This window comes from Neoarius graeffei, chromosome 25 (genome assembly GCF_027579695.1).
Source record: "Neoarius graeffei isolate fNeoGra1 chromosome 25, fNeoGra1.pri, whole genome shotgun sequence".
NCBI classification, from domain to species: Eukaryota; Metazoa; Chordata; class Actinopteri; order Siluriformes; family Ariidae; genus Neoarius; species Neoarius graeffei.
In genome coordinates, this window is record NC_083593.1 from 32115438 (window position 1) to 32258453 (window position 143016).

The 143016-nt window shown below is 42.9% G+C and overlaps 8 protein-coding genes across 13 annotated transcripts; 2 read left to right on the forward strand and 6 right to left on the reverse strand.

The window, feature by feature from the left end:
* Positions 1-578: 578 nt before the first annotated feature.
* On the reverse strand, positions 579-13905 carry si:ch1073-143l10.2 (uncharacterized protein LOC565165 homolog). Of its 2 annotated transcripts, none has more exons than XM_060908684.1 (6): positions 13605-13905; positions 13446-13518; positions 13250-13346; positions 7040-7113; positions 6703-6954; positions 579-779 (listed from the first exon to the last, which is right to left on the reverse strand). In XM_060908684.1, exons 1-6 carry the CDS (start codon positions 13690-13692, stop codon positions 695-697), a joined length of 669 nt encoding a protein of 222 aa, XP_060764667.1. In that variant the 5' UTR covers positions 13693-13905; the 3' UTR covers positions 579-694. The 2 variants fall into 2 exon arrangements, with proteins under 2 accessions (XP_060764667.1, XP_060764666.1); XM_060908683.1 differs by having other exon boundaries at positions 13250-13370.
* Positions 13906-14177: 272 nt separating this feature from the next.
* med11 (mediator complex subunit 11) lies at positions 14178-28501 on the forward strand. Its single transcript, XM_060908687.1, has 4 exons — positions 14178-14311; positions 14427-14519; positions 27491-27621; positions 27886-28501. Exons 2-4 carry the CDS (start codon positions 14450-14452, stop codon positions 28036-28038), a joined length of 354 nt encoding a protein of 117 aa, XP_060764670.1. The 5' UTR covers positions 14178-14311; positions 14427-14449; the 3' UTR covers positions 28039-28501.
* Positions 28502-28548: 47 nt separating this feature from the next.
* On the reverse strand, positions 28549-36710 carry rnasekb (ribonuclease, RNase K b). The gene is made up of 3 exons (XM_060908688.1): positions 36471-36710; positions 36183-36265; positions 28549-29255 (listed from the first exon to the last, which is right to left on the reverse strand). The coding sequence occupies exons 1-3, from the start codon at positions 36546-36548 to the stop codon at positions 29111-29113; spliced, it is 306 nt and encodes a 101-aa protein (XP_060764671.1). The 5' UTR covers positions 36549-36710; the 3' UTR covers positions 28549-29110.
* An 18-nt stretch (positions 36711-36728) lies between these two features.
* On the forward strand, positions 36729-60136 carry c25h17orf49 (chromosome 25 C17orf49 homolog). The gene is made up of 6 exons (XM_060908686.1): positions 36729-36974; positions 37056-37150; positions 48509-48610; positions 50644-50852; positions 50954-51055; positions 59247-60136. Exons 1-6 carry the CDS (start codon positions 36954-36956, stop codon positions 59309-59311), a joined length of 594 nt encoding a protein of 197 aa, XP_060764669.1. The 5' UTR covers positions 36729-36953; the 3' UTR covers positions 59312-60136.
* LOC132873293 (P2R1A-PPP2R2A-interacting phosphatase regulator 1) lies at positions 59789-89368 on the reverse strand. Its single transcript, XM_060908685.1, has 9 exons — positions 88583-89368; positions 70161-70245; positions 70009-70065; positions 69793-69839; positions 67758-67815; positions 67607-67674; positions 63561-63616; positions 62105-62189; positions 59789-61988 (listed from the first exon to the last, which is right to left on the reverse strand). Exons 1-9 carry the CDS (start codon positions 88681-88683, stop codon positions 61877-61879), a joined length of 669 nt encoding a protein of 222 aa, XP_060764668.1. The 5' UTR covers positions 88684-89368; the 3' UTR covers positions 59789-61876.
* A 2553-nt stretch (positions 89369-91921) lies between these two features.
* Positions 91922-93283, reverse strand: LOC132873210 (P2Y purinoceptor 3). The gene has a single exon (XM_060908555.1). The coding sequence runs from the start codon at positions 93281-93283 to the stop codon at positions 91961-91963; it is 1323 nt and encodes a 440-aa protein (XP_060764538.1). The 3' UTR covers positions 91922-91960.
* Positions 93284-97443: 4160 nt separating this feature from the next.
* im:7136398 (schwannomin-interacting protein 1) lies at positions 97444-103536 on the reverse strand. 3 transcript variants are annotated; one of them, XM_060909470.1, is made up of 7 exons: positions 103194-103536; positions 102601-102822; positions 102013-102143; positions 99646-99733; positions 99405-99518; positions 99161-99278; positions 97444-99039 (listed from the first exon to the last, which is right to left on the reverse strand). In XM_060909470.1, the coding sequence occupies exons 2-7, from the start codon at positions 102817-102819 to the stop codon at positions 98939-98941; spliced, it is 771 nt and encodes a 256-aa protein (XP_060765453.1). In that variant the 5' UTR covers positions 102820-102822; positions 103194-103536; the 3' UTR covers positions 97444-98938. The 3 variants fall into 3 exon arrangements, with proteins under 3 accessions (XP_060765453.1, XP_060765454.1, XP_060765452.1); XM_060909471.1 differs by having other exon boundaries at positions 99161-99275; positions 102601-102825; XM_060909469.1 differs by having other exon boundaries at positions 102601-102825.
* Positions 103537-107782: 4246 nt separating this feature from the next.
* LOC132873144 (uncharacterized) lies at positions 107783-114424 on the reverse strand. 3 transcript variants are annotated; one of them, XM_060908420.1, is made up of 7 exons: positions 114309-114424; positions 111304-111442; positions 110859-110998; positions 110514-110566; positions 110242-110366; positions 109388-109705; positions 107783-109290 (listed from the first exon to the last, which is right to left on the reverse strand). In XM_060908420.1, the coding sequence occupies exons 2-7, from the start codon at positions 111418-111420 to the stop codon at positions 108961-108963; spliced, it is 1083 nt and encodes a 360-aa protein (XP_060764403.1). In that variant the 5' UTR covers positions 111421-111442; positions 114309-114424; the 3' UTR covers positions 107783-108960. The 3 variants fall into 3 exon arrangements, with proteins under 3 accessions (XP_060764403.1, XP_060764401.1, XP_060764402.1); XM_060908418.1 differs by having other exon boundaries at positions 113792-114424; XM_060908419.1 differs by lacking the exon at positions 114309-114424 and adding an exon at positions 113792-113868 and having other exon boundaries at positions 111304-111586.
* Positions 114425-143016: the final 28592 nt, after the last annotated feature.

Here is a 143016-nt window from a genome sequence, read left to right on the forward strand (position 1 = left end):
GAGATGATTTTATACACTGTGCTGCTGTCAAGGGATTGGCCGATTAGATAAGTGTATAAAACAGCAGGTGTATGGGTGTGCCTAATAAAGTGGCCAGTGAGAGTGTGTGTAGAGGATATTGCAGTGGTGTGAAAATCTAAAGTTTATTTTTGAGTGGTGAATGTATATTTCATAAGTAAGCATAATGAACAAGTGATATTTTTCAACACGAGAAGATAAACTTTTCTTCGTGCAACCATGTAATGTTCTTTATATTAAATGGACACATCCACAAAAAAAGTGCATGTGTATCAATATATATATAAACTGTGAAAAATCTCTATATGTCGTCACTTGTGAGGAAATCACTTAATTGTTCTGACAAATTTGGGTACATCGGGTACATTTTGTTTGTGAATATGTCTATATAATAGAAAGAAAATCATACGTTGTCTTGAAGATATGAAATTTATCTTCTCGTGCTGAAAAATATTTCAGTTGTTTGCTCTGCTCACTTGTGAAATATACATTCAGCACTCGAAGATAAATTTCTATCTTTGCACCACTGTGTAACATCCTCGATATATGTAGCAACGTAATTCTAAAATTTTTAGAAAGTTTATTGCACAGAGTGGTTTGAAAATCCCATTTTAAAAACACGAATTAAAAAGTAAAAATCAGTGAAAACAATTGGTTATGGTTCGTGACTGGTTGGTCAGTTGCTGTTCGTAGTTGGCTGTGTTTGCCGATGAGGCCCAGAATATAGACGTCTGTTCAGTCGACCAGCATAATTCTGCCACCTACCAGGAGGGAACAAAATCAAGATGTTTAGTATCTGCAATATATTTTTCACATTAAGATATCATTAGGTTTTAAGTAAAATCACTTAGTTTTCATTAAATTATCCAGCATGCAGTCGTGATTTTTCTACCACAGTGCTGTTAAATTCTTAATTCTGCTTAGTCAGGAAATGTTGATTCATTTTCTTTTGTATAAATACACAGGTGATTATAGGAAATCACGCGCGATGATTGGTTGAGAAATTCGAACTATTTCTCGATAATCACCTCAAGTGATTCAGCAAAATGGCTGCTAATTGCTCTGTCACTGTAAGTGAGGAAGAATTACAAATTATGAAAGAAAAAGCTGTTCCTAAAAGCACTAAAGATGCTATGAAGTTTGGCCTAAAACTATTCAAAGGTAAGGTGGAATTATGATTTATTTTATCTATTTAAAAACAAGGTATTTTATGTGACTCCGCATAGATAGGTGACAAGTCTGCGCCACACCGTTATTACATTTGCATACCGCTTTTGAAGTTTGAAATAAAATTATTTTTAAATATGATTACATTTTTTTTAAATAATCACCTCTGTGTTTATACTAAAACAATTATCTGCCTCAGGATAAGTGAATAATAACCTCGACTTCATCTCGGTTATTATTCACTGATGTTCACTTCACCTTTGGTGAATAATTATTAAATAACAAAATCACAGGCTAACAGTAATGCACTCATTCTAACATGTTAACATTTATATAGTAACAGATCATCCATGGGGGCTTGACTAGGCAGGGCTCCACATCCAAGTCTAGTCATAAACAGATTAAAATGTATAATCATTAAATGTAGTAAAACTTAAAGGAGATATGCAGAACCTTTATTTTTAAAATACATTTCTGAGTGGATAATATCTCAATCCTTTACTCCTGTATGCTGCATAAATGGTCTCATCTCATTATCTGTAGCTGCTTTATCCTGTTCTACAGGGTCGCAGGCAAGCTGGAGCCTATCCCAGCTGACTACGGGCGAAAGGCGGGGTACACCCTGGACAAGTCGCCAGGTCATCACAGGGCTGACACATAGACACAGACAACCATTCACACTCACATTCACACCTACGGTCAATTTAGAGTCACCAGTTAACCTAACCTGCATGTCTTTGGACTGTGGGGGAAACCGGAGCACCCGGAGGAAACCCACGCGGACACGGGGAGAACATGCAAACTCCGCACAGAAAGGCCCTCGCCAGCCACGGGGCTCAAACCCGGACCTTCTTGCTGTGAGGCGACAGCGCTAACCACTACACCACCGTGCTGCCTGCATAAATGGTAATTTAAAAAAATATATTTTTTAGAGTTAAAATCGACCGCAAAGTTGGCATTTGAGCTGCCCCACTGAGCCAGCCAGCCCTGGGTGCGTGACGTCACAGCGGTAATCAGTTTTAAGGCCGAGGCCTTTGACAGCTAGAGACCAAAGCCGGATTCGGCAGGCGAGAGTGGTTTCAGTGGCCTCTTTGTTCGGATTTATGGGAGATTCTTCGGATTCCTCAGATAGTAATACATCTGACTGTGATGGTCCTGAAATTGGAGTGTGTGTACATGCTACTGCTATACACGTAGAACCGTATCAGTTAGAACCATCGGAAAGTGAATACGATAGTAACACGTCGGCCACGGAGGCTCCCACCTTATGAAATAAAACCAGAGAACAAAGCCGTCTAGAGAATTGGATGGAATTGAACTGACGGTCTCATGTGACTCTCATTAAAACAGGATAGGTGTTCTAACTTGTGCAACATACATGTACATGCATGCATTTTCACTGATAAAACATAAAAGGCTAATTAAATAATCAGAGGAACTGAGAATCACATTCTGAAGCAAATTCAATAATCTTATACCAGTAACTTAAATACACAACACAAGTTACATGTATTAATCTAAATGCAGGTAAACAAATGAGAGTCACATCTTGCCCGTCTGCGTTCTAGCTTTTTGAAGGCCGATCTTGTGGCCGATTGTTTTCAAACAATCCGACTTTCATATTGCTGCTGAGGCAAGCATATTTAGTGGAGAAATCTGACGAAAGGCCCACTCATTCTCCATACGGAGTACTCCGCCATTACTGCTCGGCTTACACTCCGGGAGAACTGGTGCAACTGAACTTACTTTCCTTTTCTTGTAGTTTTCTTTTCCTTTAATTGTTAGTACTGCACCCTCTTTCAATACGGGCTTATTGCCAATGCTCCTCAACAGATCAGAGGTTTCGTACGAGTCCTCAGTCAAATGCGCAGAGCAGAGGAGAGACCACTTCGTAGGCGCCCAATGTGCCCGTGAACTTCTTGCAAAATGCGTCCAAATCTTTGCAGTTTGAACATTCTTGGGCCATGAATGCAACATAAAGCCACCTTCTGTCGTGATGCTGCACCGGCCAGCAGCACATCTACGTGGCATGGCGATAAATTAACTCAAAATGGAAGTTCGAAGTTGCAGTCAGCCCTGTTTTAGTGTAGCGGAAATGGTGATGAGACCGATAGACTTCCTGCTGTGACGTCACAGATGTCAAGGTCATTCACTCAGACCTCTACCTATATGAATGACTTTAATCATAAAAATTACTATATTAGATTTATTGTTAACGCTTAAAACTATTCCTGTGCCATTCTTGAGGTCTCAAGGCATTTATAAACAAAAAGTGAGGCCATGGTTCTGTGTATCTCCTTTAAAGCAGTGATATTTAACATTCATGGAACAAGTCTCCAGTATTACTGCTTTGTAATGACTTTCCACCACATGAAAGTCTGTGTCGGACAAGGGACTTAGGTTTCTCTTGAACACAATATGCTGCATTTATCTTATTAACCCCAACAGCTGCTGTAATGCAAATGACAACAGGAACTGACTTGTTTTGGGGATTCCACAACATTAAATGCAACTCCAAAAATAATCATTAATAAATTCAAAATTGCAATCAGCGGCAATCTGCTGTGGTACAAAAGAAAGAGAACACTTCATGTTGTAACATTATTGGTAAATAATCAGCTTTGGGGTGGTAATTAATTCACCCTTAAGTGAATAGTTTCCGATAACAACATGCCCCATTGTGTTTAATTCATTATCTGAGACAATTTGACATTTTAAAGCATAAAAATGTTTAGAAGCCATGGCCTAATGGTTAGAGAAGTGGCTTTGGGACCAAATGGTTGCTGGTTTGATTCCCAACTGCTCCCTGGGGCTGCTCTGGGTATGTTGTACATCATTCTGAATTAGACTGCCTGCTAAAAGCCATTAATATAATGTAACCTGGTTTATAATTCAACCCACATGCATTTTAGAATTAGTGGTATTCTGGATATTTATAGACTTGAATCCCCTAAGCATAATAAGCATAGTTTATTTAGGATATACAGTGTCTTGCAAAAGTAAGAAGGTCCGGGTTCGAGCCCCGTGGCCGGCGAGGGCCATTCTGTGCGGAGTTTGCATGTTCTCCCCGTGTCCGCGTGTGCTTCCTCCGGGTGCTCCGGTTTCCCCCACAGTCCAAAGACATGCAGGTTAGGTTAACTGGTGACTCTAAATTGACCGTAGGTGTGAATGTGAGTGTGAATGGTTGTCTGTGTCTATGTGTCAGCCCTGTGATGACCTGGCGACTTGTCCAGGGTGTACCCCGCCTTTCGCCCGTAGTCAGCTGGGATAGGCTCCAGCTCGCCTGCGACCCTGTAGAACAGGATAAAGTGGCTACAGATAATGAGATGAGCTGAGATGAGTGTCTTGCAAAAGTATTCATCCCCTTTGGTGTTTGTCCTGTTTTGTCACATTACAAGCTGAAATTAAAATGGATTTTTGGAGGGTTAGCACCATTTGATTTATACAACATGCCTACCACTTTAAAGCTGAAAACTGTTTTATTGTGACACAAGAAAATGAAAAAACAGAAATCTGGAGTGTGCATAAGTATTCACCCCCTTTCGTATGAAACCCCTAAATAAGAGCTGGTCCAACCAATTCACTTCATAAGTCACATAATTAGTTGATTAACATCCACCTGTGTGCAATCAAAGTGTCACATGATCTGTCACATGATCTCATCTCATCTCATTATCTCTAGCTGCTTTATCCTGTTCTACAGGGTCACAGGCAAGCTGGAGCCTATCCCAGCTGACTACGGGCGAAAGGCGGGGTACACCCTGGACAAGTCGCCAGGTCATCACAGGGCTGACACACAGACACAGACAACCATTCACACTCACACCTACGGTCAATTTAGAGTCACCAGTTAACCTAACCTGCATGTCTTTGGACTGTGGGGGAAACCGGAGCACCCGGAGGAAACCCACACGGACACGGGGAGAACATGCAAACTCCGCACAGAAAGGCCCTCGCCGGCCACGGGGCTCGAACCCGGACCTTCTTGCTGTGAGGCGACAGCGCTAACCACTACACCACCATGCCGCCCCTGTCACATGATGTCTGTATAAAATCTACCTGTTCTGGAAGGACCCTGACTCTGCAATGCTACTAAGCAAGCAACATGAGAACCAAGGAGCCTCCAAACAGGTCAGAGACAAAGTTGTGGAGAAGTATAGATCAGGGTTGGGTTATAAAAAATATCCCAAACTTTGACTATCCCAGGGAGCACCATTAAATCCATTATAGCAAAATGGAAAGAACATGGCACCAATACAAACCTGACAAGAGAAGGCTGCCCACCAAAACTCACAGACCAGGCAAGGAGGGCATTAATCAGAGATGCAACAAAGACACCAAAGATAACACTGAAGGAGCTGCAAAGATCCACAGTGGAGATGGGAGTATCTGTCCATAGGACCACTTTAAGCCACACGCTCCACAGAGTGGGGCTTTATGGAAGAGTGGCCAGAAAAAAAAGTCATTGCTGAAGAAAACACATTTGGAGTTTGCCCAACAGCATGTGGCAGACTCCCCAAACACATGGAAGATGATTTTCTGGTGAAATGAGACTAAAATTGATCTTTTTGGCAATCATGGGAAACGATGTGTGACGCAAACCCAACACCCTGAGAACACCATTTCTTCAGTGAAGCATGGTGGTGGCAGCATCATGTGGGGATATTTTTCATCTGGAGGGACAGGAAAGCTGGTCAGGACTGAAGGAAAGATGGATGGCACTAAATACAGGTTAATTCTAGAGGAAAACCTGTTTGAGTCAGCCGGAGGCTTAAGACTGGGACGAAAGTTCATGTTCCAGCAGAACAATGACCCTAAACATACTGCTAAAGCTACAGTGGAGTGGTTTAAAAGGAAACATTTAAATATCTTGGAATGGCCTAGTCAAAGCCCAGACCTCAATCCAATTGAGAATTTGTGGCATAACTTGAAGATTGCTGTACACCAACGCAACCCATCCAACTTGAAGGAGTTGGAGCAGTTTTACCTTGAGGAATGGGCAAAAATCCCAGTGGCTAAATGCCCTCAGCTAATAGAGACATACCCCAAGAAACTTGCAGCTGTAATTGCAGTAAAAGATGGATCTACAAAGTATTGACTCATTTATATAAAATTTTTTTGGGGGGATATCTATGCACACTCCAGATTTCTGTTTTTTTTTCATCTTAATTATTGTTTGTGTCACAATAAAACACCCATTTTCACTTTTAAAGTGGTAGGCGTGTTGTGTAAATCAAATGGTGCTAACCCCCCAAAAATCCATTTTAATTCCATCTTGTAATGCAACAAAACAGGACAAACACCAAAGGGGATGAATACTTTTGCAAGACACTGTACAATATCACCTTCCTAAACTGTGTTGGTCCAAAACTTAAGGACAAAGATGGCTAATGATGACAAGCTTCCCTGCCTAACCAAGACCCTTTTTGACCTAGACTGTGAGAAATGTCTTCCTGCTTAGTACAAGATATACTACGGTTCTAAATTTTAGAACAATAACAAAAATAGCACATTCACCTTTCCAGCACAGCATTGTACTTATTCATTCGCTCTGCCTCCTCTCTTTTCTCCTCCAACCAGCGTTCCAGTAGCTCCTCTTTCTCCTGACGTGCGAGTGCCAGCTCCCCTTTCAGTGTCCTCTGCTCCAATTGCAATGTAGCCAACTCTTTTGATTGACACTCCAATTTATACTCGTACTCGAACAGATCATTTTTAAGACAAATGGCTTTTCTGCCTAAGAGCACAGCTTCGTTGCGGTAGTGGCTTACTCTACAACACAAGTATATAACATTTAACGTACATCAAAATCACCAGTATGTATCATTTTGGAAGCTGTAAGAGGCAGCTCACTTACTGTGAATGACAGTACTGCAGTTCTGCTTCCTTTAGGTAAAGATTACTGGTCAAGTCTGAGACTTTCTGGGCAAGCTGGAGAAGAAATACCATTTGCGTCCATCTGAAATTTCTTCCAGTATACAAAGCCATCAACAATATCCTTCCCTTCTATTTGTTTTCCCCTTGCATACCAACACACTACATTGTCAGATCCTCCGCTCTAAACCCCTTGTACTGATGTCACACTTACGTTAGCAACTGTTGCTACCCTTGTCTTGGGGGACAAGCGAACTTTAACATACTGAAGACAAGCGATATTGAAGATAATTATAATAATTATTTAAATTTATATAGCGCCTTTCTCACACCCAAGATTGAGTTACAATGGGGGGGGGCACCAAAAGAGGGTCAGGATGTAATTCCACTGGCGTTGCTTCCCACAGCCCCACCAAAAGGTGCACGAAGATAAATCCCACACCGCCTGCACAGCCGCGACAACACCAGATGTCAGACGTCTGTAGTTTGAAGAAAAGTACAGCTAAAAAAGCTTTACTACCGGATTACTTGGATAATCTTAGTCAGAATGAAGCAAAGGAGAGATATACACAGAAATTAGAGTTTATTAGTGGTTACGAGTCATACAAAATTCCTTGAAATGATTGGAGTGACGATGTAGATTTGTGGCCCAGCATTACCTACATTGATGTTGGAACGTATCTTCTCACTGCATTTTCTCTATTTTAACTTTTTTAAATTATCAGTTTTATTGGAAGAGAAGAGCAGGGAGGATTGAGAACTGAACAGCTGTGCTTTGTTTACACTTGATACTCATTCTTGTAGCATCCTAGCAACCATCGCAAAGACACGTACAAAAAGCCCAAATATTCCTACTTACCCGGGAAAAAATGATCCAGGATTTATCTTGTAATATCTTGATCCCCAGCTCTTTATCCCAGCCACATATAACACTGGCACAGTGGTGTAGTGGTTAGCACTGTCGCCTCACAGCAAGAAGGTTCTGGGTTCAAGCTCAGCAACTGATGGGGGCCTTCCTGTATGGAGTTTACATGTTCTCCCCGTGTCTGTGTGGGTTTCCTCCGGGTGCTCCGGTTTCCCCCACAGTTCAAAGACACGCAGTTAGGTTACTATAGGGAGGCCTTGGGCTGAAGTGCCCTTGAGCAAGGTACCCAACCCCTAACTGCTCCCTGGGCACTGTAGCATGGCTGCCCACTGCTCTGGGTATGTGTGTGCGCTCATTGCTCACTTGTACGTGTGTGTTCACTGCTTCAGATGGGTTAAATGCAGAGGACAAATTTCACTGTGCTTGAGTGTGCATGTGACAAATAAAGGTTTCTTCTTCTTCTATAAAAAGTTGGACACCTTCATGCACTTCCAGGTTTTCATCTGTTTGTTCGTGTCGAACGATGTCTGCAGCACCAGGTAGTTTGAGATGTTGGGGAACTCAATGGATGGATAATTTTTCAAAATCATTAGAAAAATCCTTCTTTACTAGTGTGTAAGGATCTATCCCATCACAAAGAGCAACTTTCTGAAGATATCTTGACTGTGCATTGGCCTCTAAACTGCGAAAATAATCAGAGACGATTTCACTAGGCTCTTTGCATAATGGCAGCCAAATCGGTTTGTCTGACCACCACTTCATTCACCGGAAAGTAAACTCACAAGCAAAAGGTCACATGAATGAATACAACCTCTATCCTATTCCAGGTTAACCACCCACAAAGAATGACCGAAAAACCTTTAACTCCGTGGAACGTCAGTGAAAAAAAATGTTAAGATCGTGGCCGCACACCGCGACTATATGGCAGGCCTCGGAGAGAGCTGTTCTCACATAGCATCATTGCTGTGGGCTATCGAAGCTGGAGTAAAACAAAGGGATTCACTGACCGTTACAGATAAAAAAGATGAACTGGGTTCTTCCTACTGCTGTGAAAAAAAATGTCTCCTTCTCCCGGATCACAGATATTTCCTTTCTAAAGAAATGCCTAAGTCAAGTTCCGAAGCCACAATCAGAAGTTCATCACAAAGTTTCAGGGAGATGGTAAGATCTTTTATCTTTTTCTCAAGTTGAACAATTGGAACAACCAAAAACAGCGCAAAAATGAACCACATTTAAGACAGGTTAAGCCTTGCTTACAGGAAAGACGGTGTCTGGTTGTCTCCAAGGAGAAATTATCACATGATGCATGAAGTCACATGCAAGGGGTCTATAGGCTTGCAATATTATCTGTCAGTCCAAACTCCATAGCACTGGATGCCAGAACAGGATTTTCCACAATTTAAAATATTCCCAACCCATAACCTTTGTCTCCCCTCCTGCAAAAAATGTAAATGCTCATCTGTACACGTGTTATATAAGCGGTGTGTAACATTTTTATCACTGTAACATTTGCATCACTGAAAAGTGCAACATCAGTCACATTATTATTATTATTATTATTATTATTATTATTATTATTAATAATAATAATAATAATAATAATAATAATAATTATTATTATTATTAATAAATGATTCACCTCCTCTCTAACAGCAATAGAAAAATCACTAGAATGCACCGATATGCAATCATTAGCGTTATATAATACACTCACGGTAAACAGCCAAATGGTTATTTTGTCTGTGTGAACCTTTAAAGCAGGGGTCTTCAATTAAAAGTCACTGAGGTCCAGTTATTAAATTTTGTCCCAGTAGAAGGTCCGACCCGAAGTCCAGCTTGTGTCTTATAGCCTTCCCCTATGTCCACATTTTCATATGGTTTCAACAATATTTATTGTTAATTTCCAATGCAGGAAATGAACTGAGTGCACAACTATCTCTTTTACCATAAATAAAAGTCGTCCCAGGAAAATAAATTCAAGGACTTTATTTCAGATTAAAGAAAACAGAAACCTCAGAATAAAATAAATAAAAAAGCGCAAACAGAGGGGAATAACTCCTTTTTCTCTTAAATTAAAGAGGTCCCAACCTGAAGAATTGAAGGCCTACACTTCGAGTAAAAAAGTCAACTCGGAAAACATTAACTAAAAAGTGCAAACAGAGCATTGACTTCACATTTTCTCTTCTTTGTTCTTAAAATAAGGAGGTCCCAGCCTAAAAAAATGAGGGCCTACTTTTCAAGAAAAAAAAAAAGTCCACATTTTCAGAAAACAAGTGGCTTTTTTTGGGGGAAATGCAAACAGAACATTTTTCTTTGAACTTTTCTCTTTTAATTCTTCTTATTTTACTTTTCTTAATGAGAAAAATGGGCATGTGGCTGACCTGCCAGTAATTTAAATCTTGGTTGGAATGGAGTTAGTGCCATTCTCATGCAGATATGTAGGTGTTCATTGTTGAGCCTAGAACGGTACTTGGTTTTGACAATGTTCATAGTAGAAAAAGCTGACTCACAGCTGTAAGTCGATCCAAACATAGTCAAGGTGTGCAGTGCTCCTTTGGTTAGACCAGGGAACACACTCTCAGAAACAGTCTGTAACCAGAAAGTAGCAGGGTCAGTTGTCTCAAAATGCTCTTTTAATGCAGCATTTCCTTGCAGATCAATGAGCAGATCAATGTCTCAGCAACGGCGTTTAAGCACTCCTTCACAACTGTCCCATCACTAAATGTTTTTTTATGTTGCCCCAAAATCCACGCTACTTTTAAGGAACATTTGTTTGCACATTGCTGGGCTGTAAGTGTATGTGTGATGAGTCGGGTAGACCTGTCATACTGTGCTTGCAGTTCGGTTATTTTGCGGCCCTCAGCTCGGACTTCAGGGGATAACTTTGCTCAAAAGAGCTGTGCTTCGTTTCGTAGTGGCGCTTCACGTTGCCGCTTTTAATTAATGCCACGTTTTCGGAGCATATGAGACACACTGGTTTTGAACTGCTCGCCGGAAGAATGAACATATATTTCTCCGTCCATTCATCTTTAAAACAACGATTTTTCTTGTCTACTTTCCGCCGCCTTTTGGAGCAAGCCATGTGGTTGTCTCTGAACTTAACTCTCTTCCCCTCTGCTTGTTGCTCTGCTGTGGTGTGCTGGGTAAACTAACGATTTTATTGGCTCAGCTGAGTGAAGCTGTTGTCGTATTAACTGGAGTAGCAGTGCCCGCTGTCAATAGCCACGACCATCCAAAATAATGCTCCATGAAAATTACTTAATCTCGTGAATTTACCATTGGTCACGGGTCCGGACAGAACCATTACTGGGTCCGGATCCGGACCCGGACCGAGGTCCGCCATTTGGTGATGCCTGCTTTAAAGGTTATATGCAGAAGCCAGCAGCAGAGGGTTTTCTTTTAACAAAGCATTCCAAGCGCAACCCTTTACAAAAAACTAAAACCCTTTACAAAAAACTAAAACCATGAATTGTCTTGGCCAGCCCTAAGGGTCCCATCTGCATCTCATCATTGCTGAGGAGTGTGCTCCCATCACCCAGTCAAGCATCCAGCCAGAGCAGGTCATGATATTTTTTACCATATTAACATGCCATTGTTGTGTGTTATGCCTGATGTAAAGACTCTCGTCTCTGCGAGCCTACCACACAGATTTAATACTTGTCATTTTTAGGGCATACCTAACAACCTGTGTTTTCTTTCTCTCTCTCTCCCCCCTCCAATCTGTCCCTCTGAGTTACATGTTGATCCTGGGATTGAGATGCTGGCCTCTTCTGCCCCTCGGACCTGCTTGATCCATCCTGGTGCCCTGTGTCTGGTTGGAGTTTTATCGCACCGCTCCTGTGAAGGACGGCCCCATGAGGACAGTTGAGGGTTATACCTGTTAAAACTGTTAATATTATAGTCAGGCTGTCTGTTGTTGCCCAAATGAGGATGGGTTCCCTTTTGAGTCTGGTTCCTCTCGAGGTTTCTTCCTCATGTCGTCTGAGGGAGCTTTTCCTTGCCACCGTCGCCACAGGCTTGCTCATTGGGGATAAAATTAGCTCATGTTTTAAGTCGTTCAAATTCTGTAAAGCTGCTTTGCGACAATGTTTATTGTTAAAAGCGCTATACAAATAAACTTGATTTGATTTGATTTACCAACCACAGAATCTTTAAGTAGTCACTTTTTTAAAGAGTGCCTGTATAAAATGTACAAAAAGCAAACCCTGATTTTGATTCTGGCTATGGAGTATTATTAACTGACTATCAATCGGCTGTGAACGTTTTATCAGCAGACTGTCAAATTAATTCTTAAATTAAAAATGGAAAAATAAGCAAAACATCCTCTTGAGTTCAAAACATGCCCATGAAAAGTTGGTGAACATGGGTAGAAAAATGTGTTAGGATAAACAACACTTGATTATCCTGATAGAGAGTTTGATCCCCAATGATGCCACAGCCATCCGTGGTCAGGAGCCTAAGAGAGCAAAACTGGCTGTGCTCTCAGGGAGGGAGGACTGACATTCTCTCTCTCTCTCTCTCTCCTCTGTCAGTTACGAAAAATGCTAGCCAATCATGGGTGTATAGGTCATGTGTACAGAAGTGGGCGGATAGCACTTTCCTCCAAGTGTGTTAAGCCGCCACTGATGCAGCATGAGCAAGCAGTTCGAAAAGATGCGTCCGGCTGGCTTCACTTGCCTTGGGCGAAGCATGTAATAGCTTTCACCCTACCTAGTTGGTAACTGTCACGTGAAAGGTGACAGCTGTCTGGTGGGCAAGAATTGGAAATGACTAAATAAATAGCACTTACGGCATGCCAAAAATAACAAAATGCAGATCTGTATGATCTGATATTCATTCATCGCTCATCCTTTCAAAAAGAAGAAGGAACCTTTATTTGTCATATGCACACTTCAAGCACAGTGAAATTCATCCTCTGTATTTAACCTATCTGAAGCAGTGAACACACATGCACACACACCCAGAGCAGTGGGCAGCCACACTAGAGTGCCTGGGGAGCAGTCAGGGGTTCGATACCTTGCTCAAGGGCACTTCAGCCCAAGGCCGCCCCATGTTAACCTAACTGCATGTCTTTGGACTGTAGGGGAAACCGGAGCACCCGGAGGAAACCCACGCAGACACGGGGAGAACTCCACACAGAAAGGCCGCCGCCGGCCACTGGGCTCGAACCCAGAACCTTCTGCTAACCACTACACCACCGTGCCACGGTGGTAGGATGCACTACATAGTGAACAGTGTGTGTTGAGTTATACACCACTTGTATGACTTATTTCTTAATCAGCATAAAGTTTGAACATAAAAAAAAGAAACCTTTTTATAAAAGTATACCTTTTGTCTGACTTGCTCTTCCTCTTTGAGTTGCAGATAGTGTTTCGGTGCATTTTTCTCCTCAAGTGGATGTTGTACTACTCCATTTGGATTTGGACTCCAGGAACAAGACATTATCAGACTGGACACTAGTTCACATGTTTCCATGTTATATCTGACAACATAGTCTTTAAAAAACACCTTTGTTCAGCCTTACCTCTGTGTTCTGTCGCTCTCCAAATCCTCCCATACACCCATGTGTAGATTTAACATTTCTTCTAATCTAGACACTAGGCATTAATCAGAAATGTATTTTTGCTATAAGAAAGCATTTTACTGAAATCAAGATAACAGTTGATTGTGCAGGCATACTGACCTTTAGTGAAGAGTCCAGAGAAGGGATCTTTCTGGAGGTAGTCCCTATGGATCAGTGCTGCTCTCACGTGACTTTTCCATGCCTCCATAATCCGGTTTCACACCAACACACTATATTACAGAAAGCAAAACTATCCTTCCTCTTTCTTTTCCTTTTCTGCAGTACGACAGACCTGTGCTGCTTGTTATTTCTTGTAAAACTTCAGCTAACAGGTCTGACTCAACTTCACAGTCCCTCCATCCTGCGTCTCTCGACTCTTACTGTTGATTAAGCAGTAGTGATGAGTCGTTCATAAAAGAGTCGGTTCATGAACTGGTCGGCTCTTTTCACAAGCCGTTTCCCCTCATTTTCATAAAAATGTAACACTTTCGTTTAAAACAAGTTCAAGTAGTTAGGCAATTATTATGAAGAATAAACAAAGAGGTCAGATACTGCAAACTGTGTTCGTGGAAAATGAAATGAACCGTTTGGGAGTCGTCTCTTAATGGTGAACCGAGCTAAACGTTGTGAATCAGTGGAGAGAGCAGCGATTCCTATTAGCGCTGCCGAGGTTTCGCGTTTTCTTTTAGGGGAAGTTTGTCCTACTCGGCTTGCCGTCATTCGAGTGAAGCTTTGTGTGTGGTAGCTTGGATGTATTTGTTTAATATACTTTTTTTTAATAGTAAATAAGACCAGTCTAGCTAGTTTCACCTCGTCCTGAAGTAGAAGTAAGTGGGTTTAAATATTTTTAATATTTTGTTTTTGTTATTTAGGTGTCCATTGTGGTGCTGTTTACTGGAAGTTAATTCGGTTTTGTTAATCATGGTCATGTGTGTTGTGTAGATGCGACATTAGCGAGCTGTAAAATGGCCAATGACCGGTTACGGGCTCTGGAGGATGTGGAGAAGGAGATCGCTGTGGTTCTTCAGTGTGCAGGTTTCTGTCTCAGCTCAACTTCTTGTCTGATATTTTACTGAACCTGTAGTTAGTTTCCAGCAGGCGTGAACCTCTTCTACCCCGAACACGAGAATCTCCGAACCGTGCATTCTCGAAGTCCGACATCCGGGTCACTGGTCATGTGACTTCCATGACAACCCAGCCGCCATATTGGTTTAGGTGAAAGGGAGGGAGAAGCCTGTTTGTGTATTGTAGCAATTTAGTCCAAATTTGAGGGGTTTTTTTATGCTATTAGCATGCCTAAAGGGTGTTGTGTAGCAGGCTGTACAGCCAATTCAATAAAAAAATGAAGGTTTAAAGTTTCATATGATACCATTATCGTAGCCTAGTAAACTAGACCCACCTGCCTAGCGGCCAAAAATACTTTTTGCCTGCGAGTGGGTCTAGCCTCGCACCATATCAACAAAACACCCCGGGCATCAAATCGTGCCCGCCAATCACAACGCAAGGTTTTTGTTTGGATTCTTTGGGCGGGCTTTTGCAGGAGTGACGACAAAGCTGCGCGACGCTGGAGAAAGCACAGCAGGAAAGATGGCTACGGCTAGTGAACAGCGCGCGTTTGACTCCGCTTTGGAATCAGTTTTAGAAGAATTAGACTTGGAGTTTTCGTTGAAACATGAGCAGGAAGAGGCTCTCCGCTCATTCCTTTTCAAGAAGGACGTTTTCGCTGTTTTGCCGACCGGCTATGGCAAAAGTCTGATCTACCAGCTGGCTCCGCTCGTAGCCAAAAGGATGGGGCTAGTTTGTGCAGTACGAAGAATTAATAAACAGCTTTGAAACATTACTTTTTGATTGTTTCTTATTTTCCCGTTATTTTAAATTTAAGGGAAATTATTTCACCAAACACCACTAAATAAAAACTCTCAAAAACAGTTTAAGCAAACCCTTGAAAAACACTTGAAAAAAATAAGTGTATGTTAAGTATGTGGTACAGAATCCAAACTTGTGGTCATTATCTCCAAACTTCTTAATATCTAGAACCTGTTTATTAATTAATACGCATTTTGAAAAATGATTTATTTCAAGGCCTCCCCCACTGCTTTCTGTCGCTCTGACTACGTCACAGTCACTGTTGCGCTGATTGGTCAGAGCGTTCGCACAGAGACAGTTTGAAAGACAGCGGGTTGTCCCACCCCCACCCTTCAGAAATGTCTACGAGCGAGGCCAGACTAAGGCTACGTTTACATTAGACTGTATCTGTCTCGTTTTCTTCGCGGATGCACTGTCCGTTTACATTAAACCCCCTGGAAAAGCCAGGAAACGGGAATCCGCCAGCGTCCACGTATTCAATCCAGATCGTGTCAGCTCCGGTACTGTGTAAACATTGAGAATACGCTGTGCTGAGCTCTAGCTGGCGTCGTCATTGGACAACGTCACTGTGACATCCACCTTCCTGATTCGCTGGCGTTGGTCATGTGAGGCGACTGCTGAAAAACGGCGCGGACTTCCGCCTTGTATCACCTTTCATTAAAGAGTATAAAAGTATGAAAATACTGCAAATCACACATGGACTGGCCATTGGGAGTAGCGGGAGTTTTCCCGGTGGTTCAGTGTGGGCCGGCGGAGAAAAAAAAAAACAGTTGCGCGCTGGCCTTTAATATGATAAGCAATGTTAACAGTTTCTTTAAGAAACTGTTAACATTGCTTATTACAGTTAACATTGCTTATTACAGTTAACATTGCTTATTACAGTTAACATTGCTTATTACAGTTGCGCGCTGGCCTTTAATATGATAAGCAATGTTAACAGTTTCTTAAAGAAACTGTTAACATTGCTTATCATATTAAAGGCCAGCGCGCAACTGTTTTTTTTTTTTTTCTCCGCCGGCCCACACTGAACCACCGGCCCACCGGGAAAACTCCCGCTGGCCAGTCCGTGTGTGCTGCAAATACTGATGCAAATACTGCCCATTGTGTAGTTATGATTGTCTTTAGGCTTGCCATCCTTCCACTTGCAAGTAATAAGTGATATGCGCTGGGATCACACACACAGCGGCTCAGTCCCGAATCATGGCTTGTGCACTTCACTCGCGCGCTGTGTGAGCTGCGCAGGGCCGGAGTGCGCACCCTCCAGAGGGCACTTGCTGTTCAGGGCGGAGTGATTTGGAGCGCAGGATGCCTGCGGAGCCGAGCGTATCCGTGTATTAGGCTTGCCATCCTTCTGCTTGCAAGTGGTGAGCCTTGCGCATGCCCTAAATGCACTGGGATCATGTTACGCGCCGTCTGAAATGCACTGGGATCATGTTACGCGCCGTCTAAAATCATGTGATTAGCGTATCCGCGTATTGGCGTTGCTGTGTGCACGGCTAACGGTTTTAGTGTAAACGTGAATCGTTTTAAGAACGTTAATCTGATGATCCGCTGATTCGACGTAATGTAAACGTAGCCTAAATATTCACATTTTAGTCTGGCTTGCCAGGCTACCATTATCGGGTAAAAGGAGAGAAAAATGGTTGAGGGCTGTAAACAGGTGTGAAGTGAGAGCTGATGGATCTGTTAACTATGGAAAGTTATGGGAACCCAAATCTAACTATACATATGTATGTGGTCGTCATTTCATCAATGGTAAGTGAAGAAAAGAATTTATAATAGACATGAGTTTTTAGTGATAGTAACAGCTCTGTTATTGTATGAATTAATTGCCGACAAATGAGCAGTAATAGGTGAATTTGCCACAATAAACATTCTGAAAACTTGCTGACGCTTCATAATATAAATCTGTCTGCAAAAACCCATAAGTCACCATTGTTTTGACACCCATCCCACCCTTGCTTGTACGGACATAACTCCAGTCCAACAACACTGATTTTCAATTTATAACGAGCTAGATCCTCAGCAGCTAAACTATCTTGATACTGGTAGGACATTCTACGAGTATATTAAAGTGCCATTCCACCATTGGATGTATTCTTTGGCATAAAATACAATATATTTTATGACAACATGACTAGACAGAGAAATCTTTTAGCTTCAAAATGATATATCAAACATAATTTTTTGACAACGACAAGTATATTAATTTTGCGACCCAAGTCACCTACCCTTTTAATTTCCGCGCGGTAGTGAAACGTGATGTCATCGGCAGGTTCCCCTTCTTGTGTACCACGTGTCGGTCTATTTTTAGACCAGGAAACCCCCAAAGTGAGAGAGTCATTTCTCCTCGTATATGGGGGCCAAAAAAATTGCGAAAAATTTTGAGTTAATCTTTCAGTTAGCTAGATTTATTGGTATTAGCTAGATTTATTGGTATTACTTTTATCGCGTTCTGTCCGCCATTGCTGATAATATGTGCCACGTCACACGTCACGTGGTACACAAGAAGGGGAACCTGCCGATGACATCACGCACGGAAATTAAAAGGGTAGGTGACTTTGGTCGCAAAATTAATATACTTGTCGTTGTCAAAAAAATATGTTTGATATCATTTTGAAGCTAAAAGATTTCCCTTTCTAGTGATACCATTTATATATGTTATCAAAATATATTGTATTTTATGCCAAAGAATACATCCAGTGGTGGAATGGCACTTTAAGCTAAAACTAACAAAAGCTTACTAAAACACTGAACGCTAACAAAGTTGGGTAAAACATGTTTTCACCTAGTCAAATATGGCGCCTGTTGTCATGTGTTCGTGACGTCCTGCAGTGTTGTTGATTCTGATTGGTCAGAAGATGTTGATTACTTTTCTTTAACAGCAGCCCTGACTGTAGTGCCAGCTGTAAAACAAATCCTCATGCCTGTGCTCTAACATCTTACATAGATACTAGATTAGTATGCTCCATATAAACTAAGACTAATTTAAAAAAATACACATTTAAGAATGTTTTGTTATTTAACAAAGAGAAGCGTTCTGTAAAGAGATGTTTAGTTAACATTTATGGAAGGAGTCTCCAGTGTCAGTGCTTTGTAACAATCAGTATCCGGTGGTTTAGCCCCCAGTGTATTCGCCCCATCTTCAAGTGTTTTAGCCCCATTTTCATAAGCACCCTCAGAAAATAAAGTGCATTACTGGTGTACAATGGCTTGTCGCTGGAGCAGTACCTTCTAATGTACTTATTTGTACCCTAGATTAGATTAGATAGAACTTTTATTGATCCCTTTGGGCAGGTTCCCTCAGGGAAATTAAAATTCCAGTAGCATCATTACAGGATAAACAGAGAATAGAAATAGAGAAAAAACTTCTAGATAAATTAAATTAGGTATTTGCATATACAAATATAAAAAAGAAGAGGGGGGAAAAATGGGCCAACGGAAGAGGTATTGCACGTTGTCCAGTATTGTTTATTGTCAGGCTAGGCTACTGCTCCTTGTTACTCCTGTTAACCCCCCCCCCCCAGAGGACCAGGGGCGCAGATACGTTTTTTGAACTGGGGGGGACAAAGCTGCCAGCAAACCAACCCCACCCCCAACATGTGTTGTCAACATGTGTTGACTTTCTAACTATGCCTGTGTGTTGCGTGAGCGGCAGTCAGTCAACAACTCTTCGCAAAGTTTCCTTATGAAACAATATGCTCACTGAAATTATGGCAGGGAACGCCAGATTAAACATTAAAACTGCCTTCTGGGCACTATATCTACAGGCTACCACCGAAAGAAGGAGGCTACCAGAAAGGCATCTCTACTCCATACGATTTTACTTTCACTACGACATTACTTTGAACAGACTATCAAAAAATTGCAAGGTGATATGATAAAGTAAGGCACAGTTTACTTACAGTCGTTGTTTTTTTGAAAAAACGATGCAATCGTTTTCTGCCTTTTCAGTTTGGCACCCTTCATCATGCCGTGTTGGGGTCCTGAACTAGGAGCTGTCCCCGATATGCCTGTCAAACTTGTTGTGGGTAACCATAGCAACCGAGCTCGCAACCTGTGCAGTCTGCACAGCTCAACCAACCGAATATCAGTCTTTGTTTTGTTTTATGTGAGTTGTTGCAACTATGTATGTACTGCTGTGCACCTCAATAAACTGAATGGTAATTAGTCTTTTGATTTTTCTGTGAGGTTTGCCTTCTGCAAAGAAAGACAGCATAGACGTTTTTTCCTCCCTATAAGTGGGGGGGACCGAACGAGGTGAATTTAAATCTGGGTGGGACGAATCCCACCCGTCCCACCCTCTATCTGCGCCCGTGCAGAGGACGGTGTGTGTGTGCTTTTTTTGGCCCTAGAATGAGGACCTTGAGGTCAGGTAATGAACTCTACGGGGTACGTTAGTGTAGCTTGTACCTTGGGAGATAGAAATGGACTCCTACTGTACCCCTATTTCTGACAGTGAGAGAAGAGAGGTTTTTTTTTTGTGTTTTTTTTTTTTTTTAGGGAAAGTTTGAACTTGAAGTTTTTGACTGGATTTTTCATTTGACTTCTGTAAACTAACTTAAAGTAGTTGAAGAAACTCTGACTAGCGAGCTGAATCAAATCAAGGGTTTGCATGTTTAAATGTGTGCAGCTGAACAGAGCAGTTTCAAAGGACATTCTAAAGATGCGATCGTCATTCTAAGAAACATGTTATGGTTCGCTGATAGTATATAATTTGTGGTGTTTAATTATAAAAGCTTTCATAAATGACTTTTTATTATTGGTGTCTTAGAAGGTAAAATTACAATCAGATTTAGTTCAGTTTGATGATGGGGCGAAACCGCTTGAAGAATGTAAGATGTTAAGAATATTAGCGGTCACGGCAAAATGGCCACCAATCAATATATGGCTGCAGGCTATATAATTTCTGATCCTTAACTCTAAAAACTGATAAATTACTGTTATTGGTGTCTTAGAAGGCAAAATTATGATTAAACATAGTTCAGTTCAATGATGGGACTAAAACACCTGAAGATGGGGCTAATGCACTGGGGGCTAAACCACCGTAAGCCTAACAGTCAGTTTTCCACGACAGTCAAGTCTTCAAGACAGAGACGACTCAGTTTCTCTGTAACATGACAAGCTGTTTTTATTTTTATTTGAATTCTGTGATTAACCTTAGTAGAGAGAAACTAGAAGGGCACTCAGTAGAGTGCATACCATCACCAAGCCACATATTAGAACATCCACAAAAATAAAAAATACCTGGATTCACATACATATCCGGATTTGCATCAGAATCTAATCAATTGTTCCTAGGCACATGGCTGACCTTTCCTCATAATTTTCATCAAAATCCATTCCCTACTTTTTTAATTACTTTGGGAACAGACAGACAAACAAAAACAAACGGAGGTGAAAACATAACCTCCTCCAACAAAGTCTGCACAGGTAAAAAAAAAAAAAAAAGAGATGACTGTTTAATAGTGTATTATCCAGAAATAAACTTCTTTCTTTCTTGTTTCATTACGTGTACCTATAAAAAGTTCAAAGTATCATGTGTATTAATACATTAAAAATTGTAATAGTTGGACTATATCAGTTTGGGGCATGCTGTTATTGGAAAACAACCATCTTTCACAATTCAGCACCCCAACATTACCCTCAAACTTTGCTTTTGTGACCGGGACATTAATATTTTGAAACGTACCTATTTGCATTCATTCACATAACATAAAACACCCCCCCCCCTCCCCAATATACTGTATGAATCCCAATTCACATGTATTTATACTAAACATATACAAAAATGACCAGAAAAGATTTAGAAGGGAGTAGTTTTTTGAGATTTACAATTAAATTGTAAATCACTTTCATGAAGCAGCTCCCAAATGTTGTCTCCCATCATGTTCTCGTTATTTTGTCCTTGATGGCAACATTTCAAAGTTGAGTATATCCTGGTGGAAGGTTTCAACCTTGCGCTCATGTTATCCTTGAATTTATCAAGATGAGCATCAAGGATATGGACTTTGAGAGACATCCTGCACCCCACTGTGCCATCGGTCTCAACTGGATCCACATAGTTTTGAGAATGCACAGAAATCCCCGAACCACTGCAACAAAGGTGCTCTGAGTCACTTTCTCCTTCCCAGTGAGCTTCTTGGGGAATTCCTTGTGTTCCAGGATCATACTTATGAAGACACAGTAGCTTTTTTTTAAAGATTTTTTTTGGGCTTTTTTCACCTTTATTGGACAGGACAGTGTAGAGACAGGACAGGAAATGAGCGGGAGAGAGACGGGGAGGGATTGGGAAATGACCTCAGGTCGCAATCGAACCCGGGTCCCCGGATTTATGGTATAGCGCCTGAGCCACGACGCCCCCAAGACACAGTAGCTTTGACTTTTTCCACAGACAGCTTAGGAAAGCAGTATTGAAGTTACCTGAAGGCTGCTGACTCCTTATCTTGAGCTGTGGTAAATTGCTTCATCAGGCCCAATTTGATGTGCAGTGGTGGATCAGCACCTTCTACCATTTTGAAGTTTCCGATGACCTCACAGCTGGACTCCTGATACTTCAAGGTGTCCAGTAATGTCTTGCTGCTGTTGTAATTCTCTTTGAGGTACACCGAGTGAGCCAGGGGAAGCGATACGGTGCTTGTTCAGATTGTGGAGAAACGTCGCTGGAGGACGCCTTAAATTATTTCAAACTGAGTGGCCACATTGTGGCAGAAGCAGAGTCTGGATAAATAAATAAATCTCAAAATTCACTCATTTTCTCAATGAAAATAGGTGAATTTCAAAATACTAATGTCCTCGTCAGAAAAGCAAAGTTTGAGGGGATTAATAGTCATTTTCTATACTTCTGACACACAAGCAATAGAAAATTACACTACCCAGGAGCACAAATTGTGTTACGTATTACTTATTTACATAGTTTTTGCAATAATATCTCTATTATTCTATCCACATTCACTGGATATGAGCAATCGCATGCTCTGATTGGCTACTCTACTACTAGGCTATCAGTTGATATACCGCGAGCAGAGAAAAACAAAATGGCGGAGCATGTTGCTGAACCAACCGAAGACAAAACAAAAACTCTACTCAAAAACAACCCCCCCCCCAAAAAAACAAAAACAAAAAAAGCAACAAAATATGGAATGAAAGTATTTGATAGTAAGAACGTACCTTTTTATATTTTTCAAGAATTATAATAGCATTTTTCACAAATTGCTACGGTCATTTCGCCATTTTGTTTACATTCTAAGCGGAAATTATTTTGTCTGACATTTTGTCAAGTTTTTATTTATCGAAATTGCAAAAAATAAAAGTGCTGGTTCTCAAAATCCAGTGAATGTGGATATGATGAAACAGTTATTCCACTCAGTCTCGTCGTACATGACTTATAGTCGACTCGGCGCGACACGCTTTGTCAGCTATCAGCTCATGCACGACTCAATTTTGTGGAAAAACTTAAATATCCTGTGTATATTTTAGTTATAGGTTTATAAATCTATTTTTTTTTGTGTGTGTTGAGTCAGAAAGTCACACGTGAAATTTCAATAAGGGTAGTATCTCGCTGGGCTGCGACAGCCTGCGACTAGTTGGAGACACAATTGCGATAAATTATGCGAATTAGCGACAATTTTCACTTGGAATCACACTGAATTGATATTCGCATATTTTATCACAATTGTTGTGTCTCCAACTAGTCGCAGGCTGTCGCAGCCCAGTGAGATACACTCGCACTTCCTGTCTCACGGAAACTTACTTGAGAAGGGTTTGTGACGGCTTTGCGACACCAGCGACGCATTTGCGGCTATTTTGAGAGAAATTTTGTCGCACAAATTTTTTGAACATGTTCGAAATTGTAGCGACAAAGGAGCGACACTTTGCGACTCGTGAGGAAATTGAGAAGCCCCGCGAATGTTTCAAGACATTTTACTGACCTTTCATCACTAACGGAACAATTTGACACTGTTTTATGTAATCATCTTGAACAGCATGCACCTCAACATATGCGCTATGTAACGTTACGCGCTCATGCTCCTTGGTTCGATGACTCACTAAGGAATGCCAAGCTCATTAAACGTCGTTTGGAGAGAAAATGGCGTTCGACTCGTTTGGAAGTAGATCGCCAAATATATCGTGAATACTGTACAATTTACCAACAGCTACTCAAGAACGCCAAGTCTACCTATCATAACAACAAGTTGAAAGATCTTGACCAAAAAGCTTTATTCAGAGAAGTCGACATGCTTGTCCTTGAACGCGCTGTTCTTCCTCAACTGCTGTCCTATCTACATGAGAATAAACTGTATCCTGAGTTTCAATCTGCTTATCGCCCTTGCCATAGTACCGAGACTGCACTACTCCGCGTACAAAATGATCATCTTAGAATTCTGGATGAAGGCAATGAGGCATTCCTGATTTTGCTAGACTTTTCAGCTGCATTTGATACGATTGATCATTGTTTACTTCTCCAATGTCTTGAAAAGCGTTTTGGGTTCTCTGGCACTGTTATCTCTTGGTTTCATTCTTATCTTAACAACCAGACTCAGTGCGTCAAGATTGATAGTTCCTTATCACCCAACTATCTACTGGAATCTGGCGTCCCACAGGGTTCTGTTCTTGGACCAGTCCTATTCTTCCTCTATGTTGCACCACTGAAAGACACATTTACATCTCATGGAATATCGCCTATGACGTATGCTGATGATACATAACTGTATTGTGTTATCCAGAAGCATCAGCAAGACTCTACACAATCTACTCTTGAGAACTGCATACGTGATATCAAGTCCTGGTGTTCTGCCAACAAGCTTGTTTTGAATGGTGGCAAAACTGAACTCTTGTATATTCACTCAAAGTTTGCCCGGTCACACTCTACCTTACCTGGAATTGCTGTCGGCGATAAAATTATAGCACCCAAGCCTGAAGCCCGCAACTTTGGTGTTCTCTTCGATCATAATCTATCTCTAAAAGGTCAGATTACTAATTGTTGCAAAGCGTCTTTTATGGCTTTGAGTAACATTTGCTAAGATTCGACTATATCTGGATCAAGACCAAGCTGAAAAGTTGGTCCATGCTTTTGTCACCTCTAGAGTGGACCACTGTAACAGCCTGTTGTATGGCTTACCTGCTTACGAGATCAACAAGCTTCAACGGGTCCTGAATGCTGCTGCCAGAGTTGTCGCAAGACCAAAGCCTGATGATAATATCCAAGATACTCTGAGGAGGTTGCACTGGCTTCCAGTTCAAGATCGAATAATCTACAAGATCCTGTTACTGACATATAAAGTACGTAATGGCCTTGCACCTCAATATCTAACTTGTCTCTTGAACGATTACTCTACAACTCGATGTCTGAGGTCCACTACGAAGAATCTCTTGGCTGTTCCGCGCACATACACAAAAACTTATGGAGATCGTGCTTTCTCTGTAGTAGCACCGAAGCTCTGGAGCGCTCTCCCTGCTGAGCTTAAAGACTCTCCTTCAATAGATAGTTTTAAATCTAAGTTAAAGACATTTTTGTTTAAGTGATTAACCACCAGGCGGCACGGTGGTGTAGTGGTTAGTGCTGTCGCCTCACAGCAAGAAGGTCCGGGTTCGAGCCCTGTGGCCGGCGAGGGCCTTTCTGTGTGGAGTTTGCATGTTCTCCCCGTGTCTGCGTGGGTTTCCTCCGGGTGCTCCGGTTTCCCCCACAGTCCAAAGACATGCAGGTTAGGTTAACTGGTGACTCTAAAATTGAGCGTAGGTGTGAATGTGAGTGTGAATGGTTGTCTGTGTCTATGTGTCAGCCCTGTGATGACCTGGCGACTTGTCCAGGGTGTACCCCGCCTTTCACCCGTAGTCAGCTGGGATAGGCTCCAGCTTGCCTGCGACCCTGTAGAACAGGATAAAGCGGCTAGAGATAATGAGATGAGATGAGATTAACCACCATGATTATTTTTTATTAGCTACTAGTATCATTTTATTATCTTTTTTTTCTTCTTGCCGTAAATAGTTTTCTTTTTGGGTGGGGGATAATTATCACTTTTTTTGAGTATTTTTCATGATTTTTACTGTAAAAAGCATTGAGATTTCTATGTGAATGTGTTTTTAAGAAATTTATGATTATTATTTAAACTCTCTCGCGAATGACGTTTGCAATTTGTCGCAAGCTGTCGCAGCCCACTGAGATCAGGGATCCCAGACGTCCGCTATTTAGCGGAATTCCGCTATTTTTCTAGCCAAAGTGGTGGTGTGGTTTTTTTTTTTTTTTTTTTTAAATCTCTTGTATATCTGTTAAAAATATGTTTAAGTAAAATGACCAGCAGAATACGTTCTGATTTGGTTTGCTTGTTTAGCGATGTTTTTGTCAGCTTCGTTTGTTCTCGTTGACATTCGGGAACACTCGGAAGTTAAATTGATGTAAATACCGCGAGACTGTACGCGAGAAAACAATATGGCTGCGCCCATTTGCTAGAAAATGTGTTTTAACTCCGTTCGTGCTTTTGTTTCTAATGCGTTGAACTTAATTCAATATGCAGGGCTGTGAAATTTCCACAGATTCTGTTGCGAAAAATATCATCTTCACAAAACGTCTATTTTTGCATTAAATCATTGAGGGGTCTAGTCGGTTGTAATCGCCTTGCACGAGACCAGCGGCTCAATACAGCCGGACTCGCGGAGTTTTATGCCAGCTGAGCGTGGAACACGTCTTGACTGCGACTCGTGCATGACGGAGCTAAAAATAGCTATTGCGTGACCTGGCACCGCATACGTGAATTCTGTACTTACAGGGTGTAAGATCAGACATAGTTAAGATGCCATCAAAAAGGAAAGCTAAGGAGGTGTTTGAGAGAGATGCAAAGAGGGCTAGAAAAGAACACACAGACAGACTGAAGGAAAAGATGAAAAAGAACAAGTTTGCAAAACTGAAAGAGATGGTGTTAAAGAAAAGAAAATTAAAAGACTTTCATTAGATGCTGTTTGACAGACTATGAACATTTTGTAAATAGCTTTAATAGAGGAATGCAAATACTATAGAACTAATAACTAATAGCCTTACTGAAAGATGAATTGAAAGAAATAGCTGGGAGTGATGCAAAGAGGAATAGAAGGAGCCAGAAGTAAAAGAAAAGATGTAAATAATATATTGGATAAGAAACATTAGTTTTTTTTAAACTTTTGCTCTGTAGGCAAGAGACATTGTGACAGATTCTTGGAAAAAGCCAGGACATAATACAAGAATTAAGTGTAATTTGGAAGACAACAGGTATCTCTCACTTAAATATTGAGCATGATTTTTCACAAAGTCATTTTGAAAAGCCTATCAAAGTTTTCTTTTATTAACATCTTTCAATTGTTATTTACACATTTTTTAAAACTTTTATTTTGATTAAGAGATAAAATACATAGGCACTTATTAGATATTTCAAGGTATTTTACATGGATCTTTCATTTTAAAAGAGAAAACTGTTGATGGGTATTTTATATGGCAAAATGAAGACCAAGACTAGTCAAATATTTACTTGTTGAGATCAATTTTTTACTTGCAGGAAATGCTCAGAATACACCATATAACACCTAAAATGGCTTGGTGTCCGGCTTATGCTGGGGGGCTGTGCCCCCCAGACACCCCCCCCCCCCCCCCTTTCCTCGGATTTCTTATTTACAATTTCACAGCCTTGAATATGTTGTGGAAAAAAGATATCGTCCATAAAAGAAATAGCGGAACAGTGTCCGGGTTAGAAGTAGTATATTCTTCAAAGCTACATTTTCATCTAATTTTTATAGCTAAATAACAATTTTTTTTTTGCCACTTATGTTATTGATTACAAAATATGCCATCAAATAGATACACATTATTGTTAAATTATGTTGTTTTTCTATGTTAAATCGATGTAAAAAATGTGTTCTATAGCATCTTTAAATGTTTAAATGTTAAAATCTCAACAGCCCCCTTGACCCCTGCTGATAGTTTCTTACATTCCTCAATTTTTTTCAATTACTGCTGGGATCCCTGTGAGATACTGGCTTCAGTGGCTGGGTTTCTGCTTTTAGTGTGGCATAAAGTCAGTAAAAAAAAATTATCACAATAGGTTTTTTTTGACAGTCAGTAGGGAAATATTCACAAATTGTTACAGGCTCATTTATGACTGCTCTTCTTTTAGGAAACATAGTGCTGGAGTTGTCCAAGGAGAAGCATAACGCAAGTTTATTAGATCGGCAGCTCAATCAGTTTCAGACGTCCATTAACAGGATTGAAAGTGAACTCAGCTCTCAGATCCGCTATCTCACACAGGTGAGCTGCTCCACTCTCATGCATTCACAGCATGTATTTCAGCTTTTTCTACAACTGTGCAACCACGTACTGTAATCAATCCCCTCTTCTTCCTTAATAGGATATTGTGAATTTTATTTTCTTGTCTAGAATGCAGTTGTAAGGTCTTATAAGAAGAATTTGCGTGTTCTGAAGGAATTTAACACATTTGTGTGAGCTTAGCACAGTAATTTCAGGTCATCTGAGACACGAGTGTGTTTTTTCTCCTTTTCTATTTGAGTCAAGGTGGCGACCGGTCAGCCTCATGAAGGCTCAACATACTCAGCACGAAAGGACTGCCAGATGGCCCTGAACCGTGCAGAATACGCTCGTGTCAAACTGGGAGAACTGAGACGCACCTGTGAGATGATGCTCGATCCCCAGACGGGATGTACCTGATGAATTCATTTTTTTTTTTTAAAGAAACGTAGTAGCATCACATCTAGATTTAGCCAGTCTTAAGACCGTCTTGTTGAAGACGTTTGAATCTCGGCTTTGTGAGAAATCTGACTTTTGTGAAGTATAAAGGAAAACTTTTTGAATTGAATTTTTACTGCTTTCTACGAAGTTAAGGTTTTTCTAGTTGAAGCTTTTTCCTGCATAAATACCTTGTATAAAGAAAACAACTTGCTTTTGTAAGTGACCGTTATACTTCAAAGACAGTGGAAAGACATGTTTCACTGTCTTAACATGGGGCAGCCGTGGCCTGAGGTTGGACTGAAGTGCCCTTGAGAAAGGGCACCTAACCCACAATCGCTCCCCAGGTGCTGTAGCATAGCTGCCCACTGCTCTGGGTGTGTGTGTGCACGCGCTCACGTCTGTGCTCGAGTATACGTGTGATCAATAAAAGCTTTCTTGGTAAGTGACGTCTCACTGTTTTGTAACAAAAGTTTGGGTTTTTTTTCCATGTTTAAACAATAAGCCTTTTATTTTCACTTGACATGTTATTCACAGTAATGTCACACTGCCATCATATTCAGATAATGTAGGACAATTCAGGAATGGGGAAAAAGTCATGTATTATTTCCAACATAAAGAAATAAACAATGCATTGAATAACATTCCTATTACTATAAAGAGCAACACATTAAGAGACAGGAACATTTTCACACCACTCTAAGGTCAAAAACAATGTTACGGAACAACAGTTTAATCCTTAACAGCTGATCTTTTCGTGGTCCAGTAATAAGTTTATTCTACAGTCTACTCTTGTCAATCTGCTGTGGGAACACGTAATTCACAAACCATCCAACGTCTTCAGCTGCATGCATGAGAACAACACTTAGTTTATTTTATAATTCTTTAGCTTCTCACTGATGAGTATACTTTATCTATATTTTACAGTTTTCCATGTATTTCTAAAAAGACGGAAACCTTGAACTGCTACAACAACCAATCCGTTATAATAAATAAAGTCATCTGCAAATAAATAACGTTTAGAAGATTTGGTCTTCGGGCTGACGTCCTCTGCTTATGTCACCATGTACTCCTGGCGCTTATTCAGGCGAACCTGGCACAGAGCGATGGCACCCACTCCAACATAAATGGCTGCAGCGATGAAGCAGTTGATGGCCACTTGGTTGTACAGTTTGTAGATTGCCTGGGGTGGGGTTGCGCTGTGGGCATGAGACACAAATTAATGTGTTTGACAAAACAGCTTTCAGTCACAGGCAGAATATTCCACAGCAGAACAAAAGGATGTGAAAAAAAGGAAACCGTTAAATCTCATCTCATCATCTCTAGCCGCTTTATCCTTCTACAGGGTCGCAGGCAAGCTGGAGCCTATCCCAGCTGACTACGGGCGAAAGGCGGGGTACACCCTGGACAAGTCGCCAGGTCATCACAGGGCTGACACGGACAACCATTAACGTTAAATATAATACATACTCGTAAATTATATTGTAGTTGTTTGGTGACATTCAGGAAACGTACCAGACCGCAAAGCAAAACCTTCAAGTGCATTGCTCAGGAAAATGGAAACATACAAGCAAGAAAAAAAAAAAATAATTATAGGAACATTTTTAGTACAACCCCGATTCCAAAAAAGTTGGGACAAAAGTACGAATTGTAAATAAAAATGGAATGCAATAATTTACGAATCTCAAAAACTGATATTGTATTCACAATAGAACATAGACAACATAGCAAATGTCGAAAGTGAGACATTTTGAAATTTCATGACAGCAACACATCTCAAAAAAGTTGGGACAGGGGCAATAAGAGGCTGGAAAAGTTAAAGGTACAAAAAAGGAACAGCTGGAGGATCAAATTGTAGCTCATTAGGTCAATTGGCAATAGGTCATTAACATGACTGGGTATAAAAAGAGCATCTTGGAGTGGCAGCGGCTCTCAGAAGTAAAGATGGGAAGAGGATCACCAATCCCCCTAATTCTGCGCCGACAAATAGTGGAGCAATATCAGAAAGGAGTTCAACAGTGTAAAATTGCAAAGAGTTTGAACATGTCATCATCTACAGTGCATAATATCATCAAAAGATTCAGAGAATCTGGAAGAATCTGTGCGTAAGGGTCAAAGCCGGAAAACCATACTGGGTGCCCGTGATCTTCGGGCCCTTAGACGGCACTGCATCACATACAGGCATGCTTCTGTATTGGAAATCACAAAATGGGCTCAGGAATATTTCCAGAGAACATTATCTGTGAACACAATTCACCGTGCCATCCTCCGTTGCCAGCTAAAACTCTATAGTTCAAAGAAGAAGCCGTATCTAAACATGATCCAGAAGCGCAGACGTCTTCTCTGGGCCAAGGCTCATTTAAAATGGACTGTGGCAAAGTGGAAAACTGTTCTGTGGTCAGACGAATCAAAATTTGAAGTTCTTTATGGAAATCAGGGACGCCGTGTCATTCGGACTAAAGAGGAGAAGGACGACCCAAGTTGTCATCAGCGCTCAGTTCAGAAGCCTGCATCTCTGATGGTATGGGGTTGCATTAGTGCGTGTGGCATGGGCAGCTTACACATCTGGAAAGACACCATCAATGCTGAAAGGTATATCCAGGTTCTAGAGCAACATATGCTCCCATCCAGACGACGTCTCTTTCAGGGAAGACCTTGCATTTTCCAACATGACAATGCCAAACCACATACTGCATCAATTACAGCATCATGGCTGCGTAGAAGAAGGGTCCGGGTACTGAACTGGCCAGCCTGCAGTCCAGATCTTTCACCCATAGAAAACATCTGGCGCATCATAAAACGGAAGACACGACAAAAAAAAGACCTAAGACAGTTGAGCAACTAGAATCCTACATTAGACAAGAATTGGTTAACATTCCTATCCCTAAACTTGAGCAACTTGTCTCCTCAGTCCCCAGACGTTTACAGACTGTTGTAAAGAGAAAAGGGGATGTCTCACAGTGGTAAACATGGCCTTGTCCCAACTTTGAGAGGTGTTGTTGTCATGAAATTTAAAAATCACCTAATTTTTCTCTTTAAATGATACATTTTCTCAGTTTAAACATTTGATATGTCATCTATGTTCTATTCTGAATAAAATATGGAATTTTGAAACTTCCACATCATTGCATTCCGTTTTTATTTACAATTTGTACTTTGTCCCAACTTTTTTGGAATCGGGGTTGTACATGACGAATGTGTGAAACCGTTCACTGAAAATATATTTTTGGCAACTGTGCAGGATTTTAATAAACTCTTGCACGTGTGTGTCGTGAGGACGCATCTCTGTATGCATATTAAAAGTGTGGCACTTCTTCTGCTTTACTGTATATTTAATTCTCAGATGGTACATTGGGTTTGTATGTTGATTAATATTGTTTTCTCTCTTTTTGGGGGTGGCACAGTGTTTGGTTCTTAGTTTGGTCCTGAACTTGGGTTACTGTCTGAGAGGAGTTTTGTTCTGTATGGGTTTCCTCCACCTCCCAAAAAAACATGCCAGGTAGATTGTCTATTCTGAACCATGGTTCTCTGTGAAAGACTGGCATCCCCTTCAGGGTGTATTTCTGCCTCATACCTATCGCTCTTCGGTGGCACTGTGGTGTAGTGGTTAGCGCTGTTGCCTCACAGCAAGAAGGTCCGGGTTCGAGCCCCGTGGCCAGCGAGGGCCTTTCTGTGTGGAGTTTGCATGTTCTCCCCGTGTCCGCGTGGGTTTCCTCCGGGTGCTCCGGTTTCCCCCACAGTCCAAAGACATGCAGGTTAGGTTAACTGGTGACTCTAAATTGACCATAGGTGTGAGTGTGAATGGTTGTCTGTGTCTAATGCCGCTTTTCCACTACAAACGCGGCTGAGCCGTGCCGAGCTGAGTCGAGCTGAGCGGGGCTGTTGGAGTTGCATTTCGACTACAACCGCGCTGAACCGTGCTGGCTGGAAGTGGGTGGACACATTGGGTGGAGTTAGCGAAAGTGGGTGGACGTCACGTGATGTCGGTAAGCAGCGCAAACAGTGACATCAGTGACAGTGGCGGAACAAGTCAGAGCCGGGCCGGGGGCGGGGCAAATGACCGGGCCCTTTATTAAAGCTTATCATAACATCATTTTAGGCTACAAAATGTCCGCAACTGCGGTGTTTACCAATTTCAACACTACCGGGTGCAACTATATATGTTATTTAGTACATCAAGTCCTTCAAACGAACATGTAACTCAGAAACAAAAAACATTAGGATACTGTACGTGGCTCATAATAAAACATCAATAGCCTATACTGCGCACATTATTTGAAGGGCATACGAATGAGCGCTCAGAGGTTGCAACGGTGACAGGAAGAGTCAGAAATAAAAGGAGGGCGGTGCAAACCTCACTGAATGCACTGTGTTTACCAATTTCAACACTACGGGGTGCAACTATGTTATTTTGTACATTAAGTCCTTCAAACGAACATGTAACTCAGAAACAAAAAACATTAGGATACTGTACATGGCTCATAATAAAACATCAATAGCCTACTGCGCGCATTATTTGAAGGGCATACGACGAGCCTTGCGCTCCGCGAACTCGTCCATGTCACTGATTCAGTGAGCTTTTAAGCGATAGTCTCACGACCCGAATAGTAAACAATAAACATGGAGGACATGGAGTCGTTAGTGTTGCTGGTCTTGGTGCTGTGGCTTGTTGTCACCGACAACGCCAACAGATACTGGCAAGAGCGTATAGATGAGGCGAGGCGCATAAGGCTTCAGAAATTCTCGTAATTCGTAATTTGTAATTCTCCTTCCGGGTTTGCGGTGTTTACAGATCCCAGCGCGCTCGCGGGGCGTGTGTGGGCATGTGAGGACACTCCTCCTCACCAATCAGTGCACAGGGGAGTGTCTGCTCACGCCCCCAACCTCACTCGGCACGGCTTGGCTCGCTTCAGCCCCACTCCAAAACGGTGCGAGTTTTAGGGGCTAAGCAGGGCTGAAACGAGCCGAGTCGTGCTGGTTTTTGGTAGTCGAAACGCGAGCCGTGTCGGGCTGAAGTGAGCTGAAGCGAGCTGAAGTGAGCTGAAAAAGGGTAGTGGAAAAGGGCCATATGTGTCAGCCCTGTGATGACCTGGCGACTTGTCCGGGGTGTACCCCGCCTTTCGCCCGTAGTCAGCTGGGATAGGCTCCAGCTTGCCTGCAACCCTGTAGAACAGGATAAAGCGGCTAGAGATAATGAGATGAGAATGAGACCTATCACTCTTCTCCACCAGGATGGTGCAGGTGCAGGACCAGTTCTGCCTTTGTGCCTCCTTTTGACAGGTTTCAGAACCTCAGGTTATATTCGGTTATTTCTATTGAAAGGATATTGGGGTAAAATCAGACAGAATGCATCTGCTTTGCTTACTTTTTATATATTTACTTTTTTTTTTTTTTTTTTTTAAAGTCTTGCAGTTGAAGGTTGCCTGTTCAGATTTTACCAAAATGGCAGTGAATTTCTTGCGGTAGCCCCTCATGGCAGTGGTTCCAACTTTGGGACCAGCAATTTGGTGGCGTAGTGCTGGTACCAACTTTCTGGGGTAGTTTTTTTTTTTTCCAGTCAAAACGCACAGAACCCATTCTAGATTAGGCACCGAGTCAGTGGAAAAGGGCTACCAGTGATCCCGGGATAGGATGTGGATTCAGTGTGACCCTTACAAGGATAAAGAAGTCACTGATGAATGAATGAATCTCATTCTCATCTCATTATCTCTAGCTGCTTTATCCTGTTCTACAGGGTCGCAGGCAAGCTGGAGCCTATCCCAGCTGAGTATGGGCGAAAGGCAGGGTACACCCTGGACAAGTCGCCAGGTCATCACAGGGCTGACAGACAACCGTTCACACTCACGTTCACACCTACGGTCAATTTAGAGTCACCAGTTAACCTAACCTGCATGTCTTTGGACTGTGGGGGAAACCGGAGCACCCGGAGGAAACCCACGCAGACATGGGGAGAACATGCAAACTCCGCACAGAAAGGCCCTCGCCGGCCACGGGGCTCGAACCCGGACCTTCTTGCTGTGAGGCGACAGCGCTAACCACTACACCACCGTGCCGCCTGAATGAATGAATGAATTTGTGATTTGCACAATCCAACAAGTATAGAGTGCTTCGAGGTCAGCGCGAACCCAGCGGCGGCCATATTGGAAGTCAAAGGTCGCTGTGTCAGTGCATTGTTGTTCAGCGAAGCAAAAAGGGGTGACAATGCCGAATACGTGTGTCATTGTTGGCTGTAGTAGCCGGGGGGAAAAGGGTGGCAAAAGCTTCCACAGACTCCCTAAAGTCGTGACTAACCAGGGAATTGCAGCACAGGAGAAAAGCGAGCGGAGGAGACGACAGTGGCTGGCTGCCATCAACCAATCAAATTTAGGACAACTTGACTGTATCCGGATTTGTTCTGATCACTTTGTGACAGGTAGGTTAAATTGTCTTGAATTTCTATAGTTAATAAAATAAATGTGATACAAACTTATCTTTTCTATGCACTTTCAGCAATGATTAATGGATATATTTGTCACATTAGGTAGCTTATGTCTACTGCAGTGCATTGTTGCATCAAATGGCATTTAAGATCTAGGCCTAGTAATGTTTATGTACACATGCTTTAGTTCACAAAATGGACTTGGGTGAAACACTAGATAGTTCACAAGATCGATGTATGTCACATGTGGCAACAAGCTGGGGTCAGCTTTCCATTCCTTCTCACTAAGTGTATGGATCTACATTCCCAATGAAACGTACCTTCTCAGCATGACGCTCCCGTGCCTGCTTATCCAAACTTTCACAGTAGTGCTCCATCACTTCAGATGTCTAAAGGCCTCTGCATGCTCTTGCGACAAGGCTTTCGCAGATAGCTTTTCGCAGACAGTTGTAATTTATTGTTGAGCGGGGAGTAATAGGCGTGCGCGATGTTATTCACCGGCTCAACGCAAGGGGGCGCGAAGTCGCTAGGAGTAGTTGGTGGGTGTGGTTAATGGAGTGTTTATCCTCCGGTTACTTATAATGACTAGAACTTTTTTATAATGACTAGAACTGGAGTCGTATAGATGTCCGTACTTCTTCACTTCCTCAATCAACCGCTCTTCATGCTGCTCCATCTTCGCTCGTGTTTTTAAAAAATGCCGGTCGTGAAAACAAAACAAACCGGGAAAGTAGGGAAGCGGAAGTGCGTGTACAGCGGGTAGAGTGGACCAATCAGAGCCCTCTTGTCTGCAAGGCTTCTGCGGTGGTCACAATTTTTGGGAGGTGTGCGCAGAGCGTCTGCGAAGCTGGGGGGGGGGGGGCTACGCAGACACTGTCTGCGAGGACTGGGTTGTCAGCATAAATTGGCCTTAAATTCTTAAAAAATCCAAGCTTCTAAAGGCCAATTTATGCTGACAACCCAGTCCTCGCAGACAGTGTCTGCTTAGCCCCCCCACCTTCGCAGACGCTCTGCGCGCACCTCCCAAAAATTGTGACCACCGCAGAAGCCTCGCAGACAAGAGGGCTCTGATTGGTCCACTCTACATCCGCTGTACACGCACTTCCGCTTCCCTACTTTCCCGGTTTGGTTTGTTTTCACGACCGGCATTTTTAAAAACACGAGCGAAGATGGAGCAGCACGAAGAGCGGTTGATTGAGGAAGTACGTGCATCTATACGACTCCAGTTCTAGTCATTATAAAAAAAAAAAAGTTCTAGTCATTACAAATAACCGGAGGATAAACACTCCACTAACCACACCCACCAACTACTCCTAGCGACTTCGCGCCCCCTTGCGTTGTGCCGGTGAATAACATCGCGCACGCCTATACTCCCCGCTCAACAATAAATTACAACTGTCTGCGAAAAGCTATCTGCGAAAGCCTTGTCGCAAGAGCATGCAGCCCTCAACGCGGAAACGAATCGGTGAATGTAAATAGCTGATGTGTACTCTCTGAGCGCTCTGGAGCGACTGACTTCCAAGATGGCCGCGCAGACCGCAGTGTTACTATTTTTAGCATCATCTCGGAGCACTCTTTTGTCAAGTCATTTCATTCAAACTAGTGTAGGACATCAGTAAAGGGCCACTAATTTGTTTTCAATGCACTGCAATGGCAATTAGACATCATAGTAATAGTCATGCACAGCATTATGGGAGAAACCACTCACTCATTCCTGATGTCTTCCTCAGTAAAGGGAACATCCTCGATCAGTACAGCGGATTTCGCACTGAAGAAGATCCCCAACATTGCCTGGATGATGATGAGGACAACAACAACAATCTCTCAGTGTCACAAAATGCACCACACAATATCTACAGAAACAACTCGCTGATACAGTACAGAAATATATCAGCGGATGAGACCATAATGTTAGTTTGTTTATAATCCTCTGAGACGCTTCACTGCTGGACATTTGAGCTCCATCAGTGACTCGGACATGAAGGCCGCCGCTTACCAACATAATGACTCCCCAGATGCTTAACACAATCCCGCAGGCAGCTAATTTAGGGCCACAAAACAATAAAGACGGCATTATCTCTGAGTTTTTAAAGACGGAAAAAGAGTAACACTGGCGCACGATGAAGATTCCAAGGACGGCGCAGTGAATCCTGAAAATGGCCGCCGGACAGCTCGGTTCCTCTCAGCTGTTTCCGGTCTGCTCCTGATTGGGTGATTTCTGACCAATCCGATTAACGTAGAGCAGCCACTGGTGCATTGTGGGATTGTAGCTTTAGCAACTGTGCTAGCAGAGTAGAGAAAATAACATTTTAGTGTTATGACTGTCACAGTTCACTCATTTTAAAAGAAAAAAGTGCGTAATAATTACACTTTACTCTGGTTAGTAAGTAACTGGATGTAGTTAGTGAGCTGGAGAAGTACAGCAGCAGTAAGGTTAGGTAGCTAGTTAACTGTTATTGTGTTAGTAAACTTTGTTAGAATGACTTCGTCTTCAGCAAAGGTGAGACCGTGAACCTGTTTGTTATAAATGGCGGATATAAGTTGTAATTGAGATTAAAAACCCTGTATGTGCTGTAAATAGGTGGGTGAAATCTTCTCGGCGGCTGGCGCTGCCTTCACTAAATTAGGTGAACTGACCATGCAACTGCATCCTGTAGCCGATTCATCTCCTGCAGGGTAAGAGGCAATTCTTCACGTCTGTCTGTATATGGAGCTGTCTATATCTGTGTTTTGTTTCTGTGTAGCCGTCTGTCTCTATATATCTGTGTCTGTCTCTATATCTGTCTGTGTGTGTAGCCGTCTGTCTCTATATCTGTCTGTCTGTGTGTGTAGCCGTCTGTCTCTATGTCTGTCTGTCTGTGTGTGTAGCCGTCTGTCTCTATGTCTGTCTGTGTGTGTAGCCGTCTGTCTCTATGTCTGTCTGTCTGTGTAGCCGTCTGTCTCTATATCTGTCTGTCTGTCTCTATGTCTGTGTGTCTAGCCGTCTGTCTCTGTATGTCTGTGTGTCTAGCCGTCTGTCTCTGTATGTCTGTGTGTCTAGCCGTCTGTATGTCTGTGTGTCTAGCCGTCTGTCTGTCTGTGTGTCTAGCCGCCTGTCTCTGTCTGTCTGTGTGTCTAGCCGCCTGTCTGTCTGTGTGTCTAGCCGCCTGTCTCTGTCTGTCTGTGTGTCTAGCCGCCTGTCTCTGTCTGTCTGTGTGTCTAGCCGCCTGTCTCTGTCTGTCTGTGTGTCTAGCCGCCTGTCTCTGTCTGTCTGTGTGTCTAGCCGCCTGTCTCTGTCTGTCTGTGTGTCTAGCCGCCTGTCTCTGTATGTCTGTGTGTCTAGCCGTCTGTCTCTGTATGTCTGTGTGTCTAGCCGTCTGTATGTCTGTGTGTCTAGCCGTCTGTCTGTCTGTGTGTCTAGCCGCCTGTCTCTGTCTGTCTGTGTGTCTAGCCGCCTGTCTGTCTGTGTGTCTAGCCGCCTGTCTCTGTCTGTCTGTGTGTCTAGCCGCCTGTCTCTGTCTGTCTGTGTGTCTAGCCGCCTGTCTCTGTCTGTCTGTGTGTCTAGCCGCCTGTCTCTGTCTGTCTGTGTGTCTAGCCGCCTGTCTCTGTCTGTCTGTGTGTCTAGCCGCCTGTCTCTGTCTGTCTGTGTGTCTAGCCGCCTGTCTCTGTCTGTCTGTGTGTCTAGCCGCCTGTCTCTGTCTGTCTGTGTGTCTAGCCGCCTGTCTCTGTCTGTCTGTGTGTCTAGCCGCCTGTCTCTGTCTGTCTGTGTGTCTAGCCGCCTGTCTCTGTCTGTCTGTGTGTCTAGCCGCCTGTCTCTGTCTGTCTGTGTGTCTAGCCGCCTGTCTCTGTCTGTCTGTGTGTCTAGCCGCCTGTCTCTGTCTGTCTGTGTGTCTAGCCGCCTGTCTCTGTCTGTCTGTGTGTCTAGCCGCCTGTCTCTGTCTGTCTGTGTGTCTAGCCGCCTGTCTCTGTCTGTCTGTGTGTCTAGCCGCCTGTCTCTGTCTGTCTGTGTGTCTAGCCGCCTGTCTCTGTCTGTCTGTGTGTCTAGCCGCCTGTCTCTGTCTGTCTGTGTGTCTAGCCGCCTGTCTCTGTCTGTCTGTGTGTCTAGCCGCCTGTCTCTGTCTGTCTGTGTGTCTAGCCGCCTGTCTCTGTCTGTCTGTGTGTCTAGCCGCCTGTCTCTGTCTGTCTGTGTGTCTAGCCGCCTGTCTCTGTCTGTCTGTGTGTCTAGCCGCCTGTCTCTGTCTGTCTGTGTGTCTAGCCGCCTGTCTCTGTCTGTCTGTGTGTCTAGCCGCCTGTCTCTGTCTGTCTGTGTGTCTAGCCGCCTGTCTCTGTCTGTCTGTGTGTCTAGCCGCCTGTCTCTGTCTGTCTGTGTGTCTAGCCGCCTGTCTCTGTCTGTCTGTGTGTCTAGCCGCCTGTCTCTGTCTGTCTGTGTGTCTAGCCGCCTGTCTCTGTCTGTCTGTGTGTCTAGCCGCCTGTCTCTGTCTGTCTGTGTGTCTAGCCGCCTGTCTCTGTCTGTCTGTGTGTCTAGCCGCCTGTCTCTGTCTGTCTGTGTGTCTAGCCGCCTGTCTCTGTCTGTCTGTGTGTCTAGCCGCCTGTCTCTGTCTGTCTGTGTGTCTAGCCGCCTGTCTCTGTCTGTCTGTGTGTCTAGCCGCCTGTCTCTGTCTGTCTGTGTGTCTAGCCGCCTGTCTCTGTCTGTCTGTGTGTCTAGCCGCCTGTCTCTGTCTGTCTGTGTGTCTAGCCGCCTGTCTCTGTCTGTCTGTGTGTCTAGCCGCCTGTCTCTGTCTGTCTGTGTGTCTAGCCGCCTGTCTCTGTCTGTCTGTGTGTCTAGCCGCCTGTCTCTGTCTGTCTGTGTGTCTAGCCGCCTGTCTCTGTCTGTCTGTGTGTCTAGCCGCCTGTCTCTGTCTGTCTGTGTGTCTAGCCGCCTGTCTCTGTCTGTCTGTGTGTCTAGCCGCCTGTCTCTGTCTGTCTGTGTGTCTAGCCGCCTGTCTCTGTCTGTCTGTGTGTCTAGCCGCCTGTCTCTGTCTGTCTGTGTGTCTAGCCGCCTGTCTCTGTCTGTCTGTGTGTCTAGCCGCCTGTCTCTGTCTGTCTGTGTGTCTAGCCGCCTGTCTCTGTCTGTCTGTGTGTCTAGCCGCCTGTCTCTGTCTGTCTGTGTGTCTAGCCGCCTGTCTCTGTCTGTCTGTGTGTCTAGCCGCCTGTCTCTGTCTGTCTGTGTGTCTAGCCGCCTGTCTCTGTCTGTCTGTGTGTCTAGCCGCCTGTCTCTGTCTGTCTGTGTGTCTAGCCGCCTGTCTCTGTCTGTCTGTGTGTCTAGCCGCCTGTCTCTGTCTGTCTGTGTGTCTAGCCGCCTGTCTCTGTCTGTCTGTGTGTCTAGCCGCCTGTCTCTGTCTGTCTGTGTGTCTAGCCGCCTGTCTCTGTCTGTCTGTGTGTCTAGCCGCCTGTCTCTGTCTGTCTGTGTGTCTAGCCGCCTGTCTCTGTCTGTCTGTGTGTCTAGCCGCCTGTCTCTGTCTGTCTGTGTGTCTAGCCGCCTGTCTCTGTCTGTCTGTGTGTCTAGCCGCCTGTCTCTGTCTGTCTGTGTGTCTAGCCGCCTGTCTCTGTCTGTCTGTGTGTCTAGCCGCCTGTCTCTGTCTGTCTGTGTGTCTAGCCGCCTGTCTCTGTCTGTCTGTGTGTCTAGCCGCCTGTCTCTGTCTGTCTGTGTGTCTAGCCGCCTGTCTCTGTCTGTCTGTGTGTCTAGCCGCCTGTCTCTGTCTGTCTGTGTGTCTAGCCGCCTGTCTCTGTCTGTCTGTGTGTCTAGCCGCCTGTCTCTGTCTGTCTGTGTGTCTAGCCGCCTGTCTCTGTCTGTCTGTGTGTCTAGCCGCCTGTCTCTGTCTGTCTGTGTGTCTAGCCGCCTGTCTCTGTCTGTCTGTGTGTCTAGCCGCCTGTCTCTGTCTGTCTGTGTGTCTAGCCGCCTGTCTCTGTCTGTCTGTGTGTCTAGCCGCCTGTCTCTGTCTGTCTGTGTGTCTAGCCGCCTGTCTCTGTCTGTCTGTGTGTCTAGCCGCCTGTCTCTGTCTGTCTGTGTGTCTAGCCGCCTGTCTCTGTCTGTCTGTGTGTCTAGCCGCCTGTCTCTGTCTGTCTGTGTGTCTAGCCGCCTGTCTCTGTCTGTCTGTGTGTCTAGCCGCCTGTCTCTGTCTGTCTGTGTGTCTAGCCGCCTGTCTCTGTCTGTCTGTGTGTCTAGCCGCCTGTCTCTGTCTGTCTGTGTGTCTAGCCGCCTGTCTCTGTCTGTCTGTGTGTCTAGCCGCCTGTCTCTGTCTGTCTGTGTGTCTAGCCGCCTGTCTCTGTCTGTCTGTGTGTCTAGCCGCCTGTCTCTGTCTGTCTGTGTGTCTAGCCGCCTGTCTCTGTCTGTCTGTGTGTCTAGCCGCCTGTCTCTGTCTGTCTGTGTGTCTAGCCGCCTGTCTCTGTCTGTCTGTGTGTCTAGCCGCCTGTCTCTGTCTGTCTGTGTGTCTAGCCGCCTGTCTCTGTCTGTCTGTGTGTCTAGCCGCCTGTCTCTGTCTGTCTGTGTGTCTAGCCGCCTGTCTCTGTCTGTCTGTGTGTCTAGCCGCCTGTCTCTGTCTGTCTGTGTGTCTAGCCGCCTGTCTCTGTCTGTCTGTGTGTCTAGCCGCCTGTCTCTGTCTGTCTGTGTGTCTAGCCGCCTGTCTCTGTCTGTCTGTGTGTCTAGCCGCCTGTCTCTGTCTGTCTGTGTGTCTAGCCGCCTGTCTCTGTCTGTCTGTGTGTCTAGCCGCCTGTCTCTGTCTGTCTGTGTGTCTAGCCGCCTGTCTCTGTCTGTCTGTGTGTCTAGCCGCCTGTCTCTGTCTGTCTGTGTGTCTAGCCGCCTGTCTCTGTCTGTCTGTGTGTCTAGCCGCCTGTCTCTGTCTGTCTGTGTGTCTAGCCGCCTGTCTCTGTCTGTCTGTGTGTCTAGCCGCCTGTCTCTGTCTGTCTGTGTGTCTAGCCGCCTGTCTCTGTCTGTCTGTGTGTCTAGCCGCCTGTCTCTGTCTGTCTGTGTGTCTAGCCGCCTGTCTCTGTCTGTCTGTGTGTCTAGCCGCCTGTCTCTGTCTGTCTGTGTGTCTAGCCGCCTGTCTCTGTCTGTCTGTGTGTCTAGCCGCCTGTCTCTGTCTGTCTGTGTGTCTAGCCGCCTGTCTCTGTCTGTCTGTGTGTCTAGCCGCCTGTCTCTGTCTGTCTGTGTGTCTAGCCGCCTGTCTCTGTCTGTCTGTGTGTCTAGCCGCCTGTCTCTGTCTGTCTGTGTGTCTAGCCGCCTGTCTCTGTCTGTCTGTGTGTCTAGCCGCCTGTCTCTGTCTGTCTGTGTGTCTAGCCGCCTGTCTCTGTCTGTCTGTGTGTCTAGCCGCCTGTCTCTGTCTGTCTGTGTGTCTAGCCGCCTGTCTCTGTCTGTCTGTGTGTCTAGCCGCCTGTCTCTGTCTGTCTGTGTGTCTAGCCGCCTGTCTCTGTCTGTCTGTGTGTCTAGCCGCCTGTCTCTGTCTGTCTGTGTGTCTAGCCGCCTGTCTCTGTCTGTCTGTGTGTCTAGCCGCCTGTCTCTGTCTGTCTGTGTGTCTAGCCGCCTGTCTCTGTCTGTCTGTGTGTCTAGCCGCCTGTCTCTGTCTGTCTGTGTGTCTAGCCGCCTGTCTCTGTCTGTCTGTGTGTCTAGCCGCCTGTCTCTGTCTGTCTGTGTGTCTAGCCGCCTGTCTCTGTCTGTCTGTGTGTCTAGCCGCCTGTCTCTGTCTGTCTGTGTGTCTAGCCGCCTGTCTCTGTCTGTCTGTGTGTCTAGCCGCCTGTCTCTGTCTGTCTGTGTGTCTACCGCCTGTCTCTGTCTGTCTGTGTGTCTAGCCGCCTGTCTCTGTCTGTCTGTGTGTCTAGCCGCCTGTCTCTGTCTGTCTGTGTGTCTAGCCGCCTGTCTCTGTCTGTCTGTGTGTCTAGCCGCCTGTCTCTGTCTGTCTGTGTGTCTAGCCGCCTGTCTCTGTCTGTCTGTGTGTCTAGCCGCCTGTCTCTGTCTGTCTGTGTGTCTAGCCGCCTGTCTCTGTCTGTCTGTGTGTCTAGCCGCCTGTCTCTGTCTGTCTGTGTGTCTAGCCGCCTGTCTCTGTCTGTCTGTGTGTCTAGCCGCCTGTCTCTGTCTGTCTGTGTGTCTAGCCGTCCTGTCTCTGTCTGTCTGTGTGTCTAGCCGTCTGTCTCTGTCTGTCTGTGTGTCTAGCCGCCTGTCTCTGTCTGTCTGTGTGTCTAGCCGTCTGTCTCTGTCTGTCTGTGTGTCTAGCCGTCTGTCTCTGTCTGTCTGTGTGTCTAGCCGTCTGTCTCTGTCTGTCTGTGTGTCTAGCCGCCTGTCTCTGTCTGTCTGTGTGTCTAGCCGCTGTCTCTGTCTGTCTGTGTGTCTAGCCGCCTGTCTCTGTCTGTCTGTGTGTCTAGCCGCCTGTCTCTGTCTGTCTGTGTGTCTAGCCGCCTGTCTCTGTATCTGTCTGTCTGTGTGTCTAGCCGCCTGTCTCTGTCATCTGTCTGTCTGTGTGTCTAGCCGCCTGTCTCTGTATCTGTCTGTCTGTGTGTCTAGCCGCCTGTCTCTGTATCTGTCTGTCTGTGTGTCTAGCCGCCTGTCTCTGTATCTGTCTGTCTGTGTGTCTAGCCGTCTGTCTCTGTATCTGTCTGTCTGTGTGTCTAGCCGTCTGTCTCTGTATCTGTCTGTCTGTGTGTCTAGCCGTCTGTCTCTATATATCTGTGTCTGTCTCAAAAAATTTGAATATTGTGAAAAAGTTCAATATTTTCCATCAGTTATTTAAGAAAGTGAAAATGTTATATATTATAGACTCATTACACATAAACTAAAATGTTTCAAGCATTTTTCTATTTTAATTTTAATCAGTATGGCATACAGTACAAAAACATAAAAAAACCCATCTCAAAATATTAGAATATTTCATTTTGAGTTTGAGTAAAACAGTATGAACACAGTGTATCTCTCGGTCTAGTTCAGTACACACAACCACAATCATGGGGAAGACTGCTGACTTGACTGTTGTCCAGAAGATGATCACTGATGCCCTCCACAAGGAGGGTAAGCCACAAAAGGTCATTGCTGAAAAGGGTGGCTGGAAAAGGTGCACAAGCAACAGGGATGGCCGCAGTCTTGAGAGGATTGTCAAGAAAAGTTGATTCAAGAACTTGGGAGAGCTTCACAAGGAGTGGACTGAGGCTGGTGTCAGTGTATCAAGACCCATCACGAACGGACATTTTCAAGAAAGGGGATACAACTTTGGCATTCCTAATATCAAGCTACTCCTGAGCCAGAGACAATGTCAGAAGTGTCTTATCTGGGCTAAGGAGAGAAAGAAATGGACTGTTGCTCAGTGGTCCAAAGTCCTCTTTTCAGATGAAAGTACATTTTGCATTTAATTTGGAAATCACGGTTCTAGAGTCTGGAGGAAGAGTGGAGAGGCACAGAATCCAAGGTGTTTGAAGCCCAGTGTGAAGTTTCCACAGTCTGATGATTTGGGGTGCCATGTCATCTGCTGGTGTTGGTCCACTGTATTTTATCAAGTCCAAAGTCAACACAGCCATCTACCAGGAGATTTTAGAGCACTTCATGCTTCCATCTGCTGACGAGCTTTTTGGAGATGCTGATTTCCTTTTCCAGCAGGACTTAGCACCTACCCACAGTGCCAAAACTACTACCAAATGGTTTGCTGACCATGATATTACTGTGTTTGATTGGCCAGCCAACTTGCCTGACCTGAACCCCATAGAGAATCTATGGGGTATTGTCAAGAGGAAGATGAGAAACACCCGACCCAAAAATACAGATACGCTGAAGGCCACTATTAAAGCAACCTGGGCTTCAATAACACCTCAGCAGTGCCACAGACTGATCAACTCCATGCCACACCGCATTGATACAGTAATTCATGGTAAAGGAGCCCCAACCAAGTATTGAGTGTATAAATGAATATACTTTTCAGAAGTTGGACATTTCTGTATTGTAAATCCTTTTTTTGATTGATCTTAGGGAATATTCTAATAATTTGAGATACTGGATTTCTGATTTTCATGAGCTATAAGCCATAATCATCAAAATTAAAACAAAAAAGGCTTTAAATATTTCCCTTTACATGTAATGAATATGGAATATATGAAAGTTTACCTTTTTGAATTAAATTATGGAAAAAAAGGAACTTTTTCATGGCATTCTAATTTTTTTGAGATGCACTAGTATATCTGTGTCTGTCTGTGTAGCCGTCTATCTCTATATATCTGTGTCTGTCTGTGCCGCCGTCTGTCTCTATATATCTGTGTCTGTCTGTGCCGCCGTCTGTCTCTATATATCTGTGTCTGTCTGTGCCGCCGTCTGTCTCTATATATCTGTGTCTGTCTGTGCCGCCGTCTGTCTCTATATATCTGTGTCTGTCTGTGCCGCCGTCTGTCTCTATATATCTGTGTCTGTCTGTGCCGCCGTCTGTCTCTATATATCTGTGTCTGTCTGTGCCGCCGTCTGTCTCTATATATCTGTGTCTGTCTGTGCCGCCGTCTGTCTCTATATATCTGTGTCTGTCTGTGCCGCCGGCTGTCTCTATATATCTGTGTCTGTCTGTGCTGCCGGCTGTCTCTAAATATGAGTCTGTCTGTCTCTATATATACACTGAGTGCAGAATTATTAGGCAAGTGAGTATTTTGACCACAACATCCTTTTAATGCATGTTGTCCCACTCCAAGCTGTTTAGGCTTGAAAGCCTACTACCAATTAAGTATATCAGGTGCTGTGCATCTGTGTAATGAGAGGGGGTGTGGTCTAATGACATCAACACCCTATATCAGGTGTGCGTAATTATTAGGCAACCTCTTTTCCTCTGGCAAAATGGGTCAGAAGAGAGATCTGACAGACTTTGAAAAGTATAAAATTGTGAGATGTCTTGCAGACGGATGCAGCACTCTTGAAATTGCGAAGATGTTGAAACGTGATCACCGAACAATCAAGCGTTTCATTGCAAATAGTCAACAGGGTCGAAAGAAGCGTGTGGGGAAAAAAAAGGCGCAAAATAACTGCACATGATCTGCGGAAAATCAAGCGTGAAGCTAACAAGCAGCCATTAGCATCCAGTTCTGTCATATTCCAGAGTTGCAACATTCCTGGAGTGTCAAAGAGTACAAGGTGTGCAATACTGAGGGACATGGCCAAGGTAAGGAAGGCTGAAAAACGACCACCACTGAGTAAGGCACACAAGATAAAACGTCAAGACTGGGCCAAGAAATATCTTAAGACTGATTTTTCTAAGGTGCTGTGGTCTGATGAGATGAGAGTGACTCTTGATGGGCCAGATGAATGGGCCTGTGGCTGGATCAGTAATGGGCACAGAGCTCCACTCCGACTCGGACGCCAGCAAGGTGGAGGTGGAGTACTGCTATGGGCTGGTATCATCAAAGACGAGCTTGTTGGACCTTTTCGAGTTGAGGATGGACTCAAACTCAACTCCCAGACCTACTGCCAGTTCCTGGAAGAAACCTTCAAGCAGTGGTATAGGAAAAAGTCAGCATCTTTCAAGAAGAACATGATTTTCATGCAGGATAACGCTCCATCTCATGCGTCCAAATACTCCACTGCGTGGCTAGCCAGTAAAGGTCTGAAAGGTGAAAAAAAAAATGACATGGCCCCCTTGTTCACCTGACCTAAACCCCATAGAGAACCTGTGGTCCATTATAAAACGTGAGGTCTACAAAGAGGGAAAACAGTACACCTCTCTGAACAGCGTCTGGGAGGCCGTGGTTGCTGCTGCACACAATGTTGGTCGTGAACAGATAAAGAAATTGACAGAATCTATGGATGGAAGGCTTTTGAGCGTCCTCATGAAGAAGGGTGGCTATATTGGTCACTGATTTTGTTTTTGTTTTGTGTTTGAATGTCAGATATGTTTATTTGCAAATCTGGAGTTGTCATATCAGTGTACCTGGTGAAAATAAATAAGTGAAATGGCTACATATTTGGTTTTTATTAAGTTGCCTAATAATTCTGCACAGTGAAAGTTACCTGAACACATACATATTCTCCTAAAATGGCCAAAACTAAAAACACCCCACTCTAACTTCCATACATATTCAGCTTTGATATTTATGAGTCTTTTTGTTTGATTGAGAACATAGTTGTTGTTCAATAATAAAACTAATCCTCAAAAATACAACTTGCCTAATAATTCTGCACTCCGTGTATATCTGTGTCTGTGCCGCCGTTTGTCTCCATATATATCTGTGTCTGTCTGTGTAGCCGTCTGTCTCTATATATATCTGTGTCTGTCTGTGTAGCCGTCTGTCTCTATATATATCTGTGTCTGTCTTTGTAGCCGTCTGTCTCTATATATATCTGTGTCTGTCTTTGTAGCCGTCTGTCTCTATATATATCTGTGTCTGTCTGTGCCGCCGTCTGTCTCTATATATCTGTGTCTGTCTGTGCCGCCGTCTGTCTCTATATATATCTGTGTCTGTCTGTGTAGCCGTCTGTCTCTATATATATCTGTGTCTGTCTTTGTAGCCGTCTGTCTCTATATATATCTGTGTCTGTCTTTGTAGCCGTCTGTCTCTATATATATCTGTGTCTGTCTGTGTAGCCGTCTGTCTCTATATATATCTGTGTCTGTCTTTGTAGCCGTCTGTCTCTATATATATCTGTGTCTGTCTTTGTAGCCGTCTGTCTCTATATATATCTGTGTCTGTCTTTGTAGCTGTCTTGTACTGTGCAAAAGTCTTCAGCACATGCAAATAAATGCTGTTGAGCAAAGATGCCTTTGAAAATAATTTAATTAAACCAGCAGTAAACAATAATAAATGAAACTAAGTCAGTATTTGGTGTGACGACCTTTTGCTTTAAAAAAAAAAAAAAAAAAAAGGTAGTTTCAGGTCCAGTTTGTGCAGTTTCATCGAGAAATTATCTGGTAAGTTTTACTGAGCATCTTGCAGAACCAGACATGGCTCTTCTGGAGACTTTGACTGTCACACTTCCTTCCTATTTTTAATTTTTTGCACCAAAACCCAGTAGCCTTCATTATGTTTTCTTTTTTAATCTGAAAAGTGCTCTCTCATGCTACTTTTTTACTGACATATTTACTTTAAGTATTATTATTATTATTATTATGTTGTCCTCCTCTGATTCCTCGTTTTAATTTGAAAGAATCAACCTGCAGTCATCATGCTGAGATTAATTTGTTCAGGGGTGCATTAGACATCCATTTTTGTTTAGGTAGTTGCAATGAATAATTATCTAAAGGGGAAAATCCCACCTGAAACATTTTGTATATCAATATTTAGAATGAATGAATGAATGTAATCTTCTGATGAACTTTCATCAACACGTTGGTCTGTTTTCACTTTGGTTAAGTTTCCTACATTACACACTATTTGACTTCCTGCAAATGGTGGAGGATTTAGCCCTTACTTCATTTCCACATAAGGAGAGCAATGCAGCAATGCTTTCATCCTTTGGGTCTGTCCAGCTCTGTCCTCGGCTGTACACTTTTTTCAAACACATCAGCTATAAAGCTTCAGCTTTCATGCTAATACCACCATCATGCATCATCTTGTAAATCTGTAGCCAAGCCGAGTCTCTGCCCTAAGCTCACACAGCTAGGTGTCCTGTAGCTACAATGCATTCTGGGACTTTGAGGTCAACAACTGCTGTCTCCACTACTCCTCGATCTATGAATCTATTGATTTATTGTGACATTAACATGTCTCAGAAAAATGGTGAGAAAAGAAGTGCTTGTTCTCTTGGGTTTTCTCCTATTAATTTTTCAAAATTTTCTTGTATTAAATGTTGTAAATGCCCTAGCAACATCCTCCTGTGATGTCAGAACATCATCTCGAACAAGCACGAACTTCTCACAGAAAAATTGAAAATGCATCACTGACCAACAAATGAACATCCGGAGTCGTTAGATGCATCACCGATATTTCAATATAAGCACACTTAATGTTTCAGGGTGGACTTTTCCTTTCACTTTCTGGTATTCTGCCAGTCCACTGAAAGGTTGTTAGCAGGTATTTTCCTGGGCAATACTTGGATCGCTGCTTATCCCCTGTTTCAACACTTCTGCCTAGCGCCAAATGGACAGAGACTGAAATTGAGATGCTGCGTTCAGCTGTGAGCCGCTTTGGTGATGATCTGAACAATATCAGCTCTGTCATTAAAGAACGCACAGTGTAAGTTTGAACCCACTCATATTCTGTTCTGTCTGCAGCCATGTTGATTTAATATATGAATGTACAGGACCAGTCAAAAGTTTGTACACTCCTACTCATTCGTAAGTTTTTCTGTATTTTGATTATTTTCTACCTTGTAGAATAATACTGAAGACATCAGAACTGTGAAATAACACATATGGAATTATGTGGTAAAAAAAAATTTAAAAATACAAATTTTATTTATTTATTAATTAGTGTGTGTGTTTCATATTTTAGATTCTTCAAAGTAGCCCCCATTTACCTTGATGACGCTTTACACACTATTGGCATTATCTTAAGCAGCTTCATGGGGTAGTAACTGGAATGCTTTTCAATTAACCGGTGTGCCTCGTCAAAAGTTAATTAGTGCAATTTTCTTGCCTTCTTAATGTGTTTGAGATTAAATAGTAAATAATAAATACAGTAAATATGCCTATTTCACAACTGTAGTAATCCATATGATGTCAAGAACCGCTCAACTAAGTAAAGAGAAACAACATCCATCATTATTTTGACATGAAATGACTTAATTAATAAAAATAATTAAAAAAAAAGCATTGAATTAGGTGTGTCCAAGCTTTCGATTGGTTGTGTGTGTGTGTGTATACGCACGCTTGTTATACCACTGCACTCAATTCCCACTTCCACATGGGCGTCCATATCAACAGATTCGAGAACGTGTATGTTAAAGGAACAGTCCACCGTACTTCCATAATGAAATATGTTCTTCTCTGAATTGAGACGAGCTGATCCGTACCTCTCCGAGCTTTGTGCGACCTCCCAGTCAGTCAGACGCGCTGTCACTCCTGTTAGCAATGTAGCTAGGCTCAGCATGGCCAATGGTATTTTTTGGGGCTGTAGTTAGATGCGACCAAACTCTTCCACGTTTTTCCTGTTTACATAGGTTTATATGACCAGTGACATGAAACAAAGTTCAGTTACACAAATTGAAACGTAGCGATTTTCTATGCTATGGAAAGTCCGCACTATAATGACAGGCGTACTAACACCTTCTGCGCGCTTCGACAGCGCATCGATACCTTCACTCCTGTTTTCCCCCTCTCCCCCGCCCCCCTGACTAGACTGTGTTCCAAGGAGTGCAGGCTACTTCTCTTGGTGGTCATGTTGGTTGTATTGATGGAAGTTAGGGGGGGCGGGGGAGAGAAAAAAAAAAACAGGAGTGAAGGTATCGATGCGCTGTCGAAACGCGCAGAAGGTGTTAGTACGCCTGTCATTATAGTGCGGACTTTCCATAGCATAGAAAATCGCTACATTTCAATTTGTGTAACTGAACTTGTTTCATATCACTGGTCATATAAACCTATGTAAACAGGAAAAACGCGGAAGAGTTTGGTCGCATCTAACTACAGCCCCAAAAAATACCATTGGCCATACTGAGCCTAGCTACATTGCTAACAGGAGTGACAGCGCATCTGACTGACTGGGAGGTCGCACAAAGCTCGGAGAGGTACGGAGCAGCTCGTCTCAATTCAGAGAAGAACATATTTCATTATGGAAGTACGGTGGACTGTTCCTTTAAGGTGATGAGCTTTCTGTAAGGAAAGGTTTATTTAGCATTTATTAAAGGAGTCTCCGGTGTCATTGATTTGTATCAATCAGAGGGAAAGCTGTAACTTCAATTTCTAGACACAGGAACATCTACAGGACGGTTACTCACTAGCATGATAGACTGGATTTTTAAAAAATTTTTTGTCTTAAGTTTCAAGAGAGAAAAAATAGAGGCTAGTGAAGCAACAATGTTTAGCAAATGTTCCGCATGACTATAAATGGATTAAAAAGTAAGATATGTTGCCGTTTCATAAATTTAAAAAAAAAATGTAAGTGTTGGCAAATTGCTGTGGAATAAAACACTTCGGAAAAGAATCAGCTTTGGGCTGGGGCCGTTAACTCCAGCACGCCTGGTTGTGATTTGTTCCTGACATCAGCACATGACGTCATAAAAATGCCTCCTGATTAACTGATGATGGATTTTTAATCTATTGCTCTTGCAGTGCCCAGATTAAGACCACAGTAAAGAGGAAGCTCTACGAGGACAACAGAGTCCCACTCCCGTCAGAGCCACCCCTAAAGACTGTGAAGAAAAGCACCGTTGCCATGGCAGCACCTCCGGCATCCGTGCCTCCAGCCTCACAAGTAGTGACAGCGGGATTGCAGCGTGTTGCTTCTTTGTCACACACAAATAAAAAGCCAAAAACCTCAGGTGATCAGTGTACAAACGGTTTTAAGCACATTGGTTCAAATGAAGTGTCTTGATTCCTCACCAATAAAACCAGCAGTTAACTGAATGATCCTTTGCATCAGATGTGACACTCAGTGCCCTGAACGACTCGGATGTCAACAGTGATTTGGTGGATATGGAAGGATTAGGAGAGGGTTCGACCAAAAAAAACAATTTCGATCAAGGTAAGTCTAAGCCCCATGTCTGTCCGATGGAATGGATAGAATTTTCTGATGATTGAATGTTTATTAAAGTGTATGTAATGCTTTAAAATGAATATATATCATTAGTAAAGCAGGGGGAAATATTAATTATTTGTTATTTTATTATCAAACACAAAACTATCGATAAATCACGGCTTCTGGATCCTGGAAAAAGGCAGCCTTGCCTCAGGGCTAATCTCGCACGACGTCACGCGTGGAACCCCGGTTATCTGGGTCATTTCAGTTCATCTGACTCCGTGCTTGTTTACTCGCTGAAATTAGATATTGTTGTTGGAATCTTACAAAAATAACATTAGGAAAGTGCTGCGTTGTGTTTGGATGTTCAAATTCATATACAACAGGACATTCGGTTCATGAATTTCCGAGAAATGACACTAATCTAAAGCAACAGTGGGTGAGGTTTGTGCAAACGAAGCGGGCAGATTTTGTGTCGCCTACTAATAATAAATCTGACTCATCAAGTGTTCATCACCACCAGAACGACCTCATGGGAATTATTGGAGCAAAAAGAAACCCATTTATTTAATCAATGACAATTGGACAGTTTGTCGATTCCCCTATGATCTCTCTCTCTCTCACACACGCAGTGCACCAGACGCAGGATTATGAGCAACAGTTACACGCTCACGACATCCGATCTGGTCGTATCTGATGCACTTTAACAGGAAGAAAAATGCATGCGCAATCATCATTAATTATTAACTGAAACGTGTTAAATGCTCTCAGATTGCAATATTGCAAGACTCGATTTGTTTTTAGTTTTGTTCAGGAAAACATGATGAAAGGTAACCACTGCGTTCTGCACATCTCTCGATCTCTCCATCTCGCATGCGCTACAGAGGAAGACTGTCATGAACTGGGCGATCTGGCAGTTTCTTGTCTTGGGGGCTCAAAAAGAGAACCATTTACCCCGGAATATCCTTGATGATCATCTGCCCCTTCATCCGACATACAGTGGTGCTTGAAAGTTTGTGAACTCTTTAGAATTTTCTATATTTCTGCATAAATATGACCTAAAACATCATCAGATTCTCACACAAGTCCTAAAAGTAGATAAAGAGAACCTAGTTAAACAACTGAGACAAAAATATTATACTTGGCCATTTATTTATTGAGGAAAATGATCCAATATTACATATCTGTGAGTGGCAAAAGTATGTGAACCTCTAGGATTAGCAGTTAATTTGAAGGTGAAATTAGAGTCAGGTGTTTTCAATCAATGGGATGACAAATCAGGTGTGAGTGGGCACCCTGTTTTATTTAAAGAACAGGGATCTATCAAAGTCTGATCTTCACAACACATGTTTGTGGAAGTGTATCATGGCACGAACAAAGGAGATTTCTGAGGACCTCAGAAAAGGTGTTGTTGATGCTCATCAGGCTGGAAAAGGTTACAAAACCATCTCTAAAGAGTTTGGACTCCACCAATCCACAGTCAGACAGATTGTGTACAAATGGAGGAAATTCAAGACCATTGTTACCCTCCCCAGGAGTGGTCAACCAACAAAGATCACTCCAAGAACAAGGCGTGTAATAGTCAGCGAGGTCACAAAGGACCCCAGAGTAACTTCTAAGCAACTGAAGGCCTCTCTCACATTGGCTAATGTTAATGTTCATGAGTCCACCATCAGGAGAACACTGAACAACAATGGTGTGCATGGCAGGGTTGCAAGGAGAAAGCCACTACTCTCCAAAAAGAACATTGCTGCTTGTCTGCAGTTTGCTGAAGATCACGTGGACAAGCCAGAAGGCTACTTGAAAAATGTTTTGTGGATGGATGAGACCAAAATAGAACTTTTTGGTTTAAACGAGAAGCGTTATGTTTGGAGAAAGGAAAACGCTGCATTCCAGCATAAGAACCTTATCCCATCTGTGAAACATGGTGGTGGTAGTATCATGGTTTGGGCCTGTTTTGCTGCATCTGGGCCAAGACAGCTTGCCATCATTGATTGGAACAATGAATTCTGAATTATACCAGCGAATTCTAAAGGAAAATGTCAGGACATCTGTCCATGAACTGAATCTCAAGAGAAAGTTAGTCATGCAGCAAGACAACGACCCTAAGCACACAAGTCGTTCTACCAAAGAATGGTTAAAGAAGAATAAAGTTAATGTTTTGGAATGGCCAAGTCAAAGTCCTGACCTTAATCCAATCGAAATGTTGTGGAAGGACCTGAAGTGAGCAGTTCATGTGAGGAAACCCACCAACATTCCAGAATTGAAGCTGTTCTGTATGGAGGAATGGGCTAAAATTCCTCCAACCAGTGTGCAGGACTGATCAACAGTTACCAGAAATGTTTAGTTGCAGTTATTGCCGCACAAGGGGGTCACACCAGATACTGAAAGCAAAAGTTCACATACTTTTGCCACTCACAGATATGTAATATTGGATCATTTTCCTCAATAAATAAATGACCAAGTATAATATTTTTGTCTCATTTGTTTAACTGGGTTCTCTTTATCTACTTTTAGGACTTGTGTGAAAATCTGATGATGTTTTTGGTCATATTTATGCAGAAATATAGAAAATTCTAAAGGGTTCACAAACTTTCAAGCACCACTGTATAAGAATCCCAATCACTATCAGAATTCTCTCCAAAACGTGATTCCGTATCGAGACTGGTCTAACCACTGCTGCGCACATGAACGAAATTGATACCTGAATTGTTACACGTGTGACGTCACGCACCCCTTTGGGATCTTCCAGTTCAGTCTCGGCAGATTCTGTGAAAATCGGCTGATCGTACTGATTTTTCCATCCATTTATGGCCTTTTGGATCAGCTACGGTTCAAAAACACACGGTCAGTCAACATAATGATTGTTGCTTTGTACAAGGAAAAAAGTGGGGTTTAGCGGCGTTACATACATACACTTTTTTTAAAGTTGTGATCGGTGTAAAAGTGAATGATTGATTGCAGAGACTAAATAAATCATCTCCATGCTTTGTGTAAACGTAAATGGTGCTGTTGTAATGCATTGTGTGTGTACACTACCGTTCAAAAGTTTGGGGTCACTTTGAAATGTCCTTATTTTTGAAAGAAAAGCACTGTTCTTTTCAATGAAGATCACTTTAAACTAATCAGAAATCCACTCTATACATTGCTAATGTGGTAAATGACTATTCTAGCTAAATTCTACTAAATGTCTGGTTTTTGGTGCAATATCTCCATACATGTCAACCTTTGGTCAATCAAACCTGTATAACCAACCTCCAAAATCCGTATTTCCCTTATAAAATCCGTATAAGATGCAAATTAAAATAATTTACCTAAAATTTGAATGATAATTAACAATGATGTATCCCAGTTACTTTTTATTCAATATTAATAACAATAAACCTTCAGAATGAATACAAAGCTCCAATGTTTGACAAAAACACAAAGTGTTATCAGCGTAGTTACGAAAGAAATACTTCGTTGTTTGGAGACAGGTTTCACCGAGCGGCTATTATGCGCGAGACTTCATATTAGCCACAAAGTCAGGAAAATCTGTTCGTAAAATTACGTTATAATGACCAAATACAATGAAAAGTATTTTTCCAGTCTCACCTGTGAAAGGTAATCCCATGTGATCTCGTTTGGACGGTAAACCTATTGGTACAGTTAAACGCAGCACATGAATGAGGCATCTTTATTCTTGGGCGAGGATGACGTATGATTCTACGCAGAAGCCGGCGTCTGTGACTTCACGGTTGGCGGGATTCTCGCAGTGCGGTGTGCGCATGATCAAAAGTGGAACGAAGTCTCGCTACCACAACGCGCGATTTCATAAGACTCTTTACTGGCTGTCTGTGGTGTACAGTACGTTTGTAAATGTTATGCGCGCTTTTATCATCGTGGGAATTGATTATAGCTCTAAATAAATATTGAAGTTTTTTTTAAAGAATCCGTATAACTTTATTTATACGCCCGTATACTACGTTTATTGAATCAAATCTGTATAAAATACGGACATTCCGTATAGGTTGACATGTATGCATCTCCATAGGTGTATAGAGGCCCATTTCCAGCAACTATCACTCCAGTGTTCTAATGGTACAATGTGTTTGCTCATTGCCTCAGAAGGCTAATGGATGATTAGAAAACCCTTGTACAATCATGTTAGCACAGCTGAAAACAGTTTAGGGTGGTTCTCCACTATAGTTGCAAATTGGGATATGGACCTTGAGCAAACTGATAAGTTCATAAGGCAGAATTCTGGTAGCCAATTTTGGAGTTTTATCAAAGTATCTTCTTATTGCTCGATATGGCAAAGGTCAAGGTCATTTCAAGGTCAAGGTTGCCCTTGTCTCTGTCAGTACACAAACAGGTCTCTGAAATGCCTAATAAATCCATAATCTCTGACCAAAATCAAAATGTAATTGACCCCAATTACAAATCTGGGCCTTATTATAAATAATTCTATTTGAAAATGTATATTTATCACAATAGAACAATAAATATATGTATTAAAAGGGTGCAGCATTTGTGTACTGACAGCATGTTTGTGTACTGACGTTCAAAAATAAGACAACGAAGTTGATTATTTGAGCAGAACAGTAAAGATCAATCATTCAACCAGGTAGTAAGTACAGTAGGGGAAGCTGGAAGTAAAATTAACAGTTTGTAAACGGTGAGTACGGGGGGGGGAGGGGCAAATTCAAATTTTTAAGTCAGTACACAGACACTCTCAGAAATTGACTAGGCCTAATCAGAAAACCTTTAAAGATATCCTGGTAGGATACATGTACTAGGTATAGGCCTATATACTAGTAGGTTGACAAAAGGGATCGAGAGACATCAAACTGTCATCCTATCAAATTGGTCAATACACTAACACAATAGTCAGTACACAAACAGACCCCGGTGTTGGTGTATGGACTGTTAGTGTATGGACAAATAGTTCATCATCTGGTCAGCAGGGTGCAGATGTGTATATGATGCCTGTGCATTGTAGTCTAGTTGAAAGGTCTTCTAACTCACATTCATGGCACAAACATGTTTTCATGACAAAGCTGGGCCTACATCATTCTAGAAGTGTTAGTCTATTGACTGCTATTATAAATTCTGTTAAAAATTGCCATACAAACCTGAACAATGCTGGAAAACTACCACAATATGAAATTCAATGTTTCCCTCCCTTGAACTTGTGGGATTCCCACAATGCACTGCAGTCATCTCATTAGAATAGTTCTGTCCATTTTCCCCAGGTGTCTCTAGTAGTTAGTACTGTTAGTGTACTGACTTAATTACTTGGGACACCAAAAATCAATTTCTTGGCGGGAAAATTTCTGACTAGTATTGGAAATATTTTCAAAATGTGCTTTTCTTCATGCTGCATGGACAATATTGATCATATTTAAATGGGTGACACAAAATAATAACACCAATAAATATTTTTCAGCAAGGGTTTATTTTCCTTCTGGGATGTATGAGACGCATTTTGGACCCCCTTGGGTACTTCCAATGAAAAATTCTACCAACACTATTATATTTGAGTGGATAAAATTTAATATCAATTAATTTTTATAATCAATAGGAAAGCATATGAACACAGAGACCCTGATTTTATTTAAAGGCCTGGTCTCAGAATACTTGTTAAGTGAGGTGACACCAATTTGCAACTATAGTGGAGAACCACCCTTTAGCTCTTTAGAGAAGCTATAAAACTGACCTTCCTTTGAGCAGATTGAGTTTCTGGAGCATCACATTTGTGGGGTTGATTAAATGCTCAAAATGGCCAGAAAAATGTCTTGACTACATTTTCTATTCATTTTACAACTTATGGTGGTAAATAAAAGTGTGACTTTTCATGGAAAACACAAAATTGTCTGGGTGACCCCAAACTTTTGAACGGTAGCGTATGCTATTTATATACAAGACCAACAGTACCAGTAAAAAGTTTGGACACACTTTCTAATTCAATGTTTTTTCTTTATTTTTATGAAGTAAAAACACTTCACATCTTAAAGTAATGATGGATGTCGTTTCGCTTTACTCAGTTGAGCAGTTCTTGACATAATATGGATTATTACAGTTGTGGAATAGGGCTATTTACTGTTTACTGTTTGATCTCAAACGCATTAAGAAGGTAAGAACGTGCACTAATTACCTTTTGACGAGGCACCTGTTAACTGAAAAGCGTTCCAGGTGACGACCTCATGAAGCTGGTTAAGATAACGCCAATAGTGTATAAAGCGTCATCAAGGTAAACGGTGGCTACTTTGAAGAATCTAAAATATGAAACGCATTTCATTTTAACACTTTTTTTTTTTTTTTTTTTTACAATTATAATTCCATATATGTTCCATGTGTTATTTCATAGTTTTGATGTCTTCAGTATTGCTCTACAATATAGAAAATAATCAAAATACAGAAAAACCTATGAACGGGTAGGAGTATACAGACTGGTACTGTATGTTTACGAGTTATGGTTAAGCTTTGATTGAATATACTTCTACACGAAACAAAAGGTATTTTGAGTTTAACATCTACTGGGCCTGATTTATCCAGCTGAACATGAACAAATAAATCATTCACAGGAGAATTTACAAAAACGTTATTCATAAAAATCCAGTTAGTATGTGTAAGATTACATATAAGGAGACTTGGCAGTGTCAGCCTTGTTTTAGACTTCATACTGTATAATTGGTATGAGTTACTGCTATGCTACATGGCTGAAAGTATGTGGACACCTGACCATCACACCTATGTGGTTCTTCCTCAAACTGCTGCCAGGGTTCTCCAGAAAATCTGAAGTAGCCAGGTTTAAAAAAAAAAAAAGGAATTTGTGGCAGTGACTACAACGTGGCATGCCAAAGGCACGCTAATGTTTGGGGGGGTATACCCCCTCCTCCCAGAAAAATTTGAAATTTCCATGCCTTCTGGTGGCCTCTGGTGCATTCTTAGCTAATAAATTACTCACCATTTCCCTGTAAAATACTTGCAAAATATGTATGAAATTTCCCTCCAGATGTGTGTACATGCATGCTTGGCTTTCTCAGTCACCCTCTGTAGTACGCTGCCTGGCTCTGTAACATAACTACATGGTGAGCTTATTTGGTGCATGTATAATGTACTTGATGTGCTTCTGCTGTAGTATTATGAATTGTATAGTTTTAATTTCAGCATAAATATTTGCACACAATTATTTGCACTTGTACTTTATAAGTATAAAGCCTTAGCTAAGGGGCCAGACATCTCTATGGGAACTTGGGCACTCCGGGTAGCTTCTGGATATGAAAATAATTCTTAGACAGAGAATGATGAATCTTCTAATTATTTTCTTTAAGCTTACTTATCTTACTCATATACCTTCTAATCTAATAAATTGAGGAAGTCAAACTTGAATTCACACGACCTTATTAAAATTTTTATCGCATGGTCACGTGGTCCGGCTCAGCCGAGAATCAATCAACAAATATGGCGTCGCTTCTGGTCATGCTAGACTCAAATCGAATATAATTTCATAGTGAAATAATTGGATTTGCAGCAAATTATGGGCAGCGCAGACGATATAAATCGCGTGAACATATGAAAGGCAAGTTTGTTTTTTCCTGGGATCGAGTACCCGGTGCAGACTGTTCGTGTAGGTGGAGAAAACCGCCGGTCGTCAGCGCTTGCGGACATCCCTGTGCTGCTACAAATTTGGACTAAACATTCCAGCATGTGAGATCCATTTAGACATGGTTTGCCAGCGTTGAAGAACACGAGTGACCTGTACCAAACTCGAACCTCAGCCCCACCGAAAAGCTTTGGGATGAACTGGAACACGACTGCAGCCCAGGCCTCTTCAGCTGACATCAGTACCTGACCTCACTAAAGCTCTTGTGGCTGAATGAGTACAACTGAACACAGCTACGTTTCAACATTTAGTGGAAAGCCTTCTCAGAAGAGTGGAGGTTATTATAACAAGAAACGGGGAATAAATGTGGGACGACATGCTCAAAAAACACAGATGGGTGTGATTGTGATCGTGAGGTGTTCACAAACTTTTGGCCATATAATGTATCAGCTACGCGTGTGAATACAAAGAAAATCAGTGAAACTTTTGTCAGTCTGGCAGGAATCTTAGGTTTGGTTTGGGCTATGAAAACATTTATGCACAATGTTATTAAGGCTCATTGTCCCATGGAAAAATATAACTCTCTCTCTCTCTCGTTTTCTCACACAGAGTGTCTGAGTCTGGACTCCAGCTTGATAATGAACTCCAGTGACCTACCACTACTTTCCCGGTGAAACACATTTACTGAACTATTAGTGAAGTACCAGAAGACCAGTGCAAACCCACAGATGTGACATTCAGGCTAATAAACTTTGGTTTGTTTATGAACACCGGGAGAAGCAAACAGCGACATACTAATCAGATGTATTTCTGAATTTGCTAGATGTGTTTAGCTTAAGTCCTGACTGGCTTTGAACGTGTTTAAATATTTCCATGGAGTGGTTCAGATCACTGAGTAAAACTCTCAAGTGCTCTAGTTTTGCTTTTGTATTATATTTTTAAAAATATTTTTATTGTCAAAGAGGGATGTGACTGCTCCCGTAGAAGTTTTATTCATCGGGTCTTGACACAACGTATAATGAAACTTTAAAAAAAAAAAAATACAGTATCTTTATTTTCCTGATTGATATGTACAATGTCAGATACAAATTCTAAGGTGAACAGCATTTTGTATCTACTAGAAATGAGACATTACCAGGTACAGAATATGCTCAGAGGGAATGAATATACCTTTATATACCTCATTGCGTTATATTACAGTTCATAAAAATACATCTTCCTCTTCTGCTTGTTGTGACTACAACATATTTACATCTCCAACGCAAGAGGCAAGAGTTGTGTGTTTTGTTGGTTTGTTTGGGGGTTTTTTTTCCTCCTCATTTTATAGAATGCTCCATGTGCTTACAAAAATTTACCCAACTCCCAGCCTCGCATTCCAGCTTTGTAACAGTAACTAACACTTGTCCTTCATCCTTAAAAAAAAAAAAGGGCATAAGATGCGAATAGTGAGCCTCCCAATTAAGTGAGAGAAATAAAAGACAAGAATGTACAAATAAAAATATTGTTCAAGTGATGTCTGTACTTCAAAAAAACCAACTGTCCAAGTTATAGAAAAAATGCTTTCTAAACAAAACTGACCATCTGTGACTTTACATAAATAATACATTTACATTTAAATGATCAATATGTTCATTTAGGAAAGAATAAAGGAAAGAGAGAAGCCACAGAATGTGATGGGGGAGGGGAATGATTGAGTCTTTTCCTATTCCACGATGTACTTAAATTTATATTGCACAATCCTTTTCAAGACTCAACTTCGATCCACTGGTATTAATTTAAACATGTACAGCTGAAGACTTTGACAATATGTGCAAATGTCTTTGGAATTACTTTACAAGGCATTTCATTGTACCAGCAATAAAGCTAAAACAATGAGAAAGACAAGAACATTGAAAGAAATCTTTCACGAAAGATCCTTCTTATCGTTGCAAAGTGAAAAACGCTGCAGTTGAAAGATTAGGTCAGAATTTAGCTGCTGAGATGCTAGTTTGAAATGTAACATGGTCAAATAGTGACGTTTTCTAGTCAGTCAGTGTATGATGCACGTGATCCGTAACAGTCCTCCTCCTGCTCGCAGACTGCTCTGGAAAAGCATTAGTGCATTTGTCAGCAAAAAAGTCTCATCAGCAATACTGTACATCTGTTTATTTTTACAATACCCCTACCAAAACATGGAAAAATGATCCCACTTGTGTAATGCAATTTAAACTTACATTAATAATGTCTAACACTGTGCGGGGGGGAATCATCTATACAACTGTAATACAATTTGACAGTCAATTGGCTTGTGTAGCTTCAACTGTGTTCATTTCTCGACGACAAGCTTAGGGTCATACGGGTGCTTTTGCAACGTGAATGCAGCCTGAAAATAAACATGGCAACATTTTTTTTTTTACTTGTAAATGCTAGTTAAAACGTGTACCTGGTATATGATGCAAAATTTTCTGGGCGTGCTTTATACACACACACAAACGGCAATATTTGAGAAAATTGCTTCCATTGTTCTTCCTCTGTATCAGAAAAAAAAAACAATGAAGGCGCTTTAGAGCAGGCTGACATTCTGTTATTCCAAAGGCTGTTGAAAGTATATATAATATATATATAAATAAAATGCACAAAAACGACCTTTTAAAACATACACAGGGCACATGAACACATTTGTGGCCTGAAGTGTCTACTGATCGAAGGATATCTTCCTAATTATCTTCTTTTTTTTTTTAAAGTACTTTTTGGAAGACCTCAATGCTGTGGGTGAAATAAGAAAAGCACGTTCGGAGCCTGGTGAAAACTAAAGCCAGTGAAGCTAAAACTTGACGTCTCTGTGCATGCTCACAGGCAATCTTTATGTGTAAATGACAACTAGACTGTGCTCACTAAAACACTATCATGAACGTGACTGCTGAATGTAAATCCTGACACAATTTCACAAATGCAAGGTGCCCTGGTGCAAATGAACTATTAACAAGTCCGATGATACTGGGCAGCGCTGCAGCATTCCTGGTATCGACACGTTTTCATCTTCAGTCATACAACATAAAACCTTCCTCAAAAGTTCCCTCGGAAAGGTTTTTTTTTTTTTTTTCTGCAAATAATGTGGAACTAAATACATTCCTTAAAGCACCAAGTGGTGAGATGGAGAGCTGATCTCAGGACGAGATTCTGGACAGAATTCAGGACGTGACGAACGTAAAGACGGAAACGTTGTCCTTACTCTACTCTGCCAGTTGAACCGATGTGGTCTAGATGCTGGGGTGTTGGGATGTAAACGGCGAGGGAGGAGAAAGCGCGAGGTTCTGAGGGCTTGGACATACGGGGACAGCGCTTGGGGGAGAGTCCACTGACTGGGAAACACTGGAGGGACAAAACACAAAACGAACACGGGGCAGAAAAAGAGAGGAAATGAAACACGATCTAAATTTCCAAAGCTGACAGAATGTAACAGACGTTTCCCTTGTTTAAGGCCTCACCTGACAGTGCAACTAGTTATGTGGGCAGGATCTGTAACTCCAGCAACAAAGAGCTTTTTAGGTGGACCGTCGGATTCCACTCCACCTGATCAGGCACGTCAAAAAAAAAAAAACAAGAATGTAGTGCATTGTGAAAAGCGACATTAAAGGTCCCATGGCATGAAATTTTCACTTTCTGAGGTTTTTTAACGTTAAAATGAGTTCCTCTGACCTTCTTAAGTCACCCCAGTGGCTAGAAATTTCATAATGTGTAAACCAAACTACGCCCAACATTTGAGAATGGCATGTCAAAACGGCGCGTTGATAAGCTCTTCCCTTTACTACGTCAGCAAGGGAGATGATCCCCACGCCCCCCCTCTGGATTCCCACCCACTGTATGGATTGCCCGCCCAGCTCAAAAGTTGCCACCAAACATGGAAGTTGCGCTGTACATGGATGTGACAACACAGAAAAGAGTCTGTTTTTACTGCCGACGGGAGAACCCCTGAAGACGCAGTGGCTTAATTTTATTTACTCCAATAATACGCCGTCGAGTCTACCTAAGACGGTGTATGTTTGTCGGAAGCATTTTCCTGATGAATGTTTCCACAACTTGGGACAGTACAGGGCAGGTTTTGCACATCAACTGTCACTGAAGCCTGGGTCCGTACCAAGCATCCCTGCCGCATCAGCCACAAACACCGAACAAGTAAGTGTATAACTGTTAAGTCGTTTTGCCGTGTTTTAAAATCGGTGCGTTAGCCTTGCAATGGCTACATTAGCTGTGCAGCTAACCGCTTCCTGCAGTTAGCCAGGTACTCTGCGCTACAAAACCAAAAAGCATGCAGCATGCTCTGTTATAATAGCCAATCAAAACAGTTTTTACAAAGAGACCCACGTTCTTTTTTTTAAGTCACTCGTTCATTTTATTTGTTTGTTTGTTCAGTAAAAACCCAAACATTTGTTGAATTTATTTTATTTCCTCGCGTCGCACCTTAATGACGTCAGCACGCGGTATTTTTTCCCTTCGCGGTTTGTTCCTTCTCTCTCGCCATAGTAAGACACCCACATCCGCTTGTTCTGACCCACTGGAGGTAGAGTCACAGTGCTGTTAGCCAATCAGAGGTAACACGTTTACATGTCATGAATATTAATGATAAGACCCGCCCCCACTCTCTACCCTTCCCCGCCTCCTGCTTCTCATTAGCAAAACGATGCACTGGGAAAAGCGCTGAAATGGGGCTTTCTCCCAGGAGGCTATATCTACATGCCGAGGGTTCATTTCGAGAAAGGCTGCGGATATAACATCCGGAAACCTCCACGAGCCCGTTTAAAGCATCAACAAACCACCATGCCATGGGACCTTTAACATGTTTCTTTTTTTTTGTAACCATTTGTAGACAATCACGTTGAATAATTTACACCTGGGACAGAACTTTCATGCAGATCCTTAACACACATTTAACTCATGTCTTACCTTTTCTTTTTAAAGGTGCAACCACTGGCCATCTCACCGATGAGCTCACTGACCCCCTGTTGGAAATCAGCAATATGAGATTACGCTCTTTCTCAAGTGTTACTATACTGACTGCATGATGAATGCAACGCACATGGAGGATCAACCCTCCAGCTTGTGTCGCTGTCGTTAAAACATTTGATCAGATCGCAGAGGCGCAAACATTTCTAACAAGAAAATCCCGGCAGGCAGAAAGCTCAACTCAAATACTTTTACCATGGAAACCCTAGCATGTCCGTGAAAGAGAGGACTGATGATGTTTTTCCCCCCTGATGTTCAAAAAGCAACAGCAGGAAAACAGCAAAGCAAAAGTCTGATGTGACTGATACTTGATGATGATGATAATAATAATAATAATAAACAACCAGCTCTTACGTTTTCTTTTTACCAACAAAAGAGACCACCTTCATTTATTCTATTGGCCGAGACTCACAGGTCAAAGTTCAAAGTAAAGTAAGCAGACACAAATGCACACCTTTCCTGTTCAGTGAATTGGATTTATTTTTTTTTTCTCAGTCCAATTTTATTACCTCGTCCGGGACGGAGTCCACCAGGGGGCAAGGTATTGTTTTCGGTCAGGTTTGTTTGTTAATGATGTTACGGGAAAACAGCTGGACCAATCTTCATGAAACTTTCAGGATAGATGGGCATTGGTCTCAAATAGAACCTCCAAAATTTGGGGAGGGGTCATCCGGTCAAGGTTTTTGTGGCTACTGCTTCATATAGAGGCTGTAGCCACTATATCATCATGCTGTAAGAATGTAAGAGTGTAACAATAGCGTAGTATGGTGTGTTCTGATTGGTTGAGAGCAGCAGAGAATCAGAATCAGAACCATGTTTCTTGGCCAAGTATGTTTACACACAAAGTGAAAATCAAGGTCAAGGTCACCAAAAAGGTCAAAATCGTTTTTTCGCGAGATCTTCCTTCGTATTCATCATAAGTGCTACCGGGCGAGGTTTGTTTTGCCTGGCAACACTTGTTTGTGTTTGGTGAGTGATGGATTTTACCTATTTACCCTGGAATGTCCCCTGTCCTACACATTTTAGAGTTTTACATACAACCCCGATTCCAAAAAAGTTGGGACAAAGTACAAATTGTAAATAAAAACAGAATGCAATGATGTGGAAGTTTCAAAATTCCATATTTTATTCAGAATAGAACATAGATGGCATATCAAATGTTTAAACTGAGAAAATGTATCATTTAAAGAGAAAAATTAGGTGATTTTAAATTTCATGACAACAACACATCTCAAAAAAGTTGGGACAAGGCCATGTTTCCCACTGTGAGACATCCCCTTTTCTCTTTACAACAGTCTGTAAACGTCTGGGGACTGAGGAGACAAGTTGCTCAAGTTTAGGGATAGGAATGTTAACCCATTCTTGTCTAATGTAGGATTCTAGTTGCTCAACTGTCTTAGGTCTTTTTTGTCGTATCTTCCATTTTATGATGCGCCAAATGTTTTCTATGGGTGAAAGATCTGGACTGCAGGCTGCCCAGTTCAGTACCCGGACCCTTCTTCTACGCAGCCATGATGCTGTAATTGATGCAGTATGTGGTTTGGCATTGTCATGTTGGAAAATGCAAGGTCTTCCCTGAAAGAGACGTCGTCTGGATGGGAGCATATGTTGCTCTAGAACCTGGATATACCTTTCAGCATTGATGGTGTCTTTCCAGATGTGTAAGCTGCCCATGCCACACGCACTAATGCAACCCCATACCATCAGAGATGCAGGCTTCTGAACTGAGCGCTGATAACAACTTGGGTCGTCCTTCTCCTCTTTAGTCTGAATGACACGGCGTCCCTGATTTCCATAAAGAACTTCAAATTTTGATTCGTTTGACCACAGAACAGTTTTCCACTTTGCCACAGTCCATTTTAAATGAGCCTTGGCCCAGAGAAGACGTCTGCGCTTCTGGATCATGTTTAGATACGGCTTCTTCTTTGAACTACAGAGTTTTAGCTGGCAACGGCGGATGGCACGGTGAATTGTGTTCACAGATAATGTTCTCTGGAAATATTCCTGAGCCCATTTTGTGATTTCCAATACAGAAGCATGCCTGTATGTGATGCAGTGCCGTCTAAGGGCCCGAAGATCACGGGCACCCAGTATGGTTTTCCGGCCTCTCTGAATCTCTGAATTCTCTGAATCTTTTGATGATATTATGCACTGTAGATGATGATATGTTCAAACTCTTTGCAATTTTACACTGTCGAACTCCTTTCTGATATTGCTCCACTATTTGTCGGCGCAGAATTAGGGGGATTGGTGATCCTCTTCCCATCTTTACTTCTGAGAGCCGCTGCCACTCCAAGATGCTCTTTTTATACCCAGTCATGTTAATGACCTATTGCCAATTGACCTAATGAGCTACAATTTGGTCCTCCAGCTGTTCCTTTTTTGTACCTTTAACTTTTCCAGCCTCTTATTGCCCCTGTCCCAACTTTTTGGAGATGTGTTGCTGTCATGAAATTTCAAATGAGCCAATATTTGGCAAGAAATTTCAAAATGTCTCACTTTCGACATTTGATATGTTGTCTATGTTCTATTGTGAATACAATATCAGTTTTTGAGATTTGTAAATTATTGCATTCCGTTTTTATTTACAATTTGTACTTTGTCCCAACTTTTTTGGAATCGGGGTTGTACTCTAACACAACTAATTCAACTAATGAGCTAATTCCTAAGCCCTTCCTGAGTTTTAGTGCAAGAAACAAACATCCACACGGAGAACTCCAGGAGTAGGATTGGGAACCTGTGATCTAGAATGTTAAAAGCAAAAAAACTGTAGTTTCGGGGTGTCTCCTGTTTTGCCATAGGGGACAAAAATCATAAATGCTACAGCTAAACTGTCAACGTTGGCATCTTTGCATAGTGTGTTCATGTCAGAATTACAGTTATTATGAGATGGCAACTCAGATTCTACCTCGCCTCAGAAATGACAATATGTTGTCTGGATATAACGGGTCACTATGAGAGCTAGAACATATTTAACAGTTATTCCACGAAATCGAGTCGTACATGAGCCGATAGTCGATGAGGTGTGTAGTGCTGAGTTGGCTATAAGCCATGTACGACGAGACTGAGTGGAATAACTGATTTATTCTATTCACATTCACTGTATTTTGAGAAACAGCATTTTTATTTTTTGCAAATTCGATAAATAAAAAACAAAACGTTCGACAAAATCATTTCTGCTTAGGATGTAAACAAACCAGCGAAATGACAGGAGCAATTTGTGAAAAATGCTATAATAATAATAATTCTTGAAAAAACAAAAAAACAAAAACATTCCTACCATCAAATACTTTTATTCCATATTTTGTTGTGCTTTTTTTTTTGTTTTTTTGGGGGGTTTTGTTTTCGAGTAGAGGTTTTATTTCGTCCTCGCGCCGCCATTTTGTTTTTCTCTACTCATGGTATATGAGCTGATATCCTGGTAGTAGAGTAGCCAATCAGAATGCACGATTGGTTATATCCAGTGAATGTGGATAGAAGAATAAAATGTTATATCCCTCATCAAAACAATTCCCCATGTGGGGATTGGCCAAGGATGGCTCATGTGACATAAAATAGTTCCACCACTGATTAAGCAAATGTATGTATAAAAAAAAAAAAAAGGATATGGTGTGAGTCAGTCATGGTATGTCCTGAATATACCATGAACTGACGTCATGGGGGGAGACTTCACACTGCATGTATCGAAATACAAACTGACTGAGGTGACCAGAAACTGGCGAATAAATACGTAGAACTGCTTGAATGTGGGGGGGAAAAGCTCCCCTTTAAATGAGACATATGTAATGACACAGGTCAACAATTCCTAGAAAGAAATTCAGAAAAAAAGGACGTTTTCTAAATACTAACTGTACATTTAGCTAAAATGTGAACATTTTTTTAAAATTGTAAACTTGCAATAAACCCAAAATTCCAAAATAATACAAGTACACTTAAATGTTCATTTTTTCCATTCATTAATTTGCTTGTAGTACAATGAAACCTACCCCCTGAACCTTCTTGTTGGACTGGGGGAAGAATTAGGAGTGACTCCAGAGTCTTGGGAATGGAAATCCTATGAGAGAATGAGAGCGAGGAAGAAAAATGATTTCAAGATTATCAAAAGGTGATTAAATCAAAGCGGTCCATCATACTCACTGGTGATAGATGCCCATGCCAATGAGTTCCAGGAGGTGAGGGGACTGTAGCTGAGGCACTGAAAGAAAGAAACATAAAACACTGCTTTATGTGCTGTGACATTTAAATAATATTGGTTGGCGTTGAGTGGTATATCAGATATATTCCATTCAACTAGCACGATAGTGAACAAGTCAAAGACGAGTATCTGAATGGAATATATCTGATATACCATGAAAAAAAGCCAGACAATATTACTATTATTGCACATACCCGTTCCTTTTGGGTGTTCAATACATCTATCGGTTTCAAAATTCTCTCAGAGTCTTCCGTATTTAATAAAGCAAACCTTGCAGCCATGTTTGTTTACAAATTGTCACAGTCGCTCGCTAGTGAGGATGTTTTACATCTTTGACGTGTGATGCTATGTTGTCTTGACCAGGCTTGTAGTACTCGAGTCCAGGACTCAGACTCTAGTCTGACTTGTGCCCTAATTTTAAAGACTTGTGACTTGACTTGGACTTGAGCACTGATGACTCGGTCTTGGACTCGTGCATTAACTGCATTCGGACTCGTAAATTGGAGATGAGGACTGACGTTTTTTCTTTATTTTTTTTGTAACATGCCATAGTGATTTGGCATAAGATATTTATATCTACGTGAATTTTTATCCTAATTTTGTGCAAGAGAATGCACATTCACCTGTTCATACGTCATGTTCAGGAACAAGCTAACGTTAATGGCGCTAAAACGCCCCTAGGATTGTCCGCTTTGCTTATACATACCCCTTTTCCACCAAATCAGTTCCAGGGCTGGTTCGGGGCCAGTGCTGGTGCTGGTTCACAACTCGTTCAACTTGCGAGCCAGCTGAGAACCAGTTAGCTGTTCCATAGCTCGCGGTGCTAAGGGGAGCCACGTCATTACGTCGCTGTATACGTCAGTTACGTCGCTGCGTTTGCATAAACCTTGGCGCAAACATCAAAGCGACAACAACACGGAGAAGAAGAAGAAGCAGCAACAACAACAATAATGGATGACTTCGCGTTTGTACAGCTGCTGCTTCTCGTCGCTTAAAAATGGCGATCTTTCGCGGTCTTGTTATTGTTGTTGGTCTTAACAACTCCGCCCCCCCCGCTGACATAAGCGGTTCTTTCCTCTGGCCCAGCAGAGAGTTGGTGCTAGCCTGGAACCGTTTTTTCTGGCCCCAGAGCCAGTTCTTTGTCAGTAGAAACAGAAAACCCGGTTCCAAACTAAGCACTGGCCCCGAACCAACCCTGGAACTGCTTTGGTGGAAAAGGGACAACAGACTTCTGGTGCAGTGGGAAAAAATGCACTGCTGTGTGTTTCATATGTAGAAGAACTATCGAGGAGACGACGGGGACAACCTCGAACTTCAATCGTCATTTGGCAAGACTCCACCCAGAGAAGTAAGTGACACGTGATGTTCATTGCTCTGTTGATCATGGGCGGGGCTTGCTTGCTGGCTGATGAACTAGCTAGTGTTAACCCTCTCTCATGTTATTTGCTCTGTTGATAGTGGGCGGGGCTTGCTGAGCGATGAACAAGCTTTTTATCTGTAGCCTATTAACTAAAATGGGGCAGTCAAGCAGTAACGTTAGTCCAACACAACAGCAGAGACGGTTTCACACAAAGGCAGCAACAGCCACCGTCAAATGGTGCGGTTGGAGTCTTCTTCTCGGACTCGACTCTGATCAATAGTGAACTCGACTCAAAATTTCCTTGAATGACTTGGACTTGAACACCGGGGACTCAAGACTGGACTCGGACTTGAGGTTTAGTGACTTGACTACAGCACTGGTCTTGACAACCATGCAATATCATAAACCATATTCAACGCTCATTCTCCATTGGGTAGAGTGACATAATACACGTAGGATAAGCGATATGCTAACAATATTGCATGCTATCAGACCAAATGAATGGAACCCGCTAGAAGGGAGTAGAATACATGTTTTTATTCTATCGAAAAGGTGTCCTGTATGTATAATAATATATTATGTTTCACTCTACATTATGTAGAGAAATATCTGGTTACCTGAGTCTCTGTAAGCTCCCTCTGAGAGTGAGTTCCATATTCTCCATCTGCAGCATAAAAACAATCAGTACAATAAAGACGACATGCAAATGATAATATGCACAGATGATATGGAAAAGACGCCGGTTTCACAAAATAAACCTCAAAATGCACCTAAACATGGAGATCAAACCAGACTAGACTAACCGTCAGTAGTAATACCACTTTTGTTCTCACCTGCCGCCTTTGATCTGGTCTCTCGCTGCCCAAGGAGAACGGAGAAAACGGCAGGGTCTAGAACAAAAAAGGCAATGCATTGATTTTCTCTGGGTAGTGACTGTCAGTACAACAGCCCACCTTGATGCCTACTATATAAATAAAACACTTACCCTAGAGGGGCAGCTGGGGTTTACAGACACACTGCTCCGACGATATCTGGCTGAAGTGTTTGAGCTGAATACTGTCATTCCATCACTGTTGGGAAAGTTTAGGAGACACATGTTGTTAGAGCTTTGCCAAAGAATCGAATTGCAGTCAGGTCCTTAAGTATTTGGACAGTGACACAATGTTTGTAATTTTGCCTCTGTACACAACCACAAGAGATTTGAAATGAAGTCGTCAAGATGTGATTGACGTGTAGACTTTCAGCTTTAATTCAAGTGGTTTGACAAAAATGCTGCATTAACCGGTTAGGAATTACATTTTTCACATAGTCCCTCCATTTTAACAGGCTCAAAAGTAATTGGACAAACTATCGTCATTAAATATAAGCATCATTTTTAATGCATGGAGACAAATCCTTTGCAGTCAATGACTGCCTGAAGTCTGGAACCCACGGATCTCATGAAATTCTGCATTTTCCTCATTTGATATGCTTTGCCAGGCCGCCTTCAGTTTTGTCTTCAGTAAGTGAAAAGCATGCTCAACTGGGTTGACTGACTCGGCCATTCTTTGCCTTAAGAAGCTCTTAAATGTTTTGGCTCATTATCCATCTGTACTGTGAAGCACCATCCTATCAGTTTTGCAGCATTTGACTGAATCTAGGCAGAAAGTATACATGGTATACACTGCTGAATTCATCCTGCTATTTCTGTCAGCAGTTACATCATCTTTCCATCCAAGATGGCGCCGCAGATGGCTGCCACGGGACTTTGCTCTCTCGTACTTTCTATGTTTTTGTGTAATTGTTGTGTTTCCTATACTTTCTTTCTGTCTGTACTATGAAAGCTTAGTCGAACCGGAGTCAAATTCCTCGTGCGTGTAACATACCTGGCAATAAAGTGCTTCTGATTCTGATCATCAACAAGTGTTGCCAGGCAAAACAAACCTCGCCCGGCAGCGCTTATTTTATACCTATATGTTGATAATGGTAATATTTCTCAATCATCAGCTGTCAGGTTATAGTCCTATGAAAATCCAGGACCTTAAGTTTGACATTTCAAAGTCATTCAAGGTCAAAGGTCATGGTGGCAACTGAAAGCCCACATGGGACTTCTTCTATGCTGATAATGGTAAGCATCTGGCTATCATGAACCATTTTAAAGTTATAGCCCTTTGAAAACCCACGACCTTGAGTTTGACCTTTCAAGGTCAAAGATCATGGTGCCAAATGAAAGGCCATATGAGAGTTCTTAGATGCTCATAACAATAAACATTTGTTTATCGGCAACCGTTTTTGAGTTATAATGGAAAATGTGATTTTGACCGAAAGATTGACCTTTCCAGTGACCTTCACCTTGACCCCATTACCCTCAAAATTTAATCAGGTAATCTACGGACCATTGCTCACCTACCCTGAAAATTTGAAGTCAATCGGTGCAACCGTCTAGACGCTAGATTGTTAACAGACAGACACACACAAACAAACTGATTACAATACCTCGACCCGTTTACTCCATCACGGGCGAGGTAATAAACACCAGTGGCCCAGCTCCACTGGCAGCCATGCATGCCCATGTCCACCATGTTTGACAGATGTCCAAAGACTCTTGTTCCAGAACTGGGCAGGCTTTCTAGGCAAGTTTAATCTGGCCTTTCTGTTATTGCACGTTACCAGTGCTGAGTGTGGCATCTTGACGTAAACTGCCTGGATTTACATTCATGAAGATGTCTCTTGATTGTAAAACTATGACAATGATACACTTACCTCCTCAAGAGGGTTCTTGACTTGGCTAGATGTTGTGAAAGGGTTTTTCTTTACCAAGGAACGAATTCTATGATCATCCACTTTAAAGGAACAGTCCACCGTACTTCCATAATGAAATATGCTCTTATCTGAATTGAGACGAGCTGCTCCGTACCTCTCCGAGCTTTGCGCGACCTCCCAGTCAGTCAGACGCAGTCAGACGCGCTGTCACTCCTGTTAGCAATGTAGCTAGGCTCAGCATGGCCAACGGTATTTTTTGGGGCTGTAGTTAGATGCGACCAAACTCTTCCACGTTTTTCCTGTTTACATAGGTTTATATGACCAGTGATATGAAAAAAGTTCAGTTACACAAATTGAAATGTGGCGATTTTCTATGCTATGGAAAGTCCGCACTATAATGACAGGCGTACTAACACCTTCTGCGCGCTACGGCAGCGCATTGATATCTGAGCTCCGTAGGACATAGGTCATATAAACCTATGTAAACAGGAAAAACGTGGAAGAGTTTGGTCGCATCTAACTACAGCCCCAAAAAATACCGTTGGCCATGCTGAGCCTAGCTACATTGCTAACAGGAGTGACAGCGCGTCTGACTGCGTCTGACTGACTGGGAGGTCGCGCAAAGCTCGGAGAGGTACGGAGCAGCTCATCTCAATTCAGATAAGAGCATATTTCATTATGGAAGTACGGTGGACTGTTCCTTTAATCGGTTTTTGTGGTCTTCCACATCTTTTACTTAGAGATGAAAGTGGAGCAAAGAAAAAAAATCCTGAACTTTTGAAAGTCAAACTAAGATATGGGGGGGGGCGCAACGTCCCCCGAAAATATTTTAATAACATAACACGCAAAACCCTGCATTCTAGTGCATTTTAGTACTTATTTTCACTAAAACAAGTTATAACTTTTAAGCCTTTTTCTTTCATGTACATTAATGTACATGTCAAAAATATCAAATTTAATTCCCCTAGTTAATGAGTAATTTTCAGGAGTGCATTTAGAAAACGTGGTGATTTTCCTGCCTACACAGTTCATTACTTTGGAAAATATCAGACAGTTGAAGGTAAACTCAGCAAAATCCCAAAACAGTACTGTTAAAAAGTAAAGGTCTGTTAGAGTTTCTAAAGCTTTCAGGTTTCAATGTTGGGGACACTGAGCCTCGTTTATCAATCTTTTAGTAGAGTTGTGCGTTTGCATAAGCTAAAGTGAACTAAACATTTCCAATTCATATTTATGCGAGTTGAAGCCAATTGTTTATATTAGTTCGTATTGTCTGCAAATTTAAACACACCAATGAATACCAAATTTCTCATGTAAATCAGGGGCGTAGCTAGGATTTTTCAGTGTGTGTGTCTGTGTCACACACTGACTGGCAGCCTGAGTACATTATGTAACAAAAAATAATTACCATTGCTAGTTTTATGTAGCTTAGAAACCGGCTCTTCCATTATTGCTGTTTCTTCCACGTTTTCTTGATGTTGTGCTCTAGAAACGGCACTAAAACTCAGCTTCGAACCCACAAAATGCAACTCTGATGGAAAAAAAAATCTAATAAATTGCTTACCTCTCTTCACGTCGAAAGAAGGAGGAAAGTTTTGCTTGTTTTGACATGGCGAATTATTAACACAAGAGGAAATACTTGTAATTTGCAACTAAAAAGACTGCAGCTACACTGGCAGCTTGAACATGCTTTCTAGTGCGATTGTGTTGCGCAGAACGGTGTCAGTCCTGCGCGCCTTAGCTCGTGCACCTGAAGGCGCGCCTTGGGTGCGCACGCCTAAGGAGCTCCGGCTCGCGCGCCGTTAACAAAGAACACCTGTCTTTAATCAATGAACTGTGTTTGGGCTATTTAAGGACTGCGCCTAGGCAAGGACGATGCGAAGTATTACGCCGCGTCTAGGAACGCGAAAAATAAATTTCTCCATTCGGGAAACCGGAGATTTTCAAGAGTTTTGTCAAATATCCGGATTTCCGGGTAAATCCGGAAGACTTTCATCTATATTTACTGTTGCTGAGTTCATCAGTGCATTCCTCGTTTTGAAAACTGTACCAAATTTTTGACTCGGTCACTCCTAATGTTTCTGCTGTTTCTCTGACAGGTCTATGTTTTTTGTTTTTTCAGTCTAATCATGGCCTCTTTCACTTGCACTGACACCTCTTTGTACCACATATTGAGAGTTCCCATGAACAGCTGTCAAATGCAAATTCAACACTTGGAATCCACTCCAGACCTTTCATCTCCTTAATTTGTGAAGATGGAGGGATTATCAAAAAATGGGTGCAATTCCTAAACAGTTAACGCGATACATTTTTTAAGGCCTTGAATTATAGCTGAAAATACACTTCAGTCACATCTTGATTGCTTCATTTTAAATCCAATGTGGTCGGGTATTGAGGTAAAACTACAAAAACTCCAATACTTATGGACCTGACTGTAGGTCAAGTTTATGTCTTACAGTTGTACTCAAAACTACTCTACATTTACACTGTGACCAGATTTGAGACAGGAATACACAAGTAGCCTACAATACGTAATAAATACTTTCATTATGCAACACAAGATTGCACATGACTCTGGTGCTGAATAATGATTTCGCCACAGTGACAGCTCAGTGGTTTAACTTATGAATTAGTGACTGGAAGACTGAGAGTTCAAATACTCAACACTGCCAGGAAGCCACTGCCAGGCCCTTTAACCCTTAAAGGGATCCTCCAGCAGATTTATTCTCAAACTTATTTTAAGTAAAAGGAGTCGCAGGTTTCAAAAATCAAACTTTCATTTTTGGAGAACCAATAGTGTCCGAGAAAAATTAATTTCCTTTAAAATGCCAGATGGGCTTCCTGCGGTGGTGATGTGTATGATGACGCCAGGTAGCGGTCGCTTGTAGCAACTCAGCTGTTTATATTCTCTGTCTACATCGTGGTTTTGTTAGTTTTACAAGTATTTTACTGAATTTATCAGTTTTCAAATAAGTATGCCTCATTGTGTAGCATATAAATGTCGCAATGATACTAAAAAGAAAGCACAAGCTGGAACTAAACCAGACCTGGGCATTTTACGGCCCGCGGGCCGCATCCGGCCCTTTGGTTCATTCTGACCGGCCCATGTAAGGTTAATTAGAAATTACAAAATAAATGTATTTTCTAATTTTACCTCATGCATGGACTGAATAGCGATTCGTACAACCGGTTTCTTTTTTTTTTTCTTTTCTGAAATGTGCATTGCTTTTATTTTGAAGTTGTGTTCAACAAAAACGCAATGCGCGTGACATGAACATGACATGAAATCCCACGAAACCTAATCCCGCGATAACTACTTCCGTAATTTGTCCAGACCAAGCAGAGATAAGCCGTGTGTTTAGTTTGCGGAGAGCAGATCCGAAAAACTGAAAAACACCAAATGAGGTGATCAGACTACAAATGTGGGCATCATTATTATAATATGATGTATCTTGCTTGATATTTGGAGTAGAAAGACAATATTGTGGTGTCTTTATTGTGTTTTGGGGTGAATGTGACTGAAAAAAAAATGGTACAAACGTTCACATTTTGTTAACCATTGTTTTGGGAAATTTGATTGAATAAATGACATTTTTTGTAAGGCAACCTCGTTTTTTCCAGACTCTTACCAGTCTTAGCAGCTTGTAAAAACAATGTTATTTATTGCTTTATATAAAGAAATACAATTAATATTATGCAGAATTAGTTCAGCCTTTTGGTCCGGCCCTCCACAAAATTTTCTGTTTCTCATGTGGCCCCATGGAAAAAATAATTGCCCACCCCTGAACTAAACTGTATTTCCACAGAGAAAACGCAAAGTGTGTTTACTCAGCTGTGGCAAAGTGTCACTGACAGAAACTGGATCAGATATAAAACCTCACGCTGCAAAATCATTTTTACATGATCTACAGAAAGTGTGTGTGTGTGGCAAAGTGTATGTAGTGTGTGGGGCTGCACGCTTGAAAATCTTACTTTAAAATGACTCAACTCGCAGAGCGGCATGACACTTCGCACTCTAAAATTTTCTTTTACATGATCTACAGCTGGTGCTGGGTAGATTAACAAAAGCGAGTATATGTGACGGCTTAAAACACAGCCACACACACTTTCTTTTTTTTTTTTAAAAGATATTTTTTGGGCCTTTTTCACCTTTATTGGATAGGACAGTGTAGAGACAGGAAATGAGCGGGAGAGAGAGATGGGGAGGGATCGGGAAATGACCTCAGGTCGGAATCGAACCCGGGTCCCCGGATTTATGGTCTGGCGCCTTATCCACCTGAGCCACGACGCCCCCCCCCCACACACACACACACACACACACACTTACTTTCTGTAGATCATGTAAAAATGATTTTGTAGCGTGAGGTTTTATGTCTGATCCAGTTTCTGTCAGTGACACTTTGCCACAGCTGAGTAAACACACTTTGGGTTTTCTCTGTGGAAATACAGTCTAGTTCCAGCTTGTGCTTTCTTTTTAGCATCATTGTGGCATTTATATGCTACACAGTGAGGGATACTTATTTAAAAACTGATAAATTTGGTAAAATACTTGTAAAACTAGCAAAACTACGATGTAGACAGAGAATATAAACAGCTGAGTTGCTACAAGCGACCGCTACCTGACGTCATCATACACATCACCACCGCAGGAAGCCCATCTGGCATTTTAAAGGAAATTAACTTTTCTCGGACACTATATTTGGTCTCTGAAAATGAAAGTTTGATTTTTGAAATCTGCCACTACTTTTACTTCAAATAAGTTTGAGAATAAATCCGCTGAAGGATCTCTTTAAAAACCATCTCTGTGCTTGGTCTAATCCGGAGACCCCGTCCACACGTAGCCGGGTATCTGCTAAATCGAAGATATTTTTCTACGTTTTGGCCTGTCATCCACATGAAAACACATCAAAAACGAATATTTAAAAAAACTCCGGGCTGGGGGCGTCGTGGCTCAGGTGGTTAAGGCGCCATACCATGAATGCGGGCGACCCGAGTTCGATTCCGGCCCGAGGTCATTTCCCGATCCCTTCCCGTCTCTCTCTCTCCCGCTCATTTCCTGTCTCTACACTGTCCTATCCAATAAAAGGTGCAAAAAGCCCAAAAAAAATATCTTTAAAAAAAAAAAAAAAACTCCGGGCAAAGTGAAGATTTTTGAAAACTCCGTGTATGCCTTTTCGTGTAGACAGAGATAACCGGAGTTTTGCGTTTTAGAACGTCACAATCTGCGCCAAAAAAATGACAACAAATCTGCCCTGACGTCAAACGTGCGACCTTTGTTTACTGCAGAAGCCAGATTAAGCATGGATTTAAGCTAGCCGCACACCACGGCGATCCACGCGGTACCGAACCGACCCATTTCAGAGCCGACTCCCGACTGTTGACGAGTGCAGTCGCGATTGAAGCGACACGTGACAACTTAATAGCTTTGTGATTGGCTATTGGATATAGTTACTGTTAAATCCAACACTTGAAGATGCTACAGGCTGAATTACAAATGACACAACATGGAATATGTAGCACACTATCTAGGCTGCATGAGCTATTATTCCCAACCTTAAATAGTGCACTTATATAGGGGAGTTAAAGCGATTTGGAATTCAGCCACACAACTTGAGCAGAGTGGCTTTCCAGCCCACTGTGTCTGTGGATAAAGCTTCAGTCTATGGAATTACAGTATATACCTGCATTAGGTGCTACCAACACGCATTTCTCGCGCTGGAAATTGTGTTTAATGATGTCACGTGTTATATGCGAAAGATATGATTGGCTATTGCTAGCGACTCTCGCCGATCAGTCTGGCTCCCGATTAGTTTTTCGAATCGGCTATGAGATGAGTCGGTACCATCGAAAACTAGTCTTTACGCCTGACTCGCGACTTCAGTTGGCTCGGTACGCTGAAAATCGGCGTAGTGTGCGGCTAGCTAAAGAGTAATGGATCGGAGGAGTGCCTTGAAAGCGTTAATTATTGTGCAGGTGCTATTTACACGTTTAATTTTAGAAGCCCAACTACTGCTCCAAGAGCACAGGCGATGTGATTAGAGGGTAGGATTTGGGGAAATAATGCCATCTACAGGTTGGGAATGCTTATGAATGTGATTGAAAACGCAGATGTTCGGTTATGTGTGGAAGGGATTTTTTTCGAAGACGAGGTGGTGTGGATAAAACATTTTTATAAACGGAGGGGGGGGAAATGTTCGGTTTTAAAAATACCCGGCTACGTGTGTACATGGCATTAGTTAGATTCAGTCCAAGCACAGAGTCATTTTCCGGTGGTTTGTGAACGCAAAACACATTAACAAACCAAAACAAAAACAATCAGCAAATTCAGGAGAGAAGAAAAAAAAAAATCAGCATTACCTAAGAAAGGGCACATCCTTACTGAACATCACATTTACACACTTTGTACTTCCTGTACTTTGTACAGGAAGGACAATGAATCATACTTTTCAGTCTTTTGTCTAGGTTGCTGTATTCTTTCATGCAAAGTTACTTATGTGCTATTATAGTGAGGAGTAATTGTTTCTTCTGAGTAACCTGGCTTCCTTTAGACATGTTTTCAATTCAATCTCATTTCATTTATACAGTTCTTCACAAAAGGCAGTTTGACAGAAATTCGGATATAGATTTAGATCCCTAACGAGCAAGCCAGAACTCCTTTTTGAGACAACATAACAAAGAAACCTTGAGAGGAACCAGACTCAAAATGGAACTCCTCTGGGTGACACCAGATAGTGCAATCAGGAGTCATTACTCGTCCACAGTGGTATGCTATAAAATCAAACAGTACTGTGTGTGTTCACGGTGGTGTAGTGGTTAGCACGGTCGCCTCACAGCAAGAAGGTTCTGGGTTCGAGCCTGGCGGCCGGCAAGGGCCTTTCTGTGTGGAGTTTGCATGTTCTCCCTGTGTCTGCGTGGGTTTCCTCCGGGTGCTCCGGTTTCCCCCACAGTCCAAAGACATGAGGTTAGGTTAATATGGGACGGCCTTGGGCTGAGGTGCCCTTAAGCGAGGCACCTAACTCCCAACTGCTCTCCAGGCGCTGTTAGCATGGCTGCCCACTGCTCTGGGTATGTGTGTGCTCATTGCTCATGTGTGTGTGTGTGTGTTCACTGCTTCAGATGGGTTAAATGCAGAGAGGAAATTTCACAAGTGTGTGATGAATAAAAGTTGTGCTTTTTTCTTTCTTTCATTAATCTGCCACTTAGCATTTGCCACAGGTCATTTTTAATGCAGTACAAAGCTGACAGCATATCTCAAACAGTTGGTAGTGTATCTGAAATAACATCATGTAAGCGGCCTTGATCAGAAATGAGCGTTAATAAAAGCTTCAGTAGATTCATTTAGACTCTAAATGAATAGATTTCGCCTGACTGTAAAAATACCGCACATTCTGTGATCTCGCAGACTGACATGGACTGTAGGCAATCAGAAATGAGTGTGTGATGTTTAATACGGCCCTACCCTTTCCATTCTGAGTTACTGTTGTGTTTTTTTTTAATATATTTTGCAATTACAAGCCCCTGTACGCAGGCCCGTGCACACTTAGGGCTTTAGGAGTGCTTGAGCCCCTGCCCTTTTTGCCTCGAATTAAATGTTGCCCTTTTAAAATATTAATAATAATAATAATAATAATAAATAATACAATCCTGTTAGAAGTTTAAAACAACGGCGGTACAAAAACTCCACGGCAATCTACCAATTTTCTTGTAATACGGGGTCGTTGTGTGCGTTGAGCCTGCCCTGCCGTTTCTCTGTCCATTGCTGCTCTGCTCGAGTGCGGCCAGAGAGAGGGGGCGTGCGGACGGGAGTGAGAGGGAAGAAGCCGCTGCGCTGCCACAATGATAACAGAGGAGACGTGACAGTGAGGCAGCTTGAACATGTGAGTTATGGTCTAACAGTTAGCCCTTTCAAAAACTGTATGTACATGACATTTGGGCGTTTGTAGGGCTACTGACATTTGTGCAAGTAATTTAAGTCTCTGTAGTTTAATAATCTGCTTGTTAACTGACGTGACCTGACCTGTTACTGTTCACAATCGATTGCCTCGGCCGTGCTTCGGTGTACATGCAAGTATCATATATCGTCGGGACGCTTACATTCTCCTCTTGTATATATAACTAGTCGTCGACCTCTTCCACAACGTGCTCAAATCAAATGTGGGTTATGTTTCAGAAAAAAACAAAAACAAAAGCTTGTGAAAAATGTAGTCAGAAGCCTATGCAAAGAAGAGAGGCTCTCTGATCTCCTCCTCCTCTCGATTGAAAAAGACATACCCATAAATCACAATGAGGTCATTAATATCTACAGGGACATGGCCCCCAGAAGATTACTACTTTAAGGCCCCTGGAATGTTAGGCTTCTACCTTATGAGAGGAAGGACTGATTTTTATCATTTTGTCCATTAGGCTATTTACTTATTTGTTCAAAGTTCAGGTTTCACTGTTCAATGTTAAATCTTTAACAATAAAAAAGCCTAATAATGCACCAGTGTTTTATGGCTTTGCATGTCTTCCAAGCCTATGATAATGTGAGTGACAATTTTGCTGACACAAAAGAAATGGCAATTGCATATCACTTTCACCAACACAGGGCACATAGCTAAGTACTTACCTTCCTATTAGTATGTTAATTTTAATTCTACATTTCCATATTTTGGAAAGGACCGGAAAAAAAAAAATCATGCACTTGCTGCCCTTTTTCTGACTTTGAGCCCCTGCCCCTCTATAATCCTGTGCACGTCCCTGCCTGTACGTTTTGTATAAACACATCCTTCAAAAGAATAAATATACTACTGCATCTCAAACAATTAGAATATCATGAAAAAGTTCAACATTTTCCATCAGTTATTTAAGTGAAAATTTAATATATTCTAGACTCATTACACATAAATAAAATGTTTCAAGGACTTTTCTATTTTAATTTTGATAATTACGACCTACAGCAAGGGCGGCACGGTGGTGTAGTGGTTAGCGCTGTCGCCTCACAGCAAGAAGGTCCTGGGTTCGAGCCCCGGGGCCGGCGAGGGCCTTTCTGTGTGGAGTTTGCATGTTCTCCCCATGTCCGCGTGGGTTTCCTCCGGGTGCTCCGGTTTCCCCCACAGTCCAAAGACATGCAGGTTAGGTTAACTGGTGACTCTAAATTGACCGTAGGTGTGAATGTGAGTGTGAATGGCTGTCTGTGTCTATGTGTCAGCCCTGTGATGACCTGGCGACTTGTCCAGGGTGTACCCTGCCTTTCGCCCGTAGTCAGCTGGGATAGGCTCCAGCTTGCCTGCGACCCTGTAGAAGGATAAAGCGGCTAGAGATAATGAGATGAAATGACCTACAGCACAAAAAATAATAAATCTCAAAATATGAGAATATTTCATTTCGAGTTTAAGTAAAACAGTATAAAAACCGTGTCTCTCGCAGTCTAGTTCAAGTACACGCAACCACAATCATGGGAAAGACTGCTGACTTGACAGTTGTCTAGAAGATGATCATCGACACCTTCACAAGGAGGGTAAGCCACAGAAGGTCATTACTGAAAAGGCTGACTGGAAAAGGTGCACAAGCAACAGGGATGACCGCAGCCTTGACAGCATTGTTGAGAAAAGTCGATTCAAGAACTTGGGAGAGCTTCACAAGGAGTGGACTGAGGCTGGTGTTAGTGCATCAAGAGCCACCACACACAGACGTCTTCAGGAAAGAGGTTACAACTGTCTCATTCCTAATATCAAGCCACTCCTGAACCAGAGACAACATCAGAAGCATCTTACCTGGGCTAAGGAGAGAAAGAACTGGACTATTGCTCAGTGATCCAAAGTCCTCTTTTCAGATTAAAGTAAATGTTGCATTTCATTTCAAAATCAAGGTCCTAAAGTATGGAGGAAGAGTGGAGAGGCACAGAATCCAAGGCGTTTGAAGTCCAGTGTGAAGTTTCCGCAGTCTGTGATGATTTGGGGTGCCATGTTATCTGCTGATGTTGGTCCACTGTGTTTTATCAAGTCCAAAGTCAACACAGTTGTCTACCAGGAGATTTTAGCTGCTTCTAGCTGCTGACAAGCTTTATGGAGATGCCGATTTCCTTTTCCAGCAGGACTTAGCACTTGCCCACAGTGCCAAAACTACTACCAAATGGTTTGCTGACCATGATATTACTGTGCTTGATTGGTCAGCCAACTTCCCTGACCTGAACCCCATATAGAATCTGCGGGGTATTTTCAAGAGGAAGATGAGAAACACCCAACCCAAAAATACAGACGAGCTGAAGGCTGCTATCAAAGCAACCTGGGCTTCAATAGCACCTCAGCAGTGCCACAGGCTGATCGCCTCCATGCCACACTGCAGCAATACAATAATTTGTGGTAAAGGAGCTCCAACCAAGTACTGAGTGTAGAAATAAACATAGTTTTCAGAAGTCAGACATTTCTATATTGTAAATCCTTTTTTGATTGATCTTAGGAAATATTCTAATAATTTGAGATACTGGATTTCTGATTTTCATGAGCTATATGCCATAATCACCAAAATTAAAACAAAAAAGGCTTAAAATATTTCACTTTACATGTAATGAATATAGAATATATGAAAGTTTACCGCGGCACGGTGGTGTAGTGGTTAGCGCTGTCGCCTCACAGCAAGAAGGTCCTGGGTTCGAGCCCCGGGGCCGGCGAGGGCCTTTCTGTGTGGAGTTTGCATGTTCTCCCCGTGTCTGCGTGGGTTTCCTCCGGGTGCTCCGGTTTCCCCCACAGTCCAAAGACATGCAGGTTAGGTTAACTGGTGACTCTAAGGCTACATCCACACGGCAACGAGATGTTATTTAAAAATATATCGCGTCCAAATGGGCAACAATCAGTAAAATATCAGGTCCATATGGCAACGCAACGCTTGCTGAAAACGATGCAATACACATGCCACACCTCTAAGGGCGCTGTAAGACGGTCCCTTCGGAGACACCAGAACAACCCATACGAAAAAGAACAGTAAAGAACTTATAAGAGTTTACCACTGTCTTAGTAGTAAATCCTTATAAAGATTTATAAATATATATGCCATGTATGATTTACTCCTGAAAGTGGCCCATTTTGCATTTTCCTCATACAAATTTTTTATGAAAATCTAGTATGTATGAAGTGAACATTGTGCATGGTTTTTACAGATAATGTGTAGGATGAATTACACCGCCTTTGTATGCTTCACGTAATGTTTGTAGTTTTAAATTATATTTTACAGTTTAAAATGTATATGCCTTTTATATGTAAATCCAACACAAACATATGTGGATTTACATATAAAAGGCATATACATTTTAAACTGTAAAATATAATTTAAAACTACAAACATTACGTGAAGCATACAAAGGCGGTGTAATTCATCATACACATTATCTGTAAAAACCATGCACAATGTTCACTTCATACATACTAGATTTTCATAAAAAATTTGTATGAGGAAAATGCAAAATGGGCCACTTTCAGGAGTAAATCATACATGGCATATATATTTATTTATAAATCCTTATAAGGATTTACTACTAAGACAGTGGTAAACTCTTATAAGTTCTTTACTGTTCTTTTTCGTATGGGAATAGAAGAAGTAAGGACGCATGTGCATAAACTATTATGCGCGAGACTTCATATTAGTCACAAAGTCAGGAAAATCTGTTCGGAAAATTACATTATAATGACCAAATACAATGAAAAGTATTTTTCCAGTCTCACCTGTGAAAGGTAATCCCATGTGATCTCGTTTGGATGGTAAACCTGTTGGTACAGTTAAACGCAGCCAATCTTTGTTCTCCGCTTTGACCTTTCCAATATGGCGGCGAGGATGACGTACACGGAAGGCGGCGTCTTTAATGGTCCGGAATAAATTGAATACTACACGTTGATGGATTAATTTGTTGTTTCTCACCTGTGAAAGGCAATCCCATGTGATCTCGTTTGGACGGTAAATCTGTTGGTACAGTTAAACGCAGCTAATCTTTATTCTCCGCTTTGACCTTTCCAATATGGCGGCGAGGATTACGTACGCGGAAGGCGGCGTCTTTAATGGTCCGGAATAAATTGAATGATACACGTTGATGGATTAATTTGCTTTTTTGAGGAATGTATTCTAGGACTTAAACCATCATCTGAAGAGGTGAGATCGCTCTTTTTTCCCCCTAGTTTTGCTGGTGGGATTGACGCTGCCCTAAGGGCTATTCTCTCTCTCTCACTTTGCACCATTACACAATAAATATTCACAGTGAAAATATTTTGTAAGCGCGTTTCATGAACCAAGTTATAGGATTTGTTGACAACTCGCATCGCATCGCAATGAGAAGATCATTGGCACTACTGGTGTTAAGAATCAGACCATTTCATAAATGAATATTTTGCTGTAGAGCTGCAGTGTTTGTACAATTGCATGTTTTTGCTTCACTATTACTGTCACTATTCTGCTTCTTGCATTACTACTGTGAACTAACACTGAACATAATAATAATAATAATAATAATATCCAAGCTCGTGTTTCACTCTCACTAGTGCTCTGTAAGGCTTTTTCCTGGTGATATTCGTTACACTTCTACCCGGCGTGAAGCACTCACAGTCATGTGGTTGTGACGTCATCGTAAACAAATCCGTTTTACTCATCCAGACGACTTCACAACGGCAACGTTGCCAGATCTTTCCACTCTGGAACCCGTTCTCAAAAAGACTGCGTTTTGGGCACCCAAAACGCTGGTGCCGTGTGGACACCAGGCCTAAACGATAAGCAATTGTATCGGAGTCACCTGAATCCGTTGCCGTGTGGACAGGGCCTAAATTGACCGTAGGTGTGAATGTGAGTGTGAATGGTTGTCTGTGTCTATGTGTCAGCCCTGTGATGACCTGGCGACTTGTCCAGGGTGTACCCCGCCTTTCGCCCGTAGTCAGCTGGGATAGGCTCCAGCTTGCCTGCGACCCTGTAGAAGGATAAAGCGGCTAGAGATAATGAGATGAGATGAAAGTTTACCTTTCTGAATTAAATTACAAAAAAAAGAACTTTTTCACGAAATTCTAATTGTTTGTGATGCACTAGTACATGCAAAATTCCAAAGTTGTAAAGCTTATGGTATAAATCAGCACAAAAAACTCTGTATGTTAACAGTTGTGCAAAAATATAAAAAGGACACATCTAAACAACTGCTATACAACATGTACTGTCTGACGTTATTTTTATAAATCCAATACATAAACCCAACATTTTAGTCAGACTGCATATTTTGTATAGCAAGAGTATCATGTGTACAGTATATTCTGCATGCCTCTTGTCCAGGAAAGATGTCATTATAAAGTCACAGACTCTGGAGCACACTTTAAGAATCACTTGATTATACAATCACAATGTCTGCAGGAATTATTTCGAAACTTTCACATAATTATGAGATACTAATTCAGTTTCTCATATCACTACCGACAGTACTATTGTGGGCGTTCGATCAAATTTGAGTAAGAGACAATGTGTGACTTGATCTATTCAATGCATTTTATTCAAGGTAGGATTTAATAACATTTACCCTGGCTGTAGATAAAACAGGATATTATTTTCACAATATTGCAAAATTGCTGTGGTTTAAAATCAGCTGCGATACTACCGAAATCTCGTTGATTTTTAATTATGATTTCAATCTTCTTCCAGCTTGTCCCACTTATGTATGTGGGGTTGCTGCCATGTTGACCCACGTCATATTAAGTGGAGCATAGTTTTATGCTGGATGCCCTTCCTGCTGCAACCCTCCCATTTCCAAGTTTGGGACCAGCACCAAATGATGGCTGGGTTCCCAGACAACCAACTGTTCACACATACATTCACACCTATGGGCAATTTTGTAGCCAGTTAGCCTAACTGCATGTCTTTGGACTGTGGGGGAAACCGGAGCACCCGGAGGAAACCCACGCAGACACAGGGAGAACATGCAAACTCCACACAGAAAGGCCCTCGCCAACCACGGGGCTCGAGCCCAGAACCTTCTTGCTGTGAGGCGACAGTGCTAACCACTACACCACCGTGCCGCCCTTTAAGTATGAGTTCAATGTTGTTTCAATATTAACCAAGGGTGCAAAATTGACAATGAATCAACATCAGCGTTCACGTAGATTCAAAGAAATTAACGTTGACAACAGAAAATTGACTGAACATAGTTTCAATAATTATATTATTATCCCAGATAGCAAACAATGTTATAACTTTTTCATAATTATGACTTACAATCTTATAATTATGACTTAGTATCTCATAATAATGTGATAGTCATCATTTTCTCAAAATTTTCTCATTATTATGAAACAGTAAATCATTATGATGACATCAGTCATAATTATGACAGTGTCTCAGTTATGAAAAGTCATGATTATGATCTATGTCGTCATTATTATTTACTATTACATGACACAATCATAATTATGGGATCTTATTATTATGACATACAGTTGTGGTCAGAAGTGTACATTCAGTGTTTTTGTTTGCTTTTTTGTTTTTTTTAAACACTAGAATTTGGTGCACAAATTTTCATTTTCTTTGGGTTTTCTGAAATCAACATGAGGGTCAAAAGTATACATACAGGGCCAAAAATATACATACAGCACACCTAATATTTGGGTAAAATGTCTCTCTTCACAAAATTCACCTTGACCAAACATTTCTGTTTATCATGAACAAGCTTCTGGCAGAATTCTGGTTGGATATTTCACAACTCTTCATGGTAGAATTGGTAGAGTTCAATTAAATTTGTTTTGTTTTTTTCTTGGCATGGACTCGACTTATAAGCACGGTCCACATATTTTCAATAGGGTTGAAGTCAGGACTTGTTTTAAGCTTAATGTTAGCCTGCTTTATCCTCCACAACCAGCTCTGATGCGTGTTTGGGTTCACTGTCCTGTTGTAACTCCCAACTCCCAAGTCGTGTTCAAGTTTCTAATGGTTTATGCTGAAGAATTCTGAGGTAGTCCTCCTTCTTCATTAGTCCATCCACTTTGTGCAGTTAACCAGTTCCACTGGCAGCAAAACAGCCCCAGAGCATGATGATCCTACCACCACCACCAGCTGGTACAGTGTTCCTCTGTACATGGTGGTCATTGTGGCCAAACAACTCAATCTTTGTCTCATCTGACCATACAGCTATCCTCCAGAAGGCTTTTTCTTTGTCTGTGTGGTCAGCTTCAAACTTTAGTTAAGCTTGAAGGTGCCAATTTTAGAGCAGGGGGTTATTTCTTGGATAGCAGCCTCTTAGTCCATGGTGATCTGAACTGTAGACAGTGATCCATCAGCTTCCAGTTCATGGCAGGGCTGTGCCATGGTGGTTCCCAGGTTGTTCCTGACCATCCAAACCAATTTCCTTTCAGCTGAGGGTGATAGTTTGGGTTTTCTTGAAACAAAGTGGCTACACCTCACAATAACCCGGATACAATTGTTTGAACTGATCTTGGAATTTGCAGTTGTTTAAAAATGGCTCTAAGAGACATTCCGGAGTTGTGTATATCTGCGATCCTCTTTCTCAGATCTGCACTGAGCTCCTTGGACTTTCCTATTTTACTGTGTGTTGGTCGATCCAATGAGTGCTGTAAAGAAACCCTTTTTATGAAGGCACAGAGAATCTACCAGCTGTAATCCATCATGATCACTAACAGGAAGTTAAGAGACATTTTGTAAGTTTCAGCACCTCTGAATTAATAATCTAAGTGAGCGTATGTAAATTTTTGACCCTGTAGGTATAATTTTGACCCTTTGTTGATGTCAAAGAAAATTAAAACTTGTGCACCAAATTCTAGTTTTTTTTAATTAAAGATGTGTGTTGTATAATCATTCTGCCACAGAAAAAGAACAGTTCAGAGAAATTACTGAAAGCCCAAATATTGCCATGACATTCATATCCAAGATGACATTCATGTCACTGTATGTAAACTTCTGACCACAACTGTACTAAGTGACTTTTTTTTTTTCCCCAAGTGGCGGAAAACAGACTTCTAATTATTATAACTGAAGAGATGATCCCTCAGGGGCGGCACGGTGGTGTAGTGGTTAGCACTGTCGCCTCACAGCAAGAAGGTCCTGGGTTCGAGCCCAGCAGCCGGTGAGGGACTTTCTGTGTGGAGTTTGCTTGTTCTCCCCGTGTCTGTGTGGATTTCCCCCAAAGACATGCAGGTTAGGTTAACTGGTGGCTCTAAATTGACCGTAGGTGTGAATGTGAGTGTGAATGGTTGTCTGTGTCTATGTGTCAGCCCTGTGATGACCTGGCGACTTGTCCAGGGTGTACCCCGCCTTTCGCCCGTAGTCAGCTGGGATAGGCTCCAGCTTGCCTGCGACCCTGTAGAACAGGATAAAGCGGCTAGAGATAATGGATGGATGGATGATCCCTTAGACCAGGGGTGTCAAACCTGATCCATAAAGGGCCGTGTGGCTGCAGGTTTTCATTCCAGCCATGCAGCAGCACCCTGATTTGGCTTATTCAATCAACTGACACACCCACCCTTTAATCAAGGGTGGGTGTGGCTGCAAGTATTTGACTGTGTGAAGACAGTTCAGTTGATTGAATGAGCCAAGTCAGGTGTGCTGCTGCATGGCTGGAATGAAAACCTGCAGCCACAAGGCCCTTTATGGATCAGGTTTGACACCCCTGCCTTAGACACACTTTATTTTGATGCAGATGTTACGGTGTGTTTTTCTTACCTGACATTAGTGATCATAGGGGCGCTGTTGGACCTCCGTAAAGCCCCGCCCCCGTTCCCTCCAGCTGCGCCTGCGCACTGGTCCACTTCCATTCTCTCCATGGCTCGTCGGCAGGCCGGAGTGTGATTGAAGGAGGCAGCCGGCCTGAACGCGCTCCACACCGGCGTGAGCTTAAAATTTAATGCGGCGAAAGCCTGACCAGCAGGCCGCACGCTAAAAGTGTTCGGTCCAATTTAAAGCCGCCTGATAACTGAGCGGGGATTATTTTAAGTGGTCCCTTATCAGTCGCATTTCTGTCAGATGTTGTAAGGTTTGAATGCGGTGTATAAAACTCCCCTAACTAGTCGGGTTATTGCTGAAGTAAGTTTAAGACTAGCTCCGACAGGTTTAACAGCCACTCGTGTGCACCAGTCAGAAGTAGTTTTGGCACTTAGAGAAACTTTTAGAAAACTCCTCACATTACGTTATATGCGTTTAATTCGAAATACGTAAATATATATATAAAAAATTGCGAGTCAGAGAGAAGGCTAGTGAGCTAGCCACGCAGCTATTTCCCAAGTTTAAGTGCCAGTTTGTAAAGCAGCCGAAACGCAAATCCTAAGAACTGTGTAAAAACAAGTTTATTAGACTGATGCGTTTAAGAGAGCGCAAATTTCCTCTTTAAAGCTAACAGGCAATGCAAATCAGTTGGGACATTAGTCTGGTTCTCATTATTTTAGAACATTTAAAAACAAATATGTATATATTACCAGCAACCAAATAGTGAGGGTCTTCTTCAACAACACCGCCTCGCTCTGGCCATGAAGAGAACTGCAGCCTCGAGAGACACTGATTTCTCTGCCCTCTCCTCTGATTCAGGCTCCCTCTCTCTTTCTCTCTCTCTCTCTCCCTCATACTGCTTACTTTACATTACCTTACAACAGGAACTGGTTACCAGGAATGTAAATAGAATTTTATACAATTCGGTATTTTTTAAATAAGTAAATTGTGTATTTAATAGCAATAGGTGATTGACAGCTTCCCGTTTCTGCCACCATGATCATCCATCCAGCTCATCTCATTATCTCTAGCCGCTTTATCCTTCTACAGGGTCGCAGGCAAGCTGGAGCCTATCCCAGCTGACTACGGGCGAAAGGCGGGGTACACCCTGGACAAGTCGCCAGGTCATCACAGGGCTGACACATAGACACAGACAACCATTCACATTCACACCTACGGTCAATTTAGAGCCACCAGTTAACCTAACCTGCATGTCTTTGGACTGTGGGGGAAACCGGAGCACCCGGAGGAAACCCATGCAGACACGGGGAGAACATGCAAACTCCACACAGAAAGGCCCTCGCCGGCCACGGGGCTCGAACCCAGGACTTTCTTGCTGTGAGGCGACACCACCGTGCCGCCCCGCCATAATAATTAAATTCAATTCAAACCACTTCATTTGTCCCCTAGGGGCAATTTGAAAGGCACACAGAGAAGTACAGTTAAACACATAAATAAAAAAAAACAAACATAAAAATTATGACTGTGCAAGGTGGCAGTATGTGGATAAATAACTACAGTGGTACAACAGGTATAAATATCCATCCATCCATTATCTGTAGCCGCTTATCCTGTCCTACAGGGTCGCAAGCAAGCTGGAGCCTATCCCAGCTGACTACGGGCGAAAGGCGGGGTACACCCTGGACAAGTCGCCAGATTATCGCAGGGCTGACACATAGACACAGACAACCATTCACACTCACATTCACACCTACGGTCAATTTAGAGTCACCAGTTAACCTAACCTGCATGTCTTTGGACTGTGGGGGAAACTGGAGCACCCGGAGGAAACCCACGCGGACACGGGGAGAACATGCAAACTCCACACAGAAAGGCCCTCGCCGGCCACGGGGCTCGAACCCAGGACCTTCTTGCTGTGAGGCGACAGTGCTAACCACTACACCACCGTGCCTCCCCGCCATGATAATTCAATTAAATTCAAATTCAATTCAAACCACTTCATTTGTCCCCTAGGAGCAATTTGAAAGGCACACAGAGGAATACAGTTAAACACATAAATAAAAAAACAAAGCAAACAAAAATTATGACTGTGCAAGGTGGCAGTATGTGGATAAATAACTACAGTGGTACAATAGGTATAAATATGATGATTTTAAAAAATGAGAAGGCTTCTCATAATAATGAGATAATTATCTCATTATTATGACTTACTATCTCATGCTAATGAGATAATTATCTCATAATTATGACTGTTCTCATAATAATGAAATTTTATCTCGTAATAGCTTTGTATCTCAAGTCCGATCTCATAATGGCTGTGTCTCATAATAACAAAGTCCTATTTTATAATGGCTTTGTATCTCATAATAATGAAATCCTATCTCATAATGCCTTTATATCTCATAATTATGACTTAAGATTTCATTATTATGAGACACAATCTCATAATGGCTTTGGATCTCATAATTATGACTTGCTATCACATAATAATGACACTTCTTGCAATGATGACTTAATATTTCAGAATTATGAGAAATTTCTCATCATTATGACTTTGTTTCTCATAAGATCCTATTTCATAGTTATGATTTTCAATCTCATAATAATGATGTAATGTCTCATAATTGTGACTTAGATTCTTCCAAACTGGAAATATTCCATTTGTATGGTCTAGCAACAAAATACCGTGTAAAATAGGTATATATAGAAAACTGTACAAACAGATTTTTTTTAATTATTATGATTTGAGGAACATTTAACAAAACAGGCATTCTTATTCTTGTTCATCACTTATAATTTACACTGTGAAACTATCATTAACATACAGGGAGGTCATGCATCAGTGTCAAAGTAATACCAATGGATTATGCTTCATATTAATCTTGTGCTAATATCAGGACAGGAAAGAGTTTAACTATTAATACCTTACATGGTCACAGGCTGTGAATTAGTAACACTGTTTCCTGTTTTCTTTTCGTTTATTGACTCATTCTTATATTAATCAATCTCATTACACTCCATTTGCTAACAGCCATTATAGGTCTTGTATTAATTATGGGCGAGGAATGTAAAAATCAATCATTTTAATGCTTTAGTTGCAAACCATCATTTAATAAATAATTATTGAAAAGAAAATTAATAAGCAGTTTTATTGAAGCAGTCTCAGCATTACTATGATTATGAAAAATAATATATTGTTACAAGATTAGAATTGTTCAATACAGGATACAAATAACATGTTTGTTCCAGCCTGGTAAATAGTTATGTCCTGAGCAATAAGGTGATAAAATACAACTACATCAGGACAGAGAATTTGAATAAGACATATTCTTGTTGCTCTTTTAAGAGAAAATCAACAAAATAAATACATGATCGGTATTATTTAGACACAGACAGTTCATAGGAAAGCCACCATGCCCAGGGTTTGGTTATGTTCACAGTCCTTTGTGTGATTCCTGACGGTTTGGAGTCTCTCTTTTGATTATGTGTTGTATGTTTTTCACCCTGTTCTTCCTTTTCAGCCACCACCTCCTTTTTCAGTCCTCCAGGAGCCCTTGATGGCCAGACATGGTGCATGTGATGACTGGTTTCCGTCAGTCCACAGCAAGAGATTCCATTGTCGCCAGTGAGGAAGTAGAGCAGAGCATTGAGCCATGAATTGAATGATGCCAGCGGTCGAGTGATTTTGTAGCAGACAGAGATAGTATGTATGGTGTGGCACTCTGCATTTCTCTGTTTAAGAATGAGGTACAGTGTCCGGGTGATATGGAATGGCAGGAAGCACAGCGCGAACAAGAAGGTGATGGTAATGATTGTTTTGATGGACTTGCGGCGCCTGCTGATATACGGTGCATACTGAGAGCTGGAGATCGAGATTGAGGTCTGATTGGTGGGGCCTCTTTCATTATCACCAATCTCCTGCACATATGGTTGGGTGTGCAAGGTCTGAAAAATGGTTCGAATCACCTGCGAGTAACACCATGCACTGACGGTAAAGGGAACAAAGAAGCCTAGAAGGTGAAGAACAATTCCATATGGAATGTACTCTGAGAACTCGGTGTCTGTTGCAACATCAAAACAGTTCTTGTACATCTCCAGGCCCATTTTGTTTGGCTCACGTCCCATGGTTGTGTTCTTTCCATTTCCATCTACTCTGGGCATGTCACCAGTTTGAGCGAAACGAAAGATCGGACAGGTGAGCAGGAACACCAACACCCAGACCATGGCACAGGTGCTCTTTGCAGCACGCTTGCTCTCCAGCGTGATGGTTCTGATGGGGTGGCAGATGCCCATGTAGCGGTGCACAGAGATGCAGGTGAGGAAAAAGATGCTGCAGTAGAGGTTAAAATAAAAGAGAAAGCGTACCAGCCTGCACATAAAATCCCCAAACACCCAATGGTCATGCATGACATAACTTGCCACCAGGAGTGGCAGAGACAAGCTGTACATTAAGTCTGTAGATGCCAGGTTGACCATATAAATTAGTGAGGTATTCCATCGGCGGCCGCCACGATACGAGCGCAAGAGAACAGTGGAGTTTAGGACGACACTGAGTAAGAAGGTTATAGAGTAGCACAGGGGTAAGATAATGTATTTGTATGACTCATCGTTGCTGCAGCTGAGTGGTGCTGTCAGGATTAAATCTGTGTGGTTACTTGAGGAAGTAGAGTTCGTGCCTCGCTCCAATAAAGCATCTGCCATGGTGCTGGAGAAAGCAGGAGTGATCAGATGTTTATGGCATAGAAACAGAGCTTCATCCTACATTTCCTCCTCACTGTTAATGATGAGTCCTGATTACATTCCTGTGTTTGAATAGCTTGATTGTAAATCCTCAGATTTTCCACAGTGTTACATGAAATCCACAGTCTTTAAAATAAACAAACATTGCGTTTAAGTAATTAACATTTGAAATGACATGAAGATGACACTTCAGTTTCAAGATTTCATCTCTTGTACTCTAAGTGTTAAGTATTTGTCCTGACTGTCATGCACACCCCTAAAGGAAATTAATGTTGACCAAATTATTATGCTGATTCAGCCTTACTTGGTCTATTAACCTTTCAATCAGTAACAGACTTTTACTTCAAACTATCCATTCATACTTCTAGTTTCTTATGACTTGCATAAAAATAAACCTTGCGATCCAAATGATCTTAAATTGCTGACCTAATCTGCCATAGAAAACTGAACAGGAAATACTTACATATCTGGAAAATGAGCAATTCATTCAACCTATTTTTGTAGCAACATTTAAATGCCACAGTTCCACCGTAGACGGATGCCAGCGTCTAAATATCAAGTGTTCTTAGACTGCGACAGCATGTGGTCTCACAGGTACACTTTGGTAAATAATTAATATCTATTCATTCAGATAGAAATGCTGAAAGGAAACCCAATATGGTATGCAGTGCAGTGTGGCCCTTTAGAAACAGCAAGAAAAGCCAGGAATATTTTGGTTTGTTTACAATATTATATGAATAAAGATGTCTGTCGTATAAAACCTCAGAACAGAATATCTGTAAAGAAAACTGTCCATCCATCCATGACATTGATCAAAAATACAACATATACTTTAATACTACCTTTTTTTCTTTTCCCAATAGACAGTTACAATTTCCGATCTATATGTGCTGCTTGTTATTCTGATCTTGCTCTTGCTCTCTCAGACCATGTTTTACTTTGCGTGGCTGAGCAGCTGAGCTGTACAAGGCCAAGAGATCATATTTATTAGACACTGACATTCACTTCAATGGAGCACTTGCATGTGACATCACAGCCGATCCAGATTGTGACAGACGCCATCTTGTCGGTCAAACGCCATATTTCCGCCTTCTACTTCTACTTCTGGTTCTACTTCTACCTTTTCTTCCGGAAAACCCTACTATATACAATTCTACTACAGCTGCGGCTACAAGCTCTCCCGACCTGTGCACGATTTTTATGTTTTTTGTGTGTATTTTTGCATGTTGTTCGTCTGTACCAAACTTCAATATCCACTACAACCGTATGGACTTACTGGACATTGGTTTCCAGCAGAAAATGATGGTTTGTAGCGATTTCCATCGCATGCACAACATTCTGGACGAGATAGCGAGACCAGCAGGGTCTCCGTGGATTGTTATCGGAAGCAAAGCGAAGGAGGCGGTGTCGGGAGCGGAAGCAAAAGCGAGGCTGCAGAGCCGGCCTGTTGACTAAGCTCAGAAAACAGCCACTCAAACCTCCACTGCTAAGCCTCTATCTCTCCAACGCCAGATCCATGTAAACAAGACGGACGATTTGGAATTACAGTTGGAATTACCTTATTCTATTCTATAATCGGCTGGTCAGTGCTATACTCAATACTTAAGTGACTTACCCATCCAATGAGGATTCTTGTTTACAAGATGCCACATCTGAGTCGCTGACAAATCCTGAATTTCTGTAAAGATAACTGTCCAGAGATTTATAAGCACGCAGTGCTTCACCACTGAACAGCGAGGGAAATTTAATGAGGTAATTATACACGTCTGGGTATTCCGCTGGCAGTTCAAAATCCGGTCGTGAAAACTCCGTCCGGTAAGCCATAAGGGTCACTAATCTGTAGATCGTTTATCTCATCTCATCTCATTATCTCTAGCCGCTTTATCCTTCTACAGGGTCGCAGGCAAGCTGGAGCCTATCCCAGCTGACTATGGGCGAAAGGCGGGGTACACCCTGGACAAGTCGCCAGGTCATCACAGGGCTGACACATAGACACAGACAACCATTCACACTCACACCTATGGTCAATTTAGAGTCACCAGTTAACCTAACCTGCATGTCTTTGGACTGTGGGGGAAACCGGAGCACCCGGAGGAAACCCACGCGGACACGGGGAGAACATGCAAACTCCGCACAGAAAGGCCCTCGCCGGCCCCGGGGTTCGAACCCAGGACCTTCTTGCTGTGAGGCGACAGCGCTAACCACTACACCACCGTGCCGCCTAGATCGTTTATTTTAGACATATATATAGTTATCTGTTCATTAGAAAAATGAGCCGTGTAGTCCGTCGGTTGAAATTGATCCATTCTGTACACGAGTGCAGCAGTATTCAGCGGTGTTTTTGACCGACAAGATGGCGGTTGTGTACTTTCCGGTCACGTGACTGCAAGATCTCTATTCAGCGGTGTTTTTGACCGACAAGATGGCGGTTGTGTACTTTCCGGTCACGTGACTGCAAGATCTCTATAGAAGTAGAAAGTGGATCTTCAGGAGAAGGTAAGTGAGAGCACATTTCTCCATGTCGACTTTTCAAGTGCAAAGCTTTAGCTTGACACCTGTCAAAGTTATCAATCCTTCTTTTTTTTATTTAAAAGGAAGGTAAAAGTTATTATTCTCTCCACATTCACCGGACATGAGCAATCGCGCACTCTGATTGGCTACTCTACGACAAGGATATCAGTTCATATACTGTGAGTAGAGAAAAACAAAATGGCAGAGCGTGTTGCTGAACCAACCGGGGACGAAATAAAAACTCTACTCGAAAACAAAATGCCCCCCTCAAAAGCGACAAAATATGGAATGAAAGTATTTGTTGGTAAGAATGTATCTTTTTTATTTTTCAAGAATTATTATTATAGCATTTTTCACAAATTGCTCCCGTCACTTCGCTGGATTGTTTACATTCTAAGGAGAAATGATTTTGTCGGATATTTTGTATAAAAGTTTTTATTTATCGCATTTGCAAAAAATAAAGTTTTTTGTAATTAACAGTTAATAGCTGATAGCTACGCGCCTCGTCAGCTATCAGCTCATGTACGACTCGAGTTCGTGGAATAACTGTTAATTACAAAAAACTTCAGAAACAGGTTCCTAACTGTTAATAAACTGGGTGTCATTGCATAGGCTACATGATTAACAAAACTTGCCATTTCTAAATGATATACAAAATATTAAGCATTCTTATTGGCACCATATCAGCCCCCAGAAACACAGACGCTGCAGTGAAACAGAAGAAATAACAATTTCTTATATGATTCAAATATGAACCCTAAACGGACTAACCTCGTCCCTCCACATTCATCCTTTGTTTTGTCGTTCCAGTTGACAAAATGCATAAACAGAATAACTATGTGATTGACAAAATAGCCATGTACTGTATGTATTTAACAATGAATAGCATTACATATTACTCAATGCATTTGATAGCACTGACAGCACCGTAAATAATATCTGTGCACAATTATCAAAAAATGTTTCGCCCAAAGATTGGCAAAACACCCACACATTTAGGAATTAAGTAAACATTACAAATTTATTCAGTTATATTACTTGTCAAGTGTTAAGAAAAATACTGAAAGTTTGTGTTAGTTTTTACAACGTGAAGCCCCATGTTCAGCAGAAGCTTGAGTATATTACATGCCGCTCATATTTCATTAAGCAGTTACTGATCACACATACATTTAATAGCAGCTTTCACAGTTCCTATGGATGGTAATATAAAACAAATATTGAAAACATGAAGAGCATTCTTGTTTAGCATCTCCTTCACACATATACAGCTTCTCACAATAAAACTTGTGACTAAAATAATTACATTCACATAGTAAGCAATATTTGTGTGAGCACAAAAAAAGCAAAACCAAGACAAACAGGATCGTATGGCTTCGTTAGTGTAAAGTAGAAAAAAAACAGATTGGACAATACATTGCTGGTGTAATATAGGGCCATTGGAACAAAAAGGCCTATCATACGGTAGCCCATTTTATAATACAGTGTCTGGCAAAAGTATTCATCCCCCTTGGTGTTTGTCCTGTTTTGTTGCATTACAAGCTGGAGTTAAAATGGATTTTTGGAGAATGAGCACCATTTGATTTACACAACATGCCAACCACTTTAAAGGTGCACATTGTTGTTTTACTGTGACACAAAAAATAATTAAGATGAAAAAACAGAAATCTGGAGTGTGCATAAGTATTCACCCCCTTTTGTATGAAACCCCTAAATAAGAGCTGGTCCAACCAATTCACTTCATAAGTCACGTAATTAGCTGATTAAGATTCACCTGTGTGCAATCAAAGTGTCACACGATCTGTCACATGATGTCTGTATAAATCAGCCTGTTCTGGAAGGACCCTGACTCTGCAACGCTACTAAGCAAGCAACATGAAAACCAAGGAGCCTCCAAACAGGTCAGAGACAAAGTTGTGGAGAAGTATAGATCAGGGTTGGGTTATAAAATATATCCCAAACTTTGAATATCCCAGGGAGCACCATTAAATCCATTATAGCAAAACGGAAAGAATATGGTACCACTACAAACCTGAAGGCCGCCCACCAAAACTCACAGACCGGGCAAGGATGGCATTAATCAGAGATGCAACAAACACTAAAGATAACACTGAAGGAGCTGCAAAGATCCACAGCGGAGATGGGAGTATCTGTTCATAGGACCCCTTTAAGCCATACACTCCACAGAGTGGGGCTTTATGGAAGAGTGGCCAGAAAAAAGGCATTGCTTACGAAAACACATTTGGAGTTTGCCCAACAGCATGTGGCAGACTCCCCAAACACATGGAAGAAGATTCTCTGGTCAAATGAGACTAAAATTGATCTTTTTGGCCATCATGGGAAATGCCATGTGTGGCGCAAACCCAACACCCTGAGAACACCATTCCTACAGTGAAGCATGGTGGTGGCAGCATCATGCTGTGGGGATATTTTTCATCTGCAGGGACAGGAAAGCTGGTCAGGACTGAAGGAAGGCTGGATGGTACCAAATACAGGGCAATTCTGGAGGAAAACCTGTTTGAGTCAGCCAGAGGTTTGAGACTGGGATGAAGGTTCAGGGTCCAGCAGGACAATGACCCTAAACATACTGCTAAAGCTACACTGGAGTAGTTTAAAGGGAAACATTTAAATGTCTTGGAATGGCCTAGTCAAATCCCAGACCTCAATCCAATTGAGAATGTGTGGCATAATTTGAAGATTGCTGTACACCAACGCAACCCATCTAACTTGAAGGAGTTGGAGCAGTTTTGCCTTGAGGAATGGGCAAAAATCCCAGTGGCTAGATGCGCTAAGCTAATAGAGACATACCCCAAGAGACTTGCAGTTGTAATTGCAGCAAAAGGTGGCTCTACAAAATATTGACTTTGGGGGGGGGTTGAATACCTATGCGCATTCCGCATTTGTTTTTTCATCTTAATTATTGTTTGCGTTGTAATAAAAAAACAATTTGCACCTTTAAAGTGGTAGGCATGTTGTGTATATCAAATGGTGCTAACCCCACAAAAATCCATTTTAATTCCAGCTTGTAATGCAACAAAACAGGACAAACACCAGTGGGATGAATACTTCTGCAAGACACTGTATAGGCTTATTATTGCTTGAAGTGAGTCACAGTGATGTCATATCCTGTACGTCTAGGAGCATGGCATCTTGCTTTGTCCGTAGATTGTCCCTCACCACCAGATGCTTCACTAATTCCGAGCTCAGATCTGGAAACACACAAATACAGATATTTGCACATTGTGACATGTTTTTATATCTTATTTATTATGTACTTATAAATAAAATGCATCTTTCAAACCCATGAAACAAAGAGGAGGATGTAGTAACCCTGAATGTCTTCATGGAGTGAAGTCCTGAGGGCATTTAGCTGAAGCACAGAGCAGGTTTGCAGGTCACTATGGCTAAGCTTTCTTCTCCTAAAGCTCACCTCCTTGTGGCTCAGCTGCTGCATCATCAAAACACACCAGAACAATGTCGGAACAAACACAGTCTTGCACAAAAGAAAGAATGAGTCATAGACATGACATCACAATGTATTATATTTTGCAAAGCTGGAATGTGTTTAAGGCACCTGTTGCTGCCTCTGCTCAGCCCAAAGCTTATCTCGGAGCGCACTCAAAGCTGCTCTCACTTCCTGTTTCAGGCCGGCAGATTGTCTCCCCTGTCCCTGTGAATCATGTGGCCTCTGGCCATGAGAAAGCAAAGAAACATCCTAATATTAGAATACCATCCTGTAATTACATGTATATTAGAGTAAAGGAATGAAGCTCATTTTCAATGCATATACAGATGATTTTTGGAGCTGTGTTCACCTCTTTGAAGGATGCCGCTTCATCACCCTCTTGATCGCTCTCACTGTCGTTGATAAAACACAGCTGTAGCTTTTTAGGACTGTTAAACCTTTAAACACAGATGAAGTGCAGTGGTGAAGCCTGTCAAAATTATGTTTTCCAAAACCCGGAGTACAAAGATCATTATAAAAGCTGATGATAACTCTTTTGTCATTCATTTGTGATGCTTATAGTGGTGCTTGAAAGTTTGTGAACCCTTTAGAATTTTCTATATTTCTGCATAAATATGACCTAAAACATCATCAGATTTTCACACAAGTTCTAAAAGTAGATAAAGAGAACCCAGTTAAACAAATGAGACAAAAATATTATACTTGGTCATTTATTTATTGAGGAAAATGATCCAATATTACATATCTCTGAGTGGCAAAAGTATGTGAAACTCTAGGATTAGCAATTAATTTGAAGGTGAAATTAGAGTCAGGTGTTTTCAATCAATGGGATGACAATCAGGTGTGAGTGGGCACCCTGTTTTATTTAAAGAACAGGGATCTATCAAAGTCTGATCTTCACAACACATGTTTGTGGAAGTGTATCATGGCACGAACAAAGGAGATTTCTGAGGACCTCAGAAAAAGCATTGTTGATGCTCATCAGGCTGGAAAAGGTTACAAAACCATCTCTAAAGAGTTTGGACTCCACCAATCCACAGTCAGACAGATGGTGTACAAATGGAGGAAATTCAAGACCATTGTTACCCTCCCCAGGAGTGGTAGACCAACAAAGATCACTCCAAGAGCAAGGTGTGTAATAGTCGGCGAGGTCACAAAGGACCCCAGGGTAACTTCTAAGCAACTGAAGGCCTCTCTCACATTGACTAATGTTAATGTTCATGAGTCCACCATCAGGAGAACACTGAACAACAATGGTGTGCATGGCAGGGTTGCAAGGAGAAAGCCACTGTTGTCCAAAAAGAACATTGCTGCTCGTCTGCAGTTTGCTAAAGATCACGTGGACAAGCCAGAAGGCTACTGGAAAAATGTTTTGTGGATGGATGAGACCAAAATAGAACTTTTTGGTTTAAATGAGAAGCGTTATGTTTGGAGAAAGGAAAACACTGCATTCCAGCATGAGAACCTTATCCCATCTGTGAAACATGGTGGTGGTAGTATCATAGTTTGGGCCTGTTTTGCTGCATCTGGGCCAGGACGGCTTGCCATCATCGATGGAACAATGAATTCTGAATTATACCAGCGAATGCTAAAGGAAAATGTCAGGACATCTGTCCATGAACTGAATCTCAAGAGAAGGTGGGTCATGCAGCAAGCTAACGACCTTAAGCACACAAGTCGTTCTACCAAAGAATGGTTAAAGAAGAATAAAGTTAATGTTCTGGAATGGCCAAGTCAAAGTCCTGACCTTAATCCCATCGAAATGTTGTGGAAGGACCTGAAGCGAGTAGTTCATGTGAGGAAACCCACCAACATCCCAGAGTTGAAGCTGTTCTGTATGGAGGAATGGGCTAAAATTGCTCCAAGCCGGTGTGCAGGACTGATCAACAGTTACCGGAAACTTTTAGTTGCAGTTATTGCTGCACAAGAGGGTCACACCAGAGACTGAAAGCAAAGGTTCACATACTTTTGCCACTCACAGATATGTAATATTGGATCATTTTCCTCAATAAATAAATGATCAAGTATAATATTTTTGTCTCATTTGTTTAACTGGGTTCTCTTTATCTACTTTTAGGACTTGTGTGAAAATCTGATATTGTTTTAGGTTATATTTATGCAGGAATATAGAAAATTCTAAAGGGTTCACAAACTTTCAAGCACCACTGTATATATTTTTTTGAACTTATGCTGCATTGGATTGCCTCAATTCTCTTATTTTCCTCAAGTATCCTCTAAGATTTTGATTATGGCTAAGTCCTTTTTATAAATATAATAAATGCCAAATTTTATCATGTTTATTCATTTTTATGACATGAATATCAGTTTTATAAAAATACAGTATGTGTACTTATTTTTATATTTGTAATTTTTTTTTACATTATTTTAAATAGGCCAGTTTTGCTTTGAAGTATTTGACTGATTTTGTGGCCAGATTTTCCCATTGTTTTAAAAAAAAAAAAAAAAAAAAGAAACTATTTTACCATCATATGATTATTAATTTTTCATATTTTGTCCATTTTTTCATATTTGCTAGATTGCTCACTTTATGTTTTTGCTACAAAGCAAATATTATCTAATTATCAAACTGTAACCTGCATTAAGCTGTGGCTTGATCTCCTGAACCACTCAACATCACTATGAACGCCAAGAATTTTGTGAACACCCCGGGTGGGTCTATGTTTTGTGATGCAGCTAAAAAGCAGTCATGACATACCGAGATGTAATGCATGGAAAACGGTGTCCTCCAAGATCACCTGCATCTTCCCACTGCTTTCTATTATGTGACTGGTGCTTTACATGAGGCCAGGGTCCTGGCACTGGTTGTTGGTCTGTTAAACCCATGGACTGAAATAATATCACAAAAGACATATGGAATTAAATTTTTACACGAGCCTTTTCATTCATTTTTCATTGTGGGTTGCAGGTGAGCGGGAACCAATCCCAGAGGTGGGGTACACCCTGGACATATCACGGGGCTAACACAGAGAGACATGCACACTCATTCACATCTGTGGGAGATTTAGAGTCGCCAGTTGACCTAATCTATGTCTTTGGACTGTGGGAGGAAACTGGAGCACCTGGAGGAAACCCACACAGGCACATGAAGAACATGCAAACTCCACATCGGCCACCAGATTCGAACCCATAACCTGCTAACCACTACATCACCGTGCCATGCTTTTTAAAAAAATCTTTGATTATTAAAGCATGAACAGCAGGACAGACAGAATAAGTGCAGACAAGGATGCCTGATTGCAGAGGCTTTACAAAACCTTTGACAGCTGAATGATTGGTGTCAAACCTCAGCTTTTTTCCTCCTCTCTTCCTCCTGTTTCTCGAGCTCGGCTATTCGCAAACTCAAGTCCTCCCAGTGCATGATAGGAAGGTCCTGGTCTTCTTGTGTGTAGGGCTCCTGGCAGTGCTGAGACTGGTTCTGTGCCCCAAGGCTGGCACGAGAAAAAGCAGGGTCATCAGCATTCTGTTCTTCCTGCCCATTACCGTCCGCCTCCTCCTCCTCCATGTGCTGCTAAGTGACGCAAACTCATTTCAGACTTGTGCTTAAAATGCATCAGTGATCATCTTTAACAGCTCAATTCAAGCTTTACGTAGACTATAATAAGAGCACACACATGTAAACACAGTCTTTGGGTGCTAGTGTAACACTGGAGATCGTGCTCTCACACACAAACTCATAGTGAGAGAATATTTCACGGGTTAAAGGACAAAAAAAAAAGAAAAAGAAGTAAATATTGTGCGTCAGTGAAAGGCACTTAAAATAGTTAATCAGTATGCAGCTAGACTAGAGAAAGTTCTGAGGACCATACCATACATGCCAGAGTCTGCTTCTCTAAGGGGAGGGGATGGGGGGGGGATGACAAGAAGTCAGTTCCTTACCTCTCCTTATCGCAACGCTGATCTTGATACATAAACTGCCATTACGGTCCAAAAAGCACGGTACATCGAAGCGGACAGATTCACAGAGGTTAATTAATTGCGTCTTATTAGTTAATCATTCCTGCTGTCTGAGGAAACCCCCCTCCCTATCTGACACTTTCCGCCGCCCCGCCCGCTCACGAGCTCCTTCCTTCCGTGGCCCTGTTTATAAACTTTATAAACTCCGTCGGTCGGGTTTTACACAAACAAAACAAACAGACAAGTTGAAACCTGCAGTCTGCGAACCGCACATCAGCTACTTTTCGAGTCAAAACTGGAAGGGGTGCGCGGACTGGGAAGGTTGGGAATGGGAAGAAACGGAGGTGTCCGATTTCACAATGTTCGGAGATGACGCGTGAAAGCAGATGGAAAAACTCAGAAATGACTCGCGCGCTTCACATTGCGGATAAAGGCGGAGAGGCAGTGTTTATTATCTCCTTAAACAAACCCTCAGAGCCCGACAACATCACAGAGGGGTTTTTTTGGTCTAAATATTTGTGCTATTATGATGCCCAGCTTGATCTTCGAACATATCCCTGAACTGATTCACATTCATACCATATGCACATTTTTTAGTCAAGTCAAGTCTGTCGTCAAATATGCTCTACATGCTCGACATACAGCACAGATGAAATATCAGTCCTCTCTGACCCACGGTGCAAACTGGCAATGCAATAAATAAAAATAGAATAATTGAAAAAACAAACAATATAAACACTCTAGATAGGAACTAGACAGACTAAACACTCAAACAATATAAACAGTATAAACACTAGATAAGAACAGGACAGACTAAACACTCAGACAATATAAACAGTAAAAAACACTAGATATGAACTAGACTAAACACTCAAACAATATAAACAGTATAAATAAACAGTATAAACACTAGATAAGAACAAGACAGACTAAACACTCAGACAATATAAACAGTATAAAACACTAGATATGAACTAGACTAAACACTCAAACAATATAAACAGTATAAATAAACAGTATAAACACTAGATAAGAACAGGACAGACTAAACACTCACAATATAAACAGCATAAAACACTAGATATGAACTAGACTAAACACTCAAACAGTATAAATAAACAGTATAAACACTAGATAAGAACAGGACAGACTAAACACTCAGACAATATAAACAGCATAAAACACTAGATATGAACTAGACTAAACACTCAAACAATATAAACAGTATAAATAAACAGTATAAACACTAGATAAGAACAGGACAGACTAAACACTCACAATATAAACAGCATAAAACACTAGATATGAACTAGACTAAACACTCAAACAGTATAAATAAACAGTATAAACACTAGATAAGAACAGGACAGACTAAACACTCAGACAATATAAACAGCATAAAACACTAGATATGAACTAGACTAAACACTCAAACAATATAAACAGTATAAATAAACAGTATAAACACTAGATAAGAACAGGACAGACTAAACACAGACAATATAAACAGTAAAAAACACTAGATATGAACTAGACTAAACACTCAAACAATATAAACAGTATAAATAAACAGTATAAACACTAGATAAGAACAGGACAGACTAAACACTCAGACAATATAAACAGCATAAAACACTAGATATGAACTAGACTAAACACTCAAACAATATAAACAGTATAAATAAACAGTATAAACACTAGATAACAAGACAGACTAAACACTCAAACAGACAATATAAACTCGTAACTAGACTCATCTCATCTCATTATCTCTAGCCGCTTTATCCTTCTACAGGGTCACAGGCAAGCTGGAGCCAATCCCAGCTGATTACGGGCGAAAGGTGGGGTACACCCTGGACAAGTCACCAGGTCATCACAGGGCTGACACATAGACACAGACAACCATTCACACTCACATTCACACCTACGGTCAATTTAGAGTCACCAGTTAACCTAACCTGCATGTCTTTGGACTGTGGGGGAAACCGGAGCACCCGGAGGAAACCCACGCGGACACGGGGAGAACATGCAAACTCCACACAGAAAGGCCCTCGCTGGCCCCGGGGCTCAAACCCAGGACCTTCTTGCTGTGAGGCGACAGCGCTAACCACTACACCACCGTGCCGCCCGTAACTAGACTAAACACTCATATACATAAACACACACACACATAAATTGGTACAAAATAACCAAACAGTCAAGGGCACTTGAGGTATAGCAGGTAAACATGAAACATGAAATAAGCAGAATAAACTAGCAGCTGTTAAGATGAGATAGTGCGGAATAGTGCAAATGGGCGAAGTAAAGTGAGATGTGCGGTCCCTGAGTTCAGTGTATTAACCTACCCTCTGTGTTATCTCCCAGAGCAGGGTGCAAGCAATACAAATCAATTACAAATCTAAAAACACAAGTACAATTAATAACACAGCATCAGTGTTATGCACTCGTATAAGCAGGTTTATTCAGGATTCAGGTACTGTGCAAAAGTCTTCCGAGATGACACATGCAAAGAAATGCTTTAGAGCCTACAATAATGATGAAATTAACATTTAAAAACGAGCAGTAAAGAGTAAGAAATGAAACAAAGTCAGTATTTGTATAGGTAATCGTATGGGGCCTGATCCTTAATTTTACGATTACTTGTTTATAATATACAGGGCCAAATTCATACTTCGGAAGCCATTCAAGTTCACAACATTTGTCATTCACGTTTTCTGAAGCAGGCAGGGCGCAGGACTTAGACTATCTTGCACGTTTGAATCAGTTTCTAAAGCGTCTTTCATTATGACACGAGGATTTACATCTTTCAGGATGGATCCTGGATATTTCTCTTGTCTCAGACGCCGAGCCAATGCTGCCTGCATTACTTTAAGAGAGTCTGGTTCGTAGTTTTCCCCATTTTCTTTCCTCACTTCTGCATGAAACCGCGATAGCACCTTGTTTAACTCACAGCATTCATACGCCACTAGAGAGTCGTTTATTTGTCTTTCTGCGGCCCATTTCTTAAACACGGAAAGCCAAAAATTCGTACTTTTTTGGGGTATTTTCATTTTCGCTTGCAGCTTTCAATTGGTTTATCATTTCCTCGTCAAATATAGCGAAACGCAGCACTGCTGAGTCAGCAGAGTCAGCCATTTTGTTGACAAAATTTGATAATTTTTGTAACCGTAACCAAGCAACGAACTAGCCAATAGCATTTCAGAAATACGGTCCCGTGTTAAGGGGGGGAAAAAAGCCCTCCTTGATTGGCCAATCAGAATTTAGTAATTTGGCCCTATGCATTATAAAGTGTGATAACGTCATCTCCTCTCATTATCTCTAGCCGCTTTATCCTGTTCTACAGGGTCGCAGGCAAGCTGGAGCCTATCCCAGCTGACTACGGGCGAAAGGTGGGGTACACCCTGGACAAGTCGCCAGGTCATCACAGGGCTGACACATAGACACAGACAACCATTCACATTCACACCTACGGTCAATTTAGAGTCACCAGTTAACCTAACCTGCATGTCTTTGGACTGTGGGGGAAACCGGAGCACCCGGAGGAAACCCACGTGGACACGGGGAGAACATGCAAACTCCACACAGAAAGGCCCTCGCCGGCCACGGGGCTCGAACCCGGACCTTCTTGCTGTGAGGCAACAGTGCTAACCACTACACCACCGTGCTGCCCCGTGTGATAACCTTTTGCTTAAAAAATAATAATAGTCTCAGGGCCAGTTTCTGTAGTGATAATGAAATTAGCTGGTAGGTTTTACTGAATATCTTGCACAGCTCTTCTGGATACTTTGACTGTCACACTTGCTTCTTATTTTTGCAGCAAAACCCAGCAGCAGCCTGCATTATTTTGTTTTTAATTAAGTTTGTACTAAAAAAATATGGTGCCTAAGACTTTTGCACAATACTAGTCCAATATACTAGGACTTTATTATTAGCCCTGTGATGACCTGGCGACTTGTCCAGGGTGTACCCCGCCTTTCGCCCGTAGTCAGCTGGGATAGACTCCAGCTTGCCTGCAACCCTGTAGAACAGGATAAAGCAGCTAGAGATAATGAGATGAGATTATTATTATTTCCACCTTGCCTGAGCTTTCTTGCCATTAATGAAACTAACTACCCTGACATATGATACCTTTCAGAAATCCACAAAGTGTTAACTATCTCCAGATGAAGGGAAAATGCTTTTATCATATTTTAAATTCTTGTCAAACTCACTGAAAAGCAATTTAATGGGACATTTGATCATATGGGACAGCATGTTTGGGAATTTAATGTACTTCTAACATCCTTCATGACATCAGTACATCAGACTTCAAGACCAGGATTTGGGGACAAACCTCCAAATTTATTATAAATATATTCTAAATTTACACAGTAGGCTAAGTACAATGACTATATATTAACATGTTGGCCTATGCCATTTTCTACCATTCATACCCAACACTAATAACATTTTCCAAATTCATAACTGATCTAATGTTTCTTAAATTCAATGAACAGATGAAGTAAAAATCACAGCAGAAAGCCAATTAAAACGCTTAAAGATAAGTAATATTTTATAATTCACTTGTTGTAGTAGCATTTAAACTAAAAACAAAGATTGGTATCATTCTCAAAAACTAAATTAACACCGTGCCCTCATTAAAAACCTCTGCATACTTACATCTTTGGAAAACTCTCCTAATTATGTATGCTCAGTCGTCCAATTAGTCATCTTGAACATGTTTACGTTAACATATGTACATGATTTGAATAAACCTTATGCTTATTTATTTTGTATCCATACATGCATCATAAATATCTGTAATATATTAGTCATTGCAATTGTATAACCTTATAAGAAAAACTAGCCAAAGCATATGTCCCTGCCTATACTCCTATCTTAAGCTTTTTGGGGTCAGCTTCCTGTCTGATACCGACCACACTCCCTTATCTAATGTCACAGAAATTACGTTACTTCTGTTAAGCAGTACCACAAAAGGGCTTAGTAACCTTTCACTTATAAAACCAGAAAAAAAGCTGCTATTTTATAGTGTCCCAATTAACCTGGTGTCCCAATATACCTGAATATTCATAAAATCCTCCTCATTTATATCAGTAAAACATTTTATATTTGCATATTATCTTTACTGTTATAGAATAGCCATAGAGACATTTCTTATACCTTACTTAAAAAGTATATGTTTGGTTCATGGTTTCCTTTAATGTAGAAGTTTACATCTCCAGAATAAATTCAGAATGCTATGGACAGATTTAGTGTTTCAAAGCCTCAATCAGTATAACCAAAATAGAGTACCTCTAATAGATTAATATGACAAGTAATGAAAAGATCACATGTGTGAGACAACTGGCATCACACTGTCTTGGTCCTTTAATGTCTGTGAAGAAGTATTCTGCAGTTGTTGCTAGAATTTTTAGTAATTTTTATCTTGAATATCTAGAAATATTCAATCAAGGCCAGTGAACTTGCAATGTAACCTTAAAAATATTTTGCATCTTTCAGAAAAGGTTCAGCCTTTTGTGAACATTCAGGGGCCCTACGTTTGCGTCAGTGAAAGGGTAATTAGTTTTTCAATTCATATTGATTCGGAAATGAGTTTATTGCATATGGGGGGGAAAAAACAGTTCTGTTGAATTAGTTCTGATAAACCAGATGAAGAATTCATTTGATTACAAGCGACAGAGTGCTTTGAATGACTGTTGAGAAGTGCATTTGCCTTGATTTACTGCGACTAAACATCTCTAACTAAATATTATCTTTGTTCAGATGGTGTAATGACAACCTGCCACTCAGTGGCATTAACCAGTCTGTAGTTAATTTCTCTGTAGGCTTGAGGGTTTGCCCGTCGTTGTCTCGCTACTTCATTATAGAGACTCTGTATAACTGGATTTGGAGGTGGCACCCCTGCTGTCGTTGCCAGACTCACATAGTAATCCCACTGGTCAGAATCCATTTGCAGGAGGTGTTTCACCTGAACACCCATCTGTGTTTTTCTTTGCCTCTCTCTCTGTGCATCCTCTTCCATCAACTCACGTGAGGGCAACTGCACAGTGCCATCAAGAACCGCAAGTGCAAACTGGATCTGAAAGAAAGAGAAAACAAAGAGACAATTAGACAAAAAAAATAAGCATGAGTATTAGCTGCCTATATAACTGAAAACACATACTCCAGATACTTACCTGATAATGAAAGTGAAGAAAAGGGCAGATGATTTTACACAAACCTATAAAAAATAGTGAGGGAAAGGCTGGAAGCACCAGGTACTTGTAAAGAGGAGCCACTAGGTGGTGCTGCACCTCCAGGCCAAGCTGTTTTGGGCAAAGGAATGGGAAGTGATAATTGTATCCAGTGCAAAGCAGAAGAACTTGCGCATGGGCCACTGAACCATCCTGGAAGAACAGAGATCCATCATCCAGCACCTTCATTAAAGGAGGTGCCTGCTGGATTTCCAGGGGCAAAGAAAATGGCAGAGATGGCTTATTATGGCTCAAAATCACCTAGAGATAGAGATCATGAAAGTGAGGGAATAAATCAGTCGGTGCTTACCATTAATACTGCTGACAGTCACATGTAACTCGATTTCAAAAGGCATACGTGTACATCATAAGAGAATACTCAATGATCATGACATGCTGACCAGCCAATTACATATCCTAACTATAGTCAGATAACAAAGCAAAAACCAACATAAAGCATCTTAGTAAGGTGTTGGGTCACCACCAGAACAGCTCCACTGTACCTTGACGTCAATTCTACAAGTATGTGTATTGTACAGGAAGGTTTAACACCATTCCTTCAAAAGATATTTCCGCAACAGATGATGTTGGTGGAGAGCTCTGTCTAGCACATAAGAGAACCGCCAGGTGTTTTATTTTTTCTTTGTCACCTGGCTGTAGATTAGAAACTCCTACACAAAATGTGAACAAACTAAAATGTTTGAGAAAACAGAACTAAAAGTAAAAAACACAGACCAGAGTGTCACAGGGCTTTTTCAGGTGCAACATTATCACTGTGTATTACATGCTTGTTTCACCTGGGCTTTAGCTTGAGCCAGCTCAAACGAGATATCAACCCCAGATGCTCCAGCACCCAAGACCACAACAGAATGATGGGCAAAAGGCTCTGGGCAGCGATAAGAGTGGCTGTGCATCACCTTTCCTGAGAAAGGACAAGCAAGGATAAGAGAGCGAACGCCAAAGCAAGAGTGAGAGAAATCAACAGAGAGCAATATGGTAAGAGAATGTGAACAGAATGGTTTGCACTTTCAGGGTCATGTTTGTTGTTACCACTGAACATTTGCTGCACCTTTAAAATGCTCTATTCCCGGGATGGAGGGCAAACGGGGTGCAGAGTAGTGACTGTAGAAAAGGAAGGAACACATGAGTCATGCCTAGAGGTCTATTGCTCTTTTCTCCTTGCTGCTTCTTTCACACCTATTCCTTATGAATGGTTTAAACAGTGCTCATTCATATTCTAGCAGCAAGAGTGACATCAGTTCCGTGTTTGGAGTTTAACGAAAAAAGCAAAACAAAAAAAACCCTGAAAACCTGATTTACGATAATAAAATACATCTTAACAAAATGGGATCAGCTGCACCCTGAGTACAAGTTGCTTTTTGTTTGTTTCAAGAGCAGAAATGGCATTCCTCACCCACTGCAGATGAACACAGAGTCGAACGTCTGTGTGCTATGTCCTCCGTGCATGCCACGCGAAATTACCTCCCACCTCATGCCCCCCCCTTCATCTGTCTCCATGGAGATGGGTTTCACCTCTTCCACCATAGTGTTGAACTGTCGGGGAGAGGGAGACAGGGCCATCACAAGCATTATTTTAGCCTCCAACACAAAAATGATACTCACTAATGCCAAAGGACATTTACAAGCCACTCCTCATTGGCCTATGTGCACATCTGATTGGCTGTGTTTTCTGCTACTGTCTCTATGGCTGTGTTTTGAGCCAGTGGTCAATGAAGTTGACACCATTTAAAAATCTAATGAGCATTGCTGCAGAAAATGAGACACTGCGTATGCAGTATTTTACAGTATGTGAAATATGCTTGGAAATAATAATGACTCGATGATCTCTGTTTGAAAACCTTAACGTGTGGCGTGATGTCATGAGTCTTGCAGTACATCTCTAAATACCGCTGAACATCCCAGTGGGTCAGAAAAGAGGGCAAGTGGGAGTCAAATGGAAAATCAGGAAACATCATGACCTCTTTAGGCAGGTTGGTTCTGAAAATAGAGAACACGTTGAGAGACACAAAAGCATAGCGCACAGCAGTAAATGAGGCATTTACACAAACGAGCAGCCATCCTTCCCATGATCATGTGGTCCAATTATAGTAAGCCAAGATGAATGAAGTTCTTCATCAAACCCTTGGATGACAGGTGAAATGTCTTTGTGATTATTTTATGACCATTCGCCTAGACTTAATACTACTTGACATTTCAAAATGCATTTCATTCAGATCGAACAGTTTACGTGAATATATTACATTCCGTTCACACCTGAATGGGATTATTAATAGATCATTAGGGTTCATGTAAATGTAGACAATGTCAGGCTACGTTTACACTAGACCGTATCTGTCTCGTTTTCTTCGCGGATGCACTGTCCGTTTACATTAACCCCCCTGGAAAAGCGGGGAAACGGGAATCCGCCAGCGTCCACGTATTCAATCTAGATCGTATCAGCTCCGGTGCTGTGTAAACATTCAGAATACGCGAATACACTGTGCTGAGCTCTAGCTGGCGTCTCATTGGACAACGTCACTGTGACATCCACCTTCCTGATTCGCTGGCGTTGGTCATGTGACGCGACTGCTGAAAAACGGCGCGGACTTCCGCCTTGTATCACCTTTCATTAAAGAGTATAAAAGTATGAAAATACTGCAAATACTGATGCAAATACTGCCCACTGTGTAGTTATGATTGTCTTTAGGCTTGCCATCCTTCCACTTGCAAGTAATAAGTGATATGCGCTGGGATCACACACACAGCGGCTCAGTCCCGAATCGTGGCTTGTTCACTTCACTCGCGCACTCTGTGAGCTGCGCAGGGCCGGAGTGCGCACCCTCCAGAGGGCACTCGCTGTTCAGGGTGGAGTGATTTGGAGCGCAGGATGCCTGCGGAGCTGAGCGTATCCGCGTATTGGTGTTGCTGTGTGCACGGCTAACGGTTTTAGTGTAAACGCGAATCATTTTAAGAACGTTAATCTGATGATCCGCTGATTCGAAGTAATGTAAACGTAGCCTCAGTGTCACTAACAATGGTCCAACACCATGGTCCATTTGGTAAGTGGTCCAATGATCTCTATCCATTGACGAACAATGGATGATTTTTTATCCCTCGCTGGCTGAAAGGCCTGAAGGCAGATTATGTCGTGGTGATGTCCATTCATCCGTCCATCCCAGGAAGGGTACTCACCTTCTGAAATCAACTTCACTCACAATTTTCGGAGGAATTTCACAAAACTTGACAGGATTATTCGTTATATGTCGGTAATACGCATACTGCAATTTCGTTCGATTCAGTCACAGAGTTGTGGCCTTATAGCATAGATATAGTTGCCAGCGGGGGATATTGTGCTCTCAGAGCACCCTTGTTTTCTGTGCAGCTGGTTGAAAAAGAGGTGCAACATTCAGTAATTGTATATCCACAAACCCTGTTGAAAAGTCGTGCATAATCTGACTGACTTCCAGCTTTTAAAGTCAAGTTTATTTGTATAGCGCTTTTAACAATAAACATTGTCGCAAAGCAGCTTTACAGAATCTGAACGACTTAAAACATGAGCTAATTTTATCCCTAATGATAAAATTATGAGCAAGCCTGTGGCGACGGTGGCAAGGAAAAACTCCCACAGACGACACGAGGAAGAAACCTCGAGAGGAACCAGACTCAAACGGGAACCCATCCTCATCCGGGCAACAACAGACAACATGACTATAGTGGACCATGTTTGTGAGCGGCAGCACGGTGGTGTAGTGGTTAGCGCTGTCGCCTCACAGCAAGAAGGTCTGGGTTCGAGCCCCGTGGCCGGCGAGGGCCTTTCTGTGTGGAGTTTGCATGTTGTCCGCGTGGGTTTCCTCTGGGTGCTCCGGTTTCCCCCACAGTCCAAGGACATGCAGGTTAGGTTAACTGGTGACTCTAAGTTGAGTGTGAATGGTTGTCTGTGTCTATGTGTCAGCCCTGTGATGACCTGGGGACTTGTCCAGGGTGTACCCTGCCTTTCGCCCGTAGTCAGCTGGGATAGGCTCCAGCTTGCCTGCGACCCTGTAGAACAGGATAAAGCGGCTAGAGATAATGAGATGAGATGTTTGTGAGCTGGTATAGAGAAGAAGAAGAAGAAGGGGAAAAAAAACCCTTCTGAATTACTGCAACCAATTCTGAATCATAGATAAACAATTAGGTGGCACGGTGGTGTAGTGGTTAGCGCTGTCGCCTCACAGCAAGAAGGTCTGGGTTCGAACCCCGTGGCCGGCGAGGTACCAAAGTACTGTGGATTAGACCAAGCTGGTTTTAATCAGGGAAGTGTTTTTGTAGTGTGTGTGTGTGTGTGTGTACACGCTTGTGAGACGCTACCTGAGGTCTCTGTACATGCTGCTGTGGACCGACCAGCCATCATCATCATCAGTGCCCACGCGCTCCTCGTAGCACCACGTGCCTCCCACGCGCGCGCTACGCTCGAACAGCACGGGCGGCTCGAACGATTCGGCTCGAGACAGGATGTGACGAGCTGCACATAACCCCGCGGCCCCTGCTCCAACCACAGCCACTCGGAGCTTACCCGACCGGTTCATCTTCCGGCTTTGCTCACACACACACAGGAGTCGAACCGCGCGGGCTAGCACTCTTCAAACGCCTCTACCTTCAGAAACACGGCGGTTAGACTTGATATAAAAATGCAGTTGAGATATTTTAGGCCGAGTGCAAAATGAACGCGTTGTGTCGTCACCACGGCGTCAGAATAAGTAACTCATTCACAACTTTAAACTCTTCTAGGCTCTTCTCAGACACCCCCCTTGTTTGTTGTTCTTAAAGCAGCAGATGTAGTATAAAAGCACTGGTATGGACGAGTCATGGTCTATTGCAGCCTCACCATCTTTACACTGATTTGTATTGCTCTTCCGGGTATTTCAGCAGTTTTAAGAACGCTATTGTTTTATGCTTGTTTATATCATTAAATGAAGACGCTCACACAGTAGTGCGTTTAACTCAGTAGTATGTTTACATCCTGGTGCACCCCTCAAATCCCACCGGGTGGCCCCGTTGCTGGGATACGTCAGAGTGTCCGCCATATTTGATGTGGCAAATCTTCCCTGTAAGCCAATGCAAGTAAATGGACTGAACTTCATAAAGCCCCTTTCTACAATAATATTTAACTCGATGCCTTTTATTCACCCATTAAGACACACACACGTATATATTTGGGAAACAAACAGGCATCAAAACAACACATATAACTTTTAATGTGATGGTTATAAATAGTGTGGGGCGGCACGGTGGTGTAGTGATTAGCGCTGTCGCCTCACAGCAAGAAGGTCCTGGGTTCGAGCCCCGGGGCCGGCGAGGGCCTTTCTGTGTGGAGTTTGCATGTTCTCCCCGTGTCCGCGTGGGTTTCCTCCGGGTGCTCCGGTTTCCCCCACAGTCCAAAGACATGCAGGTTAGGTTGACTGGTGACTCTAAATTGACCGTAGGTGTGAATGTGAGTGTGAATGGTTGTCTGTGTCTATGTGTCAGCCCTGTGATGACCTGGCGACTTGTCCAGGGTGTACCCCGCCTTTCGCCCGTAGTCAGCTGGGATAGGCTCCAGCTTGCCTGCGACCCTGTAGAAGGATAAAGCGGCTAGAGATAATGAGATGAGATAAATAGTGTGCGAAATACCCTGTACACTGCAAACTAGCAACAGATACGCGATAGATAGCTCAGGTAAGCTAATCAGTCAGCATACCATAGCAAGCTACCAAAACCTGAGGCCACAATAACCAACCTACAAGACTGAATATGATAAATGATGGAAATAGTGGAAAAACTGGAAATAGTGAATGAAAATAAAAATGTACTGTTTTATTTATTGAGTCACCACACAGACCTACTCTCGTTGAATAAAGTGAGCTGAATGACCGCCAAACTGAGTTCGGCCAGGTTCTAACGTCATACCAAAACAAAATACATCACTGATTCCTTCACATTCAGAAAGGTTAAAAACATTCATCATACGTTCAAAAACGTTCATCATAGTGTGGCACTGTATTATCTAATTCTCACTGCTTATAACTATACACCTACCCGGTGGAGATGAGCTGGGAAACTGAAGACTGAAGGAACAGTATTGAAAAGTATTTTTCCAGTCCCACCTGTGAAAGGTAATCCCATGTACTTTGCCACATCCAATATGGCGGCGAGGATGACGTATGATTCTACGCAGAATGCGGCGTCTATGTTTATATGCATAACATAGACGCCGCCTTCTGCGTAGAATCATACGTCATCCTCGCCGCCATATTGGATGTGGCAAAGTGGAGATTCTTCAGCTGTCTCTGGTATAGCGTCTAGACAGTAGCCGAGAATAAAGATGCCTCATTCATGTGCTGCGTTTAACTGTACCAACAGGTTTACCGTCCAAACGAGCTCATGGGATTACCTTTCACAGGTGAGACTGGAAAAATACTTTTCATTGTATTTGGTCATTATAACGTAATTTTACGAACAGATTTTTCTGACTTTGTGGCTAATATGAAGGATTTTGACAGAACAGGTCAGACAGTCAGGATCAGAGAGGGAGCTGTTCCTTCAGTCTTCAGTTTCCCAGCTCATCTCCACCGGGGAGGTGTATAGTTATAAGCAGTGAGAATTAGATAATAGACACCCCCTTCTGCGTAGAATCATACGTCATCCTCGCCGCCATATTGGATGTGGCAAAGTGGAGTCACCACATTCAGGCCACACTATGATGAACGTTTTTGAACGTATGATGAATGTTTTTAACCTTTCTGAATGTGAAGGAATCAGTGATGTATTTTGTTTTGGTATGACGTTAGAACCTGGCCGAACTCAGTTTGGTGGTCATTCAGCTCACTTTATTCAACGAGAGTAGATCTGTGTGGTGACTCAATAAATAAAACAGTACATTTTTATTTATCATATTCAGTCTTGTAGGTTGGTTATTGTGGCCTCAGGTTTTGGTAGCTTGCTACGGTATGCTGACTGATTAGCTTACCTGAGCTATCTATCGCGTATCTGTCGCTAGTTTGCAGTGTACAGGGTATTTCGCACACTATTTATAACCATCACATTAAAAGTTATATGTGTTGTTTTGATGCCTGTTTGTTTCCCAAATATATACGTGTGTGTGTCTTAATGGGTGAATAAAAGGCATCGAGTTAAATATTATTGTAGAAAGGGGCTTTATGAAGTTCAGTCCATTTACTTGCATTGGTTTACGGGGAAGATTTGCCACATCCAATATGGCAGACACTCTGATGTATCCCAGCAACGGGGCCACCAGGTCAATGCGGCACCTATGTTTCTATGTTTATATGTCTATGGTAACATCTCCCCCTTTTTTTTTTTTTTAAAACAGCCCTCAACACATAACATTTAAAAGGAAGGGCTTACGAATTAAATACAGCACAACAGTGCTTTAACCAAACAAGAAATTTAAACACATTGAGTCCCTTACACAAAGTCACGGAGGTGTGCAGGCCTCCTAACAACCCTGCCGCATCTGGTGGTGACAACAGCCTGCGTTGTCTGAGGATCTGGCGCAGCTGGTGAGCAGGGTTGCGGTGTGATGTGGTCGCCACCACCAGGAGCTGTGGTGGGTAGGCTCCCGCTGTTCGTCTCTGCTGTTGGCAAGACCCCGGTGATGGTCTCAGGTGTCTATGGTTACACCTCAGCACAGTCCCATTCTCCAGTTTGACAGCATAGGACCTGGTCCTGTCGCACCACCGATGCTGGTGCCCAGTATGTATGTCCGGCCACTTGTGACTGCACTTGCACCTGCTCTCCATTCTGCAGTGGTCTCAGTGCCTTCGCCCCTCTGTTGTAATAGTGAGCCTGTCTGAGCTGGTTTTCCCGAACAGCTTTGTCAGTGTCTACTACTGCAGGTTTCAGCAGACTTTCACACATTGGCAGCAATGTCTTTGTCCGTTGGCTCATCAGTCTCTGAGCTGGACTGGCCTGGAAACCTTGTGCCGGGGTGTTTCTGTGAGCAAGTATGGCTAAGTAGGGGTCTGACTTTGCCTGCAGGGCTTTTCCCATTAGTCTTTTAGCAGTCTTGACAGCAGACTCTGCTTTTCCGTTGCTTTGAGGATATGTAGGTGATGATGTTACATGTTCAAATTCCCAAGACTGGCTAAATCTTTTAAATTCCTGTGAGCTATACTGTGGGCCATTGTCAGAGAACACCACGTCAGGCACACCATGGCGAGCGAAATGTGCCTTCAGTTTATGGATGACTGTGGTGGACCTAGTATCAGGTAGGTAATCAACTTCACAGAAATTGGAGAAATAGTCCACAGTCACTAATGCCGCTTTTCCACTACCAACACGGCTGAGCTGGGCTGAGCCGTGCCGTGCTGAGTCGGGCTGAGCGGGGCTGTTGGAGTTGCATTTCGACTACAACCGCACTGAACCGTGCTGGCTGGAAGTGGGTGGACACATTGGGTGGAGTTAGCGAAAGTGGGTGGACGTCAGGTGATGTCGTTAAGCAGCGCAAACAGTGACATCAGTGAGCTTTTAAGCGGTAGTCTCACGACCCGAATAGTAAACAATAAACATGGAGGACATGGAGTCGTTAGTGTTGCTGGTCTTGGTGCTGTGGCTTGTTGTCACCGACAACGCCAACAGATACTGGCAAGAGTGTATAGATGAGGCGAGGTGCATAAGGCTTCATAATTCTCGTAATTCTCCTTCTTCCGGGTTTGCGGTGTTTACAGATCCCAGCGTGCTCGCGGGGCGTGTGTGGGCATGTGAGGACACTCCTCTTCACCAATCAGTGCACAGGGGAGTGTCTGCTCACGCCCCCAGCCTCACTCGGCACGGTTTGGCTCGCTTCAGCCCCACTCCAAAACGGTGCGAGTTTTAGGGGCTAAGCAGGGCTGAAGCAAGCTGAGTCGTGCTGTTTTTTGGTAGTCGAAACGCGAGCCGTGTCGGGCTGAAGTGAGCTGAAGCGAGCTGAAGTGAGCTGAAAAAGGGTAGTGGAAAAGGGCCATAAGTAGTCTTTATTGTTGAAGGTGAAGATGTCGGTGCCCACTTTTGCCCATGGCCTTAACGGGAAGTCATGACTCTGTAATGGTTCTTTCTGCTGCCGTGTATCTAATTCTCTGCACACTTGGCACTTTCCAATGTATGCCTTTAGCTGTTCATGCATACCCAGCCAGTACACACATTCTCTTGCTCTCCTAAGACAGTTTTCAATACCTAAATGTGAAGCATGAATCTTTTCCATAATTTCTTTTCTTAGAGCAGTTGGAATGACAGCCCTCTCACCCTTAAAGATGGCATTGTTCTGCACACTTAGCTCATCCCACATAGAAAAATACGGCCTCACCTCCTCCTCCACCTGTGCTTTGTCCTCTGGCCACCCCTGCAGTATTCTCCATTTCAGCACCTGGAGGGCCCGGTCCCGTTCTGTCTCACTCTGGATTCTCTGCTGTCTCTCCTCGGAAATGGGTAGGTAATGAATCATATTAACAGTTTCAATTTCAGCTTCAACTGATCCCTCAGCTGCACATTCAGGTAGATACGCTCTGCTCGGTGTATCTGCTACAAGCATCAATCTGCCTGGGACAAACACTACTTCTATGTCATACTTTTGAAGTCTCAACAGCATTCTTTGTAACCGCTTTGGGGCATTAAGCAAAGGCTTCTTTGTGATGGTTTCAAGCAGTTTATGGTCAGAGTGCACCACTACCTTTCTACCATATGTGTATTGGTGAAATTTTTCCATCCCAAATAATATGGCCAGGCACTCTTTTTCTATTTGTGCATACCCTCTCTCAGTGGAGGTGAGTGCCCTACTGGCATATGCTATCGGCTGGCCTGTCTGCATAAGTGCTGCGCCTAGTCCTGTTTCAGATGAATCACATTGGAGAGTGAGGTCCTCCCTTGGGTTGTAGTACTTCAATACTGGTGCTGTGGCTATCATTTGTTTCATTTTTTCAAAAGCAATTTCCTGTATGTCAGTCCATTCCCATATCACATCCTTGTGTGTCAGTTACCTCAGGACCTCACAGCTATCCGATAAGTGTGGGCAAAATTTTGCGAGGTAGTTGACGATTCCAAGCAATCTCTGCAGGCCCTTGATGTCGGTAGGTCTTGGCATTTCCTGTACGGCGCATACTTTTTCAGGGTCAATTTTCAAGCCCTCAGACGTCAGTCTGTGACCTATGTACGGCACCTCCTTCTGTTTCAGCCTCAGTTTGTTGAAATTCAGTTTGATATTGGATGTTCTCCATCTCTCAAGGAGTCTTTTTAGTTTGTCGTCATGGTCTCTCACTGCCATTTCATGATTTTCCCCCTCACCAATGATAAAGATATCATCAGCTATAATACGCACCCCTGGTAACCCATCAAGTGCCTGTGTCAGCCTGTGCTGAAACACCTCAGGAGCAGGGCTGATCCCCATTGGCATTCTCATCCACCTGTATCTTCCGAAAGGGGTTGCAAATGTTGTCATGTAGCTGGAACGCTCTGTCAGTTTCACATGCCAGAATCCATTCTTTACATCACACACTGTGAATACTCTTGCATTTGCTAGGTCTGGCAGGACATCATCAATAGTTGGCAGTGGAAAATGTTGTCTTTTCAATGCTGTATTTAGGGGTCTAGGATCAATGCAGATTCTCAGTTTTCCTGATGGTTTCTTAACCACGACCATGTTGCTGATCCAATCTGTGCTCTTTTCAACCGGCATAATAATTCCTCTTGCCACCAGGCTTTCCAGTTCCTCCTTTAGAGGGCTCATCAGTGCTACTGGAACTCTCTGCTTTGGTAGCTTTACCGGCGTTATGCTTGGATCCACTTCCAGATCATATGTCCCTGACAGGCAGCCGTCGCCCTCAAACACCTGTGCATATTGTTCCCTGATATGCTCCTTCTCCAATGTTTCTCCTTCACTGCCCGTGTGTTGGGCAATCTCATCAATGTCCATGATATTTTCTCTCTGTATTCTCACTAGGTCCATGCCCTGCACTGCCTTGTTCCCTAGCAATGGCACAGATGATTGTCCATCAATCACCATGAATTCAAGTTGTACAATTTCCTGTTTCTTGGATTTCTTATTTTTATCCTGCATTTGCCCAAAGGCTTCAAAGTGCTCTTGTTGTACATGACAAGGACTTGTTGTGTCTGCTCCAATTTTGTATCTGGGTTCAGTAGGTGTATTAGAATAATATTGCAGCTCGCTCCACAGTCCAACTGAAATCTTACTGGCCTCTCCCCCAGCAGCATGGTCGCGAACAGCTGTCTCCCCTATGTATTCTCCCGCCCGTCTGAGTGAAGGCTAAGTATTTCCTGATACTCATCCTCTGCCTCTGTTACACTGTGTATTCGTTTAGTCTGTGTATCTGTCGTTTTGCATTTGGAAGCAAAGTGATTGTACTTCTTGCATTTACTGCAGATTTTTCCATAAGCTGGACAGCTCTCTTTTTCCATTCATGTTGTTTCCCACAGTACTTACAGTTCTTTATTTCTTTCGGCCTTGCCCCCTGTGCTTCTGACACTTTTTTAACTGCATGCACCTCTTCGCCTGCTTGTCCCTCAATTGTTTTCACATTCTCCGTAGAGAGATCCGATGCTCTGCATATTTGGATGCTTTTTTCCAGTGTTAAATCTGCCTCGCGCAGCAAGCGCTCCCTCACGTGCGAATTGTGGATTCCGCACACAATTCTATCCCTAATCAATGAGTCTTTCGCAGTCCCAAAGTTGCAAGTGTCTGCAAGTACTCGTAAGTCAATAACGTACTTATCAATCGTTTCATTAACATTCTGGTTTCTGGAGAAAAATCTGTACCTCTCCACAGTTTCATTTGGTTTAGGGTTACAGTGCTTGTCGAACAGCTCTATGAATTTGTCTAATGTTTCATCTCGCTGCTTCTCTGGCTTGAGTGTAGTCCACAACGTTTTTCCCAGTTTTCTGCCTGTTTCTCCTATCAAATATTTGAACACTTTTACCTTTGTTTTGTCGTCAGAATCAGCTAACGTGATGTCAACATACAGGGAAAACTCATCTTTCCACGTCTTCCATGTTTTCGCCAGGCATGTGGAATTCCAATCCAATGTGGCTGGGGGTTTCAAACCGAATGCATCCATTGTCTTTTTCCGTTGTATAACTGTGTCTTCAGTTTCCTTCTTCACTTCAACTTCTTCAACCGACATTTATTCACATTGTTGTGTTCGGATTTACCGCTGCCACCATGTTTTATGCTTGTTTATATCATTAAATGAAGATGCTCACACAGTAGTGCATTTAACTCATTTTACCAGTAACTTCAGAACAGTGTTTACATCCTGGTGCACCCCTCAAATCCCACCAGGTACAACACATACATTGTACCAGCTATGGCTGGAAATTTCGAGAATTTCTGTCACTAGTAAACAACTAAACTTTACTTGTATTCAGAAATCTCTCTCCTCCACCTCTTCCTCATACTATTAATTCTCCTACACTGCAAAAATTGATATCTTAGCAAGTGAAAATAGTTGAAACGATCTAGCATTTCCTATTAGAAGAATACAAAACACCAATTCTGAGATTCTCATCTCATCTCATTATCTGTAGCCACTTTATCCTGTTCTACAGGGTCGCAGGCAAGCTGGAGCCTATCCCAGCTGACTACGGGTGAAAGGCGGGGTACACCCTGTACAAGTCGCCAGGTCATCACAGGGCTGACACATAGACACAGACAACCATTCACACTCACATTCACACATACGGTCAATTTATGGCCCTTTTCCACTACCCTTTTTCAGCTCGCTTCAGCTCACTTCAGCCCGACACGGCTCGCGTTTCGACTACCAAAAACCAGCACGACTCAGCTCGTTTCAGCCCTGCTTAGCCCCTAAAACTCGCACCGTTTTGGAGTGGGGCTGAAGTGAGCCAAACCGTGCCGACTGAGGCTGGGGGCGTGAGCAGACACTCCCCTGTGCACTGATTGGTGAGGAGGAGTGTCCTCACATGCCCACACACGCCCCGCGAGCGCGCTGGGATCTGTAAATACTGTAAACCCGGAAGAAGGAGAATTACGAATTACGAGAATTTCTGAAGCCTTATGCGCCTCGCCTCATCTATACGCTCTTGCCAGTATCTGTCCGCGTTGTCGGTGACAACAAGCCACAGCACCAAGACCAGCAACACTAACGACTCCATGTCCTCCATGTTTATTGTTTACTATTCGAGTCGTGAGACTACCGCTTAAAAGATCACTGAATCAGTGACATACAGAGCATCGTGGACGAGTTCGCGGAGCGCAAGGCTCGTCGTATGCCCTTCAAATAATGCGCGCAGTAGGCTATTGATGTTTTATTATGAGCCATGTACAGTATGTCGCCGAATGTTTTTTTGTTTCTGAGTTACATGTTCGTTTGAAGGACTTAATGTACAAACTAACATAGTTGCACCCCGTAGTGTTGAAATTGGTAAACACAGTGCATTCAGTGAGGTTTGAACCGCCCTCCTTTTATTTCTGACTCTTTCTGTCACCGTTGCAACCTCTGAGCGCTCATTCGTATGCCCTTCAAATAATGTGCGCAGTATAGGCTATTGATGTTTTATTATGAGCCATGTACAGTATCCTAATGTTTTTTGTTTCTGAGTTACATGTTCGTTTGAAGGACTTGATGTACTAAATAACATAGTTGCACCCGGTAGTGTTGAAATTGGTAAACACCGCAGTTGCGGACATTTTGTAGCCTAAAATGATGTTATGATAAGCTTTAATAAAGGGCCCGGTCATTTGCCCCGCCCCCGGCCCGGCTCTGACTTGTTCCGCCACTGTCACTGATGTCACTGTTTGCGCTGCTTAACGACATCACATGACGTCCACCCACTTTCGCTAACTCCACCCAATGTGTCCACCCACTTCCAGCCAGCACGGTTCAGCGCGGTTGTAGTCGAAATGCAACTCCAACAGCCCCGCTCAGCCCGACTCAGCTCGACTCGGCACGGCACGGCTCAGCCGTGTTTGTAGTGGAAAAGCGGCATTAGAGTCACCAGTTAACCTAACCTGCATGTCTTTGGACTGTGGGGGAAACCGGAGCACCCAGAGGAAACCCACGCGGACATGGGGAGAACATGCAAACTCCACACAGAAAGGCCCTCGAACTCAGGACCTTCTTGATGTGAGGCGACAGTGCTAACCACTACACCACCTTGCCGCCCCACTAAGAGACATATTTTATGTATAAGTGCACTTTATTGAAGCAATATCACAGGAGAGGGACTGCTGTTGTACTGATAGTGTGATATTGCTTTTATACAACAGTTCTATAAACAAGAAATTAATATTGAGTAAGCGACATTTCAGACACAATATAGCCAAGCGTTCTGTTTATTTTTGCTCCGGTAGTGGAAATAGATCCCAAAGAAGCCACGCTCACTTTATAGCCTGTTGGCTAGCTCACATTGACAACCCCAATTCCAAAAAAGTTGGGAAACTGTGTAAAACATAAATAAAAACAGAATGTGAAGATTTGAAAATCATGGAAACCCCACATTTCATTGAAAATAGTACAAAGACAACATATCAAATGTTGAAACTGAGAATTTTTTTTTTAAATATATGCTCATTTGAATTTGATATCAGCAACAAATTTCAGAAAAGTTAGGACAGGGGCAACAAGTCAAGTCAAGTTTATTTCTATAGCGCTTTTAACAATAGACATTGTCGCAAAGCAGCTTTACAGAATTTTAATGACTTTAAACATGAGCTAATTTTATCCCTAATCTATCCCCAATGAGCAAACCTGTGGCGAAGGTGGCAAGGAAAAACTCCCTCAGACAACATGAGTAAGAAACCTCGAGAGAAACCAGACTCAAAAGCGAACCCATCCTCATTTGGGTGATATCAGACAACGTGATTATAACAGTTTTAACATGAAGTCTATTTTGTTGAAGTTATAAACTGTTCATTGATGGAGACTTGAGTGCAAAACTGTTCATGCAACAAATGACTGAAAAAGTTGTGTAATGCAAAAAACAAACAAACCCCAAACCAACCCTAATTTGGGTAGCAACAGGTCAGTAACATGATTGGGTATAAAAAGAGCATCCCAGAGAGGCGGAGTCTCTCAGACCTTCCCTTTCTTTATAATTGTAAAGTGACCTTGGGTATTGAGAAAGGCGCTATATAAATTAAACTTAATTTGACTAAAATTATTATTATTATTATAAGTAAAGATAGGGAGGGGTTCACCACTCTGTGAAAGACTGTGTGGGCAAACAGTGCAACAATTTAAGAATAATGTTCCTCAATGTAAAATTGCAAAGAATTTGGGTATCACATCATCTATGGTACATTATATCATTAAAAAATTCAGAGAATCTGGAGAAATCTTTGTATGCAAGCGACAAGGCTGAAAACTGACATTGGATGCCTGTGATCTTCAGGCCCTTAGGAGTGTGAAGGATTTATTCTGTGACTCTCTGTTCAGCTAGAAATAGTATTTTTGTTTAAAATGACCAAGAAGGCATTAATTTATTCTGTGACCTTCTGTTCAGCTAGACACATATTCTTGTTTAAAAATTCCATTACTGTCGTAAGCTGGGTGCGATTTGCTGGGGGGGATGGTGGGGATCATCCCCCCCCTCTGGTTTTTATCTCTGCTGAAAAAAAATCCTCGGGGACAACCCCGTCAATAAAACAAACAAACCAAAAAAAAGTTGACATGACAGGCATGTTGTGACACAGTTTTCTATGGTCTACATTGCACTCACTTTCAAAATGACCCGAAGTGGCAGCTTTGATGTTCACGAACGTCCCCAGCAAATAGATACATTGTAGATAATAACAATATCTTTGCGTTCTATGCAGGGATGCAAACAGCGCGCCTTTTGGCGGATGCCGCCTTTTTCACGGCTGAATCGCGCAGATCCGATTTTTTTTTTTTAGGGGGGGGGGGGGGGCGTTGGAGTGTCTGATTATAATTTCAAAGTAAATTCAGCTTTCCGATTTAAACTGTTTTTTTCTCATCCTTATACTTCCTATATTTCATGGACTGTAACGGATTTGCTGATTTAGTAATTTTAATACAGAATTTACTTTGAAATTATAATCAGACACTCCAATGCCCTCTAAAAAAAAAAAAAGGATCTGCGCGATTCAGCCGTGAAAAAGGCAGCATCTGCCAAAAGGCGCGCTGTTTGCATCCAGAAATTAGCATTGCTAATGAAAACTTGCGAAAATGAAATGCATCCAGAGCAGTATTTCATCGTTCTTCGTTGGGCCAGCAAATAAAAAGCAATCAAACCCAACATCCACACTTACCTGCAGCACAAACGATGAACAGGAGGAGGATGCCCAGGATAAGTCCCGTAGAGAAGATGACGTTGTTCACGAGTCTGGGAACATCTCGCAGCATGCGGTTGGTGGCTGTCTAGAGCCGGCACGATTTGCTAAATGGCAAGAGGGTCGAGAGTGGCTAACGGTGTCAACTGATGGGTCAGTGAAATGTGTAGCTTGCTCTGAAGTAAAAACTTTAGGCCCCAACACAGACGAGCACCTTCACATTGATCCGGCATTTGTGAACGGTGTTAAAACCAGCTCAGCTAAAAAGCTGAATGATAAAATTAACAAGTATGGCAAATGCCAGTCCCACGTGAAATGCCTTGAAATTCTCCAAAAGAGACGTGATGCAGCATTTGAAACTGCTAATAATGTAAGCGCAAGTCTGTGGAGGAAGAAGAATGAGGAGAGGGTACGGGCCACAGCGTACTGTATGCGCACTGCGTACATGATCTGCCAGAACGACCTGTCATTCAAAATGCTGCCACAGGTGATTGAACTGCAAGAACTGAATGGGGTTGATGTAGGGTCAATGCTGCACTCCGACAAAGCCTGTCGGAGTATGCTGATGTTCATCGCCCAGAAAATGGCAAGCCAATTAGTAGGGTTCATAACAAAATCACCTGCCAAATTCAGCATCCTCATCGACAAGAGCACGACCGTCTCAAATAAAACATGTCTCATAGTTTACATTTGCATTCCCTTTGATGGAGAGGTTTGCAACTTCTTCTATCAATTAATCGAATTGGAATCATGCACGGGTTCTGCCATACGAGACACGTTGCTGGACACCCTGGAGAGAGATGGCATCACCAAGGAAATGCTGTGCTCCTGGTTGATTGGTTTCGTGACTGACGGGGCCGCTGCTATTCTGGGCCGATACATGGGAGCTGCCACTCTCCTGCACGATGAAATTAACCCTGACCTTACTGTAATTCACTGCATGAATCACAAATTGGAACTTGCAGTCCATGATGCGGTGAAGCGCACAACAGACGCAAGTCATTTTCAGATGTTTACAGATTGCCTGTATGCATTTTTCTCCCAGAGCCCCAAGCACACCCGCAAGCTTGAAATCGCTGCCTCCAATTTGGGCATGCATGCTCGCAGAATAGGCAGGATGTTTGATGTGCGCTGGCTGTCTTCATCATGCACATCAGTGACAGCTCTCTGGGAGAGTTATCCAGCTTTGGTGCATCTCTTTTCTGTGCTGGCTGTGGACACCTCAAGATCCACCACAGAAAGGGCGAAGTGTCAGGGAATTCATTCCCAGATGACTCAGTGGATCTTTCTGATGGAACTAGCGCTGGTGAAAGATGCCCTGGAAACTCTGAAAGCCCTGTCTCTGTTCCTGCAGAGGAGAGATGCCACTGCCATCCAGGCCAATGCAGAGGTGGACATCGCAGTGAGGGCCCTGCGCTCCATGAAGCTCGCTGACGGCGCCAACACCAAAAGCCTGAGACAGGAACTCGATACGCACTCATTCAAGGGGGTGAATATCTGCCAGCCGAGCGACTGAGAGCAGCAGAGGGCAAGTGTGTTCCATGACCGCTTCTTCACCTCGCTGGCAGATAACGTGGAGCGCAGGCTGGACGACAACAGTGTGCTTGCTGCGTGTGCTGCGCTGTGCCCCTTAAGTTGGCCGAAGGATGAAGGTGAGCGCATTCTGTTTAGGAAAGACAAACTTGTCAGAATTCAAAAAACCCTGGCAGCTGAGGTCTCTGACACCGCTCTGCTGCTGAAAGAATTTCGACAGTACAAGTTCAACGGAGTCCAAGGAGAAAATCTCCTCAACTTGCTTTCTGTCGTCTCCACGCTTCCCATGTCAACAGCAGAGTGTGAACGTGGATTTAGCGCCATGAATCACATCCTTACTGATGAGCACAACAGAATGAATGTATCCACACTGAACAGCCTTCTTTTCCTCGCTGTCAATGGGTCAGACGTGCGTTCCTTCCCTGCTGAGAAATTCGCAGAAATGTGGATTAAAGAAGGGCGAAATGTGGCGGATAGCGCACCAACGGGAAAGCAGAAAAAGCCACATGAACTGCGCCATCAGAGCAAACTGTTCATTTAGTATTCATGTATTTTAGTGATTTTCGAGTCACTGTCCATTTAATCCGGAGGGAGAGAAACATCACAGCAACGCGACAAGCAATGCGAACTTTGTTGTGTGTTAGTGTTCGTGTATTTAGTCAGAGAGATAGGAAGATGAATTTACTATCTCTGGTTTAGTGTTCGTTTTCATTTAGTGTTATTCATTTGATATCATCGGATGTTATTGAGCTGTTAGCCTATTGTTACCTTAATTTTGTGACGTTTCATGATTAAAAAAAAACATCCCCCCCTTCTGGTTTTTTGACAAATCGCACCCTGGTCGTAAGGACATATTGCTCTGTGTTATCAAGAATAGGCTGTGTGTAATATTGATATCTTTTTGAACATTCTGTCAGAATATTTGCTGATATGAAATGTGTAAGAACATTATGCTTATTATTGATCCAAGGTTTCACTCACACATACAGAAGGTTCAATATGATCACTACAGCCTCTCTCTCCAGCATGCATTCTTTTCTCAGTCAACATTGAGCAGAACTGCTGTTAAGTGCTCACAGACTGACCCAGTTACAGATATCAACACTCACACACACATACACACACACACACACACACATATATATATATATATATATATATATATATATATATATATATATATATATACACACACACACACACACACACACGGTATAAAAAGCTTTTTGTATTCTCGCGTCTTTGGCGAAGCTGTGAACTTAAGACGATGAAACTAATTTCTGGGTTCCTGTCTGTTTCACGATTCACCCCAGAATTCTGGGTGACACGAAGGGACCGATCTGCGAGAGTGTGATCGCTCCGGTTGGGGGCAAGAGGAAGAGATGGTGGATCTCTTACCTAACAGTTTTGGGGGCTCGTCCGGGATACTCCTGATCAGGTAAGAAATCTCTTTTATTTTAAGGGACTTCCGCCTGGTTGGTACTATCCGAAAACCCATTTATCTCCATGTGAGTTGCCACGGAATGATTAGTGTATCCCCGTGAAGAGTTGCCACGGGATGATTAGTGCACGTGCGTCTGTGTGAGTTACCACAGAATAGTTTATCTCGAGACGGTCCTTTCATGCCACCATGGGGGGAAGTTGTGTTAAGGTACCCAGACCGGACCCCGAGGAAACCCCATGGGATTGGATGAATCGCTGTGGTTTAGCATTCTACACCAGTCCGTGGTTAGACAATTTGGCCGGCTGGACTGAATCCCAGCCTCAGTTTTTGACTCATCTGTTAGGACTAGGACTGTTTTGGCCTCTAGAGGCCGCTGTTATTTCCTTTTCATGTCGTGTTTATTTTGGCCTCTAGAGGCCGCCACTGTTCCTGTGTCTTGTGTTTGTGTTAATTGCCTAATTATCTTCACCTGTGTCCTTAATTAGTTTGTCTATTTATACCCCTGAGTTCAGTCCTCTTGTCACGGAGTCTTTGTGCTGTTATGTTTATCTCCAGTTTCCTTTGTACTGTGTTTTTTGATCTTCTTAGCTTTTGAATTTTTGCACTTTGCTTTTCTTTTGGATTATACTCTTTGGTTTTTTTTTTGTCTTTTGTTTTGCCCTGTATATAGTGTATATAGTTTAAATAAACCTTTTGATTCTTTTTCTACTTCCGCCTCACGCCTCTGCATTTGAGTCATCCCCCTGGTGGCCTAGTGGGGGTTTGCTGGATTATCACACCAACGAACCAGGTTTGAATCCCAGCAAAACCCTAACAGAAAGACTCCGTCATGACCGACTCAGCAGAGGCTGCTTCAACTGTCTACCCGGCCAACCTTCAGGGAATTATGGCAGCTTTGACACGCTTCGGAGCGACCATGGACGCTCATGGACGTACGCTCACCAGCCAACGTGAGGCCCTCGCTCGCCACGAGGAACTGCTTCAGCAAATTGGGAAAACCCTGGCACAGCTGACATCTCTGCCTGCATCTCCTGCTCCTGATCCAGTTCCTGCTCCTGATCCAGCTCCCACTCCTGCTCCAGTGCCTCCTGCAATGCTGCCTTCTTCACCTCGCGAACCCAGCCTTCCTGCACCACAGAGGTATGACGGCAAGCACAGTGAGTGCCGAGAGTTCCTTACCCAGTGTCAACTCACCTTTGAGCTTCAGCCTACCACCTACACTACGGATCGCCGCAAGATTGCCTTTGTGATCACCTTATTAGCTGGTAAGGCGCGAGCCTGGGCTACTGCTATCTGGCAAAGACAGGGACCTGAGTGCTTTGATTTCCAGCTGTTTTCTGAAGAGATGCTTCGGGTCTTCGATCAGGCAGACATCAGTACCGACGCAGCCCGAAAGCTCATGTCCATCCGGCAAGGAGGAAGCGTCGCAGATTATGCCATCTCGTTCCGAACACTCGCAGCAGTAAGTGGATGGAACGAGACTGCCCTGGTGTCAGCCTTCCACCATGGTCTGTCTGACCCCATCAAGGACGGTCTGGCCTCTATTGGATGCCCAAGTGACCTCGAAACCCTCATCTCACATGCTATTCGTCTGGACAACAGGATGAGAGAACGCCACCAAGCCTTGAGCCCCCCCAGCCTCCCTACCTCTACCTGGAGACCGTCTACCTCCTTCAGTGACTGTCCAGAACCCATGCAAGTGGGTCGTACTCGCCTCTCCGCATCTGAGAGGGAGCGCAGAAGGAGGGACAAGTGCTGCATCTACTGTGGCAAGCCTGGTCACTTCCGAGCATCATGTCCCGAACTCTTGGGAAAAGGACCGCCCCGTCCAGCCGAGGGAGGGTTGTGACGGGGCCTACCCTCTCTCCCGGACTCCCTGGCCAAGGAATCTACATCCCGGTCTCCATCTCCTGGGGTGAGTCTGTCCACTCTTGTCAAGCTTTGATAGACTCAGGGGCGGCTGGGAACTTTATGGATATTCACTTCGCCCAAAGCATCAATATTCCGACTGCACCTCTTGAAGTCCCACTGTCTGTGTCTGCCCTCGATGGCCAAGCGTTAGGTGATGGAAGAGTCACCCAAGTTACTTCTCCAGTTTTCCTCCAGTCTCAAGGTCACAAGGAAGAAATATCCCTGCACCTGATTCCTTCACCTGAGTTCCCTGTTATTCTAGGCCTTCCTTGGCTTACTCGCCACAACCCTCGCATAGACTGGGTAACAAGCCAGGTTGTGGAATGGGGCCCTGCATGCCATGCCTCTTGTCTGCTCTCTAGCTCTCCTGTGTCTCCTGCCGAGCCCCCTGATCTCACCGAGTTATCTCAAGTTCCCACAGAGTACTGGGATCTCAAGGAGGTATTCAGCAAGAGCAGGGCCGCCGTTCTTCCTCCGCACCGGGCCTACGACTGTGCCATCGACTTGCTCCCTGGGACTACCCCTCCTCGTGGCAGACTGTTTTCACTCTCTCAGCCAGAACGCAAGGCCATGGAGGAATACCTCAAAGATGCCCTGGTCTCTGGGTTTATTCGACCCTCCACTTCACCTGCTGGAGCCGGCTTCTTCTTTGTCGGCAAGAAGGATGGGGGGCTCCGACCATGTATTGATTACAGGGGCCTGAATAAGATCACTGTGCGCAACCGATATCCCCTTCCGCTGATGTCCACAGCTTTCGACCTGCTCCAAGGCGCCACCGTCTTCACCAAGTTGGACCTACGGAACGCATACCACCTCATCCGTATCCGACAGGGAGACGAGTGGAAGACTGCCTTTAACACCCCGTCTGGGCACTACGAATACCAGGTGATGCCCTTCGGACTCACCAACGCACCAGCTGTTTTTCAGGCCCTAATCAACGACGTCTTAAGGGACATGATTAACCTATACGTTTTTGTCTACCTCGACGACATCCTTATCTTTTCCAAGACCGTGCAGGAGCACCGCCACCATGTCCGCCAGGTTCTCCAGAGGCTGCTACAGAACAATCTGTTCGCCAAGGCCCAGAAATGCGAATTTCATGTTCCCAAGGTCTCCTTTCTGGGATTTATTGTACGGACAGGCCAACTCCAAATGGACCCTGCCAAGACCCTGGCCGTCCGGGATTGGCCTACTCCCAAGTCCGTTAAGGAGGTTCAGCGGTTCTTAGGATTCGCTAACTTCTACCGCAAGTTCATCAGGAACTTCAGTTCTGTGGCAGCACCCATGTCTGACCTCACCAAAGGGACAGGTGGATCTTATGGCTGGTCTCCTCAGGCAGAAAAGGCGTTCAAAGACCTCAAGGACCGCTTCTGCACGGCACCCATTCTGGTTCTCCCGGACACCTCCCAACCATTCATCGTGGAGGTGGACGCCTCGGACAGTGGTGTCGGCGCGGTGCTCTCTCAACGTTCGGAAGGAAAGCTGCACCCCTGCGCTTACTTCTCCCACCGCCTGAGTCCTGCTGAGTCCCGGTACGATGTGGGGGATCGAGAACTGCTAGCGGTCAAACTGGCCCTTGAGGAGTGGAGGCACTGGCTGGAGGGAGCACAACATCCATTCCTGGTTTGGACTGACCACAAGAACCTGGAGTACCTCCAGCAAGCCAAGAGACTGAACCCTCGACAGGCTAGGTGGGCCCTGTTTTTCAGTCGGTTTGACTTCACCCTCTCATACCGCCCTGGCTCCAAGAACACCAAACCTGACGCACTGTCCAGACTGTTCTCTGCCACTAACAGGGAGAATGAAGTCGGGCCTATTATCCCTGTGTCCCGGATTGTGGCCCCTGTCCGCTGGGGTATTGAGGAGGCTGTCCGACGAGCCCAACGCCAGGACCCCGGTCCTGGGATGGGGCCACCAGGCCTCTTGTACGTCCCACATCAAGCCCGGGCCAAGGTTCTCCAGTGGGGTCACTCTTCCCCTCTCACCGCCCACCCGGGAGCTCGGAGGACCCTGGACTTCCTGAAAAGACGCTTCTGGTGGCCTAACATGGAGAAGGAAGTAAGGTCATTTGTCCTGTCCTGTGAGGTTTGCACCAGAACCAAGAACCCACGACAGCGTCCCCAGGGTCTCCTGCATCCTCTGACCATTCCCCGGCGTCCCTGGTCCCACGTGGCAGTCGACTTTATCACGGGTCTCCCTGAGTCACAAGGTAACACGGTCATTTTGGTCTTAGTTGACAGATTCTCCAAGGCCTGCCGCTTCATACCACTGTGCAAACTCCCCTCTGCTCTTGAAACTGCGAAACTTTTGTTTAATCATGTCTTCCGAGTCTTTGGTCTTCCACAGGACATCGTCTCAGACCGAGGGCCCCAGTTCTCCTCCCGAGTGTGGCACGGGTTCTGCAAGGTCATCGGAGCCACTGCCAGCCTCTCCTCTGGGTTTCACCCACAGTCCAATGGTCAGACGGAGAGGCTCAACCAGGACCTGGAAACCACCCTGCGAGGCCTGGCTATGGATAACCCGACATCGTGGAGCACCTGGCTGCCATGGGCGGAGTACGCCCACAACACCCTGCAGTCATCGACCACCAAGCTGTCGCCATTCCAGTGCCAATTCGGGTTCCAGCCACCTCTGTTCCCGGACCAGGAGGAGGACGCGGGGGTGCCCTCGGTCAACCAATATGTGAGACGGTGTCGCAAGACCTGGAGCAAGGTCAGGAAGACCCTCATACAGACCTCCAGAACCAACCAGACTCAGGCCAACCGCCATAGAAGACCTGCACACACTTTCCGCCCTGGGCAGCGGGTTTGGCTGTCCACTAAGGACCTTCCACTGCGGGTGGAGAACCGCAAGCTTGCTCCTCGCTACATTGGCCCCTTCAAGGTGGTGCGCAGGGTGAACCCTGTCTCCTACCGGCTCCAGTTGCCCCGGACTCTGAGGATCAACCCCACTTTCCATGTTTCCCTGTTACGGCCCGTACTGACGTCTACGTATGCCCCTGCCCCTAGGAACCCCCCACCCCCCCGCATCTTCCAGGGGCAGACTGTGTTCACTGTGAATCGCCTGCTTGACTCCCGCCGGGTCCGCGGCGGGTTGCAATATCTGGTGGACTGGGAGGGCTATGGTCCTGAGGAGCGCTGCTGGGTTCCTGCTCGGGATGTCCTTGATAAAGAACTATGTCGGGACTTCCATTCGGCCCATCCGGATCGCCCTGGGAACGTCAGGAGACGCTCCTAGAGGGGGGGGTCCTGTTAGGACTAGGACTGTTTTGGCCTCTAGAGGCCGCTGTTATTTCCTTTTCATGTCGTGTTTATTTTGGCCTCTAGAGGCCGCCACTGTTCCTGTGTCTTGTGTTTGTGTTAATTGCCTAATTATCTTCACCTGTGTCCTTAATTAGTTTGTCTATTTATACCCCTGAGTTCAGTCCTCTTGTCACGGAGTCTTTGTGCTGTTATGTTTATCTCCAGTTTCCTTTGTACTGTGTTTTTTGATCTTCTTAGCTTTTGAATTTTTGCACTTTGCTTTTCTTTTGGATTATACTCTTTGGTTTTTTTTTTGTCTTTTGTTTTGCCCTGTATATAGTGTATATAGTTTAAATAAACCTTTTGATTCTTTTTCTACTTCCGCCTCACGCCTCTGCATTTGAGTCATCCCCCTGGTGGCCTAGTGGGGGTTTGCTGGATTATCACACCAACGAACCAGGTTCGAATCCCAGCAAAACCCTAACATCATCCTTGTGCAGGCACTTTTAAACCAAAATACCTCGCTTCGGCACATAAACAAATATACGAGGGATTGGGCAACCCAGAATGGGATTATGATTATATGATTAAAGGCTATTTAGAATGGGTCAGAATGAAATCAATATGGGACGATTTCCATGGAATTAAAGAAACTAATGAACAAAGAAAATCAGTACCATGCCCTAAGCCTGAAGATAAGGCAAAACCCGTTTCGTATACATCTGTTACTGTTACACCTGTTATTACACCACCTACAACCTCCGCTCTACCGCCGCTGTATGAGGGATCAAATAACGTTCCTGCATCCACACCGGTCCCAAAACTATATCCAGATTTAAGTAATCATTCATGCCCTGCTGATAGCGCTCCCAGCGCGCCTGCATCTCTTGAGACAGGTGCTAAACCTAAGAAACCCAAAGCAGGTAAAAAACCCTCTGTAAGCTCAAATACACTGTTACTAAAAAAATGAGACTAACAATTCTAATACAGACGACGACTCTGATGATGATGTGGGACCAGATAGACCGCCGCCTCCCCCCACGAATACCGCTTGTATATGGGTTCAGAAGGGCAGAGGGCTGAAAATCACTCCGCCTTCTGCATCAGACCTAAAAGATATTATTAAAATGTTGCCTTCGTTAGACAAACCACTTAACTTCGTAGACATGCTTGTAAAAATGTCACGACACTGCCAGCTGGTAGGAGCAGATTACCGTTTTATCCTTCATGCCGTCCTAGGTGACAGTTATGATGAAACTGCATTAATAGCTGCAGTGCCATGTCTAGATCCTAAGAATGATGAATACGAAGTGGTTAAAACTAAGATAGAAGTAGGTGATGGCAACCACCACAAAGAATGAGTTTAATTTCTACTGGAAGGATACCTGTAAAGCTATGTGTAGTTCCTGTCCTAAACAACAATTTTAAAAATACATAAATTAATAAAATGAAGTTAAAGGAACAGTCCACCGTACTTCCATAATGAAATATGTTCTTCTCTGAATTGAGACGAGCTGATCCGTACCTCTCCGAGCTTTGCGCGACCTCCCAGTCAGTCAGACGCGCTGTCACTCCTGTTAGCAATGTAGCTAGGCTCAGCATGGCCAATGGTATTTTTTGGGGCTGTAGTTAGATGCGACCAAACTCTTCCGCGTTTTTCCTGTTTACATAGGTTTATATGACCAGTGACATGAAACAAAGTTCAGTTACACAAATTGAAACGTGGCGATTTTCTATGCTATGGAAAGCCCGCACTATAATGACAGGCGTACTAACACCTTCTGCGTGCTTCGACAGTGCATTGATACCTTCACTCAGGAGTGCAGCAGGCTAACCGTGATCTTTCACAGGTTACTAATTGTAAACAGGAGAAGGCTGAACTCACTTCAAAGTTTCTGACGTGTTTTAGCGAGACGTGGACTTGTCTGGGAAACATGCAATTAGATCAGCAGTGAGCCAACCCGCTCTTTATTTCGACATTTTTGAATAATTGTCGTCCTGACATACAGAAGGTTCTGAAATATCATTTAAGTGACCGTAGCAATATGATAATAAAAACCCTAGGGGAAAGAATTAGAACTATGGAGGGAGATGGTATTCTGGATAGTAAGCAGGTAGCCTGCCTCTCTGTGGCCGGTGGAAAATCGTACTCACAGCCCTGTGGAGACATGAATAGACGACAAAAGAATCAGAATTCGAGCATCCGCCCGCAAGGCAGGGTACACTCTGGAGCGTGCTACTATTGCGGCAAAGAAGGACATTGGCAACATAACTGTAGAAAGAAAAAGGCAGATGAAGCCAATTCGCAGCATATGCTTCCCCTTCACCCCCTAACCCTCAATCTTCTGATATGTTTCCCCTTCCTCCTCCTAATCTTCAGCAGCCGCCACCGGCTGCTCCTACGGGAAATCCTTTTGCGCAGCAACGCCCCACAGGCCCATATCAACCTTAGAGCTGCCTACAGAGCTGTGACCCCATAATGCTACATTGTTCTTTCGACTCTTATCTAGCCAATGATTTGCCTGTCGTAGAATTAGCTATTGAGGTTTTTCACCCACGTGACCAAGTCATGTGATGCATCGTTAGGCTGCCATTTTGGACATCATGGCTCGAATCAGTTTGAATGCGAGGAAGGCGACAAACGAAAAACATAAAAGAAAAAGGAGCGAGATGCAGAAAACACCTTCACTATCCAGCGATGTAGGGCATTTACAGGGCGAGCAGAGGGAGAGGTATTTGCAAAAATTGAGGTTAGCAGGCTTAGAGAACGACGTTTACCTGCTTCCACCAGGATTGTTCACTGATGTACGGAAGTACACGAAGCCCTCGTCTTTACCTGACTTTGGCCCACATGATCTGTATACCTATGTCGTTAAAAACCCATCGCCATACACAGGTATTGATTTGAAAGCGTATAAGAGTTTGGATGCCTACAAATATTTTGTGTCAGGCTGGGTAACAGGCCTACATCAGTGGGTCATCCCTGGAGCCGGTGGTCGCCATCTTATTACAGCTAAGGTTTGTTCACATTTTCATTTACTTTCGGTCCTCAGGATAAACAAAATGTTATTAAATGTCATTGAAATAACTTCTTAGTCTTTTGAGACATGGCCCGTTATAAATTTGCTGTTACCAGTCAATGACCAAGAACTGTATTATTAGGGTCGGTGTCTGTGTTGTAGCAGTGTACTAGCAGCTAGCTGTTAGCACTAGCTAATGTCACCAACATAGTAGCTAGTATGTTACTGTAGCAATGTTTACGTTCAGTCATTTGGATGACTGTTAAAACCTTTCAGTCTCAAGTTTTTCCTTTACTGTATTTACTAGTTTACTGTAATTATGATCCGGCAGCTATTTACACCGGATCCAGTGTAAATAGCTGCCGGAGTGCGCTCCGGCTTGCTCCCCCTCAAATTAAGCAGCGTGCTCCGGCTTGCTCCCGGAGCACTCCGGGAGCAAGCTGGAGCGTGCTGCTTAATTTGAGGGGGAGCAAGCCGGAGCGCGCTCCGGAACCTTGGCCGGAGCGTTCCGGGAGCAAGCCAGAGCGTGCTGCTTAATTTGAGGGGGAGCAAGCCGGAGCGCGCTCCGGAACCTCAGCCGGAGCACTCCGGGAGCAAGCCAGAGCATGTTGCTTAATTTGAAGGGGAGCAAGCCGGAGCACTCCGGGAGCAAGCCAGAGCGTGCTGCTTAATTTGAAGGGGAGCAAGCCGGAGCGTGCTCCGGAACCTCGGCCGGAGCACTCCGGGAGCAAGCCAGAGCGCGCTGCTTAATTTGAGGGGGAGCAAGCCGGAGCGCGCTCTGGCAGCTATTTACACTGGATCCGGTGTAAATAGCTGCCGGATCATAATTACAGTAAGCTAGTAAATACAGTAAAGGAAAAACTTGAGACTGAAAGGTTTTAACAGTCATCCAAATGACTGAACGTAAACATTGCTACAGTAACATACTAGCTACTATGTTGCTGACATTAGCTAGCTTGACTTTCAAAATGGCGGACACCGGGGCGTCACTTGACCCTGTGACGTCAGGTGAAATACCTCAATAGATGGACAGGTGCTTCCTTTTCTAATTGACACTGGTGCTACGATGTTCTCTGTGGGAAAACCCTACGAGGGCCCTCTCTCTAACAAAACCGTTCGCTCTATGGGAATTGATGGGGTCCCCTTCTCCTCCCCTTGCACTCCTCCATTATTGGTAACCTGTCCCGCTGACACAGCACTTCGTACACATCATTCTTTTGTGTTTATGCCAGTGTCCCTTTAATCTACTGGGGCGTGATCTAATGAGTCTGTTACATTTATCCATTTCATTTCAGGGATCCAGAATGATTATTTGCACCCCTGACTTTCTGCCTCCCGCCTTGGCTCATCTCTCTTCATGTATGACTGCCCCAAATATCTCCGCTGTTTGTACTGCTGCTGTAAACCCTGTTGTATTCTCTCCTACAGATCCTTTGAGTGCTCTCCCCTCCTCCCTCTGGGCGGAACACAAGGACGAGGTTGGCCTGGTTCACTGTGTGCCTTATGAGGCTAAGCTTAAACATGTGCATCCTGTTTATGTTAAACAGTACCCTCTCTCTGAAGCTAAGGCTCAGGGGATTGATGGCATCCTACAGTCTCTTCTCGAGCAAGGCGTGGTGAGACCGTGTACCAGCTTGTACAATACACCTGTCAATCCAGTACCTAAACCTGATGGTACCTGGCGTTTTACGCAGGATTTACGTAAGATTAATGAACTGATTGTCCCTGTTGCACCCATTGTACCTGACGTTTCCTCTGTAATGTCACAGGTTCCTGCTCATCATTGCTGTTTTTCCGTTATTGATCTCTGTTCTGCCTTTTTCAGTGTTCCTGTTGAAGAGCAGACACAGCCTTTGTTTGTCTTCACGCACAGGGGGAGACAGTATACTTGGACACGTTTGCCTCAAGGTTTCATTGACTCTCCTGCTGTTTTCTCAGCCATAGTTCATGACGCACTCTGTGACCTCTCCCTCCCTCAGGGCTCTGTGGTCCTGCAGTACGCAGATGATCTTCTGGGATCTGCTGAGTCACCAGAAATCTGCCAAGACACTTCCTTACGCCTGGTCCAACATCTGGCGCACAAGGGCTTTAAGGTTTCCAGGACCAAGCTGCAATATTGCATGGACACTGTTAAGTATTTGGGGTTTGAACTTTCACAAGGTTGTCGTAAGCTGTCATCTGATCGGGTGCGGGTGATTCTAGACACAAAGCGCCCTGCAACTAAACATGCAGTGATTGCTTTCCTGGGTCTTATCAATTACTGCAGACAATGGATCCCTGACTGCTCTTTATATGACAAGATTCTCCGTTCTGCAATCTCTCATCACGATCCACTGCAGCACCCTTTGACCTAGACTGACGCCATGGTGGACGCTTATCATTCCCTCAAAAGCGCTCTTTGTTCCGCCCAGGCCCTGGGTTTACCTGATTACTCCAAGCCCTTCCATCTCTATGCCTGTGAACACCAAGGCACAGCCTCTGCGGTGTTGGCCCAGGAGCATGGGGGGGATGCGTCCTTGTGCGTTTTTATCTAAAACGTTAGACACTGTTGCTCAAGGCTTACCTGCGTGTCTAAGGGCTGTCGCCGCATGTGCCCTGATGGTTTTAGACGCAGAAAAATTGGTTTTGTCTCACCCACTGATCTTGCACTCGTCACATCAAGTTAAACAGATGTTGCAAAATTTACAGACCCAACATATGACTGCGCAGCGCCGCTCCGGATACGAAACCATTCTCTGTTCTACTAACAATCTCGAAATTCGTGCCACATCCTCTTTCGATACTGTAGGTCACGCTCTTGCATGCCTCCTTAATTCTCAGGATGACACTTTAGACATTGATCATGATTGTCTGTCTGAAATCGTACATACTACAAGTATCAGGTCCGATCTCTCCTCCAGCCCTCTAGGGATGGGGGAAGTACTTTTTGTTGATGGCTCTTGTTCTAAACCCTCAGACGGTGTTTTCCTCTATGGTTACTCTGTGTGCTCACTGCCTGATATTGTGCATGAGGCATATGCTCTTCCTTTCTCCTCGGCTCAGGCAGCTGAATTGTATGCTCTCACGCGTGCCTGTATTTTGTTTCAGGGCAAGGATGTCACAATTTACACAGACTCTTGTTATGCCTTTGGTGTGGCTCATGATTTTGGGAAGATTTGGCAGTCTCGAGGCTTCCACGCCGCAGATGGGAAGCCCATTTCTCACTCTACCTTAGTACAAAATCTCATTGATTCTTGTCATCTCCCTAGGTCACTCGCCATAGTTAAAACTAAGGCGCATGCCTCGGGAAACACACCTGAAATCATGGGTAATTCTCTTGCCGATCGTATTGCAAAACTTGCTGCTGCCTCTGGTGTCATGTCTCCTGGCCTAGATCCTTCACCGTGTAATACCTCTTGCCTCGCCAGTGCGCTGATTCCTGACTTAGATCTTTTTTCTTTACAGGCTTCAGCCTTTCCAAATGACTCTGCCTTTTGGCAGTTACAAGGCGCTTATGTTGCCCCTGATGGCCTATGGTACAGTCAGGATGGCCGCCTTTGTCTTCCATCTCATTGCCTTCCCTTCCTCGTGCATGAATTTCACGGCGTGACACATCGCGCACGAAGGGGGGTGAAGGGGGACATGAACAAACTTTTTTGTATAGCCAATTTAAACAGCTCAGTGGACTCAATTCTCGAGAGATGCCTCATCTGTGCACAAAATAATCCCTCTAAAGCAGGCGCGGAACACGAGTGTTTACCCACACCTATGTCTCCGTTCCTAGAATGGCAAATCGACTTCACACACATGCCTCCCTGCGGGCCGTTTAAATATCTCCTAGTGATTGTGGACAAATTCTCTAAATGGGTAGAAGCCTTTCCCTGTTCTCAAGAAAACACGAAGGTAGTTACTTGTATTCTGGCAAAAGAATTAATACCTCGTTATGGGGTTCCAGACGCCATAGACTCAGACAAAGGTACCCCTTTTACCTCGAAAGTCACACAAAACCTTTGCAAGTATCTCTCACTAAACTGGTGTTTTCACATTCTGTACCACCCTCAATCCTCTGGTATCGTAGAACATACTAATTGAACATTGAAAGACAAACTAACTAAGGCCATGCAGGCCACAGGTTCGAAGAATTGGTTAGACTTATTGCCAGCCACTCTGGCTGAAATTTGTATGACACCAAGACCTAGCCTAGGAGGATACTCCCCCTACGAAATTATTTTTGGAAGACCTTTCCCTCTCCCCTGGAAGAAGGGAACTCCGTCTCTGGGTACCTCTGATTTGAAAACACATATGGATGAGTATTCTGCAGCCCTTATAGATAAGTTGCATAAAATTTGTACCAAGGTCAATAGTACAATATCGTCTCCACCAGCAGCACCCACACACCCCTTTCACGTGGGAGACAAGGTGCTGGTGCGACTTTTTAAACGATTTGGACAATTGGGAGAACCTAGATATAGTGGACCTGCAGAAATAGTCGCCATTACTCATACTGCTGTTTTAACTGACCTTTTTCCACAGTGGATCCATACCACGCGATTGAAGAAGGCCCCATAACAAAGCTGTGTTACAATGACATGTTTGCCACTAACGTTTTCTCTGTGTCCCTCTCTAGTCTCTCTCTCCTCTCTAAACTCTGTACAGGGATCCAGCAGGAGCTGAGGATCTTCCGATCACTTCCTGCAAGAAGCCGTGAACAAAGAGGGGAAGAGATCTCACGCCCCGTCTGGGACCAATCATCCTCACTACAACCATGAAAATCCTCATCACGAGCTTCGTGGCCACTCTACTGCTGCTCGGAGCAGGGTTACCCACTCGAGCTGGACCTCGAGACAACATCTTTTGGCAATTCGCTAACTGGACTGCACGAGCGCACACGAATGAAAGTTGTTATGTCTGTCATCTGATGCCGTCTTCTACTATTATTACATGTCCACCTTTGCCTCTATGCTCTGAAGCTCTGTATTATGCATTCTCAGAGAATCACAATCCAATTTTTACTGTTTGGGGCCCCTTCTGTAATTACTCTCCGCACCCCTCTGTGGCAGCAATGTTAAACCAGACTTCTTCAGTATCTAGCACGGAAACCCCTGCCATTGTCTTACAGGACTCTGTTCTCACTACTCTGCAGGTTGATATGCCCTCTAATTTCATTTTCCCTCACTGTTTTAGAACAAATTACTCTGAAGGAAGTAGCGTGTATTTGGGACAAATTCCTAATTCTCGATGTAATCACATATATGATCAGAATTCCACCACCTCTCCATGTCCTCGCTGGGTCTTAAATTCATGCCAATGTAACCCTCCGCTAACTAATTGCACACGCGACAGCATCGGGTATGTCAATAATACGTGTAGGGCTCATCCTGCTTGTGTTCTGCCACACCCTAATAATTATCCTGGTGTTAAATTAGCATTAAACTGGTACTGTGGTAATAGATCTGACCTCTTTGTTTCATTTCCCACCAATTGGTCAGGCGTTTGTGCTCCCATACAACTCAAGAACGCTATCACTGCTCTCCATCCCCTCTCTGCTCGTCGCCAGAAACGAGATGTCTATGGTACTTTCCCACCCCCGGCACATCAGCTTACTTCTAAATGGCTCCATTTCTGGATGTCGCTGTTTCCTCAGTTTGGCGTATCTGATCTGTGGAGGGAAGTAGAAATAACACATTATCGCTTAGCCAGCTTTGTTAATGAAACCACTAGAGCTGTAGACGGTATTAGGACTGAATTAACTGCCCTGCGCCTAATGACTACTCAAAATCATATGGCCCTTGATATTTTGTTGGCAGAAAAGGGGGGTGTTTGTACTATGGTCGGAGAAAGCTGTTGCACCTTTGTCCCTGCTAATGACAGCCCAGATGGCAAAATAGGTGCAGCCGTACATCAAATGAAACAGATCGCTCAACAACTGGAGCATGATGAGCATGGAGACTCAGCTGGGTGGATATGGTTCTCTAAACTGTTTGGGAAATGGACTGCGACTTTATCTATGTGTGTACCAGTGATTGTGGTTTTCCTTTTGTTTCTTCTTTTTGGACCCTGTATTTTTAGATGCTTGGTGGATAGGATATATAATATGATGAATGTTTTTACCTATACCCCCCACGCAGGGAAAACCCCAATGTATATTATCCTGCTGTTACACAGAATAC

Coding starts and splice junctions, on each gene's coding strand:
- LOC132873210 (XM_060908555.1), bottom strand. CDS start 93,283: ATGGCAGATGCTTTATTGGAGCGAGGCACGAACTCTACTTCCTCAAGT.
- si:ch1073-143l10.2 (XM_060908683.1), bottom strand. CDS start 13,692: ATGGAGGCATGGAAAAGTCACGTGAGAGCAGCACTGATCCATAGGGAC. Junction 13,519..13,604: donor CTCTGGACTCTTCACTAAAG/GTCAGTATGCCT, acceptor ATTAATGCCTAG/TGTCTAGATTAGAAGAAATG. Junction 780..6,702: donor TACAATGCTGTGCTGGAAAG/GTGAATGTGCTA, acceptor CCCTCCTGGTAG/GTGGCAGAATTATGCTGGTC.
- rnasekb (XM_060908688.1), bottom strand. CDS start 36,548: ATGCCGTCTTTATTGTTTTGTGGCCCTAAATTAGCTGCCTGCGGGATT. Junction 36,266..36,470: donor TCTGGGGAGTCATTATGTTG/GTAAGCGGCGGC, acceptor ATCATCATCCAG/GCAATGTTGGGGATCTTCTT. Junction 29,256..36,182: donor GAGGAAGACATCAGGAATGA/GTGAGTGGTTTC, acceptor TCATGCCCACAG/CGCAACCCCACCCCAGGCAA.
- im:7136398 (XM_060909470.1), bottom strand. CDS start 102,819: ATGGAGGAGGAGGAGGCGGACGGTAATGGGCAGGAAGAACAGAATGCT. Junction 99,734..102,012: donor TTTCCATGCATTACATCTCG/GTATGTCATGAC, acceptor CTGTGTTTAAAG/GTTTAACAGTCCTAAAAAGC. Junction 99,519..99,645: donor AAGCGGCATCCTTCAAAGAG/GTGAACACAGCT, acceptor TCTCATGGCCAG/AGGCCACATGATTCACAGGG.
- c25h17orf49 (XM_060908686.1), top strand. CDS start 36,954: ATGACTTCGTCTTCAGCAAAG. Junction 37,151..48,508: donor GCCGATTCATCTCCTGCAGG/GTAAGAGGCAAT, acceptor ACTTCTGCCTAG/CGCCAAATGGACAGAGACTG. Junction 50,853..50,953: donor TAAAAAGCCAAAAACCTCAG/GTGATCAGTGTA, acceptor CCTTTGCATCAG/ATGTGACACTCAGTGCCCTG.
- LOC132873293 (XM_060908685.1), bottom strand. CDS start 88,683: ATGGAGAGAATGGAAGTGGACCAGTGCGCAGGCGCAGCTGGAGGGAAC. Junction 70,066..70,160: donor ACCCCAGCTGCCCCTCTAGG/GTAAGTGTTTTA, acceptor TTTTTGTTCTAG/ACCCTGCCGTTTTCTCCGTT. Junction 69,840..70,008: donor GACCAGATCAAAGGCGGCAG/GTGAGAACAAAA, acceptor TTTATGCTGCAG/ATGGAGAATATGGAACTCAC.
- LOC132873144 (XM_060908418.1), bottom strand. CDS start 114,009: ATGAACCGGTCGGGTAAGCTCCGAGTGGCTGTGGTTGGAGCAGGGGCC. Junction 110,567..110,858: donor TCTGTGTTCATCTGCAGTGG/GTGAGGAATGCC, acceptor CCTTTTCTACAG/TCACTACTCTGCACCCCGTT. Junction 109,291..109,387: donor TTCTTCACTTTCATTATCAG/GTAAGTATCTGG, acceptor TCTTTCTTTCAG/ATCCAGTTTGCACTTGCGGT.
- med11 (XM_060908687.1), top strand. CDS start 14,450: ATGGCCAATGACCGGTTACGGGCTCTGGAGGATGTGGAGAAGGAGATC. Junction 14,520..27,490: donor TGTGGTTCTTCAGTGTGCAG/GTTTCTGTCTCA, acceptor CTCTTCTTTTAG/GAAACATAGTGCTGGAGTTG. Junction 27,622..27,885: donor AGATCCGCTATCTCACACAG/GTGAGCTGCTCC, acceptor ATTTGAGTCAAG/GTGGCGACCGGTCAGCCTCA.